The sequence below is a fragment of the Corylus avellana genome, chromosome 8 (genome assembly GCF_965113065.1).
Source record: "Corylus avellana chromosome 8, dhCorAvel1.hap1.2, whole genome shotgun sequence".
NCBI lineage: Eukaryota > Viridiplantae > Streptophyta > Magnoliopsida > Fagales > Betulaceae > Corylus > Corylus avellana.
In genome coordinates, this window is record NC_142497.1 from 10,209,108 (window position 1) to 10,353,286 (window position 144,179).

Sequence of the window (144,179 nt, forward strand, 5' to 3'; positions counted from 1 at the left end):
CTGATTCTGAGCTTGAGTGGAGGTACCTCCCTGGTTCAATGGTTGATTTTGCTTCCAAGAGAAATTGGAGTGCTTTTGCCACCCTGGATTGTAAGTCTCAGAAAATGGTCCATTTGTGGGTTTTCTGTACTCATTGAAGGCATTGACTTGCTCAGTCGGGTACTTTGTTGATAGAGTTGGGCAGTTTTGATTGAAGTGCATTTGACTAGCACATAACCCACATACATCAACTTGGTAAATATCTGCTGCATTCACTGGTTTGTTTAAGACCATAGTATCAAACTGATGCCTGAGAACCTTGAATTCCTCCCTTATGTCAGCATCATTTCTCACCTCATAGATGCCTCCTGTCTTGGTAGCGGGAGGTTGTCTATCCCAACTATTTTGAAAATCCCATTGTTGTGCGCGTTTGGACATTTCATCCAAAGTTTTATAGGCTTCATCCCTAGTAAGACTTAAGAATCCTCTACCATTCATAGTTTCAAGCGAGTTTCAATCACTTGGTGTCAATCCCTTGTTGAAAATTTGAACAATCATCTCATTCTCAAACTCGTGGGGTGGGCACTTTATAGTAAGCTCTTTAAACTTCTCCTGGCTATCGATAAATCTCTCCCCCTCTTTCTGTCTGAAATTGGTGATCTGTAGACGAAGATCATTGATTTTAGAAATTGGGATGAATTTGTGGTAAAACTTGCTTAGCAGCATTTCCCAAGAGGTGATAGATCCAGGTCTGTTGTTGAGTAGCCAGGATTTCGCCCTATCATGTAGGGAAAGAGGAAATAACCAAAGACGCACCAATTCTGCAGGGGCATTTTGTGTATTAACAAATTTGCATACTTCCAAGAAGGACCTCACATGAACATATGGATCCTCGTTCTCTAATCCTCTAAATGTAGGAAGGTGACTGATCACACTCGGCTTCAACTCGAAGCGAGTGGCATTAGTAGCTGGCAACACTATACATGACGGTGTGTTGGTAGTAGTTGGTGCAAACAGCTCTCTAAGGGATCTGGGTGGATTTCGTTCTCGCATCTTAACAAACTTTTCCGAATCAAACTCGAAACTTTGAGAATTGGTCGGTGAGTTTGGTGGCTGTCTTAAATTCTCTCTCACCGTTCTTTCAATCTCGGGATCAAAAGTGCTTAACGCCAAATTTAAAGATCTACGACCGAACATGCAAATAGAAACCAACAAACTAATAAATGTTGTTACAAATATCTACCTAAATTAATAGGCAAATAATTGTATATATTACCCGCAAGTGCACGAGGGCAACATAGTAGTATATGATGCAAGTACGGGGTCATTCGCACGAGGATTGTTGAATTTTGTCTAAAATAAATTCCAAAAGTAAAATAAAACAAATACTGGTTTTGAGTTGATAATAATAAAAAGGTAGGGCTTTGATATCTACCATTAATTATATTTAGATAATATATCAATATGTCAATGTTTTGATCATGTTATGTATATCTAATGTTTGTCAACCTAAGAAGGGCAGGGGTGTATACTCCTTAAGCTATTAATTTCTCTAAGCAACAAGTTAGGCATAGGTGTATACTCTAACTCTTTTCTTTCTTAAAGGATTTAGCATGGGTGTATACTACGTTGTTCTTTAAGAAAGCATATATTCTGTGGAAATCGACAAACACATGAGGCATAGGGCATGGGTGTATACTCCCGGTTCCCCATGTTGATTAAACCCAGGACTCGGTCATCCAAATTGATTTAACTAACTAGTCTATATCATGTGCATATGTTGATCAGGCACACACATATAAGGAATTCATGAAAACATGAATTAATCAAGTTAAATATCACAACATGATTATCACAAAGGCGCCAATATTGAATATTAACTAAACATAATTAGGGCTTCAATCTAATCCTACTAAATAAATTAGTTACACATAAGTTTGATGTTAAACATCTTCATAAAATAAAAAGAAAGAAAGGAAAAGAATAAACCCGAAACTTGAACTTGAAGAGCTCCAATTCTTCTCCTTGGAAAGTGTATCTATTCAAGAGGTTTTAGGGTCTACTTATAGGCCTTAGGAATACTCTAGAAACCCTAAAAATCGTAGGTTTTGATCCCTAGTTCGCACTAAGTTACAAAACCCTAAAAATTCCATATCAAGGCTGGCGGCTGACTTGCCCATGACGCACGAGTTCGCTGTTTCGCAGGTCTGCAATCGATCCTCTTTGTGGTCTTCGCTTGTAGTGCGCTCGATCGCAGCTGCCCTGCAATCGATCTCACTACCAGAGCTGCCAATATTCCCAAAATAGCTCCATTATGCTCAAGACTTCCGAAATTGCTTCATTTTCTTCCAAGGACCTATAAGAACAAGGAAAACACATAAAAGAACTAAAATGGCATAAATTAACTAAAACTAAATTAAAACATGTAAGTTAAGGGCTAAAATTATGAATATTTTAGCACTTAACACACCCCTAAACTTACATATTGCTAGTTTCTTAGTAATACAAAACTAAAAACAAAAATGAAAAAACATAAAAACAAAAAGATAAATCCATCTTTCGTGGGATGTACAAATGCTTTTAGCATATGCAACAAGCCTTTTAAACCTCTAGGAATTCCCTAGAGGACGAGTGAAGTCTCGTGAAGGTTTTCCAGAAATGTTACCCACAAACATCATGCACAGTTCATGTTATTCCAAAAATTAAAGTATCACTTCAAGATCATGATTTTCATTCATTAGCAAGCTTAAAAAGATGAACTCCATCTTCACAATGAATTGGAATCTCAAAGTTCAATTACTTACAAAGGACATGCTAAAACATCATAAGTTCGAAAATAGCGTAAAGTGAACCGGTACAAATTTATGAGGTTTTCAAGTATTTCCAATGTGCAATGTCTCCATATCTAAAAGTTTACTGAAATCTCTATTAGAATGAACATCAAGGGCATATTTCTTTTTTTTATTTTTAGTCAGGTTGTGCAATGTTTGATTCCCTTAAGCTTTCTAATTGACCCATGTAACGAGTGTTAAGTCAGTGACTCTCAATCCAGATGGTTTTAGGGCATTGGGTGTAGAGACACCCCTAGGACTTACTAGCTCAAGTCAAAAAGGCTACAAAACCAAACAAACCATGACATCTATCAAATCAAAATTTTTCACCTTTTGACGTGAACACTCAATAGTTTAAGGCAAGAGGTCCAATTACTCACTGAAAAGCTTATCAATGATTTTTTTTTTCTTTTTTTTCTTTTTTTTTTCTTTTTATCACACACACACACACACACACACACACACACACACACATATATATATGCCAAAGTATCCATCTAATAAGTCATCTAGTTTCACTCAAAACATAGAAACACACACATCAGACTTTCATGTCATACCCCACAAATTATGTGCTAATGTGCGTGTGTGATCAGATCAAACATGTGAATTCTCAACTGTCCTAAGCAAGTAACCAACTAACAAATTCTCATCAGATCATGTGTTCAAAATTTTAAGCTCACTGATGAATTCAAGCCACAATTCTTTCAGATTAACCAAATTTTTAAGGTAAACATGAACATGCATAAAATATTTTTATTTTCCACATAAACAAACAAACAAACAAACAAACAAAACAAATAACATGAAACAAGGGACAAAGTATGTGTAAACAACATGTGTTCCTATACCCCCAAACTTAAATAACACATTGTCCCCAATGTGTCTATATTAAGGAAAGAATGTACCCGGGAGATAGACGACATCGTCTTGGAAAGCATGGCTCATAGCACACCTCCAAACTTGAATCGAAGCACACTTGTCCCTGCAAAAGAAGAAAACATGAAAACAAGTAAAAGGAAACAAAACTAAATAAAAAGAGTAAGTGCAACACAAAAATAAAATAACAAGATAAACTATGGGGTGCCTCCCATGAGCGCTAAGTTTAACGTCTTCAATCAGACGGTGGTCCCCACTCAATGCTGTCCCGAAGAAGATGCGCCAGATGGTGGTGGCAAACGTTTTGCATCAATTCTTCTAAGGCAGCTAGTCTTTGATCCATCAGGACTTTATCCTCCCAAGTCTCTCTTCTTTGATCAGCCAACTCTCTCCAAAGGCCAGCCATTTCTTCACAGAGTGAGCGATACTGTGCTGCATGAAAAATGACCGGGGCCTCCACCTCTACTACTTCCGGCTCAGCTGTGGGTTTATCTTCTGCCATTGGCTCAGCCTCAAACTCTTCCGCGTCAGCTGCTAGTGCTTGAGGTATCTGGGGCATGTGGCAGCAGCTCTTGTTCCATTGGAGAATGCCAAATATGGGGGTAGTGGTAACTGGCTCATCAGCTACAGTGCCCTTGATGCCTTTCTTCCGGAGGATATAGGTGATTAAGTATGGGAAGGGCAACTCCCATGAGTGTGTGGACTCAGCTCCTCCGATGTGCACTCAATTCCAAAATTTGTGAATTCGGTTCTAGATGATATCAGGAATGGAACACTAGGCACCTTTATGGAAGGCATAGAGTGTTTGGAGAAATTGGTCCCGCCTTTGAGTTTTGCATCCCAAGGGAAAAGCATTGCGGTGCAAAATAGAGTCCGCAAACCAGAGTCGTGGAGGTAGCTTGGACCGGCTGCCAGCATTATGGTGAGTGTCGGCATATTGCCCCTCACACATATCTTCAATGATTTCCGCCACATAGAATCTGGGCGGTTGCTCTGCAAGTTGTGCTTCTGTTGGAGGGTGCTCATCATTGCACTGGAGTGCAGCAGAAATGTCGGTCCTTGTCACTTCAACAGCTCGGCCCTGCACTGTGGAAGATAAGCCAGCCATCTTGTTGCAATCATGAGATAGGTGGGCATAGAACTCGATCACCAATTTTCTGTAGGCAGTGGAGGTGACCGGCTTGAAAAGCTTCTTTAGCCCCCAGCGCTTGAACTCTGCAACCGCCCATTGAGTCACCTCAAAGTTTTGAAAATCTTCTCGAATGGCAAAAGTTGTCTCAAACAGCAGCTCCCGCTCCTCAAAAGTGGGCTGGGGAGAAGTGGCTTGGGCATCAAACCCCCGAGAGGACGAAGCTTGAGTTTTTGGCATGATGAGCTTGGTTTGGGAATTTTGTCGAACACCTAGTATCCAGTGTGATGACCAAGGGTTGAAAATCTCAGCAACTACTGCCCAAAACCCCTACAAAAACAGTAAAACCCAACCATATGAGCAAATGTGGGTGGAAAAACACCCACAATTTGCTAAAATGATGAAAAAAAATGGGGGTTGGGGGAACGAATGTGACTATGTGATATGTGAAAGGGAAAAGGACTGTGTGTGTTGTGTGGTGGTGTTGTGGAGGTGCGGTGGCCGAGAGGAGAACTTTGTTGCAGAGGTGTGGCGGTGGTCGGTGGCAGTGAGGGCAGAGCGGTGGGAGTGGTGGTGTGCCGGTAGAGGTGTAATTGCAGTGATGGGGTGTGAAGTTTGTACGGTGCAAGGGAGGATGTGAGGGGAAAATGGGGGAAAAGTGACCTAAAATAGGTCACGTGGCCTGCTGCCCGAGTTCGCTCGATCGCACACATGGTGCGCTCGATCGCACTTGCGCAGTGGTGTGCATGTGTGGGTGATGTGCACTCAAACGCACACATGGTGCACTCGATCACACTGACAAAATGCAATGTGTCCTAAAGTGGGGAACTGCGCTCGATCACATGTAGGTTGCAATCGAACGTAGTAACAGAATGTGAATTTATTTATTTTTTTTAAATGCATAATGTACAACAATTTTTTGAAAAAAAAAAAAAAAAAAAAAGACACAAAAGATACGTGAGAACACTAAGAGTATTTCAGAAAATTATGTAAAGTAAGGAAATTGACATGATGGGAAACAAAGTAAGAGATTGAAAAGTGTACCGCCTTCAGTGGCCTCAGTACCATTGTTCTAGGTCGATGCGCTTGAGCTCCTGGACTACTCAAACGCTTCTACTAGTAGCTTCAGTGCTACTAGTGTGAGGGGGGGCACTTGAACTCCACGGAATGTGGCTCAAGTGCACTAGAACTTAGTTTGTAGGTCAAAAATTTCTGTCCCTCACAGAACTCCTTGACACGATTCTTATGATGATAAGCCTTGGGTCTTTTCTTGTGGAGCTTGGAGTTCTCATTTGCCTCATACCTCAATTCATCTAATTCATGCAGCTGTAGCTTCCTCTTAGCACTTGGATATGGTGGAAAGGCTTCAAGAGGTTGCTTTGCTCCACCGATGTCCTCAGTAACATCTTCATATCTTGGCCTACTGTTTTGCCTTTTGAAGTGTGAGTGAGGGGGGTCTTTACTGGATCTTTATGTGGATCCTGCAAAACTGGCTCACTAACACCTTGGATCATACAGACATCAAAACATTTGAAATCATATTAAGGTAATTGCATTGTGTCAAATATTTTGAACTCTATTGTCTCACCATTCACCTTCATACTCACAGTACCGTTTTTCACACCTATTGTAGTATCAACAGTTCTCATAAAGGGTCTTCCTAAGATGATAGGTAAGGGTGATGGCATAGGGGATTCTTCCACATCCAACACAATAAAATCAGCAGATAAAATAAATGTACCTACCTTTACCAAAACATCATCAAGTATACCTCTTGGTCTTTTGATGCTTCTGTCTGCCAATTGCAAGGTGATAGATGTTGGTTGAAGCTCCCCCAAACCCAGCTTTTCATATACCGTGTAAGGTAGCAAATTAACCCTTGCTCCCAGATCTAGCAATGCATGCTCAAAAAGATGGTCTCCTATCCTGCAAGGAATGGTAAAACTACTCGGATCTGTTAGCTTTGGTGGTAATTTTCTTAGCAAAACTGCACTTACCTCCTCTGTTAAGGCCACGGTCTCATGCTCCTGAAACTTCCTTTTGTTAGTGCAACAATCCTTTAAAAATTTAGCATATGAAGGAATTTGTTTAATTGCCTCTAATAAAGGAATGTTGATTTCTACTTTCCTCAAGGTCTCAAAGATATCCATGAGTTGTTTTTCTTTCTTTGGTTTGACTAACCTTTGAGGGAAGGGTGGTGCATTCACCTTCTCCATTTTGTATACCTTGAAAGTTGATGTTTGTTGTGCAAATTTATTTAACTCGCAAGTGCACGAATTGATTGTAGTTTAATGGATTGCAAGTGTGAGGTCGAACTCATAGAGAATTGTGCATTTGAAAGAGCAATTTATATATAAACTAATTCAATCCTAATCTAGTTCCAAACGGTTTTTTATTTTGAATTTGGTTTTGAAATTAAAAGACAAACATCAACTAATTAAAATAAACTAAGAGATAAAGTACTAAGGTTTGGGAATTCACACTCATCGAATCATAACAACATACTTCCATGTTTATCAATATTAATCTAAAGTTCTTACAATTAAAATCTTAGATATGTTTTACTATGCTTCAATAGTTAATCAAAACCATCCCATGTATCCATTCATTGCACAAATCACAAAAGGAATCCAATATCAATTAAATCATCAGATGTATCCGTAAATCACAAAAGATATACAATCTTAATTGAAACACCAAATGTATCTGTAGAACAAATCACAAGGGATATCCAATTATTTAGGCAAATAAAATCAAACAATCAATTATGTGAAATTATCTTAAATCATCAAGTGTATCCTTGAATCACAAAAGATATCCAAGAATCACTCCACATATTGAAAAGAAGTAAAACAATTGAAATATTAAACCCAATAAAATCGGATAAATAAAGACTTACATGAAAGCATTGATGTTCTTCATCGGTAAGGCTTCATCCTCAACCATAGTTGGGAATTAGCTTCACATAAAAATAAAACCTAAACTAAAGAAAAGTTAAACTAAAAAGAGAAAAACTGTAGAAGTTTGCTCTTTGGAATTCTATATCTTTTCTTGATTGCAAAGAAGTCTATTTATAGGCTTAGAGAAATCCTAGAAGCCCTATTAAACCTAGATAATTCGGAGGTCTGTCTCCCAGTCAAAATAGAAGTCTGAAATCGGAATAGGATTCGTCCAGATTTGTGTTCTTTTATTGCAGGGCGATTTTAGCATAGTAACCGTCCGAATTAGGAAAATTCTGTTTCACAATGAATTGTAGTATTTTGAGTTAGCTTTCCAATGCCATTTGAAAAAAAAGTTATGGTCAAAATACTGAGACATGTGCAGAATCTAAATTTGAATCAAATTCGAAATTTTATCCAATCTGATCTTTAATCCAATTTGATCTTTAATCCGATTTAACCTTTTCTTGGATTTGGTTAGACTTAACCACATCATCTAGGTCTTCTCAAAGTATGCTTTCTTCCAAACTTTGCATTTTTCCCTTTAAAGCTGTAGTTTTTCTTTATGGACCTACAAAACATTAAACATACAAAACTAACACAAAATATTCAATAACGACACAACTAAAGGATTAACTAATGTAAATAAAGGAGTCCAAGTATGCAATATTTGGCACTTATCAAACACCCCCAAACTTACATTTTGCTAGTCCCTTAGCAAAACAAAACGAAAAATATAATGAAAACAAGAAACATAAATCCTCTTTCGTGGGAGAGACAATTGCATTTAGCATATGCAACAAGTCTTTTAAACCCCTAGGCATCCCTAGTGGACGAGTGAAGTCTCGTGAGGGTTTAACAGGAATGATACCCACAAACATTGTGCACTATGTTGTTAACAAGAAAGAAGTTTCACATAAACTATGGTTCTTATTCCTGAGCAAACTTAAAAAGACAAACACCATCATCACAGCCAAAAGGAAATCTAAAATCAAATCACTCATAAATGGCCAATTGAGAAATCATATGTTCTAAACAGTGCAAAGTGTAATTAGCATATAATCATGAAGCTTTCAGTTTAAACTCAAGAAAAGTTCCATAAAATTGTAAAAATCTCTATCAAATGAAACAACTAAGGCAAGATATGCATTTTTTTTTCTTTTTTTCTTTTTTATAGGCTCTGCAATTTCTCACTCCTTTAAGCTTTCTAATTGACCCATGTAACAAGTGTTAGGCCAATGACTCTCAAGCCAGGTGGCATTAGGGCACTAGATGTAGAACATCCCTAAGAGATTATTAACTTAAGTCAAAAAAGGCTAGAAAGCCAGACTAGCCATATCATAAATCAACACTGAACTTCACACATTTTGACGCGAACACTCAATGTTTAATAAGACAAGAGGTCCGGTTACTCAGCGGAAAACTCAACATGATCTTTCTTTTTCTTTTTCCTTCTCCTTTTTATTTATTTTTTCCTTCTTTTTTTTTATATCTTGCAAGCCAATGGTTATTCATCAATAGGTCATCCAACAAATCTCAAAGAGAACAAGCTTAAGCTCAAACATCATGCCTCACAGAAAACATGCTAATGTGCTCGTAAAATCTTATCTCAAAACAAGTGAAATCTCTTTTACCCAAAAATAAGTCAAGAGACTCAGACTCCTAATGACATAACAATGTGTTTGACCCTTTAAGCAATCCAATTAAATGCAAACCATAGGCACAGTTTAACTCAATCTTAACAAAAACATAGCACAATTTTTTTTTTCCTCAAAATTTTTTAACACAAAAAGACAGATAAAAATAAACAAATAAGAACAAAAATAAACAGACAAAGTGTTTTTCCACACCCCCAAACTTGAATTACACATTGCCCTCAATGTGTAGTATAGAAATACATTACCGAAAGTAAGGAAATCTAAGTGTGAACAAGGCCAGGGCGTCCCCCAAACTTAAACACCAAAACACCTGTCAACAAAATCTAACAGCAATTTTTTTTTTTTTTCCATAGAAACAAACATCAAAAGATTAATTGCTGTTAGAAACAAAAACAAATAAAAAAGAAATGCAATATAATGAAAAAGGAAAGAAAGAATTTGTGGAGTGAAGTGCAAAAAATAAACTGGAGGAGAAAACTTTACAGCGCTTCCCCCTATCATGCGGATGTCCAACCAATCCCTTCCACCATTTCTTCTTCAAAACTTCATGCCCCTCTGGAAGGATGTTTTGCCATCTTATGTAGAATTTCTTGCTTTGAATGATCTTCTTAGGAAAGTGGTTCCTAGATTTGCGTGCATGTGTGCACAAATCCTTGAGTATCTTGACATAAGATGGCTCTTTGAGACATTCAGGCGATGAAGCGTTAGGCTCTTGATGTGTCTCAAGAGGGACAGTGACGCAGGCAGGAGCTTCAGTACTCACTTCCATGTCACTGAGCAGATTAGGATCCGTTGGGGGCTCCCTATTCTTATGGTGCTCAACTTGCTCAGAGTGCTCAACTTGCTCCTCTTTCTCTTCCTCCTCTTTGTTATCTACAATTTCGTCACTCTCAAGTGTGATGGTGACTTGGGCATGCTCATGATAAGAATTTTTAGAATCATCCTCATCAATCATGTAGTGCCTTTCAGCCATCAACTGACTTTGAAGCTCTTCTTCCTCTATTATGTTGAAGTCAGCAACTAGATGACCGATCTGTCCTTCTATCTTGGTTATGGCCTGCTTAAGTTCTTGTATGTCTCTGCTATTTGCTATGTTGGAATTCCTCAGCTCCTGTACGGCTTGATTGGTGAAACCTTTTATTTCTTGAAGACAACTTTCTACTTTCTTTTTTCTTGATTTGAGAGTTTGCATGAGTGCTTTCATCATGTCTTCCAGTGATGATTGCAGTACAAGCTGTGGCACTTGAGTGGCAGATTAATAAACAGGAGGTTGAGTTTGATGATCGAATTGCATATAGTTTGAGTGGTGCAATTCATCAAATCGGTGAGCATAATTTCCTGCAGCCTGGGCTGACCATGAGAAATTAGATTGCTTGCACCAGTCCGGTTTGGAATAATTGGAATTTGGATCAAACCTTGGACTGGAGAAACTGATATTCATTTGCTCATATGGAAAATAAAAAACTTGTCCCCATGATGGACAATCACTATAATGATGATAAGGATTTGAGCAGTATAAACATGGTTTATGTGGGTAAACATTTTGAGGGTAGTTGGTAGGAACTGGTGTCCTATAACTAGGAGAGGCATTAAAATCATTAAAATGAAAATTCATGCTTCCCCCTCACTTTTTAGCATGCAAATATTCCACACAAAACATTAACTTTTTTTTTAAAAAATAAAATAAAATAAACTAAAAAAAAATGACTAACTAACAAAAATAAATAAAATAAAACTAAAATTTAAAAACTCACAAAAATGACCAAAAATAAATTTTTGGCAAAAATCTATGGAACTGCTGCAGTTGCTGCCTTTGCTGTGAGTACGCTCGATCGCGCTGATGTGCAATCAATTGCACTTGAGTGAAGATGCGGCAGTTAACAAACGCAGGTGCGCTTGAGCTTGTTTTCTTGGCCCCGAGTGCACACGATCGTAGTAGGGCTGCGATCGATGGCACTAGCAGGGGTGTGCGGACGGTGCTGTAGCAGAACTGTAAAACAAGCTCAAAACAAAACAAAACAAAAAACAACAAGAAAAATCTTTTTTTTTTAAAAAAAAAAAAATTAGTAACAAGAATAAATCAAAACAAATTACAGAAAAATAAAATCCTAATTATAACTAGTAGAAGAATAAAACTAATCTAGAAATAAATTGGTTTAAAAAATTAAACAATTCCTTGGCAACGGCGCCAAAAACTTGTTGTGCAAATTTATTTAACTCGCAAGTGCACAAATCGATTATAGTTTAATGGATTGCAAGTGCGAGGTCGAACCCACAGGGAATTGTGCTTTTGAAAGAGCAATTTATATATAAACTAATTAAATCCTAATCTAGTTCCAAAAGGTTTTTGATTTTGAATTTGGTTTTGAAATTAAAAGACAAACATAAACTAATTAAAATAAACTAAGAGATAAAATACAAAGGTTTGAGAATTCACACTCATCGAATCATAACAACATACTTCCATGTTTATCAATATTAATCTGAAGTTCTCACAATTAAAATCTTAGATATGTTTTACTATGCTTCAACAGTTAATCAAAACCATCACATGTATCCATTCATTGCACAAGTCACAAAAGGAATCCAATATCAATTAAAGCATCAGATGTATCCGTAAATCACAAAAGATATTCAATCTTAATTGAAACACCAAATGTATCCGTTGAACAAATCACAAGGGATATTCAATTATTTAGGCAAATAAAATCAAGCAATCAATTATGTGAAATTATCTTAAATCATCAAGTGTATCCTTGAATCACAAAAGATATCCAAGAATCACTTCACATATTGAAAAGAAGTAAAACAATTGAAATATTAAACCCAGTAAAATCAGATAACTAAAGACTTACATGAAAGTATTGATGTTCTTCATCGGTGAGGCTTCATCCTCAACCTTAGTTGGGAATTAGCTCCACATAAAAATAAAACCTAAACTAAAGAAAACCTAAACTAAAAAGAGAAAAACTGTAGAAGTTTGCTCTCTGGAATTCTATATCTTTTCTTGATTGCAGAGAAGTCTATTTATAAGTTTAGGGAAGTCCTAGAAGCCCTATTAAACCTAGATAATTTGGAGGCTTGTCTCCCAGTCAAAATAGAAGTCTGAAATCGGAATAGGATTCGTCCAGATTTGTATTCTTTTATTGCGGGGAGATTTTGGTATAGTAAACATCTGAGTTAGGAAAATCCTATTTCACAACGAATTGTTGTATTTTGAGTTAGGTTTCCAATTGCTTTCCAATTCCGTTTGAATCACTTTAATCCGATATTTGAGCAGAAAGTTATGGTTAAAATATTGAGACATGTGTAGAATTTGAATTTGAATCAAATTCGAAATTTTATCCAATCTGATCTTTAATCCAATATGATATTTAATCCGATTTAACCTTTTCTTGGATTTGGTTAGACTTAACCACATCATCTAGGTTTTCTCAAAGTATGCTTTCTTCCAAACTTTGCATTTTTCCCTTTAAAGCTGTAGTTTTTCTTTATTGACCTACAAAACATTAAAACCACAAAACTAACACAAAATATTAAATAACGACACCACTAAAGGATTAATTAATGTAAATAAAGGGGTCCAAATATGCAATATTTGGTACTTATCAATGCTTTATCTGGAGATGCTTGAGGTGACTCTCCAGTTCCAATGACCTTGCCATTTCTGAGAACTGTAACTACTTTCAATTGCTGGTGACCCCCTAGATTGGGTATTGTTTGGGATGAAAATTCTCCCAGCTTTCTTTCACTCAGCTCCTTTGTCATTTGCCCCATTTGCGCTTCCAGTCTTTGGATGGCTTCATCGGTTCTTTGGAATGCTTGATCGGCCCTTGTATTGATTTGTTTTTTTATTAGTCATAAATTGCTGTTGTGAAGTCACCAGGGTGTGCATCATACTCTCTAGTTGGTTCAACTTTGACTCTTGAGTTGGTTGGCTTGCTTGTTGGGGACTCTTCTGTTGTCCTTGATTGTTACTCCATGAGAAATTGGGATGGTTGCGTCACCTTGGATTGTAGGTGTTGGAGTAGGGATTGTTCTTGTGCAGGTAATTGTTTTGTCTCACATAATTCACCTCTTCTTGATCTACAAATGGAGATAATGGAACCAAATTCACATACCTCGATTTGTGTGTCCTGTTGAAGAGGTGAGATTTTTTAAACAGTCATGGCTTTGACAATCATATCCAGCTTTCTTTCCACAACAACCATCTGATTTGGAGATCCACCATTGAGGTTTAATTCATACATGCCCTTACTTTTTACTCATCGCCTCCCTCTAGAGCAGAATTGTTGGGAATGCTCACTTTACGTTTCAAAAAGCTCCATTGCTTCCTCACTGCTCTTTTCCATAAGTGCTCCTCCACAAGCTGAGTCAACAATCCCTTTGTTAGTATCATCAAAACCTTCATAAAAAATTTGTACCTGATCATCTTGAGGGATGTTGTGATGTGGGCACTTTAGAAGCAATGAATTGAAGTGATCCCATGCCTCAAAGAAAAGATCTCCATCTCTTTGTTGGAACATTTGAAGTTCCCTTTTAAGTTGTCTTGTCTTTTGAGCTGGGAAAAACTTCTTCAGGAACTGGGTGGCTAATTCCTCCCAAGTATGGATGAAATCTGCAGGCAAAGAATTATACCACAGTTTAGCATTATCTTTCAAAGAGAAGGGAAAGAGGACTAACCTGAGTCTCTCTGGAGTTAGGCCTTGAATGTGCTGCAGCTTGCATAGATCAAAGAACTCCTTAAGATGCAAGTTAGGATCCTCAGTAGCTGTGCCCCTGAAGTGAGTCAATGCATTGAGTATTGATGTGGTATTTTTGTGACCAAAAATATCAATTATAAAAATAACCACTCGCAATAGGACGAATCTTTGTAGGATACGGTTGTAGAGAGGGTGTCGAACCTCAAGGATTGCAGGGGTTTTGTTATCAAATTTGAAAGATCAAAATTAACTTAATTAAAAAAAAAAAAAAAAAAGAATTGATTTTATTTTCTCTAAAACTAAAGTGCATGAAAATAAAAGAGATTTAAAATAAGAGACAGAATGTAGGGTATTGACTTCACCTCTATCCGCACAACAATGGTTAATCATAATTAATCTCAGAAATTCATTCTATGCATGTTATAAATAAACAAGAAACTACCTTATTAAAGAATAAGCATAATCTATTTTCGGTTGGCACGGATTGTCCACCTAACCACTAAGATGCGGTATGACCCGTCTTTCCTAGGTATAAATTATCAAATTCTTTAACATGATACATACAATCAATGAATAAGTGTAACCCATCTTCGGCTGGCACGGATTGTCTACCTAAATTACACTAAACTAAGGGTGTAGTACAATCCGTCTTCCCTAGGCATGGCCTATCAAATCCTATTGATCATATGTCAATTAAACCCATTGTATAACCATCATTCTCATAATCACAGAAAACAAGAATGATTTGAGATCAATAAAAGTAAAATACTTTCTAAGACAAGAGAAGAATTTCACAAATATTGATTTTGGAATTTAGGAACAATTGCATTTAATAATTAAGAACAAAATCAAAAGGTAGCAATTCTCATAGTTATACAATCAACATGCATAAATTGAAAATCTATAAATTAAATACAATCAAATCATTGTGCGATAGGGTTACATCAACACCCCATGAAGGGGTTGAGCCGCTCATGATCTTCTAAGCTCCAAAGACAATTTTCTGATTTCTAGCTCTAGGAAGCGGTGCCTGTTTTTCTCAATGCTTAGAGGCCTATTTATAGGGCTTAGGAGAGTCCTAGAAGCCCTAGAAATCCCAGAAAAATCGTAATTCAGTCTCCCAGTCGGATTGGGAGACCTAGAAAAACTTTCCTTCTCAATTTCGGAGTCTGTTTTGCCTCTGGCGCTCGGGTGCGCTCGAGCGCACTGTAGCTACAGTACGTGCTACAGTAACTTGCTACAGTACCGCTACAGTAACTCTGCTACAGTGCTTTAATTGCATTTAAAGCCCAAAATCAATGATTTTCTTGTATCTTTATTAAACACCTGAAAACATAAAAACAAAACAAAATCAAACAAATAACAACGCTAAGGAATTAACATATACAAATTAAGGGCCTTGAATGTGCAACATTCGGCGCTTATCAAGTATCTGAGGAGAAATATAATAGTTGCCTTCCACCTCCGATTGATAGGCTATGCATGATGGTTGATTGAGGTTTGTTGGGACGAAAGCCTGTTTCATCGGTCTCTGCACCAGTGGTGGATTTGCCTCTAGTGGTCTTGGCACTATTGGTGGATTCTCTTGCAAATCTTCCATTGTGTTCTCAACCTCTTCCTCTTCTTCTTTGTCTCTAGGTCTTTGTCGAATTGTCCGCTTAATTTCGGGATCGAGTGGAATGACGGTTGAATCTTGAGATCAACGACCTTGCATCAATTGAATTGCCTCTGCAGTCAAAGCAGCTTCAGTGCTGCTTCTCCGGATGCTCCCTGGAACTGCACTCAATCACACTCGTCTGACGCTCGATCGCAATAACAGAATGCTAGTCCGCAAAACTGAAACAGAAAATAGAAAAATTAAGAAAAACGGAAATTATTTTTGATTTTTGATAAAAACAAAATTTAAAATTGAAAATTAAAATAACACGACTAAAGGAAAATAATTCTAAACAATTTGCCACAATCCCTAGCAACAGCGCCAAAAACTTGTTGTTACAAATATCTACCTAAAGTAATAGGTAAATAATTGTATATTTTACCCGCAAGTGCACGAGGTCAACATAGTAGTATATGATGGAAGTACGGGGTCATTCCCACGAGGATTGCTAAATTTTGTCTAAAATAAATTCCAAAAGTAAAATAAAGCAAAGATTGTTTTTGAGTTGATAATAATAAAAAGGTAGGGCTTTGATATCCACCACTAATTATATTTAGATAATATATCAATATGCCAATGTTTTGATCATGTTATGTATATCTAATGTTTGTCAACCTAAGGGCATGGGTGTATACTCCTTAAGCTATTGATTTCCCTAAACAACAAGTTAGGCATGGGTGTATACTCTAACTCTTTTATTTCTTAAAGGATTTAGCATGGGTGTATACTAAGTTGTTCTTTAAGAAAGCATATATTCTGTGGAAATCGACAAACACATGAGGCCTAGGGCATGAGTGTATACTCCCGGTTCCCCACGTTGATTAATCCAAGAACCCGGTGTGGATTTCTTTTGTTACTTTTATTAAACCCAAGACTCGGTCATCCAAATTGATTTAATTAACTAGTCCATACCACATGCATATGTTGATCAGGCACACACATATGAAGAATTCATGAAAGCAGAAATTAATCAAGTTAAACATCACAACATGATCATCACAAAAGCGCCAATATTGAATATTAACTAAACATAATTAGGGCTTCAAAACCTACGATTTTTAGGGTTTCTAGAGTATTCCTAAATTAAACTATACTCAATTCAACTAAAAGCTTAATTGAATTGAACTAAATTAAACTATACTAAATTAACTAAACACAATTGCAAGTAGAAATTAATGCAAACAGAAACTAAAAACTCACGAAAAAGGACCAAAAAGAAAATTGGCTAAAATCTACGGAACTGCTGTTGTGAGTGCGCTTTATCACGCTAATGTGCGTTCGATCGCACTTGAGTGAAGATATGGTAGCTAACGAGCGCAAGTGCACTTGAGCTTGCTGTCTAGGCCGCGAGTGCACTCAATCATAGCAGGTCTACGCTCGATCGCACTAACAGGAGCAGATGCGATTTGGAACTGCAAAACAGAAACTAAAAAAAAAAAATCTATTTTTTTTTTATTAGTAACAGGAATAAAACAAAATAAATTGCAGAAAAATAAAATCCTAATTATAACTATTAGAAGAATAAAACTAATCTAGAAATAAATTGGTTTAAAAAATTAAACAATTCCTCGGCAACGGTGCCAAAAACTTGTTGTGCAAATTTATTTAACTCGTAAGTGCATGAATCAATTGTAGTCAATGGATTGCAAGTACGAGATCGATCCCACAAGAAATTGTATTCTTAAAAGCAATTTTAAATCTAAATTAATTGAACCCTAATCTAGTTCCAAATTTTTTAGAGATTTTTGTTTGAATGAAAAATCAAAAGTATAAGTAATTTAAAGTGATTGTAATCTAAGGACGAAGCACTAGGGTTTTGGAATCCGCACTCACATATTCATAGCAACATAATTTCATGATCTATAATATTCCCCAAGGTTCTCACATATAAATCTTAGGTTTGTTTTACTATTGCTTCAAATAATTAATCAAAATATCTCATGTATTCATTCATAACCCAAATCACAAAAGAAATCCAATATTCAATCAAATCATTAACTGTATCCGTAAATCATAAGAAAATATCTGATTTTTATCAAAACATCAATTGTATTTAGAGAATAAATCACAGGGGGAATCCAATTTTTTAACAAAGAAAACCAAACAATCAATCATATTGAATAATCTTAAATCATCAAGTGTATCATTGAATCACAAAAGATATCCAAGAATTATTCAATCCAATTGATTAGAAGTAAAACAATAGGGCAGTTAAACCATTAAATTGGGAAACATATACATGAAACAAAGTTGCTAATCATAAGTGAGGCTTCATCTTCAACTTTAGTTTAAGATTTAGCCTCTCATGTTATTGAAAGACAAAACAAGATTAATTGAATTCATAATGGAAAATTGAATACTTACAAATATGGAATCACAAAGTTGAGATCCAAAAGCTAGGAAACTCTAAAACTCTCTTATTTCTCCTCTGAAATCTCGAAATTCACAACCCCCCCTAAACTAATCTAATAATTACTTATTTATAGACCTAAAACTAGGGTTTTACAAGTAGAATTCGGATAAAACTACTGCCAGATCGGACAAGTGCGCTCGATTGCACACTTAGTGCGCTTGAGCGCACTCGAGCATCACTTCTCCTACGTAGTGCACTCATGTGCACACAATGGGCTTTGGCTTGTGCGCATATGCGCTCGATCGTAGGGCACAGGGCTCAATCGCAGTGCGCTCAATTGTAGCACCTTGCACCCGATCGCAGGTTCGTTGCCTACTTCTCCGAAGTGCACAACTTTCACATAAATCTCGTAGTTTTCTCATAGCAACCTATAAAACACTAAAGACATAGAACTTACCCATAACATCAGATAATAACATAGTTAAAGAATTAACACAAGTAAATTAAGGGGTCCAAATATGCAATATTGGCACACATCACTGATGATAGAAAATCAACTAGTGGATATGTGTTCTTGTTTGGTGGAACAACTGTTTCTTGGATTAGTAAGAAACCAAATTGTAAGTAATATATCATGCAAGCTGAATATATATCATGTATCACAGTGGTAAGTAATGTAGTGTGGATTAAACATTTTATAAACAACTTAAATTTAGGTATAACCAATAAACTAGTTAATATGTTTTGTGATAACAAGTCTGCTATCTCTTTAATAAAAAGTGGAGCACAGAGCTCCAAAGGCAAATATATTGGTGTAAATTATCACTATATTCAAGATATAGTAGAAATAAGGAAAATAAAAGTTGAATTCATTCCCTCAATAGAGATTGCTGATCCTATGACCAAAGGATTGTCATTGGATAAATTCAAAGAGCATGTAGCTGCAATGGGATTAAGAAACACCTAGGTGGTAGCTACATAGGTTATTGCACATATGGAAGGACTCGAGGACGCCTAAATGAATGCTTCTATGCACTTCAGTTTAATAGGGGACATAATTGGTAAGGTCAAAGACATAAGACACTAAAGAGATACGGATATTACAACTTACATAAATGTAAGATTTACAAAGAGGCATTATGTTAAAAATGAGTAACATCCATGCTCTAAAAGTGTTAAAGACGCTGATAAGGTGTATTAAGGAAAACCTTATAAATAATGTTTGTTTAAGGAAATACTTGATTAAAAATCGATGCAGGTCAACACAGAGTTTTGTGTATGGCTGAAATTGTCAATTATGGAATAGGTGTGAATTATATTCTTAAGCACAGAGAATTGATGTCAATCGTTTGGTAAATAGCAAAATGAAGTCATCCTAATATACAATCAGTAAGAAAGTATATGGTAAAAGGTGCGGTTAGCTGACAAAATTGTATATATAGTAAGAAATGTCATAGTCTAACGCTGATTTGTAGTCTGCATAGATGAAAGTTGACATATGAAAAATTATTGGTACCAAAGTGGTAGTGTTCAACTGAGTTACTTACCATATGTTATAGTGTGATCAAATGGGAGATGATGATTTAAGGATGATCACACAATAATTACTGTTGTCATCCCCATATACTATCATACCTATGAAAGGTAAAATAACTTCCATGGAAGTTATGATAGGTGATATGATATAACTCTTCACCAAGAGTTATATTATGACTTAATAATAGAGTTGAAGTCAAAGAGAGTATGTATCATTATTCATTCTAACAAATCAATTATCTCTAACTTCTATCACTTTGTCCTCCATAGGATTTTTACTCTAATGGGAGACTTCCTACAAATAATAGATCATACGTACAAATTCTTACAAATCAAGCATTTTATGCCCTTCAATAAGAGGATAACACGTCAGCCTGAAACAAAAAAAAATAAAATTAAATATTACTAAAACACCGAATCGTCGCCATTTTATCAAGTAATGCTAAAAGTTACTCTTATGTCCCTCTTGTGTTACTCCAAAAATGATGTCGCTTTTAAAATCACTATTGACCTTATGATTAATCATTATTGAATTTTGATCAAATAATGATTTTAAAAGACACTCATTCTTAGAGTGACTTCTAGAATTATTCATCTTCTATCACTCATCTATGAACAAAAACAAAGTCATTTTACTCTCAACTTTCACTTCTCACATGAGCCCGAAACCATTTTTGTTGACTTGGAAGTGCACTCACAATTGCCCTCAATTTTCAATTTTGGTTCACCCGTAAGTGCCCTCATTGGTTATCGTGGTTGATTTTCACACCATAAATTTTCGCACTTTGCCTTAAAACAGTGTTGTCAAATACAGTCTATACAGAGTGCGAAAACAAACCCATGTAGCTGAGGGAGCTTTTTGAAATTTTGTTTCCTTAGCTGCTGGTGTGAATCTGTTGTAGCCGTTGGTGTTGTTTGTTTTTGTGTTGGGAAGGGGGTTTGTTCCAATTTGTTCTGTTTCTGCTTGTTGTGTTGGTTGGCTTTTGATAGGGGAGCCTTTTTTATTTTATTTATTTATTTATTTTATGAAGATGAGTGATAGGAGTGGATGATTGGGTGTTTTAGTAATATTTGTTTTCTTGTTTTGAGAAGACGTGTCAACCTCTTATTAGAAGATACAAAAAATTTAGAGAAATGCTAGAGGTTAATTTGTAGACCAGACCTTATATAACTCAATACTGAATCCCACAAATTTAATTGTAAGAGAATATAAACAAAATATAAAAAAATTATTGATCCATAACCTTTCTAAAAAATTTATACCATGATTTTATAGAAATTATTTTTTATTACACCCTAAGGAAACTTGCTTAATATTTCGGTTGATGAGAGGTAGTATGGTAACTTTGTGAAAAGACAGTTCTCTTAAATACTTTTAGAGTTAATGAGGGGCAATATTGACCAGAAAAAAGAAGAAGAAGATAATAATAGGGGCAATATGGTCAAACGGGAATAACAAATTGGCAATAAGATGAAGAAAAGGATTACGTGCGGATGGGAGAGAATCAGATGCCCTTGGGTGTTGGACAATCTTTGCGTTTATATATACCCTCTGGATCCCCTTCCTTATTTTCCACAGCGGGACACAACAGAAATACGCATTTTTTCACCTTTCTCGTTCATTCTCTGTTTTTAGCGCTCGTCAAGCAGGTTGCCGGAAAAAAATGGCCGATCAGCTCACCGATGACCAGATCTCCGAGTTCAAGGAGGCCTTTAGCCTATTCGACAAGGACGGAGATGGTCTCGTTTCTTTTAAGCCCTTTCTTTTTCCTCGTTTCCCATCACTTTTTTTTTTTTATTTATTTATTATTTTTCTGGATTTACCTCCTAATTTCAGATCCATTTTCTGTATTTTATTATGAATCAATTAACTGTTCCTTTGGATTTTATGTTTGTATGTTCCTGTTAGAATTTTTGGTGGTTGATCTAGGGTTTTCTTTAGGATTTGGTTTCCTTTTATTGCTGTTTGTGGATATTCACGTGTTAGATTTTTTGTTCTTTTTATCTTGTCTTTGTCGAATTTTGATTTTGTGATTTTGTCTCCGTGTGTTTGGGTTGTTCATGATCTGTTCGATTTTGATAGATCTACTATTTCTTTGTTGTTTTGGTTGTTCTTCTTTGATATTTGCGGTGTGGTTGATTGGATCATATCTTTCGTGGGGAATGAGATTGATTTGCGGAATGGCTGTTTTTTGTTTTCAGGATTTGCGGTTATCATTTTTAGAGAATGTCGTGCTTTTGATTTTGAAAATAGTACTTTTTCGTGCAAAGCACTTTTATGTTATGGTCGTATGTCATAAGAATCGCATAGTGAGCTGTTTTAAGGAAAATGGTTTGTTGTTAATGGGAAAATGTGTTGTGCAATTCATCAGAAAGAAACAAAAGAGAATGTATTATGGATATTTGGTGCTCCGTAGTATTGGTGTATGCTACGTACGTGGGGTGGAGAATTTCCTATGCAAACACCATTGTTAGGAGGTCCATCTTCCTTTCTCCTATAGTTTTGATGTTTCGGTGTAGGAATTACATTTATTTTTTGATCCTTCGCTGTAAGAAATATTCTGTGCTGTTTTTCTTTGAGGTAACCAAGATATTGTTATGCCTGGCGGTGTCTCTGTATGGGCCCCTTCTAATAAATAGTTTATGTTTTGTCTTTATGCGCTTCTAATAAATAGTTTGCTTCTTATCTGTGCAGCCCACTGTATTGAGATGTATATTTGTTGGAAAGGTTTAGTCTAATTTTAGGAGTTTAAAGTATAAATGCTTCTTGGGGTTTATGATTTGTGGATGCTTCAACATGGATACTTATTTTATAGATGGTGAACTCCCAAAGTTTAGACGCAAGGGTATGGGTAAATGTGCATGGTTTTGTTAATTTCTGAAGTTAAACATGTATCTGTTTATCTATTATTGACTTTGACATGGATAGCAGAATGATAGTCAAAATATAAACTATGTACAAGTTTTGTTGAAAATATGGAAAATCTTATAATTGTGCTCCTCTTAGGTAATTGAAGTTAAATATATTTGATCATGTCCAAATAAGTGTTAGATAAAGGTTGACGCCAGTTTCTTTCCAAGTGCCTGTCACATAGTTTTCAGTAGAAGTGTCCACCAAACTGTAACTTGGGTTGATTTAGAAAAATCCATTTATTTTAGCTAGCATCTTTGAGAAATGCTTTCGGTGACTCTGAGGCTTTATTGGAAACAGTTCTGGAGTTGGTACATAAAATATTAATTCTATGGTTAGACAGTAATGGAACAGAAGTACAACATTTTCTTTTTCTTTTAATTATTCGTAATGCTAATTTCAAATTACTTGAGGCCTGTTGAATTTGGAGAATTTGTGCAAGTGTTTACTTCCTCACATCTTAAGCGTTTGCATTGATCACATGGGCAGCATGGTGTCATTATTTTTTGTTTACTCTTATGAAGGATCGTATAGGAGTTTGTAGAATGCACCTGTACATCTTAAAGGTTTTCCTGGGTTGTGTTTTGTTGTTTTTCTTGTTTCGTGCGTTGTTGGTATCATGTTTCCTTCTTTGGTATTGCGCTTTTGCTTAACAGGACTGATGAAGCAGTTAAAAAATGTTGAAATTCACACTTAACAATTTTTATTGTTTACTTTTAATTGTTATCTGTCCTTCCATTTGTCTGCATCTAATGTTAGTGAATGCTTAGTAGTCTGATGTGATGACAATGGAAGAGTTTTGTTGGTGTGTTGTTTCTTTTCTCTTTACTTTTTTGGTTCAATATAGAAAAGGAAGACTTAATTTTCAAAAGTTATTGTAATGGTGATAAAGAAAATTGAAAATGGGGAAGCAGTTGGAAGAAAAGTAGGCCTTGTTTAGGGTAGGCTTTGATTAGGTTTGTTATTTTAGTTTGTTATTTTAGTTTTGATTATTGGGAAATGAAATTTGGGTAGGCTTTGATATATCTGGGTTAAATGTAATTTTATATACCATTCTAATAGTCCTAACTTTTTCTACAGGCTGTATCACTACCAAAGAGCTTGGGACTGTAATGCGATCACTGGGGCAGAACCCAACTGAAGCGGAGCTACAGGACATGATAAATGAGGTTGACGCTGATGGGAATGGTACCATTGACTTCCCAGAGTTCCTTAACCTGATGGCCCGCAAGATGAAGGACACTGATTCTGAGGAGGAGCTTAAGGAGGCTTTTCGTGTGTTTGACAAGGACCAGAATGGCTTCATTTCTGCAGCTGAGCTCCGCCATGTTATGACAAATCTTGGTGAGAAGCTGACAGATGAGGAAGTTGATGAGATGATTCGGGAGGCTGATGTGGATGGTGATGGACAGATCAACTATGAGGAATTTGTCAAAGTCATGATGGCCAAGTGAGGACCACTCAACGAAATCTAAAATTTGGAAAGCATAAAAACATAAAAGGGTACCGGGCAGATAAGTTTGATGGCATTTCTATTTCCCATTAGGACATCTTTCACATGTCATTAGCCTTGGTTGGTTGGTTGTCTCTTCCTGTTAGCATTATTTGTGGCACTGTTGTTTAGTATCTACTTGTTTGCTCTGTCTCTTGTTTAGTAGCTTGGGTTGTTAGTGTCTTTTTACTTTACATTTGTTATTTTTCTTTCTAAATTTGGTATTATGAACCTAGAACAATTGGATGAATCTGATGCTTTTGCTTATGGGTGACTAATTTTGTTAAGGTTCCAAGTGTTTTTTTTCGTATGTGCTACATCTTCTCTGAACTTTGCATTAGTTTATTATCATCGTAAGACACAATTTAAATTGGCAGTTGTGTGATTCCTTGCATGTTTGTTCAAACCATGACATGTTTGGTTCCATTATTACCAAACTGAAAAATTCAAGGCCGTGAAATTTAATTTGCCAAAACCCAGAGAGAAAGTTGTAGCAGTTTATGCAACTGCCATGCCTCGTGTCATCTCTCTCTCTCACTCTCTCGCACAGTATTTCCGGACTTTGAAGGCCATTCCTCTTAAAAGAGCCTAATTACATGGAGAGCTACTTGTTGATTCAGCCAAGGTGGTGAAAGTAATTCTCGTATTCTCTTGATGATTGGAAACTCTAAATTCCGTTTGTGCAAGGGGAAATATGTGCAATAGTTCTATGTCAGTAAGTGAATTTTGGCTCTTCTCTATGCGCGTGTGCATGTGCCTGCACATAGCTGTAGATACGCGGTAAGCGTTGATATACGTTAAGATTTGTGCTAATAGTATAGTTAACGCTGTCTTCACTGACGTGCTACAAAGGCTTAGAAGAGGCAGTAAAGAAAAAAGTTTCATCAGTTTTAGCAAATGACGTGGAAGTCTTGGGCCGAGGTGTTGTCCCAAATCTGTTGTACGAAAATATCTCGAAATCTCGGTTCTTCCTGGAACCAATTCGAAGGACAGACAGCTTGCTTTCAGATTTGAATTTTGTCGTCTTGCTGAGAATTTGTCCTACTCTATTTCACCACTGGACACATGGCAATTTCTTTTTGTGAGTGAAGGGCTACGATGGGGAATCCCCATAGGTGTTTTGGCCTTCGCTTTCAACACCCGTTGGTCGCCCTTAATGGACAAGAATCTGGTACGTTTTCTTATTGGGGAGAATCTTATTGGTGGTGATGCTTTATCGATCTGAATAGTAATCCCACTCTTTTACTCTTTTATAAAATAGTGTTGGGGGATGCACGGTAAAGGCAATATGGGGTGGGATTCTGTACATTCGGGGCATTAGTATTGGAATAAAACGAATGGCCTATTCTATTCTACGCTCGGCTAGTTAGGACAAGCAACAGACTAGGACAAGGGAAAAAAAGAGCCTAGCATAGGTGCCTAGTAGAGATCATGGGCCACGTTTGACAAACATGGCGCTAGTTAGGAAAACATAGGACGAGGAAAAAAAGAGCCGAGCATGGGTGCCTAGTAGAGATCATGGGCCATGTTTGACAAACATGGCGCAAAGGATTGTATATTATTGCCAGAGTACAAAGGAATAAGGCCGACAGGGACGGTGAGAAAATGGCTTCGTCGACTCTTTATACTACACAAACAAGCTAAGTTATACGAATAACTGTAGTAATGTGGGGTGGGGTGGGGTGGGGTCTAACTGCCACTGATTTAGAGGATCTTCCACACCGGTGGGCACTGATTTCTTCCGACTTTTTTTGACATTTTTAGATAGATATACAATGGGGGTGAAATCTTTGGGCGAAATTAATAATAGTTAATAGCAGTTATCAAACAATATCAAAAGAAGAAATTAAAGCTTCTGCCTTTATTTCTTTTTCTTCTAGAGACTAATATTTTAAATTTTGTAGAAACTAAAGCTCCTGCCTTTTTTTTTCTTTTTCTTCTAAAGACTAGTAATTTAAATTTTGGGGGACCGGATTGTCTGGGTTTGATGGGGTAAGATTTGGATGGGTCTAGTTCACTAAATGCTATTTTTTTTTTGGGGGGGGTAGGTTGTGATGTAGTTATTTCCAATAATGGTATTTTATTTTTAAAATTTGTTTGGTACCTAGGCATGGGACCATGAACGAAGTCATTATTGGTAGTTATTCCTATTCTCTTAAAATGCAGAATAATTATTCCTCTAATTAAGATAAGAAACAGATATTTTCTCAAGAATGAAATAACATCTTTCTAAAAATCTTTCTTTCTTTTTTTTTATCTTTTTTTTTTAAAAAAAAAATTTGGATTCCCAGAACAAAATAAAAATTAAAAAAGATCTTTTGGGAATCCATTTTTTAGTTAGGGTATTTTAGGAAATTTTTCAGGACTTTTTTAGTTATAGTAAAAAATGGCCGCGTTATTTTCAGAAATAATATATTATCCTGATTCCTGAGTAGCTATAATGAATTAAAACTCATGTGTACATGGCTTAATGTCAAAGAATGAATTAATTGCATTAAATAGATATTGTGGAGATATGCTACTACTCCTACCAAAATAATTAAATATATATATTTAAAAAGCATGGCTTAAGTCGCTTGCTTCGTACGACTGTTACTCAAGTAGAAATTCTGGTGGCTGTTTGAGTATGTGTTCTTGTCTCACACGATTGAATAATTATTGGTAAGAATTCTTTCGGGTCCCAATTCGGAGTTCTTTCTCTCTTAATCTTTGTTTATGGGAAACTAGGAGCTTCCACATTATTGAATAACTTCAATTTGTTTAAATTCTAACTATAAATAAGAAAAAAAATTAATTATAAATACTCAACTTCCATCATACCTTTATTTTATTGTGCTAGTGTGGCAATACTCGTTGACCCTTGAATTTGATTAAGGGCTGATGGATACTGTCACATTAGCCCATTAAGATATGAGTGTGATGAAAGTTGAGGGACCAAATGAACTGAAGATGATTCAGTTCTCTTGTAAAAGTAAGGACAGAATTGTCTATTCACATTTTTTTGGGACAAATATGCACTTACTTTTACAACAATTGAATCATCTCCTATTCATTTGGACTAGAGAGAATCCTAATTCAAAGTTGCGTGAATCATTACTAGTTAAGATGATAAAACAAATAGAACTTAGAAACATGATGATAAAGCTCAGCATGATTTTCAATATTTTTGTTCTCTCTCTTTCTTTCCTTTTTCAATTTGACCTTGTGGATTTTTTTTCCCTTTCTTTTTTGGGTGCTCTAATCGGAACTTTGATTTATTTGACCAAATTTTCACCAATAATTTTTGTTTTCCAATTTCTTATGCAAATGATTGGAAATAGGGGTACATATAATTAACTTCTATTGTTTCTATTTTGACTGCCACAAGTAGATTAAATTCTTTCACATAAAAGAAACGAGTCTTGTGAATGATTAGTTTCGTTAATATTAGTTCTCACATTTTAAGAAGAGAAATGCTACACTTACTCCCACTTTTTTATATTCATTTTCCCATACCCATATATGATTTTTAAAATTACAATTGGATTAAAATTCATATGAGAACACTCATAGTTGCCTTTTAAAATCACCATTATATATATAGGGCTTACTGAGGAGTTTTTTTTTTTTTTGGTGAAAAGAGAGGCTAGTGTTACTTATAAAAAAAATAAAAAATAAAAAGATAAAAAATAAAAAGAAAAAAGAGGGTAGTATTTGATGTCTCTACTTAATTTGATTTAATTACAGAAGAAGGGAAAAGGGAACGGAAGAAAAGATGAGCCAAAGACAGGTTAGCAAGGTCTCCAAGGGAGACAAGGGCAGCGACAGCAAGAGACGTCGTCGTAGAGATCGTATTCGTGAATGTCGGATCCTTTAATTACGAGTCATCCAGTTCTGAATGCACGCTCAAAAGTTCCAAACGACTATGTCGTTTCTTGTTCCAGCATGTATAATCACAATAATGCGTTCCATTTAAGACTACTGACTACCTAGTAACAATAAAATCCTAGCGTATTGGATCAATGGATTTTTTATTTTTAAATGAAGCATGGCATAGTGAAGAAAATGTTATGGAACCAAATTCAAATGGCTTGAATGCACAGGCATAAATACAACAATGTCATGCCTCATCTATTCATAGACAAGACATTCTTGATTAAAACTTAAAAGAAATTGAGAAAGAATGAATGTGTGAAAGGGTTGGAAGGATTTTTCTATAAGGATGGAAATTCAGGGGGACAGAGAGAATTGAAAATGTCAAAAAAAATTAGTGTGAAAATATTCTGACCCCATTCTCTATTTTATATATAGAATGTAATGCAACTCTTCACCAAGTGTTTGTTGGTTTGTTTGGATGCCTAATTTTGTTGAATTCTATTTAAGTTTTTAGGTTTTCAAAATTTTGAGAAAAAAAAAAAAAAAGAATTATATTTACATGGTTTAGAAAACAGAAAACAAAATTAAGAAAATATGTTTGACAATGTGTATTAAATTGAATATGATTCAAAATTTGTCTGAGCGAGAGTTTTTTATTTTATTTATTTATATTTATTTTTATTATTATTATTTTATAGTTTTTCTTCGGGAAAATCAATATAAGCTAATGATTGGAGTTTGCAAAAATCAAGGCAAGCTAATAATTGGGAATGGTCTCCGGTGATTGACATGGTGACGTAATGATTTTTATGTACTTTTTTTAAAAAAAAAAAAAAAAAAATTTTGCAATTATTATTATTTTTTTTATATCAATAAATAATTTTTAATTCTTGACTTTTATTCCAAGGGGCATTTCCATTCAGCTCACCAATTCCATCCGGGCTATTCATGCCAATGTACATGCTAATAAAAAAAACATAAAGCAGTCAGTGTAAAAATATTATATTTTTGTAATATTTATGTGATAAAATATTTTTGTAATATTCTCAATATATTATAAAAATATTCTCTACATATATTATTGCAATATTTGATACCGTATTCATTATTATAAATATGTTGATTTTATGTGATTTTGTAATTATTGTATTTCATTTCTTTTAGGGCATTATTCAACTATAAATAGGTAGATCAATTAGCTGGGACCACGCCTAATGAAGCGGAGGTCACTATTTCGAATCCCCCCTCCCCCCTCTTGTGTGGACATGTCAAAAAAAAAAAAAAAAACTATAAATAGGCCATTCTATTGTACAATTAAAAATATATCATAAATATAAATTTATTCTCTACAATTATTTTCTACATGGTCAGAGCCACCATTTTCTTGGTGCCTCTGTTCCCCGTTCGTGCAGTTCCTTTTACGCTTGAGTGTTCTTTTTGGTGTTTCCTTTTGTTTCAACAATACACCAAACGCTTGTTGCGGGTTTTTCTTTTTTTTTTTTGGTATGTGACGGAAATTTTAGAGGTCTTTTAGCTTAAAATCGGAGATTCTGTGAAGAAAAGGGTTCCAAAATCGTCGTCACACACCTCACTCTATCTAGCACGCACTGATAAGTAGCTCGGCGCGTCAAATTCATGCGCCACACGCTCACCGCGTGCCAAATCCACACTACTCCACTATAGCGCGTCACACAGGATCCCTGCCCGTTGGTCCATACTCCTTCATGTGTACCGTGTTGCACCTGATCTGTCCCTGCTGGTCCATTTTAGTTGCTATGCGCGCACCATACTTGATTGAGTATGATCGTATTGCTAATCTACTTATGACCCGTTGATGTTGTTCTTTTTTTTTTTTTTTTAATTTTTAATTTTTAATGTTGTTTTGTTATAAACTATTTAAAATGTTGTAAGGATCTCCTTGAATGTTATTCTTTGTTATGTGTTAAATACTTTGAAGTGTTGTGATGCTACTTTTGACAAATTATATATTCTTATTTTAATGATGTAAGTGTGTTAATAACTACACAAAAAAGAAAAGAAAAAAAATTGATGATGAATATCACTTTTTATTACATATAAGTACAAAAGTAAGAAAATGCTGACGTTTTGTTCTATAAACCATTACAATATATACATTAATCATTTTTATATAAAAAAGTTATTCTAAAATAGGGGAAAAAAAAAACCCTTTATTGTCATTTTTGCAACTAAAAACACTTTTTTTAGTTTTGTTTTCAAACATCAGTAACATAAAAAAGCACTTAAAACATGTAGGGCTGGGCAAGAACCTGCCCCACCCCAGCCGAATTTTGAGGGTTTTTTTTGCGGATACGGGTTGCATTTCTTCCAACCGGTGCGGGGAGGGGTGGATTGCGGGTATAGAATTTTTTCGACAGCGGTTACCCACCCCGCCCCTGTAACGACCCAGGAAAAAGCGCTAACCACATTTGTGCTATCACTCCAAAAGGACTAGTCAATTTGAAGCTTTCCTAGAATTCATTATAAAGCTCAGTTTTACCTAATAACTAAGAAATATGAAACTTAGCACCCATGCAGGGGTGGACGGACGTCGTCCCTCCAAATTTTTTGAAATTCTTCTTTAAATATATATATTTTATAAATATGTCTCTTAAATTAAAAAATTTGTCCCCCCAAATTTATAAATTCGTCCCCCCAAAATAATATTTCTATCCTCTTTAATTTTTTTTTTTTTTTTTTTTAATTTCACCCCAACTAAAATTACATCATTCTATTTGCCCTTAAACGACTAGACAGTCTTTCTCTAGTTCGTTTCTAACTAGCAGAACTAAAATTGAATTGGAGTTTTGAGCTTTTGTGTAGCATCACATCAAACTTACCTCTACTGGTAGCCTGGCATTAGAACAAAAAGCACATCTTGTCTCTTGATTCAGCCTAGCATCAGAACAAAATCAACCTTTCCGTCTGATTGAACTTCTCTCATCTCTCTTCACCTTTCAAAACTACTCTACTGTCTCTAGAATGGAAGTGTGCACTGTGAGTCTGGGACTGAGCTGTGGATCTCTCTTACAATCTTAGATCCATTATCCATTTGACGAAAAATTGAAGCTTGGAAGTTGGAAGATTGAAGATGCTTGTAAGTTGTAAGCTTGTTTATTTTTTCTGCCAGTGTATATCTGCAAGACTGCAACTCAACAACTCTTTATCTCTACTCTAAAATCTGAATCTGATTTTTTGGTAAACTGAAGAGGTGAAGGTGTGAAGCCCAAAGGCCAAAGCCGTGTGTCGCTGTGTGGTGACTGGTGAGCGGCGTGACTGTGAGCCTGGCCTCTGCAAAACTCTCATTTTCTCTCTCAAACATTTGAAAAGGCTTAAAGGTATAAGCAAAACTGTAAAAGACTTAAAAGTTTGCTATCTACGTCGCCACTGTCGCCAGCACCAGGTTAGTGCAAATGTGCAATTTTTTATTTTATTTTAATAAGATTATAGGAAGTTTCTAATTTGTCTTTGACTCTTTGCTAATTGCTACCTACTTGCCTTCTTGGTGAATGGTGAGGGAACATGCCACTTGGCCCACTTTGTTGTTTGGTAATGGTGAGTGTCTGAGTGATCACGTGAAGTTTCTTTGTTTTGTCTTTTTTTTTTTTTGTGGTGAGTACCGAGTACGTGTTGTTTTTATTTTTATTTATTATTTTTAATTTTGTTGTAGGTGAGTCTGGTGCCTTTATTTTCCTTAGATTTTTGTGAATTTTAGTAGCAACTCAAAAGATAGTCAACTTGGAGAATGCAGATCATTACTACATCCAATAAAGAATGTGATCTTAAAAATAAAAGAAAAAAAAATGGACTTGTTGTGTGAGAATGTAAGCTTAAAAAATTTTCATTGTCAGAGCTTAGCCTCAAATTAGAATTTTCAGCTTACATGTTTTATAATAAAGTGTAAATTGTAATGATCTTATAACATTCGATTGGTAGCTAAGAGTGGAGTTGAGTCACATGACTATGGTCCATGGATGAGAATGAGATGCCAAAAGTATGTGATATGTGATCAGGTTTTAACATTTTTTTTTTTTTTGATAAATAAGTTTTAACAAATTTAGGTCGCATTGTGGTAAGGCACAACCAGTTTTGGGATTTCACAGGCAAGAACAAGGTATCACGCTGAAAGGTATTTTTTTTTTGGACTCTAGAGATCATGATTAGTTTATTTTGCTAGTAGTCCGTACTATTAAATATTTATGATGCCATGAGATTTCGAATCGAATGAGTATTTTGATATAGAAAAATTATACAATTTTTTTATTTTAGTTTTCATTGTTAGATTTTGTGGGTTAATTTGATAGGTTTGAATTTATTAATTTATTTGGCATTCCTTCACTTGTTAGTGATAATAAGAAATATAATGAAATTCTAAACAAAAATCTTATGCTTCTAGATATTTTTCAGGTTAATTCTTGATCCATAATTTTTCTTAAAGTTAAGAGAAATATGGGAAAGCCAAAAACACTTGATTCATTCTTTAAGAAAAAAGATGCGAGTCAATCAGAAGTTAGTACTTGTACACATTTAGAAAGACCTTTAGCAACGGATCTTGAGGCTTTAGTGACTGATGAGCGTCCCTCCAAATGTCCAAGAATTCAACCTGAAGAAATGAATGCTACCTTTTTGCAACGTGATCCAAGATTACATCCACAAATATGGGAATTCCCTGTTAACTTACAAGAAGACATTCGGCGTGCTTATATTAGAGCCAAACCATGTCAACCCATGCTTTCGGAATATCCATATTCAGGAATGGGTAATAATCGTTGCCGATTTCAAGCCTCTTGGTTTGAGACATACTCAACTTGGTTGGAGTACTCAGAATAAAAGGATGCTATATTTTGTCTTCAATGCTATGTTTTTGCTAAGAAACCAATAGGTCGTCCAAGATCAGATGCATTTACAAGGAAATGTTTTAACAATTGGAAAAAGGCAAGCGATGGGATGAATAGTTCTTTAATGAGACATGTGGGGAAAGATCTACATTCACCACATAATATTGCCGTGAAATGTTGTGAGGATCTATTGAATCAGTCAGGGCATATTGACAAGATAGTTGAAAAGCAAACATTACAAGAAACAAAGAATAATCGGTTGCAGCTCAAAACCTCTGTAGATAGTGTTCAATGGCTTGCATTCCAAGCATGTCCCTTTAGAGGTCATAATGAAAACTCTGGCTCAAAAAATCAAGGTAACTTCCCTGAATTGGTAAAGCTCCTAGCAAGCTATAATGACGATGTTGCTAGACTTGTCTTGGAAAATGCTCCAAAAAATGCCAAATATACATCACCCAAAATTCAAAAGGAAATCCTACATATCATTGCAAATAAAGTGCGGGATGCGATTAGAAAAGAAATTGGGAATGCCAAATTTTTCATTCTCATTGATGAAGCTCAGGATGAATCAAAAAGGGAGCAAATGGCTATTATTTTGAAGTTTGTTGATAAAGATGGTTTTATTAGGGAGCAATTCTTTCATATCGTGCATGTTAAAAATACTTCTACATCAACTTTGAAAAAAGAGATATGTGTTGTTCTTTCTCATTACAACCTCCAAATTGAAAATATTTGAGGCCAAGGATATGATGAAGCTAGTAATATGTGTGGTGAATGAAATGAGTTACAAGCTTTATTTGTTAGGGATTGTCCCTATGCATATTATGTGCATTGCATGGCTCATAAACTACAATTAGCTTTAGTTGCATCATCTAGAGAAGCCAAGCACATTCATCAATTCTTTATCCAGTTAGCTTTAATTATTAATATTGTTGGTGGTTCTTCTAAACGTCATGATGACTTGCAATCTATTCATGCTGTTGAAATTGAAAATTTGGTTGCTTCTAATGCAATTAAGACTGGAAGGGGAGTAAACCAAATTGATACTTTGCAACGACCTGGAGATACTCGATGGTCATCTCATTATCAATCTGTTTGTAGCATGATAAGAATATTTGGTGCAACTTGTTCAATTATCAACAAGATCTCAAATGAGGGAGCTAATTATTCTCAACGTGGTGATGCTGAAGCGGCTTACATGATATTAACATCATTTGAATTTATTTTGATATTGCATTTGATGAAAGAAATTATGGGACTCACGAATATGCTTTGCCAAACTTTGCAACAAAAGTCACTAGACATTTTAAATGACATGAGTCAAGTTTCAACTACAAAATCACTCATTCAAAAGATGAGAGATGATGAGTGGGAGCCTTTGCTTGCTATTGTTAAATCATTTTGTTAAGAAAATGATATTGATACTCCTGATATGAATGCTCATTACACTAGAGCTCGAGGTAAATCTCGTCGTCAAGATGAAGGGTCTCCGACAACAATGGAGCATCATTTTAGAGTTGATATATTTACTGCTGCAATAGACTTCTAGTTACAAGAATTGAAAAATAGATTTAATGAGCAAGCTGTGGAACTCCTCATTCTTAGCATCGCTTTAAGCCCTAAAGATGCATACAAATCATTTAAGATTGATGATATATGTAAGTTAGCTGAGAAGTTTTATCCTCGAGATTTCACCGAGCAAAAAAAAATTTGTTTGAAATTTCAGTTGCAGCATTATAAGCTTGATGTGCCAAAGCATCAAGATTTTCAAAATATGTCTACATTATCTGAGTTATGCAGAGGATTGGCAATTTCAGAAAAATCAAAGATCTATCCTTTGATTGACAGATTGATTCACCTAGTGTTGACTCTCCCTGTTTCTACTACGACTACAGAACGAGCTTTTTCTGCCATGAAACTTATAAAGACTAGATTGCGTACTAGAATGGAAGATGAGTTTCTTGCAGACCATTTGGTAGTTTATATTGAGAAAGAAATTGCTAAGAATTTCACTTCATAGATGATAATGGATGAATTTTATTCCATTAGCAATCGTCGTTGAGCATAATTTGAAGGAGAAACTATGTTCTTTTTATTTTTATTTTTCTTGTACATGTCTATAGCAAAAGAAAGTTCTCTTGATCTTTCCTTCGATGATTCTATAGACATGCAACTTTTGTAATGTCGTACAATTTAATATGAAATTAAATTTAAGAGTTCTCAGTTTTTATTTAGCATAAATACACACCCATAAAGAAAGACTATATATATCTATATATTTATGTATTCTATAAGTCTGTCCCCCCAATCCAAAAATCCTAGTTCCGCCCCTGCACCCATGACTATCTTTATAAACCACCTACTCTATGTGAGCTTCTTCTCTTCTTCCCAATATGGGACTTGAGTGTTACAAACTCCCCCTCTTAAATTTCTGACGTCCTCGTCAGAGCCACGTCATGCAATGCTCCAATACCACATGACCTAGCGTTACTAGGTGGCTCTAATACCATTTGTAACGACACAGGGAAAAGCACTAGTCACATTTACACTATCACCCCAAAAGGACAAGTCAATTTAAAGCTTCCCTAAAATTCATTATAAAGTCCAGTTTAACCTAATAACTAGGCAATGTTGGACTTATCACCCATGACTATCTTTATAAACCACCTACTCTATGTGGGCTTCTTCTCTTCTTCCCAATATGGGACTGGGGTGTTACACCCTCTCCCTTTCTGCCTCTGCTTCTATCTCTCTCTCGTATGCTCTCTCCCCCTCTCTCTCTCTCTAGGTTGCTCTCTCTCGTCTCCATACGGAATTGGAGCTCTCTTTGGTCTGTTGGGGTGAAGCCGCGAAGGTACTCGTTTTTGTCTCTCTTCGGTCTGCTCTCTCTCTCTCTCTCTCTCTCTCTCCGAGACTACAAGATCATGCCTTAGTGTCGCTCCGATTGTTTGAAGTAGACAACTACCACCGCCACCGATGTCACCCCCAAGCAAATCTCGTGGCACCGGTCTGCCCGCTTGAGAGGAAAAAGAGGGTAATTTACTTGAGATTTTTTGTTTCTGTTTTTTCTCTTTTGCCACGTGCTTTATTTGGTAGCGGAGGAAATAAAGGTTTGAGTTGGCAAAGTCGGTGGTGTTTCACAGTTTCAGAGGAGAGTGAAGAGAGTTCTCGTAGCTAGGGAAGATAAGGGAGGAGGCCTACAAACAAGCCCGCCCAAACCTGCATAATCCGACCCGCCCCTCAAACCCGAACCCGGGCGGATAGGGTTCACTTTTCCTTGGTAACGGGTTGGATTTTCCAAACCTGTAAGGTGTGGGTCGGGTAGCGAAAAAGACGGATATTCGACCCGCACCGACTTGCGCCCACCCCTAATGACATGTAGTTACCAAACATATAAACAGCTTTTCAGTAGAAGCACTTTTGACAAAAGCTTACTGACAAAAAATCTATATCTAAAAGCTCTATTTTTCACTGCAATCTCAAACCGGCTCGTAGATATGCATGTGTTTTTGTCCATGCTTTGACAAGGGGAGCAAGTCGATCTCCTTTCCAAACAATAATTGAAACCTGCTCATAAAAAATCATTTGCGAATACCAAGTTGTCCATGTTTTCTTATATTATTGTAAACCAAAAGTCACCATTAGAGGAATACAAAACTTTTTATTTGGCCCCCTAGCTATCATCCTAATTTTTCTTTTCCTTAGTTTTTGTAACCGTTCCATTACCCACTACTCCTTTTTTTCTTTATTTGTTTTTTCCTAAGAAGAAGTTTGGGAGTGTTAATAAGATTATAGCACAGAAACTTTAAACCTTGATACATTGTAATTTGTAAATCTTAGTTCATAGTACTCGTTGGTGGGATTGGGTATTCTATCTAGAAAGACATATCAATCATAATGATGTATTTTAAATTTTAATCATGAAATTAAAGACATCTAATTGTTTTATTGGTGTGGTTGGAATACGCTTTACTAGGCCATGTCAGTTGTTATTGTATAAACTACGTATTGTCAATTTAATAATTTGAACTCACAAGTACTTATATATTAAAAAAAAAGGGAGGGTAGGGGTGGTAAAACGGGTTGTCGGGTCGACACGATTACGACTCGTAGTGACCCACCACCCGATTAACCTATATACGAACACAGCCTGTTTAGCTAAACAGGTTAGGTGGGTTGACACGATTACAACATAAAAAATAGCTGAATAACCCGACATGACTCGTTTAACCCGTTTAAAATAACTGGGTCATATCGGGTTGACACGACTCGATTATTATATTAAAAATGCAAGAAAAAGAAAAAGAATAAGAAAAAAAATAAGTCAATGAGGGTTTGGTTTTGAGCTTACCCCTGTATTTTGATGGCCATGCATCAGAGACAAAGAAATGCAAAGCAGGAGTGAGAGGGAGGGAGAGAGAAAGAGAGAGCAGATGGGGATCAACGATTCACAGCCACGTAGTGATTGGAAATGGCGATTGGTTGTGAGAGAGCGAGTGAGAGAGAATGAAGTGAACTGAGAAAGTTGGTGTTGTGACCGCCGCAAAGATTCAAAGATGAGAGAGAGAGAGAGAGAGAGAGAGAGAGAGAGAGGCGCGGCTGGGGGAGGGAGCTATCGGCTGATGCCTAATAGTGGTGAGTGAAGAGAGTTTAGTTAGGGTTTCTCTTGATAAGGAAGCCAAAAACGTACATAAAGAGAGAGAGAAAGAGAGAGAGAGAGAGAGAGAGAGGTCCGAGGGAGAGAAAGTGCGAGAAACTCAGAGGAAAATTGTAGTAGAGGAAGGGTTGTTGTCGTTCCCGTTCTTCTTCCCGCCATTGCTTAACCCTTTGCAACCACATTTCTCCATTTGACCTCATTCCCTCATTCATTAGCCTCCAAAACAAGATTTTCTCAATACAGCGAGACTTTTTGCCTCCCTGGGTTAGGAACCTTTAGTTTAGGTTTTTTTTTTTTTTTTTTTTTAAATGGGTCTAGCAGGTCACTTGCTTAACCCGCAGGGTTGACCCGCCAGACATGAAAATTAACCGAGTCATAAACGGGTGATCCGATTATGACCCGAACCCGTTTAAGTCAAACCCAAAACCTGTTAACTTTGTGTCATGTTCTTGTAGAGTTCGCGAGTCATGTCAAAATTTTCAGCCCTAAGGGGGAAATCATATTTAGTCTTTCGGTTTTCATCTAATTTGAATTTAGTCATTGAGTTCTTAATTTCAATAATAAGGTCCTTACATTTTGCCCAACTTTAAAATAGGCCCCTCTATCACTTTTTACCATCAAAATTAGCATGTTGCCATCTGCTACATGTGTCTCATTTGACATGTCAACGTGCATCTCAACACCCCAATGCAATGCTACACCAACATAACCGAAGTCTTTGTTACTGTAGGTTTGTTATTTAGGTCCTTAAGTTTTATGTTTATGTAAGTTCTACGTGTTAGATTGATTTTTTTTTTTTTTTTGGTCTTTCATTTTTTTTCTTCTATGAATGACTTGGCACTTGTTCACATGTCATTGCATTGGAGTTTTTATGACGTGTTAAATAAGACATATGACAGATGACAAACCGTTAACTTTGACGGTGAAGTGACAAAGACACCTATTTTAAATTTGGGCAAAACCTAAGGACTGTATTCTTAAAATTGAAAACTCACTAAATTCAAGTCAAATGAAAACGTAGGACCTAAATATATTTTTCCCAAAAAGAAATCCTTTAAGGACAAGACTAATGGTGTATTGAAATGGTTAAGATGAGAATGATTGTGTGAGAATTAGAGGACAACCTCTCTTATTATATGTATTTTCTAATTAATATGATTGTAGCAATATTAAATAATAAGAAGGAAAAGAATATTAATTTAATTGAAAAATGTTTTAATTTGGTGAGTAGTGTGAACCCCACCTCTATTTGATTCATAATATTGAATTTTGTATTTTGGATTTGTTATCTAAGTTTTTCAAAAAGAAACAAAAAAAAAAAAGAAACACAATTAAAATGGGGATTTTTTTTTTGTCATGTATTAAATATTGGGGGTGCTTACAATTGTGAAAACACCCCCAATTCCAGAAGGGGGCGCTTGCCCAAGTAGGCGTCCCCTATTAAAAAAGGGGGCGCTTACTTGGCAAAGCGCCCCCTTTCTTTGTTCAAACGCCCCATTTTAGAGGCGTCTTTCACTAAAAAATGCCTCAAAATTATATTCTAGTCGCCATCTTACCCGTCGTGTCCCAAGTGTCCCTAATCATGTGTTGCGAAATCAATAGGAACATTTTTTTGGCCAAAAAGGTCCCAAATAACCATGTCACTAAACTTTTACTTTTTTTTCTTTTTTTTTTTGTGGCAGTACTAAACAATCGAAAGTGGCAAATATATTGAATTATCCCATCTTCACCACGCGTGCTACTTCCAACAAATCTCATTAATATCATCACTATTTGGGATGACATGCCTTCGAGTATATATAGAGTTAATTAAAGAAAATAAAAATATATCAAATATATATGGCGTTTTCATTGACTAGGAGGCCTGAGAGAAGGGAAGCTAATATATATATTAGCTTCCAAAAAGAAAACCCTAGCGGCGTGTGTCCGCCATGATCCTTGTAGGCCAGGCAACATATATAATATTGTAGTTTTGTGAGATTAACATACGTAGTAGGGCTTAGGCATGCATGATGCATGTGTTTTTGTGTTACATATTGCTTTGACAATAATTGAAACCTGCTCACAAAAATCTTTTGCGAATTCCAAGTTGTTCATGTTTTCTTTAAGTATATTATTGTAAAATTAAAAAAATAAGTATAATATTTTGTTCCAAAGTCACCAAGGGCTTAAGATATTTATTAATAACCTTTACAAGCTAAGGTTTTTTTTTTTTTTAGATGGTATTATATTTATTGACGTTTTGAAGTATCTTTTGTTGAATTATTTCATGAACATTAAAGTAATTTTTTCCTCGCATCACATTTGAAATTTTCAAAATTTCCCTTATTCGCCGTGTTACTATCCAGAACTTTCACTTTTCTAGTATATATATATAAAATTCTGAAATCCCCTCGTCTTTTTTCAAGCATCTTTTGTGTTCATTTCTTATTTTAGCTATTAATTATTAAATTTTAATTCAAAATTAATATTAAAAATAAGATGTATGCATAAAATTTTAATTCAAAATTTCCCTTATTTGTGTTTTACACTTTGTTTCACATTGGAAAGCTAGAAGAAATTTGTTTGGGATTTTTCTTTACTAGAATGACTTTTAGGTAGACACATGCTAATGGTGTTACCCGGCGCGTAGCACTAGCCCCACTCGCAAGTGCTTCGCACGCTTGCATGAGCCACAGGCATATTATTTGTGTAAACAATCAATTTTTTGTTTGAATGAGAAGACGGTAATGCTTCTATCATCAACCGTCTTTTGCCGTCTCGGCTCAACCAACTACATTGCGCGCATTCCTAAACTATCTTTGCAGATATAGTGACCCAAATGATTAACTAAGCTTAGGTAGCTTAGTTAGATGGTTAATTTGGGTTTTGGGTCACTAGTATAGTTGTATGGCCATTTTGGAAATTTCAGACTTTCGAACCGGACGTACGCAGGGGGACCACCCGGACGTATGCTGACTTTTGGATAACCCCTGGTTAATGCCCAAACGTACACTACAACCTTTGGTCCACTGGGTCAACAATACCATACGAATACCCCTATAGTACCGTACTTACGCTACTTTTTCAGAACAACTTGCAACGCCCTTAGCTTTTTCTCACCTATAAATACCCCTTACCCCTCACCCTCTCATGCTCATTTTCGCCCCCAGGCTCTTTGAAATCCCTTATGTGAGTGTTCTTGTGAGTTTGAGAGATTTGTGAAGAAGGAGAGGTGGCTTCTTGAAGGCCTTGCTTCTAGGAGGTAACATTTTACGCTTAATGTTGTTCCAAATACTACCTAAATTAATAGATAATATTTAGTACGTTTTACTCGCAAGTGCATAGGATCAAACGATAGTATAATGCAGCAAGTACGAGATCGATCCCACGATGATTGTTGATTTTGTTTTAGAATTAATTAAAATATAAAAATTGTCACTAGATTGATATTGATACTAAGGAAAAAAAAAAGTAAATAAAGATAAATAAAAGGTAAAGGTAGGGCTTGGATATCCATCACTAATCATGTTCAAATAATATAATAATATGACAATGATCCAATCATATTATGAATACTTAATGTTTGCCAACCTAAGGGCATGAGTGTATACTCCTTAAGCTATTGACTTCCCTAAGCAACAAATTAGTTATAGGTGTATACTCTAACTCTTTTCTTTCCTAAATGATTTAGCATGGGTGTATACTAAGTTGTTCTTTAAAAAAAGCATAAATCTATGAAAATCGATTTAGCACAGAACCTAGGGCATGGGTGTATACACCCGATTTTTCATGTTGATTAACCCAAGAATCTGGTGTGGATTTATTTTGTTACTCTTATTAAACTTAGGACTCGATCATCCAAATTGATTTAATTAACTAATCCATACCAAATGCATATAATGACCAATCACATACATATGATGAATTCAAGAAAACAGGAATTAATCAAGTTAAGTAACACAATATGATTATCACAAATGCGCCAATATTGAAATATTAAATAAACATAATTAGGGCTTCAATCTAGCTCTCCTTACGAGTTAGTTACAGATATTAAAATAAAACTAAAAAGAAAAGGTAAAGAAAGAACCGAAAACCGCTCCTAGAAGTAGCCTCTAATTCCTCTCCCCAAAGTTGTCTCCTTGAAATTGTGTATTGAATTGTGAGGTTTAGAAGTCTATTTATAGGGTTTAGGAGAGTCCTAGAAGTCCTTGTAATCATAGGAAATTCGGAGATTAGGATAAAGAAAACCTAAGTCCAAATCGGAATAGGATTCGTCCAAAATTGCGTTCCTATTTTATAGGGTGATTTTGGCATAGCGGCACTCTGAATTAGGATAATGCTATTTCACAATTATTTATATAAATTTGAGTTATCTTTCCAATTCCGTTTGAATCACCTCAATCGGATATTGGAATTTAAAGTTATAGTCAAAATACCGAGACGTGTGCAGAATCCAAATTTGAATCCAATCCAATTTTGCCTTCAATTTGAGAAATTTCGATTTAATCCTTTCCTTTATTTGATTAAACTTAATCACATCACATAATTAAAGTAAAACTAAAAAGAAAAGGTAAAGAAAGAATCGAAAACCGCTCTTAGAAGTAGACTCTAATTCCTCTCCCCAAAGTTGTCTCCTTGAAATTGTGTATTGAATTGTGAGGCTTAGAGGTCTATTTATAAGGCGTAGGAGAGTCCTAGAAGCCCTAGTAATTCTAAGAAATTTAGAAATTTAAGTCCTAGTCCAATTAGGATAAAGAAAACCTAAGTCCAAATCGGAATAGGATTCGTCCAAAATTGCGTTCCTATCTTGCGGGGTCATTTTAGCATAGTGGCATTTTGAATTAGGAAAATGCTAGTTCAAATGATTTGTAGAATTTTGAGTTATCTTTCTAATACCGCTTGAATCATCTCAATCAGATATTTGACCTAAAAGTTATTATCAAAATACCGAGATGTGTGTAGAATCTAAATTTGAATCCAATCCGATTTTGCCTCCAATTTGAGAAATTCCGATTTAATCATTTTCTTTATTTGATTAAACTTAACCACATCAAATGGGTCCTTTCTTATGATTGGTTAAGCTTAACCATATCTTCCAAGTCTTCCCAATTTGCCCTTTAAGCTTGGAACTTTTCCAGAAACGCTTTCTTTTCTTTCAAAAAGCTATAAAACAAAGAAAATACAAAAAAGAAATAAAATAGCATAAACTAACAAAAATAAGGAATTAACAAATATAAGTTTAAGGGCTAAAATATGAATATTTTGGTACTTATCACACTCCCAAACTTACATATTGCTAGTCCCTTTGCAGTACTAAACTAAAAACAAAATGCAAAAACATAAAACAAAAAGATAAATCTATCTTTTGTGGGATGTACGATTGCATTTAGCATATGCAACAAGCCTTTTAAACCCGTAGGAATTTCCTAGAGGACGAGTGAAGTCTCGTGAGGGTTTTCTAGAAATATTACCCACAAACATTATGCACAAGTTCATATTATCCAAAATTAAGGTATCACTCAAGATTATGATTTTCATTCATTAGTAAGCTTAAAAATTTAAACTCCATCTTCACAATGAATTGAAATTTTAAAGTTTAATTACTTACAAAAGACATGCTAAGACATCACAAGTTTGAAACAGTGTAAAGTGAAATAGCACATAAATATGAAGCTTCCAATTATTTCCAATGTGCAACGTCTCAATATCTCAAAGTTCACTGAAATTTCCATTATAATGAATATCTATGGCATAACTTTTCTTTTTCACTTTTTTTTTTGGTCAGACTGTGCAATGTTTGGTTCCCTTAAACTTTCTAATTGACCCATGTAACGAGTGTTAAGTCAATAACTCCCAAACCAGATGGTTTTAGGGCATTAGGTCTAAAGCACCCCTAAGAACTTACTAACTCGAGTCAAAAAGTCTACGAAACCAAACTAACTATGACATTAACCAAATCAAAAAATTTCACCTTTTGACATGAACACTCAATGCTTTGTGGCAAGAGGTCTAGTTACTTAATGAAAAGCTTATCAATGATCATCATTTTTTTCCTTTTTTTTTTTTTTTTTTTTTTCTATACACTTTTTGTCTTTTTATATATATAAATATGTCAAAGTATCCATCTAATAAGTCATCCAATTTCACCCAAGACATAGAAACACACACATTAGACTTTCATGTCATACCCCTTAAATTATGTGCTAATGTGCTTGTGTAGATTAGATCAAACTTGTGAATTCTTAACCGCCAAAAGCAAGTAATCAAACTAAAAAATCCTATCATCAGATCATGTGTTCAAAATTTAAGCTCACCAATGAGAATCAAATCACAATTTTTAAGATCAACCAAAATTTTTAAGACAACATGAACATGCATATTTTTTTCTTTTTCAAAAATGGAACAAAGTGTGTGTAAAGTGTCTCCCATACCCCCAAACTTAAATTATACATTGTCCCCAATGTGTGTATAACATGGAAAGATCTTACCTGGGAGATGGATGACTTGTCTGGAATGGCATGGCTTATAGCACACCCCCAAACTTGAATTGAAGCACACTTGTCTCTGTAAAACAAAATACTAAAATAACAACAGAAAACAAAAAGAACTAATAATAAAATAAATATAAATATAAAATAAAAACAACCAAACAAGCAAATAAAAAGGATATGCTGTGGGGTGCTGATAAGTGCCAAATATTGCATATTTGGACCCCTTTATTTACATTAGTTAATCCTTTAGCTGTGTCGTTATTTAATATTTTGTGTTAGTTTTGTGTTTTTAGTATTTTGTAGGTCGTTGAAGAAAAACTACAGCTTTAAAAGGAAAAATGCGAAGTTTGGAAGAAAGCATACTTTGAGAAGACATAGATAATGTGGTTAAGTCTAACCAAATCCAAGAAAAGGTTAAATCAGATTAAAGTTCAGATTGGATAAGATTTCGGATCGGATTCAAATTCAGATTCTGCACATGTCTTAGTATTTTGATCATAACTCCCCTCTCAAATATCGGATTGAAGTGATTCAAACGGCATTGGAAAGCTAGCTCAAAATACTACAATTTGTTGTGAAATATGATTTTCGTAATTCTGACAGTTTCTATGCCAAAATCGACCCGCAATTAAATGACACAAATCTGGACGAATCTTATTCCGATTTCAGACTTCTATTTTGACTGGGAGACAGACCTCCGAATTATCTAAGTTTACTTGGGCTTCTAGGACTTCCCTAAGCCTATAAATAGACTTATTTGCATTCAAGAAAAGATACACAATACCAGAGAGCAAAATTCTTTTGTTTAGTTTTTTTTTAGGTTTAGGTTTAGGTTTAGATTTTATTTTTATGTGGAGCTAAATTCCCAACTAAGGTTGGGGATGAAGCCTCACCGATGAAGAACATCAATACTTTTATGTAAGTTTTTATTATTCTGATTTTATTGGGTTTTATATTTCAATTATTTTACTTCTAATCAATTGTATGGAGTGATTCTTGGATATCTCTTGTGATTCAAGGATACATTTGATGATTTGAGATAATTTCATATGATTGATTGCTTGGCTTTTAACTCATAAAAATTGGATATCCCTTGTGATTTGTTCTACGGATACATCTGGTGTTTCAATTCAATTTGGATTCCTTTTGTGATTTGGTCAATGAATGGATACATTGGATGGTTTTGATTAATTCTTTGAAGCATAGTAAAACATATCTATGATTTAATTTGTGAGAACTTCGGATTAATATTGATGAACATAAAGTATGTTGTTATGATTTGGTGAGTGTGAATTCCCAAACCTTAGTACCTTTATCCTTAGATTTACTTATTTTATTTAGTTTATGTTTATCCATTAATTTTCAAAACTCAAAAATCAAAACCCTTTTGGAACTAGATTAGGATTTAATTAGTTTAGATATAAATTGCTCTTTCAAAAATACAATTCTCTGTGGGATCGACCTCGCACTTGCAATCTATTAAATTACAATCGATTCGTGCACTTGCGAGTTAAATAAATTTGCACAACAGGTGCCTCCCATAAGCGCTAAGTTTAACGTCTTCAGCCAGACTGTGGCACTTTAAACTTGAAGCACTAGTCTTTTCTTCGCTTGTACCAAAGGGAATGAATCTTTTCTATTGCAAGGTGATTCCAAATGTCTATTGATTGGGGAGGATCACTTCGAGTTTTCTCAAACAGTTTCTCATCCGATGGGGACTCATGAACTGGAATAAAGTAAGAAGAAAACTCAGGGAGCTCTTCATCTTGATGTCCTCAATTTGCTCATGACATAACCCCAGCAAACTTCTCTCTTGGATTCTTGGTAATTCGGGAATAGGAGCTGATGTTGAAAAAGTTTCAGTGCTCTCTTCCTTTTCCCGATGTAGCTCCTCTAGAACCTCAGTTTGCTCATCTTCTTCTTCCACCTTGTTGTTATCAGGAGTCGAATCCAATAAGGCCTCAGCTTGCTCACGTATCATGTCACGGTCCAAATCAAATTCATATTGAGCAAAGTACTCTTCCAAAGGATCCTCCAGAGTTGGCTCACTAAACATCTCAGCTTGCTTGAGGAACTTGTCAAGATTCAGGTCGAATTCAAATTGATCAAAGCACTCATTCCATGGATCCTCAAGACTTGACTCATTAGAAGTCTTAGCATACTCAAGAAGCTTGTCTAGGTCTAGGTCACCTCCAAATTCATCAAAGCAGTCTCCCAAAGGATCCTCAAGACTTGGCTTATTAGAAGTTTCAGCATACTCAAGTAGCTTGTCCAGGTCTAGGTCACCTCCAAATTCATCAAAGCGCTCTCCCAAAGGGTCCTCAAGACTTGGCACACAAAAATTTCCTCACCAGTTTCTTCTAGGGGTGCAAAGGCGGGCGGTTTTTAACCGCCCGCTAACCGCTAACCGTTATAACCGCCAACCGCCTAACCGCATAACCGCCTAACCGCATTAACCGCTAACCTCCTAACCGCTATAACCGCCTAGCGGTTAGCGGTTATTGGGTCTACTAACCGTAACCGCTAACCGGTAACCGCCTTTTTATATAATATATTTTTATAATTATAATTATAAAAATATTTATACTTATAACATAATCACTTGATCATTAAATCACAATTTAAAAAAATAATAATAATTAAATCACAATTTGAGTATTAATATATTATCACTATAATTTATATGATTATATCATATAATCACTTGATCATTAAATCTCAATTTTTTTTAAAAAATAATTAAATCACAATTTGAGTATTAATATATTATCACTATAATTTATTTGATTACATCAAATGAGATTGATCATTAAATCATTTGATTATATAATAACAAATTATACATATATAATATAACATAACTCATAAGTATACCAATTCATACTAATACAACAATTAAATATCTAGAGACTTATTTCCAATGTATGTTATAAACTTATAAGTCTATATAAGTCTACATATGTATATGAATAATATAAATGTATAATATCAATACTTAATCATATGATTCAATGATAATCCAAATACTTTATTCAAAACTTCAAGTGAATCATATTATTAATATACAATGATGATATGATTCGTATAATATCAAATTAAGTAATTGACATTGGATTAAACAATGACCAATGTGTTACTTATAAACACAATTTAAGTATTAATGTATTATCATTATAATTTTAGTAATTTATATATTATCACTATAATTGATATGATTATATCACATGATGACTTGATCATTAAATCATATGATTATATAATAATAAATAATACATATATAATATGACATAACTTATAAGTCATAAGTCTACAAGTTAATCATATGATTCATGTACAATGATAATCACAATTGATTCAATTGAATTAAACAATATATTACTTATAACTACAAGTCTACAATTTAATTAAAGCATTATTAGATACTTTAGGAATTTAGGATTTAGGAGTTTGAACATTACCATTTACCATTAGATATTAAGTTCAATTCAAAGAAAAAAGATTATAAGTAAATATGATAAGAATTTAAATAATTAATCATATGAATCATATGATATAATTTAATGAGACTATATAATTATATAATATCAAATTAAGTAATTGACATTAGATTTAACAATGTGTTACTTATAATCACAATTGAAGTATAAATGTATTTGTATCATTTAATGTTTTATTTGAACTTATTTTATATGCTTTCTGTTGAACTTTTTTTATATGTTGTGACAGTTGTCTGAATTCTGAACTTTTTTTTGTATGTTGTGTTGAATTTTTTTTATTTTTTTTTTATTTTTATTTTTTAAAGTTAACCGATTATGATTTAATATTTAGGGAAATTGTATATAAAATCCTTAGGTAAACGCGCCTTTTTTAAAAACTCCCTGGGTTTTTTTTTTCGAAAATTTACTCCCTGGGTTAATGGAAATGACAATAAAATCCATGCCGTCAAAAATTTTTAACAGCCGTTAGTCAAATTCAAAACGCACCGTTTCACCTTATTAAAATATTAATTTTTTTTTAATTTAATTTTAAAATTAATTTAAATTCCAGAGAGATCGTAAAAATTTCCCAGAATTTCCCAGATCTAGATTGGAGGAAGGCGGTGCTGGATCATTGGGTGGAGGAGGTAAAGATGCAGTTGGTGGAATGGCTCGAGGGGGAGGTGGGGATGCCACCGGAGGTGTAAGGGATGCTTGCGGAGGAGAGCCTCCTAGTGGTGGTGGCAGCGAAGATAAAACTGGAGGGGGTGATCTGGCAAAGGGGCAGATGGTGGGGGTCATGCTGGTAGCGATGGCGGTGGTGAAGTTGATGGTGGTTGGCGGAGAAGGTGGCAGTGAGGTTGGAGGTGGTGTTAATACCGGTGGGGGTGAAGCTGGTGGGGATGGAGGAGGAGCAGCAGGGGCTGGCGGTGGAGGAGACTGAGGAGCTAGAGTTGAAGGGGTTGAAGGGGATGAAGGCGCTGGGGTGTCAGTAGTCTGAGTAGGCGTAGTTGAAGAATTCGACGGAGCAGGGGAAGAAGGTGGTGGTGGTGAGGTGACAGAGGAAGTTGGTAAATTCGCACAGGAGAGGAGGGAGGGGTTGTGGAGTCCATCTTCCTATGGATCTTTCCTAACAACGACAATGCACTACTACAGTTCCATTGTCATATTTGAATGATTAGAGTAATCACAAACATCCAAACCTCCAATTTTTCCTCAAAACAATACATAATTACAGAGCACAATCCAATGCCAAAAAAGGTCTTCCTCAAACCAAACAAAGTAAAAAACACTCAAATTTTCTCAGTATTGACAACCCCAGAAAAAACGCAATTCCATCAAACCAGGCGCTACCAATCTACCAGAATCCCTTTTTTAGATGTGCAATTTTGATGTAATTTCCTTTCTGAGAAGGGCTATTGAAATTGGGCTCCTGAGTCTTGTGTATGAGAATCCAACATCTTAAGGGACAATGTTATGCATGCCTCTGCTAATGTGTTTTAGCCGTCTTAAACAAGTTGGAATCTTTTGACGCCTGTGGAATTTTTTTAAACCTTTCTGATGCTTGCTGTAATTCTCCTTGAAGGCAAGAGGGAAACAATGATCAGATTGACTTGGGTAAACGTTAGCTTGGCTCTGAGGGAAACAACCAGATTCTCCAAACGTTGACATCTGGCAAGCTGAAAAAATCCCATATACCAGAAATAAAAAGAAAAAAAAAAAGACTAAGCAAAACCCATTCAGAAAATCCTTCTACCAACAAAACCCAGAGCAAGAAACCAAAAACTTTGAGCAATGATCAGATCGACAACAGTCTCCTTTTCTCCCTTTGGTAATTGCAGTAGAGACCCTGAAATTGTAAAGATAAAAGACCATCAAGATATAATAACAAGAACCAGCAGTAAAATTCTCTTTTTCTTGTTCTTCAACTTGAAAAATCAATTTGAAGGCAAGAAGTCACCAACTGGAAATCTAACTGAGAAATCAATTGTTCTCCAACAACTGGAGAAGGCACCACCGAAGCCAAACCACCGTTGATGTTGCCGGAGAGATTCGAGAGCTGGGGTGTGTTCGCCGGGGTTGAGGAAAGAAGTCGTGAGTTGACAAAAGATTAATTTTTTTATTTTTTTATTTTTAGATTTAAATTTTAAAATTAAATTAATAAAAAAAAATTAATATTTTAATAAGGTGAAACGGTGCGTTTTGAATTTGACTAACGGCTGTTAAAAATTTTTGACGGCATGGATTTTATTGTCATTTCCATTAACCCAGGGAGTAAATTTTCGAAAAAAAAAACCCAGGGAGTTTTTAAAAAAGGCGCGTTTACCTAAGGATTTTATATACAATTTCCCTAATATTTAAGGAAATTTTTTTAAAAGTACAAGTAAATGTAAATGTTGGGTCAAATATTTTTGATTTTTCAATATGGGCTCTTTTTATAGCAATTGGGCCCAAGAAGATATTAAAAATACAAGAAAAAAAAATGAGGGTAAAAAAAAGCCCCAAAAAATAAGCCCAAAAAGCCCTAAAGAAAGTCCAAAAAGCCCAAAAAAAAGCCCAATTTTAAAAAAGCGGTTAGCTGGCGGTTATCTATTTCACTAACCGCTAACCGGCGGTTAACCGCTAAGCGGTTAGCGGTTGCGGTTAGTGAAATCTACTAACCGCTAAGGCGGTTACGGTTAGCGGTTATTGCCACTAACCGCTAACCGTAACCGCCTTTGCACCCCTAGTTTCTTCATTCTCAGGAGTGGTGGTTGTTTGCTCATAATAATAAGTGCACTCTTCCTTTATGTATTGTCCATTAGGATTTGCCACCAATTGACTTTGACACTCTTCTTCTTTGAGGATATCTGATATTTGCTTGAGATGGCCCTCCATCTTGGCACATGTGGATTGCAACCGTTGATTATAGGCCTTACTATGGCTAAGAAAAGCTGACATTGTTTCTTCTAAGGTAGGCCTTTTTAGAGGAGGTGGTTCTTCTTGATATTGCTGTTACTCTTGGTATTGTTGAGGCCAATCAATGGGAGAAGAATATGATTGATCATAGAACTATGGATATGATTGATGGTGCAATTCATGATATTGTGGAGCATGATTTCCAGGAGCTTGAGCTTGCCACGAAAGATTAGACTGTTGGCTCCATGACGGGTCATAGAAATCAAAATAGCTGTCGTTCCTCGGTCTAGAGAACAATGTGTTCTTATGCCCAAACATTTTGCTAGAAATTTGTCTTATTGAAGGAAATTCTCTAACATGGTGATAAGGGTCATGGCATAATGAACATGGTTCATGGGGTGTCGGAATGCCTCCCTACATGTGTGAAATTAAAAATAAAATAACAAAAAGTTAGAAGAAACAAAATTAAAAATAAAACTTATGAAGATGTAGACTCAACTGACCCTGCATGAAAAGAAAAGGAAAAAATCATATCTATAATTAGTGCAGTAACTGTGTTGCTATCCGGATGTGCGATCGATTGCACCTGCTAGTGTGTTCGATCGCATTGGTGCACTCGATCACCTTGGAGTGGGCGCTCGAGCATACCTCCGGAGGCAGAACAGGAACTGCGGAAAAACAGAAAATAGAAAACTAAATTAAAACAAAAATAAACAAAGGGAAAAAAAATTCCAAACAAATCAAACAATCCTCGGTAACGGCGCCAAAAAACTTGTTGTGCCAAATACTACCTAAACTAATTGATAATATTTAGTATGTTTTACTCGCAAGTGCACTAGATCAAACGATAGTATAGTGCAGCAAGTACGAGATCGATCCCACGAGGATTGTTGATTTTGTTATTAAAATATAAAAATTGTCACTAGATTGATATTGATACTAAGGAAAAAAAAATAAAGATAAATAAAAGGTAAAGGTAGGGTTTTGATATCCACCACTAATCATGCTCAAATAATATAACAATATGTCAATGATCCAATCATATTATGAATACTTAATGTTTGCCAACCTAAGGGCATAAGTATATACTCCTTAAGCTATTGACTTTCCTAAGCAATGAATTAGGCATGGGTGTATACTCTAACTCATTTCTTTCTTAAAAGATTTAGCATCGGTGTATACTAAGTAGTTCTTTAAGAAAGCATAAATCTATGGAAATCGACAAACACAAGGAACCTAGGGCATGGGTGTATACTCCTGATTTTCCATGTTGATTAACCCAATACTTTGGTGTGAATTTCTTTTGTTACTTTTATTAAACCCAGGACTCAATCATCCAAATTAATTTAATTAACTAATCCATACCACATGCATATAATGGCCAATCATATACCTATGAGGAATTGAAGAAAACATGAATTAATCAAGTTAAGCAACACAATATGATTATCACAAAGACGTCAATATTGAAATATTAAATAAAAATAATTAGGGCTTCAATCTAGCCCTCTTTAAGAGTTAGTTCCACATAATTAAAATAAGACTAAATAGAAAAGGTAAAGAAAGAACCGAAAACCGCTCCTAGAAGTAGCCTCTAATTCCTCTCCCCAAAGTTGTCTCATTGAAATTGTGTATTGAATTGTGAGGCTTATAGGTCTTAGGATAGTTTTAGAAGCCCTAGTAATCCTAGGAAATTCGGAGATTTAAGTCCTAGTACAATTAGGATAAAGAAAACCTAAGTCCAAATTGGAATAGGATTTATCCAGAATTGCGTTCCTATCTTGTGGGGTGATTTTGGCATGGTGAAAGTCAGAATTAGGAAAAGGCTATTTCACAATGATTTGTGTCATTTTGAGTTCTCTTTCCAATGACGATTGAATCACCTCAATCGAATATTTGAGGTGAAAATTATGATGAAAATACCAAGATGTGTGCAGAATCCAAATTTGAATCCAATCCGATTTTGCCTCAAATTTGAGAAATTCTGATTTAATCCTTTCCTTTATTTTATTAAACTTAACCACATCATATAGATCCTCTATTATGATTGGTTAAGCTTAACCAAATCTTCTAGGTCTTCCCAATTTGCCCTTTAAGCTTGAAACATTTCCGGAAACACTTTATTTTCTTCCAAAAACCTATAAAACGAAGAAAATACAAAAAGGAAATAAAATAGCATAAACTAACAAAACTAATAAATTAACAAAAATAAGTTTTAAGGGCGAAAATATGAATATTTTGGTACTTATCACTTAAGTTTCTCTTTAGTTGTTATATAGCTTTTCTACGGAATTTCAGCTCTGAAGTTAGTTGGGGGTTAATACCAGAGTGTGGTGAGGTTGTAAAGAAGGAATGGAGGAAGAAATCTCATGAAGAAAATAATTGGGTCATGATGCTAAGGAATTTAGATAGATGTCATAAGGGGCTTATGAGGTGGCAAAGAGTGCAAGTGAAAGCAAATGAATTGGTGATTAAACCAAAAACGAGTGAGTTGGCAACTTTACAAGGTAGAATAGAGGAACATGATCCACATAGTAAATCAATGTTGAAGCAGGAGATACAGACACTACAAGATCGAGAAGATCTCCAATGGAGGCAAAGATCCAAGGAGTTATGGTTGAAAAATGGTGATCGTAACATGAAATATTTTCATGCATGTGCTAGTCAAAGACACAGGTCTAATTTATTAAATTCAATCCAAGATGAGGAGGGGCGGGTATGGGAATCCCAAGAGAATATCAGTAAGGCTTTCACTGATTTTTTCTCAAAGCTCTTCACCACAGTAGCTACGGGTGACATGGTTGCATGCATCAAAACCATTGGAGGGAAGGTCACGCTGGAAATGAATGCAAAACTGGTTAAGGTTTTCACACTGGATGAAGTTAATGAAGCACTCAATCAAATGTCTCCACTTAAAGCTCCAGGGCTAGATGGATTTTTTGCTTGGTTTTATAATAATAATTGGGCTACAATGGGTGATGATGTTAGTAGTGTGGTCCTTGAATCTCTCAATTCACGTATTATTGATTTGGAGTTAAATTTTACTTATATAGCTCTAATTCCAAAAGTGAAAAATCCAACTTGTGTCTCTCAATTCCGACCTATTAGTCTTTGTAATGTAATCTACAAAATTATTTCTAGGGGTAATTACCTTTTCCCCCATCAACTGACAACCCTATTGCCCGACCCTATCTAACTACTATTTTGTGCCCAAAACCTCCATTCCGTCAGTCAAAGGCATTAACTCAAACGGTCAACCCGTCACGTGCACCCCACATGCAATATTGAAATTTTCTATCCCACCTTTTTCCCCCATCAACTATAACATATTATCACTTTGCCCCATGAACTAACAACCCTACTGTGGGCAAAGGTGGGATAGAAAATTTCAAGATGCATGTGGGATGCACGTGACTGGTTGACCGTTTGAGTTAACGCCTTTGACTAACGGAAGGGGGGTTTTGGGCATAAAATGTTAGTTTGATAAGGTCAGCCAGTAGGATTGTCAGTTCATGGAAGCAAAGTGATAATGCGTTGTACTTGATGGGGGAAAAAGGTAATTACCCCTTATTTCTAAGATACTGGCTAATAGATTAAAGGTTGTGCTACCTTTGGTTATATCTTCCAACCAAAGTGCCTTCATACGTGGTCGCCTTATCACGGATAATATTTTGGGTGGCGTACGAAACTCTTCACACTATGCACGCAAGAATATGGGGGCAAAGAGGGATACATGGCTATCAAACTGGCTACGAGTAAAGCTTATGATAGAGTGGAATGGTGTTTCCTGGCGACGGTAATGAGGAGGATGGGTTTTGAAGATAAATGGGTAGGTTTGATGATGATGTGTGTCAATACGATAAATTATGAGATTCTTGTTAATGGAATCCCAATGAGAAGGATCAACCCTACTAGGGGTATAAGACAGGGGGACCCTTTATCTCCATATTTATTTCTCATCCGTGTAGAAGCTCTTAGTTCTCTCTTGATACATGCAGAAAAAAGGGGTTGGTTAACAGGGTTCCCTACATCAAAGAAGGCCCACGCATTAACCACCTATTTTTTGCAGATGATAGTCTACTTTTGTGTAGGGCTAATATTCAACATTGGAATAGGATGATAAAAATCCTTAGTGTTTATGAAGCTGCTTTGGGTTAGAGATTGAAGATGGAGAAAACCTCTCTTTTCTTTAGTCGAAATACCCCTTTGGTGATGAAGGAAAAAATTATGGAGGTTTCAGGGATCCCTATGACTCAGAGGTACGATAAATATTTGGGTCTCTCAGCTTTAGTTGAAAAATCTAGGAGCCAAATTTTTTAATGGAATAAAAGACCAGATCTGGAAAAGATTACAAGATTAGAAGCTGAAATTTCTGTCCCAAGCTGGAAAGAAAATTTTAGTTAAGGCGGTAATGCAAGCCATCCCGAAGTACAGCATGAGTGTTTTTCAGCTACTTAAGGGTTTGTGTAGTGAGATAAATTCTTTGATACAAAAATTTTGGTGGACTCATCAGAACAAAACAAAAAGTATACATTGGATGTGTTGAAAAAAAATGGGAAATCCAAAAAATAGAGGTGGGATGGGTTTTAGGACTTACATTGTTTTAACAAGGCTTTGTTTGCAAAGCAATGTTGGAGACTTTTCAAAGACCCGGACAGCTTACCTTCTAGAATTTTGAGGGCAAAATACTATCCTGGATGTTCCATTCTGGAGGCACGTAGGTCTAAACAACCTTCTTTTGCTTGGAGAAGCATACAAGGGACATGTGAGCTAGTAAGAGAAGGACTTGTATGGAGAATTGGGGATGGCAGTAAGGTGTGGGTGTGGGGTGAGAAATGGGTACCACTTTTGTCCACATCAATGATACAATCACCCCCAAGGGTTCTTCCAGAACAAGCAACTGTCAGTACACTCATAGACCTAACTTTGAGGTGGTGGAACATCCAACTTCTGGAGACACCCTTTAGTCCTGATGAGGTGGTTGCGATCAAAACAATCCTTATTACTTTCACCAACCAACCTGATACTCAGATTTGGAGGGGAACTGCATCGGGGATTTTTTCCAGTTAGAAGTGCATACTACCTTGCAAGGGAGAGAGCTCTTTAAGGATGGAACACAGTGATATATGGCGTATTATTTGGCAGATGGATCTCCCAAACATGGCAAAAAAATTTATGTGGAGGGCTTGTCACAATTTTCTTCCTATTGAGGATAATTGTTTAGGTGCAAAGTGGTCTCAGATTCTCTATGTCCAATATGCAACCTGGAAGAGGAAACTGCGATTCACATACTTTGGAGCTGTTCGTTAGCTAGGGATGTGTGGGCTAATGAAAGAAGTTTTCAAAAAAGTACTTTACAAGGTCTTGATTTTTTATGAACTGCAGAGGGAATTTATCAAAAATTGGGTAAGGATGTTTTTAGGGTTTTTGTGGACACTGCTCGACGAATTTGGATGCGCAGAAATGAGGTGGTTCACGGGACGATTTTTACTCATCCAAATGCAATTGTTAGTGAAAATAAAAAGGCAGCAGAGGCCTATAGACAGGCCAACGTTGCAATGCAAAGTAGAGTTATGGGAGGAAGCAGTTGTATGCCAGTGAGATGGACAGCACCACCCTTAGGTTGGTGCAAGGCAAACTGGGATGTGGGACTTGAAAAAAATCAAGAGCGGTTTGGGATGGGTGTTGTTGTGCATGACCAAAAGGGTGATTTCATTGTTGCAAGTTGCTCAATGAGAAGGGGTTACCAGACCCAACATCTGTAGAAGCAATGGGAGCTTTTTTTGCTGCACAATTCCGTAAACACATTGGTATTCAATGTTTAATTTTGGAGGGGGATGCTCAATTAGTTGTAAAGGCTGTGGTAGGAGAAGAGACCAATGGCAACCGATTTGGGCATATTGTGGAGAACACGAGAACGGTTTTAAAGGATTTCAAAAGATGGAGGTGTGTTTCTATTAGTAGAAATTGTAATTTGGTTGCTCATTCACTTACTTTGCTTGCAAAGCAGTAAGTCATAGATAAGATTTGGCTGGGAAAAATTCCCGAATGTATGTGTGATGGAGAAATTACTTTGTCTTTGATTGATTAATGAAAGTTTCACTTTTTTTTTTTTTTTAATACTATTCAAATAAAAAAATCAATGCAAAATTTTTTTTCTTTTTTTTTTTCACATCAATTAATTATTGCTTAAAAAAAAAAATGCCACAGGCACCGTTTGGTAATAGCCCATTACTATTCATCCAAAAAAATTGAACTCATAATATTCTTACTTTTACATCATATCAATTACTTGTTACTACTATTCAAATAAATAAATCATTACAAAACAAAATTTTTTCAGTTTTTCATACTAAGAGTCCGTTTTTTAAAAAATAATCTGGAATTTTAAACCAAATCGCAATTTTAGGGTATTTGGGATTGGGATTTTAAAAACACAAATTTTAAAATCGCAAAAAATTCTGCGATTTTCGTAAGCTGATTAGAGGGTGCTTATTTGAAAAAGTGCAAATTTAAAACAAAATCACGATTTTTATTAAAAATATATTTGGCGCAATAGTTACATTTTTTTGAGCAGGAATGAAAAAAATACCAAGAATACATACTTAAGATATATTAAAACTCTTCTTTTCTCTTTTTTTCTTCATCCTCTCTGTCTCGTTCATCCTTTCTCCGCCCTGTAGCAGTGTGCATCGCTGTTGTCCATCTCTCCGCCCCTCTACCAGGTAATAATCTCACCTTAATATTTTCTTTTTCTCCATATAACACCTTTACTTTTGTAAAACTTTCCACTGTTTGGTGTTGTTTTATGTGGTTTGTATGATTACTGTGCCTTTTTATATACATGTTTAAGTTTTTCGACCATTTCTACAAAGTAAAGTTGTGATTTTTTTTATTTTTTCAAAATTTTATTTAGATTACTGTGCATGCATAGTGATCTGCAATCCATCATAGTATGCAGTGATAGATCACTGTACACACAGTAATGTGATAGTGCGTGTACAGTAACCGTGTAAGGCTTTTTCTTTTTTAAAATATATATATATATTGTACAGTGACCAAGATGATTATTTTTCCTAGGTCACTATGCAGTGATGTGCACAGTGACGATTTTTTATGGCTTTTTTTTTTTTTTTTTTCAAGGAACTATGCAGTAACAATTTGTAATGGATTTTTTTTTTAATTTTTTAATGGGTATTGCACTATAACAATTTGTGATGATTTTTTTATATATATTTTAATGGGTAATAAACAGTGATAATTTGTGATTTTTTTTTTTAATTTTAATTTTTTTATTGTGCAGTGCACAGAGACCAGAGTATTTTTCTAGATCACTGTACACAGTGATCCGTTAATGTGCATTGCACAGTGATGTGCACAGTAACAATTTAAAATAATGACCTTTTATTTTTTTAAGTGTTGTTTCGTTTCAATGTTTGTATCAACTCCACATGTCCGTATATGAAATATAGTGAAGGATAAGTTCAAACATTATTTATAGTGGAAAATGCAGTTTACCCCCGTGAAGTTTTAGGAGTTTTTCAATTTTAACCCAAAAGTTCAAAAATTGGCAATTTACCCTCCTGAAGTTTCAAAAATGTTCAATTTAAACTCTCTGTTAAATGTTTCCGTCTAAATGGATGGAACTCGCCCCACGTGCTTCTCACGTGACTTATTAACCCATTATCTTCCAATTTTGCCCTCAATCTAACCGAATGGCTTTATTATATGATTACCCTCCTCTTTTGAACCCCACCCACACATTGAACCCCACTCACACACGCATGCACTGCTCACCATCCTTTTCACTCCAACACCCACAGACTACACAACTAAAGCACAAGAAGAAGAAGAAAGTTCCAAAACGTGGTCCCCTCATTTATTCAAGCAGAAAATTGTGAGTACCCAAAGTTGTGTTGTTCGTGGTCTCATTTTGTTTCTACCCCACCCACACGACACATCACGACAACAGCAAGCCGACAGTTTCGGTGAACTTGTTTGTGGTCCCCCCATCCGTGGTCCTATTGCGTAGAGAAAGGGGACAACAAACTACTTGTTCCCATAAATTTCGCTTTCTATGTTGGTATGCCCCAATTTTACAATTAATTTTCGACCATTTACTTTAGGGCTTTTTGTAAAATTTGGGGTTTCGGGAGAATATTAGTTTTAGGGTTATTGTCAATTGTTTATTGAATAAGAGAGAGAGTGTAGGGTATTGACTTCACCTTTATCCGCACAACAATGACTAATCATAATTAATCCTAGAAATTCATTCTATACATATTATAAGTAAACAAGAAACTACCTTATTAAAGAATAAGCATAATCTATTTTCGGTTGGCACGGATCGTCCACCTAACCACTAAGATGCGGTACGACTCGTCTTTTCTACGTATAAATTATCAAATTCTTTAACATGATACATACAATCAATGAGTTACATATCTTCGGTTGGCACTGACTGTCTACCTAAATTACACTAAACTAGGGTCTAGTACAATTCATTTTCTCTAGGCATGGCCTATCAAATCCTATTGATCATATGTCAATTAAACCCATTGTATAAACATCATTCTCATAATCACAGAAAACAAGAATGATTTGAGATCAACAAAAGTAAAATACTTTCTAAGACAAGATAAGAATTGAACAAATATTGATTTTGGAATTTAAGAACAATTACATTTAATAATTAAGAATAGAATCAAAAGGTAGCAATTCTTATAGTTATAGAATCAACATGCATAAATTGAAAATCTAGAAATTAAATATAATCAAACCATTGTGCTTGGATAGGGTTACATCAACACCCCGAAGGGGTTTAGCCGCTCATGATCTTCTAAGTTCCAAAGACAATTTTCTGATTTCTAGCTCTAGGAAGCGGTGTGTCTGTTTTCTCAATGCTTAGAGGCTTATTTATAGAGATTAGGAGAATCCTAGAAGCCCTAAGAATCCTAGAAAAATCGTAATTCAATCTCCCAGTTAGAATGGGAGACCTAGAAAAACTTTTCTTATCAATTTCAGACTTTTTTTGTCTCTGCCGTTATTGTAGCTACAATCAGTCTCCCATTATTTTTGGATTCCTTTATTTTTGGAATTAATTTTAAGCAAAATTTAGCAATCCTCGTGGGAATGACCCCGTACTTGCACCATATACTACTATGTTGACCTCGTGCACTTGCGGGTAAAACATCCAATTATTTGCCTATTAATTTAGGTAAGTAATCGTGACAACATAACTCCTTTCTGCAGTTGGAAAGAATGGGAACAACAACATGTACCCAATTGCCTTTGTGGTTGTCGAAGCCGGGGTCAAAGACAGCTGGATCTGGTTCCTTGAAACCCTTGTGTTTGATCTTGGTACCCATGTCAGGCATGCTAGGCCTACATTCATTTCAGATCGACAGAAGGTAACAATTTTTTTTTTTCACATCTTAAATATTCATGCAATTTGTTTGACTAATGTTTTGGTAACATAAAATTATTTTATTTTGCAGGGTCTAATGCCAACTTTTGAGGTTGTTATGCTAATGGTTGATCACCGGATATGTGTTAAGCATTTATATGCCAACTTTAGAGACATTGGGGGGCATAGAGGGTTGGCAATGAAGGAACAGTTGTGGTCTGCAACGTCTTCATACACAGAATATGAATTCAATGATAATATGGAAGAGTTGAAGAAGATGAATGAAGACGCATATGAATATTTGAGTCAGATTAACCCTAGTACATGGTCTAGGACATGGTTTAGTGACTACCCAAAGTGCGACCTTCTAGTCAACAACATCTGTGAGTATTTCAACTCATACATTCTGAAGGCTCGTGAGAAGCCCATCTTGACCATGTTAGAGATGATAAGGAAGAAGTTGATGAGGAGATATCAAGCTAAGAGGGAAGGGATAGAGAAGTTGACTGGGAAGTTAACCCCCAGGATTGCTGCAAAGTTGGAAGGAATTGGGTTAGAAGCAGCGGATTGTATTGCACGGTATGCTGGTGATTCGATGTTTGAAGTTACTTGTCCGAATAATAAACAATATGTGGTAGACCTTGATAGAAGGAGGTGTGGTTGTAGTAGTGGGAAATTACTGGAATCCCATGTCCCCATGCAGTAGCTGCTATACTTTATGATTATGGGGACCCTGAAGATTATGTTGATGAGTGCTTTACTATAAAGGTGTACAAGAAGGCATATGCTCCAGTCATATATCCAATGCCTAGTGAGAAATAGTGGATCAAAACAAGTCATGATAAGTTGGAGCATCCAAGAGGAAGAATTGCCCCGGGTAGGCCAAAGAAGCTAAGGAGAAAGGCTCTCGATGAGAGCAAAGACCCGAGAAATCTATATTGGATGAGCAAATATGGAGCATGGATGAAATGTAGGAAGTGTAATGGCCTTGGAGACAATAAAAGGTCATGTCCAACTAATAGAAATGAAGCATCTAACAACAAGAAGTCGGATACACCAATTGTAAGTTTCTCATACATATATATTATGTTTAATAATGATATGTTTTATAATATTTATAGTTCATTGTTATACATGATACTCAACTTGTTTTTGATGTTGTGTGTGCATTCATGAGGTATTGGTTCTGAAACACCTAAAGTGACTAAAGGCAAAGGCAAACAAACAGTTGTGCAAAAGGTAGTGAAAGGACTTCCTATTTACTTGTATACATGGTAATATTGTGATACTAAACTTATTTTTCTTTTAATGTGTGCAGTCACAAATGGTTGGTTCCAATACACCTGAAGTGAACAAAGGCAAATAAAAAGTTGTGGAGAAGAAGGTAGTTGAAGGACTGTCTATTTACTTTTATATATGGTAATATTATGATACTAAATATATTTTTGTTCTTATGTTTGCAGTCACAAAGGGATGGTTCCAGTAGACCTGAAGTGAGCAAAGACAAACAAAAAGTTGTGGAGAAGGTACTTCAATGAGTTGGTATTATTGTGTTTATTTTGTTTAGTGATTTTGTATTATTGTAGTCCATTGTTTAACAAGTTATTTTAGAACAATTGTGCTAAAACCAGTTCTGTATTTTAGCAGGATATGTCTTTAATTAGGGCATTATGTGGTGGTGGACTACTTGGTCTGCAGTCATCTACTGTTTTTAAGGTAATTAAATCTACCCTCATTCCTGATTTCTATTTTTTTTTTTTTTACCCTCATAATTATCTTTTATATAACTTATTTTTGATTTTTTTTTTAAAAAAAGCATATAAAGAAGAAGAGCATATCCAACAGGAAAGCATCTACAAGTGGCTGTGCACATTCCAAGAGAAAGGAAATCAACATCCCACAGTTTGTTGACGAGCGAGAGCACACACCTCCCCCTGGGTTTGCTGATATACGCAGAGAATTACCACTCGTTGGGGGTGCTGTCCAAGGAAGAGTATCACCTCCCATTGGAGCTGCTGATGAAGAAAGAGTATCACTTCCACCTAGACCTGTTATTCTTGAACATGGATTTGGTGCAAGCATTGTACTACCTCCAGCATGGGGTGTGTCACTTAGAGCCTTAACAGATGATCTAGTACTTCCTAAGTTGTCCATAGAAGGGCCTGCAACAAGGACTCACCATTCAAATCAGATAGTTGGTATTTGTCATAGTGTTTCCAAAAAAAACATTGGTCCAATACACATTGACCTAACTGAAGATGACTGTGAAACTGAAACTGTTGTAAGATGAGGGCCATTGACTAGGGGTGGCTGAAGTTCAAGATTTGCATGAAAAGGTCCATTAACAAGAGGTGGTTCAACTGTATCAACTGGAACTAGGGGTGTGGCAGCAAGGGGTAGGACAGTCAGCGGTGGTGTAGCAAGGGATGGTGTAGCTAGGGGTGCTGCAGCTAGGGGTGGGGTAGTAAAGGGTATGTAGTTAGGGGTGGTGGAACACCATATGTGGCAGGCAGAGGTGGTGCAAATGCTTCTTCATCATCAGACCAAGTGAAAGGCAAACACATTGTTACAACAGTCAAAAAGGGAATAGAAATTATGGAAGCCAAAAGGAAAAGAAAAAATTCAGATTGGAAGCCATAGTCAGAGATGTTTTATACTTGTAAGTTGTCACAATGTTAGTTTTGGTATGTTAGGTGTTATGTATAATGACATGTAAATTTATTGTTTTGGTATGTTAGTTGCTAAGTTTAATACAATGACATGTTGTTTTGGTATACAATGGTATGTTGTTTTGGTATGTTAGTTGCTAAGTTTAGTACAATGACATGTAAATGTGTTTTGCTATGTTTTTGTGGTTTCTAATTTATGCCGAACTTTCGATGTTTGTTAGCAACAGCTTTGATATTTTTGGTATGTTGTTTTGGCATAATGATATTTCGATGTAATGTACAGCTTTGGTTTTTTTTTGGTATGAGGATATTTCAACAGCTTTAGTATTTTTGGTATGAGGATATTTCGATGTAATGTACAGCTTTGGTATTTTTGGTATATTGTTTTGGTATGAAAATATTTTAATGTAATATACAGCTTTGGTATTTTTGGTATTTTGTTTAAGTATGAGGATCGTTAATGAAATTTATAGCTTTGGTATTTTTGGTATGTTGTTTTGGTTTGAGGATCTTTACTGATATGTACAGATTTAGTATGTTTCTACAGCTTTGATCCGCTGACTATTATTTAATGGTGTTATGCACTACATACTCGTTGGAAGGTGATGTGGTATTTTTGTGTCCAAAAATATCAATAATAAAAATAACCACTCGCAATAGTATGAATCCTGTAGGATAGGGCTATATTGAGGGTGTCGAACCTCAAGGACTGCAGTGGTTTAATTATCAAAATTTAAAAGATCAAAGTTAACTTAATTAAAATGAGTTTTGATTTGATTTGCTTAAAAACTAAAGTGCATAAAAATAAAAGGAGTAAATATATGAGAGAGAGAGAGAGAGAGAGAGAGAGAGAGAGAGTGCTACAGTAACTCTGCTATAGTAAATGGCTACAGTGAATCCGCTACAGTACTGCTACAGTGAATCCGCTACAATAAAACTGCATTTTGAGCCCAAAATCAATGATTTTCTTATATCTTTATTAAACACCTGAAAACACAAAAACAAAACAAAATCAAACAAATAACAATGCTAAGGAATTAACATATGCAAATTAAGGGGCTTGAATGTGCAACATTTGGCGCTTATCAGAAGGTCTTGAACACAATAAGGTCTTCAATACAATAATGCAAAGTAAATCGCACTGGGGACTAATGGAGTTAAACTAGGGTTTAAGTCCAGTTTAAGGTTTAGGGTTTAAACCTAAATCCTAAACCCTTAAACTAAACAAATCCCACATGAGACTAATGAAATTGGCAAATTCATAATCCAACTTAGGGACTAATAACTTTAAACAAAATAACTCCGATTAAATAAACCTTGATTTATGGAGACCTTCTAAGGTGTAGCTTATACGTTTAGTGTGCAACATGTGGCAACCACAGAATGCTGATAACCAAAAAAAGAAAGAAAAAAAAAAAAAAAAAAAGAGAAGAAATCCTTCAAACAGTACATATTGGCTAAGATTAGTGTCACAATACATGACACTAATATCTTTAAACTAAACAAATCCCACATGGGACTAGAGCCTATAAGCTAAATAAATTCCACATGGGACTAATAGAGTTGGCAAATTCATGATCCAACATATAGACTAATGTCTTTAACAATCCAACATAGGGACTAATGTCTTTAACAAAATAACTTCACATACGACTACATAGTTCTATCATACTACACATTGGTTAATATATTAACATATCACAAAACCACAACAAAAAACTACTGCACAATCCACCAGCTCCACCACGACGACCAACCTCAGGACAACATCACACGACCTAATTTGCAGACATGGTGACCATTGAGAATGTATCAAAAGAAGAACATTAATAATGCACACATCATTACAATCCATGAACACACAATGATTGTATGGTAATTCTTCTTCATTACATTCATTTTTATGTCTACAATCTCGAGTTGTTTACGATACTGGGATATCTTATTCACCAGTTGTTCCTTCATATGCCGAGCTTCACTCTCCATTTCTGCCTTCAGCTGCACAATTTTTTTAAAGCAAACGCGCTGCATTGCAGATGAAGAACTGCTATAAGTTGAACCAAAAGAGCTTGCACCTTCATTTGAGGTATCCATTCTACATGATATAGTAATACATAATTAGTCCGCTTCCACATTTATTTTATTGTTGATCACATTTCAAAGGGGTAATAATGCATGCATGTGACCAAAGTATTCTGAAACCTACGCTATTCTTTTTTGGCAAAATAATTAGAGAAGGAGAAGAGTGGAGGAAGCTTATTTCAGTCTGAGCTTCGGGCTTATATTGTTGAGCTTTGTCTGCTCCTCTCCTTCTTTAATTAATTACGTAGCATTTTATTAACTACTACCACAGACCACAGAAAATAACGACAGCCAACAAAGCTACAGTGCTTACAACCGTTCACTACACAGTTATCTCATCAATTAATCGTTGTAGCATGAAAAAAGTAATGTTTATTAGAAGCTAAACCATAATAATGAAGAATAAATAAAGAGTCATATAATATTCCCCTAAACAACAAGAACCCTAAACAATATTCCAACAAAACCCTCAATTTTTTCTCATAACACTCCATTTTACACAAAACCCTAAAACAGTAGATGATCTCATATTCTGAAATTGGGGCATACCTCATAAGAAATGGCAAAGAAATCTCCACGAGTTTGTTGCTGTCGCTGGGCTAGGAGCACGAGAGTTCTGGAATCTCTTCTCGTTGTCATGCTTCAGCTTTGTTCTTATGTGGGTTTGTTAGAGTTAAAAAGATGAGGAGCAACATGTGTGGGTGGGGTTCAAAAGGGGGTGGGTAATCACGTAAAACCATTAGGTTAGATTGAAGGCAAAATTGAAAGATAATGGGTTAATAAGTCATGTGAGAAGCACGTGGGGCGAGTTCCATCCATTTAGACGAAAAAATTTAACGGGGGGTTTAAATTGAACATTTTTGAAACTTCAATGGGTAAACTGCATTTTCCCCTTATTTATATATTAAAGAAACATGTTGCAACTTATAAGCTAAAAAATGACGAAAGTAAAGACTAAAATAAAGCTTTGATGGTTTATATATAGTTGAATGCTATACTTTTACGTTAATAATTCTTTTGGTTTTTATTGGTATATGAGATGGTTAATATATTAGTGTCTTACTAGATTTCTAAGATTAGAATTTTGTAGATGGATAAACAAAATACGATATCCAATCCTAACCCTAAATCAAAACAAAGTAACTTAGATGCTAGAGCTCTTTGGACATCACAATTTACTACAATCTTTTGTGAACTCTGTGTGGATGAGGTGTTTCAAGGTAATCGACCAAATACCCACTTTACAAAACACGGTTGGAAGAATATTGAGGTAGCATTTAGAAATAAGACCGGTAAGTCACGAGAATATCGTAAGTTCAAGAATAAGTGGACACATTGAAAACAGATTGGATTGCTTGGAACAAATTGAAAGGAAGTGAAACTAGATTAGGATGGGATGCAACCAAAGGAACAATAGTTGCAACGAATGAATGGTGGGAAAGGAAGTTAAAGGTGTGTCTCTCATCATCAATTAATATGATTTTTTTTAGTAATAGTTTGTACTTTTAGTTATTAATATAAGCATTTTAATTATGTAGAAGGTTCCCGAGGCTTCAAAATTCCAGGAAAAAGGTTTAGATACCTTCATTTATTAGACATAATGTTCAAAGACACTGCGGCTACTAAAGAAAGTGCATGGACTCCCTCTTCAGGTGGTTTACTTACTAATTTTGAGACTCTTGTGGAGGTGTCAGGTGACTCGTCTAGTGAGTTGAGTTCTCAATATAATTATGATGATATTGAGACACTTAGTCTTACACAGACACCTAATCCTACACAGCCACCTAATTCTACACAAACAACTAATCCTACACAGCCACCTAATCCTACACAGCCTCCCCAAGAAATGAGAAAGAAGCGAGTAGGCACCGTCATGCAAAGTAAAGGAAAGAAAGCAAAAACTGTGTCAAAGCTGCTAAACGAGCTCAGCAAAATAAGTAATGCTGTTGAGTTAAAGGCCACAAGTTAAGCAAATTCAAGTAAAGGTATTCGTGATGTCTTGAAGTTCATGTGCACCTTGGATGGTGTTGAGGAGGGTTCTGATTTCCATCATATGGCAGCTCGTATTTTTCAGAATAAAGAAAAGAGAGAGGTGTTCGCTATGTTGGAAAAACCACATTTGCAGCTTATGTTTCTAAAAGATGAAGCGAAATTGATAGACAATCGCCATTTCTTTACTTGATTAGCAAGTGGATAAATTTGCAATAAGACACTTATTATTTTCGGTGTTGGGATGTTTGAACTATGTGTTATTATTATTATTATTATTATTATTATTATATTTGGACAATGTAATTTTAGTTTCTCTACTTGATATGACTTGTGTTATTTTATATTTGAATAATGCAAATTTGATAAGTGTGATTGTTGAACAATTTCTTTAAAAGATAGTTTTATGTGTTTTATCTTATTAATTGTTAATATTTTTTAGGTATCACTCACATGGACTATGATGATTATATGGATTATGGTAATGATGATCATTTTCATGATAATGATGAGAATGATGATGATGATAGTGATGACGAATTTTACCATCCTGTTTTTGTTGGATGTCATGCAGTAGTGACGTATGCCATTAAATACATTGATAAACAACCTTGTAGAAATTCTAAAGAAACTGGATATAGGTGGTTGATACATATGATGACTGGAAATGAGACTATATGTCATGATATGTTTAGAATGAAACCACGTATTTTCTTTCAGTTATGCCTACAACATACATATGGACTTCAGCACACGAGGCATATTAGACTAGTAGAGTCCGTAGGTATATGTTTTTTATTCTAGCATAAGGATCATGTAATAGAATGGTTCAAGAAAGGTTCCAACATTCTGGTGAGACTATACATAGACATTTTCATACAGTTCTAAAAGTGCTTAACCTAATGGCAATGGATCTCATCAAACCTTTTGATCCCACGTTCAGTGAAGTTCCCAAAAAAATTCGGCACAATCCATTGTATTGGCCACATTTTAAAGTACTTATTTTATTTGTTTATCTATATTGCTCAATGTGTGCTTACATTTTGTTAAAGTAGCTTAATAAGTATCTAAAATTTAATGGCATGTGTATTTTAGGATTGTATCAGTGCCATTGATGAAACACATATCCTAGTTGTTGTTAGAGAGGATAAGAAAATTCCATACATTGGAAGAAAAGGAATACCAACTCAAAATGTGATGGCGGCATGCAATTTTGATTTACTTTTCACATTTATTATGGTAGGATGGGAAGGTGCGGCACATGATACACGTATTTTTTTAGATGCTATTCGTAAATCATCTGCAAACTTTCCGAAACCACCACCAAGCATAGTATTTTTTTAATCTTATTGATTACGAATGCATATTGCTTAAGTACATCTCATAGATGGTTATTATTATCGTGTGTAGGAAAATATTATTTATTTGATGTTGGATACCCCTTAATGAAAGGGTCCTTGACACCTTACAAAGGGGAGAGATATCACCTTCCTGATTTTCGACGAGTTGGTCGTGGAAATGGGATAGAGGAGAGGTTTAACTATGTTTACTCGTCAGTTATAAGTGTTATAGAGGTGTGTGGAAGAATAGGTAGCATATTTTAAGGCAAATGCCATCTTATGATATTAACAACCAAATGCTCATTGTAGTTGCTACTGCGGTCCTTTATAATTTTATTAGAATACACGACAGAAAGGATTAGGAGTTTAAGTAGGATAAAGATAACTTCGATAATGATGATGATGATGATGATGATGATGTAAGGAGTAACAGTCAGGAAAACATTGACAACATACATGACGAGGAGATGAAAGTGGTTCGTGACAATATAGCCCGATCCGTTTGTGGGTTGTAAACAGTGCTTTATTATTTATGTTTTAGGCTAATTTTTAATGTCCTTTAAGTTTTTTTTGGTGATTTATCAAGTACTAATTTAAATTATTGGTGAATTATGTAACCGTTAAATTTGATGGATTGTTCTTCTATTTTTTATTATATGTCTGTTTGGAATATGTTTCAAAATATATATATAAACAAAAAAGCATAGTAGAAACAAGTAAAATAGCAATATATAATTGCCTAAGTAGAAAACTCAAAGTTAATGTCAAATTATAAGTCATACTTTTGTTTGCAGAGGTGTTAAAAATGGAGGCTTATAGACAATGTTAGTTATTTTACTGTTATAAAGAAATGTCCTTATTGGTGATTTGGTTATGAAACCGCAATTATATGCTAATGTTATCATAACACTCAATTGATAAAAAAAATACTTTTTAGCATGTTTTATCAAATGCCTGCGTGATTTTAAAAACGCAATTTTTAAAAGGGTTAAATACTAAATTAGTCCCTGGGGTTTCACAATTTTATTTTTTCCCCCTCGGGGTTTCATTTTTATCACAGGAGGTCCCTGTGGTTTTGATAAGTGACCAAATTAGTCCATCCGTTAGTTGACCGTTAGTTGACCGTACGGACTGACACGTGGACCAATCAGACGTCGACACGTGGCACATATATTAATTTTTTTAATTTTTTTTTTTAAAATTAAAAAAAAATGTTTTTTTTTTTTAAATTAAAAAAAAATATATAAAAAAAAAAAAAAAAAAACAGAAAAATCGGATGAAACAGGGGGTGGCCGAGCCACCCCCTTGGCAATTTGGGGGTGGCCCTTTGGCCATGGGGGTGGCCAGGCCACCCCCATCTGGCCGGATGGGGGTGGCCGAGCCACCCCCTTGGGCTCCAAGGGGGTGGCCGAAACCACTCCCAACGGTGGTTGGGGGTGGTTTCGGCCACCCCCAAGGCTCCATGGGGGTGGCCGAGCCACCCCCAGTGGGTACCGGGGCCACCCCTTGGAGCCCAAGGGGGTGGCCGAGCCACCCCTGGTGCCCAGGGGGTGGCTCGGCCACCCCCATCCGGCCAGATGGGGGTGGCCTGGCCACCCCCATGGCCAAAGGGGGTGGCCGAGCCACCCCCAAATTGCCAAGGGGTGGCTCGGCCACCCCCTGTTTCGTCCGATTTTTCTGTTTTTTTTTTTTTTTTTTTTTTTTTAAATATATATTTTTTAATTTTAAAAAAAAAACATTTTTTTTTAATTAAAAAAAATTAAAAAAAATTAATATATGTGCCACGTGTCGACGTCTGATTGGTCCACGTGTCAGTCTAACGGTCAACTAACGGTCAACTAACAGATGGATTAATTTGGTCACTTATCAAAACCACAAGGACTTCCTGTGATAAAAGTGAAACCCCAGGGGGGAAAAAATAAAGTTGGGAAACCCTATGGGGTTTTGGAGTATTTAACCCTTTTTAAAATTGCACTTATTAAAACCACAAGGACTTCCTGTGATAAAAGTGAAACCCCAGGGGGGAAAAAATAAAGTTGGGAAACCCTATGGGGTTTTGGAGTATTTAACCCTTTTTAAAATTGCACTTATTAAAATTATACTCTCAAATGGGCATAAACATTCTTACTTTTATTTTTTATTTTTTATTTTTTATGTCATCAATTAATTTTGGCTGCACCTTCGGTCCACTAAACGATAAATGTACACTGCAGGTTTTTTCCAATTGTAACTCCCACTCAAATGAAATACAAAGATCCCTCGCCTTGAAGAACACTCAATTATTTAATAGCAAAACCGGGCTCCTTTCTAAAAGTAAATAGGTCTATAAAAACAAACTTGGTCCGCAAACTTGTAAGTTTCAAACTCATCTTCTTGTGTAGCTGTGTAGTTAAAGAAAAAGAACAAGAAAAAGAAAAGAAAAAATGGACGGCCTCTCAAATGCATTTTCGGTGCTAGAGCTAGACGCTGAAGATGATCGATTGCAGTCCGCCTCTGCTGCTTCCCCACTCGAAGTGCCCACTTGCTCTGCCACTGCAGGTTTTGCTTTATCAACGCCTTTCTTTTTCCGTCTTTTTTTTTTTAATTTTTTTTCTTCCAATCGGGTTATCACTCTTACATGGTCACTCGAAAAGTCTTTTAGGGTTAGGGTTAGGGTTTCAGCGGCTGCTAGACCAAAGAAACGAAATCAGGGGGGGAGTGTATATTATGGAACTTGATGTAGATTGTCTGTATTGTTGGACTGAATTTGAAGTTGATGAAGAGTTTGTTAATGTGTACTTTTGAGTGCTTGTTCTGACTTATTAACTGCTCTTAATTGGGGTGGTTAAGAAGATGGGAAATGATATTGAATGCTGGCTTCATCTAAAGGACCAAACCCTTGCTTTTTATGCTTTACGGTTCTCGTTAAAACATTTAACATACTTTATAAATTTATTTAATCTTACTGACGTTGTGAATCTTCTTTTTGGTATAACTTTTGTGAGTTTCGAAATAATTCTTTGACAATTGCATAGTTTAGCCTGGTAGACTTAGAATTCTCATTTTCCTAGTGTTATGGACACTTACGAAGAAATTCGATATGTTCCTTTCATAGTATTTTGGCTTTGACACACTTATATGTGATTCTAACATGCCCTAGTGATTGATCTGGACGTGTAATGATGTGCATCTATCTTTCTGGCATGTAGTGGACACGTCCGGAATTGTTTCTTTTACTCGGCATAAAAAGGAGACTTACTTTTAAAAAACACATAGGGCCTGTTATTAGTTATCCATAATTTTGGTTGTTTTTTCCCCTCACATAGAAAATGTTTGTTATATATCTCTCGAGTCATTAAATTTGTTAAGAAAGCCTGTACTTGCAAACTAAGGAGGAGGAAGGGGGAGGGAAGCTTCACGATAGTTTTCCCATTCTTGTAGGAGTAGCCAACTGGTTTGAAAAACTTCAGAGGGATTTTCTGTGAGGTGGAGTTGGTGGCGAGTTCAAATTCCATCTAGTAAGTTGGTCGAAATTTGTTTTCCTGTTTGCTCCGGTGGTTTGGGGGTTAGAAATATGATTAAGTTTAAACAAGCTCTCTTGGGGAAGTAGTTATAGAGGTATGAGACGAAAAAGAGAGGTGTTGTGGAGATCAGTGGTGGGAACCATGGGGTTAGGTTGGTGTTCCAAGGAGGGAGGCTGTTGGTGATTTTTGGGGTGGGGGTGTGGAAAACCATTATGAGTGGGTGGGTTTTTTTTTTGTTGGTTTTTCTTAGCTTTGTTAGACATGAGGTGAGAGACAGGTCTAGGATAAGATTTTGAGATGATTTGTGGTGTCAGGATTATCTCTTGAAGGCCTCTTTTCCTGAATTGTTTAGTATTGCGTGATGTAAGGAGGCTCTGGTGGCAGATCATATGCAGTTCCCTAGTGCAAACCTTTAGTGAAATATTACTTTTACCGAACCTGTGCACGATTGGGAGGTGGATTTGTTTCGTTCTTTGATCTTTTGTACTCTTTGAGAATGAGACGAGGTGGTGAGCATAAATTGTGTTGGGGGCGAAAGGCGGAAGTTTGAGGTTAAGTCCTTCTATCATGTTCTTTGCACTCCCGTTGGCTCCCCGTTTCCTTGGAAGAGCATTTGGAGAGTTAGGGATCCTTTGAGAGCCGCGTTCTTTGTGTGGACGGTGGAATTAGGTAAGTTCTTAATTATGGATAACTTGAGAAAGAGACATGTAATTGTGGCCGATTGGTGCTATTTGAGTAAAAGGAGTGGGGGTACTATTGATCTCATTTTTCTACATTGTGAGGTGGCTAGAGATCTATGGGTTTTGATCTTGCATCTATTTGGTATAGAGTAGGTCATGCCCAAAAGAGTGGTGGAGATGCTGGGCTAGTTGGAGAGACCAATTGGGAAACCAATGCATTTTAGAGTCTTGGAGGGTGGCTCATTTGTGTTTATTGTGGTACATTTGGAGAGAGCTGAATGTGAGACGTTTTGAAGATTGTGAGAGATTGGTGGTCGAGTTAAAAGCCATCATGTTCAAATCTCTTTAGGCTTGGATGATGGTGTACAATAGTCCTCGTTTTTCTACTTTTTTTTTTGGAATTTTTGAAATTGTGTTATTCTTTTTTTCTCTAATTAGGGGTTTCTCTTGTATACTTTATGTGTACTTGGGTTGCGCTCTTATGTGCATTTTATGAGATTGAATTACTTCGTAAAAAAAAAGTTAGAGAAAAGGAAATTATCTAGGGTATAGTTATATTTACTTCATGGTTTGGTTTACAAGCCTTATGCTTTGTTCCATATTTTGCTAATTTGGTTTTTTTCTTAGGCTCCATTTGTTTGGGCGTAAAATATTGTAGGAAAATGTTTTCAGCTAAAAACATTTTTCGAAAAAAAAGGCTATTTTTCGTTGTTTGTTTGCAACTTTGAAAATAGTCTAGAAGACATTTTCCGGCGTTCGACTTGTACAAAAAATCACCAAATATTTCTTGTATTTTCATATAATTATATTAACCTATAAATAACGACTGTCACTAACAATATAAATTAACTAAAACCAACCAAAGTTATTTCTAATTAAAAAATATACATATATCAACTAATGGTGACCTATAATAAAAAATCATAAATGTATAAACCTCCAGAAACACATTCAAAGTACGATAGAAAATTCAATCATAACTGTTGCTATTCAAGTTCAAACTTAAATATTACAATCAAGATTTGACAAAATAACCATCTGTTCTACCATAATATTGCAATCAAAGTACCACCAAAATACGGCCATCTAAGTTCAACCATAAATTCTACAGTCTAACATGTTCGCTAAATTACTACCATACATGAAGCAATCTCCATCATGGTTCAAAAGTAATAGCATATATTAGTTAGTGTTCTACAGATCTATTTTTTTTTTTTTTTTTGTTTTTGATGGATTGTTTTACTACTATCTATAATACCCAAAATTTGATCTCCATAGTTATTGAAGAAGTTGTCCAACCAAATCTTTCGAAGTTCATCCTTGTGGCCATTATGCATTTCCTTCAATCCTTCTTGCTTTATTTTCGTTGACTTCTACTCAGTAGAGTTTGTTGCCAATTTATGATAATTCAAGTGATCATCAGTCTTTCTATCAAATGAATTTTATCCCTCCATTTTCCTCGGTGAAACCACTTCAAGTTCCTGTGAAGGGAGATAAACCCCATAAGTCAAACACGCCAAAAATGCAATGTTGTAAGAAAACACTATCAAAACTTGTTTGAAAAAAAAGGGAGGATAACTATGATAATACACCAATGCTCTAGATTTTGTCTTTATCGTGTTCTGTTTCACTTTGATATGTGATTAGTATCTGTAGCAACTTCTTATCTTCAAACTCAACTGAAAGTTTTGCTAATGGAAGGACAAGGATAAGAAAATTGAGAGAAAACTGAGGGGTTGCTTGGAGCCATGGAACTCAAACCCACCGATAAAAATGGAAATGTTTAATCCAGGTTCAGAAATTGGCATTTCCTCTTATGTTTTTTTTTTTTTATTTTATTTTTTTATTTTTTATTTTTCCTCCCCCATATAAGCTTTTGCATATTGTATTAGTGCTGATAGTAGTTCAGGAACTTGAGTTTAGAAATTCAGAAAATGTACATAGTCAAATGGTTAGGAACAAAAAGGAAAGGAATAAAAGGGGTTATCATAAAGAAGTAAAATCTATACTTTTTGCTTGATAACATTAACATTGAGAAAAACTGCATGATTGTAAGCTAACTTTGAGCTTTTGCTCTGTAAGGCTCTTTCACTTCTACGGTTCTACCTGTTGTGTAGAGGATTGGGACCAGTGGGAGCCATTTTCTTCGACTGAAAGTGTTATTATCCTTCTTAGACTTGGGCTCTGTTTTTTTCAACGTACAATGCTTTTTATTAGAAAATATTTTCAGCATTTGGCTTGTATGGAAAATCAATAACGACAACGGTGATGGTAGTGATGATGACGAGTGGGGGTGATGGCCGGCGACCTCCTGCAACTTCCAGCGACCTCTGGTGACTTTTGGCAACCTTTGACAAACTCTGGTGCGGCCACCAATGACCTCCGGTGAATTCCAATACGGCGGTCGACGACCTTCAATGAAATTTAGTGCGGCAGCTGGTGACCCCTAGCGTAATCCAGTGCGGTGGCCTACGAACTTTGGTGGCAACGGAGAATGAACTACTACAGAGAGTGCGTCTGAGAAGGAGAAACTCAAACTCGGAAAATGGTTTTTTAAAAAAAAAGAAAAAAAAAGAAAACATGAATACTTGAAAATAGGGAAACCCTTTTCCAGAAAATAGTTTTAGGTCAAAACAAACGGAGCCTTAGAGAAGTGCTCTGAGCGAAAATGAAGTCTCTTGTACTTGCACTTGTTCATTGCTTCTAATGTCTCATTTAAGCTTCTATCCTTAGCACCATCAGTGGCAGTGAGGATTGTCATCCTTGCTAGTACATCAAAGCCATCAAAAGCCAACGACAAAATACATAGGAGAATCATGACCTTGGCTAGTCTCATTGTGAGAATGATTTGATTTAGTAAAATTTTTATATTAATGAAAGAAACCCATAAAAGAACAAAGATAGATCTATATGGAGACCCACATGATTATATTTCTAATGATACACGCCATAGAGGCAATCCTTCAAACAGGTTAAAGGCACATACACAACCATACAATATACATTGTGCATTCAAATAATGAGCCAAAATTCAAATCTAACCAAGCAATAACCAAAGTCTAATTGAAGCAATTTGTTATAGAATGTCAGTGAAAAACAATTACATGATTTCAACAGAAAATGAGAAACGAAATTCAAAAGAAGAGGAGGACCTGGAGGACGATGCTTCCTCTAAGTACGCACTTTGCGAGGTAGTGAGTGTTGTTGCTAGAGGCGGACAAAGATGATTGGGACTTGGCTGAGGAATACTCTTCCTCTGAAACCGCCGTTGAAGATTAGTTTGAACCTTGCGAGGGCTATGGTTTTCTGTTTGTTTCTCTGGAAACCCAAGGCACCACCACTATCACCTATGGTAGCACGGTACTAAGAACCTTTGCCACTATCACCAGCTGAAGCCAAAGATGAGAGACACTTATGTGGTGGTGGCGGAGAAGCCAAAGTAGCAAAAGACCGTTCAATTGAGGAAATGCGCTCGTGGTAGTGTGAGGCATCCTCTCGATTGATGAAGACGTTTTATGCTTTCTTAAAGCGTAAAATGTTTTTCGCCTGTGGCTTTATGTGGTTTACAATCAACGGAAATTATTGTCTAATCGACCACCATTTTACACCACGCCAAACACTTGATAGATGGGAAAACATTTTCTGGAAAATATTTTATGCCAAAACAAATGGGGCCTTAGTTTTGTTTGCTGTTAATTAGGATTTAGTTTATGCGGTCGACATCTCTTCTTAAATATGGCAAGCCTGCTTTCTTTATGAACCATATAATTTCATAACTCAAAGGCAAATAGCGATCTATTTGTCTATCTCTTTATCCACTTATCTATCTATAATCTATCGGTTTATCTATCTTTGAATTTATAGATAAATGCTGCTAAGTGGATAAATGTTTGGAAAAGTTGGCTCAGAGATTGAATTGCTTGTCATGCTAATTATGTATTTTGTTGACACAGGTAAACGTGCGAAGAAAGTTAACGGCCTTGATGACAAATTGCTGGTAGAAAAAGAAAAGCAGTGTCAACAAAACATAGTGATGCCTTCAGTAGTGTACAAATTGCCCCTTGTGTGGATTGACTTGGAAATGACTGGTAGGCACGTGTTGAATTATAAATAGATATGCCTATTGATCATTTACAGTGACTTGGGAATTTGTTTTTGGTTGATACTGTTCACAAACCTTATTATGGTTTAATAAAGCATAAATGTTTAATGACCCTCATATTTTGTATCATTATTTATTGTTTTTCAATTGGAGGAATCAAGCATTGGCTTAACTATTGATGATAAGAAGCAACAGTAGTTGCTGAAATATCACAATTTTTTCTTAATCAAGAACCATCAAAGCAGGTCAGAATTTCAAAATAGCAATAACTTTAAGATAGGAGTTCAAAGAAATTTGGAATTTCTTAAATGCTGCTGATGAATATATCCTTTGAAAGAAGATCCCTTAAAACAAGGCATGGGAAGGTCAAAATTGCCATGACTTAGCGATGACTATTATTCGCAGAAGATGCCGCTTTCGCTTCGTCAATTGGTAAAAAATGGTCTGATTTCCTCTCAAGTGATGCCATGTACTTGGGATAAGGCTCTGCCAATCTGTCTTATCTCTTTTGAGTCTTGAAAAGGGATAAGATTAATTTTTATGGCCCTTTTAGAAATTCCGTGATCTAGGTTATTAAGGATATTAATGTATTGAGGAAGTGATAAGTTAGCATTAATACCATAATAGGCATTCGTAAAACCATAGAAATCGGCAAGTATAAATGAAGCAAATAATGTATAAATATGTTACAGTTCTTTGTACTTGTCGGATTCTTTTAGGAATCTGAAAGTAGTCACTTGTGTTTCTATAGGTCACGTAGTGAACTTTTTTATTGGCTTTGGGCTTTTGGATCTTCATATTTTCTTCTTGATTGTATTTTATTAACACTAAAAGTTAGAACTACATGTAAGATGGTGCAAGATGTTCCAAATTTGGACATTTGTTTCAACGTGACGATTGTAGCAAGCTGATTGGCTATTATAAGTTGGTTTTGGTTCTGAATGGTGATGCACCAAAGGCCTAAATTTTCTAGGGGATGGAACAATTGCTGTAAGTGGCGACAGAAACTGTAAAAATCGTTGTAATTTGGACCAATTCTTGGTGCATCTTTATCTGATCCATTATATTTTAATACCTATTTCTTTGGTAAAGTAATTCTTGATCAGTGGAGCATCTTTTTCATCGTCAAGGATCCTTAAGGAGTCTTCATAGTTGATCATTATGCTGATCTATAAAGAAATTAGCTTATGTAGTGCAAAACCAGCCTTTAAATATGTTTTTTTCATTTACTAATAATCTTTTTCATCGTCAAGGATCCTTAAGGACTCTTCATTGTTAATCATTATGCTGATCTATAAAGAAATTAGCTTATGTAGTGCAAAACGAGCCTTTAAATATGTTTTGTAGTTTCAGTCTCAAGTTTCATTTGTACTTACTTGCCAGTCTTTTATCTTTGGCGAGAATCCTCTTTTGATAATGAAATTAGGAAAATTCTACATAGAATGTAATATATAACATAAATTGGTTCTATAAAATAGAGTAACTTCTTCATTATGATCCTTAAAAAAGACAAGAAATAATAAGAAGAAAAAGACTTGTACTTTTCAGGAATGGAATGCGTAGACAAAACATGTATATTAGTTGGATGTTTTGCATATGCCTCGACCCTTCAACCGGCCTATAGGCATTGCTTGCCACATCTCATCCCTTGTGTTGCTTGCAAACAAAATCTGTGTTTCTGAAGTCATCATCCGCCAACACAATTATGTACCTAGCCATAACTATTTTGGTACAGTGGTAATTACAAGAACCAAGGAGAAAATACTTTGGGTTCTTATCTTATTGCTTGGGAGAAAAGGGAAAAAGGTAACCTGATTTTGTCCATGTTGATTTATTGTTTATGCACTCTGTGTTCCTTCACTCTCTAGATCTGAGTCTGATTTTGATTCCCCCCGCGTTTGCATGTTTTATCTGTTCCTGTTTGTGTATTGTTGTGATGTTAGATTTATTGGTTATGTTTAATGAATCTAACATTCACAATAAATACTAGACAAGTTACTTGGTTATACTTTAACTTTAGCGCTCACATTACCTATTGTTTGGATCAGTCTAAGCAAAAGGTTCTTTTCTTAGTGAATTTTCTTCTTGTTTGTTATAATGTTCCACTTGTAAGCTAAATGGTTGGATGCCTGATGATGCAAAAGAAATTCAAAATACATTTTAATCTTTCATTCTTTAACGTCTTGGGATATACAGGTTTAAATGTTGAAGTTGATAGAATACTGGAGATTGCTTGTATTATTACTGATGGTAATCTGTCCAAAACACTTGAGGTATTTCCTTATTTGCCAGTGCATTTTCATGCTTACTATTGTATTTTGTTGTGTGTGTGTGTGTGTGTATATATATTTTGTTTCTTATCATGTTCCTGTAATTTGTTTTTTTGTTTGATATTTATTATTATCTCTAACATGTGTGGTTGTCATGTAAGTTTTTTCTTTTTTTTTACATTTTTAGAAATTCTATCTACTTATTTTTTATATTCTAAAAAATGTAATATTTGTCTGCCATTTTGAGACTTGTGTTAATATCTTCTCTCTTCTCACACTGGGTCAGAAAAGTTCTTGGTTGTGCTATACTTATCAGAAAAGAAAAAAAATGGTTGTACTATGCAATCTGCAGTCAATGAAGTCTTGACTAACAGGAGTTATTACATATACGAATCTCCTATCTTATATTTTGGACAACATTTCTTCTTTTAGGGCCCTGATTTGGTTATCCATCAAAATAAGGAGTGTCTAGATAGGATGGGTGAATGGTGTCAAAGTCATCATGCAGCAAGTGGTAAGTGGTGTATATTGTGATTTTACTCTGTATTTTAATTGTTTTCTGTTAGCCATATTTTTTATATGCTTATCATCCAGGGAACCAATGCTAATGGTTTTAAATAAATTTAGGGTTGACAGAAAAGGTGGTCCGAAGTACAATTAGTGAAAAAGAAGCTGAAAAGCAGGTGTGTTAGAATCTAAGTGGTGAGCTTTCCTTCATTTGTCTTTTTTCTTTTTTCATGTATGCATTTATCAACTATCTAAATTATAATTTCATGTTATGGTCAATGGTCTTGACAACCTTTTGTTGTCCCTCGCAGTTATGTTGCAATGCATTGAGATAACATCATAGGAATACTAGTTTTTTTTTTTGTTTTTAGTCTTTTTTTCTTTCTTTTTGTTGGTTTCCACCAAATTTATGCATGTTTTTGGATGTGCATTGGGTATGTAACTTGGAAAGGAAACATGTATATGCTCTGACTTAAGAAGAGCATTTGCATGCTTGTTAATGTGTTTTGTTTTTTTTTTTTGAAAAAATGTTCTGATGCGACATAAAAGTTAAAAGTATTTTTTGAGAATTATTTTCTGGTGTGGTCCACATTTGAGAAAATGTTTTATAGAGTACACCTGCTTATTTTGCAAGCCCCAAACAAATGTAAGCCCTAACTGTAAAAAAAAAGATTTAAGAAAAAAAGGAAAGGTAAAGGTGGCTGTGCTGGCACTTGAACCAACGTCCATTGGGGGGCAGCCACCCTGAGATGCATAGGGGTGGCTGCACGGCCAATCCTGACTTAGATCGGGGTGTTGCGTGGCCGCTCAAATCACCACTGTGCGGCAAATCCTCACTACAACTGCAAAAGCCCCAACTGTTTTGGTTGAGTTGAAAGCTGCTCAGAACTTGCCTTAAGCCAATTGGGTGAAGGAGGCTGCAGATGCGTGCAGGATTTGATAAGTTCTCAGCTTGCATTGGGCATCAAATTGAGCTGAGTTATATGCTTGCAATAGTTTGATTGAAGTGAAAGAGCTCTAGACACAACTGCCCATGGCTTTTTTATTCCTCCCCTTCCAAATTGTTTAGCAATGCTGTAGACAAGGATGCATTGGTGGTGGACTGTTTGGATAATAATAATCATATTTGATGCCCTTGACATGCAAGATCAGATAATGGCAATTATCATTGATGAGAGTTGTACAAGATTGTGTATTGGAAGCTCTGTTCTCCTTTCTAGATTTGTTGTATTTGGTATTAGGTATTTAGATATCAGCATGACAAGATTATTTGGTGGGTTCAACCTAACAGAGTACAAGAGAATGAAGAAATAGCGGCTCTCTCTCTCTCTCTCTTCTCTAGCGGCGGCGTGTGTAGGCGTGTCTCGCTAGAGCTCGGTTTTGGTTAGTGGGATGCACTTGGATTAGTGGAGATGGAGTGTCGTTTTACGGTGGAAGCTAAATCATTCTTCTTATCGGCGAAGGTAGGCAAGTTAGAGGTTCATTTGGAGGAAAGAAGAAAAGGGTATGGGGGTTCTATTTTTTTGGGGATTAGGGGCTCGGATTGGTTAGCAGATATGGTGGAGGAGGTGATGTTGTCTCAAGGGAAGGAGTTTGTTAAATCTTTTCGTGAGGAGGTGGAGGTGTTGATGGTCTGTAAGGGTAGCAACAAGTCTGGTCACTTTTTAGAGGTTGTCTTTGCTGAGGGTGGCCGGAAAGGGATTATTTGGATCCCTGAGGGCCAAGGAGGTTGGGGGTGGCATCGTTTCGTGGACGAGTTGAGGCTTCTACTATAGCTCATCGTTGTTAAGGATCGGCTGAGGGGTGCTGGAGGCTTCTTTGGCGGAGGTCATTTTTCGTCGCAATGATCCTATGTGGCAGTGCTCTCAACGCCACTGAGTGGATTGAAGCCGTTGTTTAACATCGATCTGTTTTTGGTGGCGGGTTGCTCAGAGTTGGTGAAGGATGGTGAGGAGGCGAGATCACCAGTGAATTGCTTTGAGTTTGAGCATGGTGCGCCGATCAAAAAGGAAACGGTTGGCTCTTTGCTAGGTAGGAGTTATTTCTTAGTGAGACTGCGCGCAAACGATGAAGACGATGACTGTTTTGCGGTCGTGGAAGAGGATCCTTGAAAAGATTAGGGCTGACGTGGATTGGGCCCTCTCTAACGGGCTGGGCCTAAAGCTCAAATCCTTTTGTGGCTTTTCGGTGAAGGCTGGGCTTAAGTTGAAGAAGGTCAGGCTTTGAATGTTGGACTTGGTTCTAGAGCTCATCATTGGATCAGGGTCAAAGGTAGAAAGAAAACCCGGTTCAACCCAAAATCAGCCGGATCCGGCTACCTCGTGGGCTGGTCTTCCCCACAATTTCGTTTTAGGTGCAGGTTCTAAAGCAAGTCGTGGGGCCGCATCCCCGGAGGTGGTGCTTGACTTTGACACGCCAACGTTACCTAACATGCTGGTGCTATCTCCATCGAACCCAGTAGCTTTCGAAGGCTACTCCGACGACTTTGCTATGGTGTGCCTAACGAGTGTTCAGACTTCGGTGGGTGACCCTAAGGACCTGGCATCAACGGAGGCTTTGGTGAGGTCTGTAGCTACGGTGGTAGGAGAAGCTATCAGTAAGGTTGTTCGTAAACCTCCTTCGACAAAAGGTTTGCTCTGGCAGGGGTTTTTGGGGTCGAGCACCGCTCCTTTTTCTTGTAGGATCTCACCTGACACGAAGGAGGTGTCTTCATTGACATTGGTAGCTAAGGAAGCCTCGGTTGCAAGGAATACTCCGACAATAGCTACTATGGTCCAACCTCTGTTGTCAAATAAGGGGTCATTCGAGGGTTCTTGTTTAGGGGTGGCTGTGCTAGGCGAGAGACTTCATCTCCACCATCCTGTAATGTCGGAGGATGGAGCACCTATTTACCCTTTAGATTCCAAGTCACAGCAGAGTTACTCTCGGAAAGTAAAGAATCACATAGGTGCGATGTTGAACAAGAAGTTGATTGACTCAGCTATGGCTGCCACTTCTTCGGGTGGGAAGGAGGACTCTTTCGAGGTGGTGCTCAATGCAATGGGAGTCACTCCCACTTTGGGGTTGTCTTGTGGTGGCGATGAGAAACGGCTTAAGGATCTTCTTTCAGCCAGTGAAGAGGATCAATTTCTTGAAGATGGGGTGCCTGCTCCAAAAAAAACCTAAGGGGAAGAGGGAGCTCAAAAATTTGGAATGCTCCATTAACTTTAGTAGAGGCAAAGCTGTGCGAGTCTAGGAAGGCATTGTTTAGGGCTTAGTTGGGTTCTAGGGGTATGTATATGTGGGCTTAGGGATTTTGTGGGTCTCAGGCTTCTTTTAATGGGGTCTCTTTGCAGGTTTATGTTGGTTGCCCTGTGTATACTCTGTGTACCTAGGGGCGCCGTACGCTTTTTGATATATACAACATTACTTATAAAAAAAAGGAAAAATTCTCTGGTTTCCCTCCAAGAATGAAGGTTTTGAGGCTAAAACATGTTATAGAGTTGAGAGGGACAATAGGTAACCAATCACATGGAAAAGTGCATGGAAGGTTAAGGTGCCAAAGAAAGTGGCCTTTTGTGTTTGGATGGTTGCTCTTGGGGAGATTCTATTATCGATAAAGGAAGAGGAGGAACTGAACTATATTTTGATTTTGTTGGCATGTGAAATAGTGGTGAATTGGTGGATCATGTACTACTTCATTGCTCTATTGTTAGAGAGATGTGGTGTCTAGTTTTTTCGTTGTTTGGCTTAATGCGGGTTATGTCTCAGATAGTGATTGACCTATAGGCTTATTGGAAAGTGTGTTTCAGTCGGTGTCAGAGTAGTGGTATTTGGAATGTTGTGCCTCTATGCCTCATGGATGGTGCCTATATTGAAATTGTAGAACCTCATATAGGGACAAGCTCTCTTTGATTAAGTTCTTAAGATTGCTTTGCGATAGGAAATTCATAGCGGTTCCTTTTATTCTTTGTTGCGTTTTTTTTTAAAAAGGATTGTAATGGTGTTGCTTTTTGGGAAGACGTGTCTTATTTTCAGTCTTTAAATTTATCTTACATATAGATTATAGTACATGTATTGTTGAAGATACTTTTGAAAGATATGAAGAACACAATAGGATGTCATATATGATGCACTTCACTTTATTAGGGGTCTAAAAGCCAATTTATGTTGATTGTTTTAAAAATATTGTTTTTAGGAAGTTTTCTAAGATTTCGATATGACCATATAGTCTAGGAATAATTTTTGATGGATTTAATGTGTTCCTAGGGCTCTGTTTGGTGCCTATATATAGATGCTAGATACGCCTCTTTTGTGTGAAACAAGAATGATCTTTGACAAAAATTTGATATCTGGAAGAGCTTGTGCTCTTCTTCTTCGAGTCATTTTGCATTCTCTCCCAATTTCTATCATTTTTTTTTATTTTTATTTTTTTTATTTTTTATTTTTTATAAATAATGTATATTCATTTAAAGCGCAGAGGGGTGCAACCCAAATACACAAGAAGTATACATGAGAACCCCTAACCCATAGAGGAAAAAGAACATAAATCTAAAGAAAAAGTAGAAGTAGGCGAAATAGTTCATGCCACTCTCCCTGTATACAGAGTTTGTAGCACCGACTTCTTCAAATCTAGCAAACTAGTCTCACGATTGTCAAGGTTTCGAGCATTCCGCTCACGCCAAAGACACCACATCAAACATATAGGGGCCATCCTTCATAAATGCAATGTTGTACGGTTCCCAAATTGTCCCCTCCAACTTCCCAACACTCACGCACACTGCGAGGTATAACGCAAGCAACACAAAAAAGCTGAAGAATCACACTCCACATCTTTGTTTCAACCTCACAATGAAGTAATAAGTGCTCAATGGATTCTCTACTATTCTTACACACACAATACCATTCCAGTATAATAATATTCCTCTTATGTAAGTTATCAAAAGTTAAGATTTTTCCTAGAGTCATTGGTCCACACAAAGAAGGCCACTCGCGGGGGAGTTTTAACTTTCCAAATACTCTTCCTGAGAAATGTGGACCATACAGGAGTAGACAATACCTAATAGTACGTCTTCACTTCAAAGGACTTAATTTTTTATGGGATCCAACATATTTTATCCTCGTCTCAATACCTTACTTTTTGGGAGAACAATAATTCAAAAATTCGAGTGACCATGTCCACCTCCCATTCATGCATCGGTTGAGTGAACAAGATATTTCAATGGATGTTACCATTATGAAACTGCATGTTCTCCTCCACCCATGCGTCCTTACTACATGCAATAGTGAACAACTCCGGAAAGAGGACCTTCAAAGATAGTTTCCCACACCACACATGATGCCAAAACAACACTTTAGAATCTTACCTACTTCATAACGCACACAATGCGCAAAACCAGCCCACCCCCTCTTGATATATTTCCACCCACCCACTCCATATGGTCCCCTACCTCCTTGGAACACCAACCACCCCTCATACTATCATATTTGATGTCCACCAACTTCCTCCACAAAACATCCCTTTCCATAGCAAACCTCCATAACCACTTGCCCAATAGAGCTCGATTAAACTAAGCATGTTTTTCACCCCTAACCCCCCTGAGTTCTTTGGGGTACACACCTTCAACCAATTCACCAGATGAAACTCGAATTCGTCACCAATGCCTCCCCAAAGAAAGTCCCTTTGAAGTTTTTCCAAACAATTAGCCACTCCCACTAGAATAGGGAATATGGACCAAATAATTTGTGGGTAAGTTAGAGAGAGTACTTTTGATCAACGTTAACCTACCTCCCTTTGATAAATACCTCTTCCACCCCGCTAATCTATTCTCCATCTTTTCCATAATGCTACGCCGAATTGTTAATGCCTTATAATAACACCCAAAGGAAGACCCAAATACTTTATCGGCAACGAAGCCACACCATACGCAAGATTGCTAGCCCAGCTCACCACATGCTTGACATCACCTACTGGAACAATCTCAGACTTAGACAAATTAATTTTTAGCCTCGATGCTAGTTCAAAACAAAGCAACAAACTTCTCAAATTTCTGAATTGATCAACACTTGGATCACAAGAAAGTAGTGTGTCATCTGCAAATAACAAATGTGACACTGTCATCTGAACAATCTCAGACTTAGACAAATTAGTTTTTAGCCCCGACGCTAGTTCAAAACAAAGTGGCTCAAATTTCTGAATTGTTCAACACTAGGCTCACAAAAAAGTAGCATGTCATCTGCAAATAACAAATGTGACACTATCATTTCCTCCTGATTTCTCGAACCCACAGAGAACCCAGAAAGAAGACCTCTCTCCACCGTTGTAGACATCATCCTACTAAATGCCTCCATCACCAACAAAAACAATAAATGGGACAATGTAATCCTCTTGAGCTACTAAAAAACCCCAAAGGCGACCCATTTATTATAATGGAAAATCGGACCGTAGAAATGCAATGATCTATCCATTCTCACCATCTCGCTCCAAAACCACAGCTCTCTATCAAATGTAACAGAAATTCCCAATTCACGTGATCGTATGCCTTTTTCAGGTCTAATTTACATAAAACACCCGGTACCCCAAAGCAAAGCTGACTATCCAAACATTCATTTGCCACCAAAACAAAATCCAGAACTTTTATTTTCTCACTAGCCATTCCATCTTCTCTGCTGCTTCTATTCTTCCCCATTCTCACTCTCTTTTCTTGGTATGCCATTTCTCTCTTTTTAGATCTCTTTATGTATCTCTAACCCTCTAGACATGTTCCCACACTCGATAGCTAAAAATCTCTATTCAATGTGCTTTAATTGGTTTTTTTTTTTTTTTTTTTTTTCATAAGTAACACAATTTATTAAAAAGCACAAAAGGCACAACCTAAGTACACATGAAGTATTCAACAGAAACCCGTAGGCAGTAGAAAAAAAATGATCAAGAAAAACATGAAAGCTATAAATATTTAACTCCACAACAACTCTCTAGTTATAGAGAGTCTTAAAGAAAGCTTCCTTAAGTTATTCCACCATTTGAGCACGGTCTTCAAAGCTCCGATCATTTCTCTTCCTCCAAAGACACCACATAAGGCAAGATGAAACCATCTTCCATATCGATTTCTACAAAAAACCCTTTCCAGCAAGCAAAAGATCTACCACTTGACCGGACATAACCCATGGCAACCCTATAAGGTTGAAGATGGTATTTCACAGGGCATTAGCCATCTCACAATGTAGTAAAAGGTGATTCAATGATTGCCTACTTTTCTTACACAAAACAACACCAATCAACCACAATGATATGTAGCTTTCTAAGATTAGCTATCTCAGTGTGCTTTAATGTGCGGGTTATTAGGTGGGTGGTACCAATTTACTTATAGATGAAGCTAGAAGCTAATCTTGTACCATGCAGGATTATTGAGTTTCATTATTTAATTGCTAATATTCTATTTAAAATGTTTGTGTTGGGAATATCTAACTGATAACTACTTGCCTTTTTCCCTTCCATTTTTGAATTCATCTACACTCAAATTGTATTTTTATGAGTATAGGATTTTTTGTAATGCTACCTGCATCAACTAATGCAGCAGTGTTTGCATATATAGCCAAGAAAGAGTTACAAGTCAATACTACTTTAAACTCTACAATACAACACAAGTTTAAACACTATAGGATAGTACTAGAGTCCTATCATAAGTCTTCTACTTGATGCTTATCATCCTCTGCATTATCTCTAGGAGTTTGAGTTTGAGTAGGTCTAATACACCCCCGCAATCTCGACGGTGGAAGTCTAACGTTGAGATTGGACTTTAGGAGTGTGAACTCCTTGGAGACTAGAGGCTTTGTGAGAATGTTTGCCACTTGATCTTTTCCCGAAATGAATCTTACGTCTAGAATTTTGGAGGCCACTTTGTCTCGTACAAAATGATAGTCAATGGCGATGTGCTTTGTTCGAGCATGGAACATTGGATTTGAACTGAGATACGTTGCACCAATATTATCACAATGCAGAATTGGAGGATGAGATAAAGAGACTCCCAATAGAGACTCGATCCAGGTCAGTTCGGCAGAGGCATTTGCTAAGGCCTTGTATTTAGATTCAGTACTAGACCTAGAGACTGTAGGTTGCTTTTTGGAACTCCATGAGATGAGGTTATTGCCGAGGAAGGTGCAATATCCAGATGTTGAACGGTGATCATCAGGGCATCCAGCCCAATCGGAATCTAAGTAAGCAACCAGTTGGCATGAAGATGACTTGGAGATGAAGAATATGTGGTCGCTTGTGGCTTTGAGGTAACGCAATATTCGTTTGACAGCAACCTAGTTGAGGCCCGTGGGGTCACAACTATGAATGAAACATATGACCTCTCGTCACCTAAGATTTTTATGAGAAAAAATAATTTTTTTTATTACATTATAGCATTTCTAGGTTTGTGTAAAGAGGTTGTAAAGCTTAGCATTTCTTGACACGTGGGATCCAACAAGCCCCGTAGTGCTCAAGTGGAGCTTACATATGAGCCCTTGCACACTCATTTTACCGCTCTGAAAAACCTGCGCTCTCTGAAGCTGTGTGTTTCGGAAGCTCTTCGAATCGGCGATCTGTTTTCTGAATCAGGTATACGATATATAGTTGGATTAGTGATTGTTGGGCCTTCGTACTTGCTTAAAGTTGATGAAGCTGACATTGGAGAAGAGATAGGCTATGCTAAGAGCATGTTGGTCTTGGACTACAAATCATGTATGTATCGTTGCTGAGATAGATGAAGACCATCAACCATCCATGTAGCTTCAACTCCCAAAAGAAATGTAATGGCCCAAGATCCTTGATTGCAAAGGACTGTTGAAGATCAGTGATGAGTTTGGAGATAGCATCAGTGTGAGAGCTGGTGATGATGATGTCATCAACGTAGATTAGGACATAAATTGTTACGCCATTTTTCCTGTATAGAAATAAAGATGAGTCAGATTTGGAGGAGCAAAATTGAAGCTCTTGTAGCCGATTGCTTAGGCGAGTGAACCAAGCCCTTGGTGCTTGCTTGAGTCCGTAAAGAGCTTTGTGTAGCTTGCAAACTACATGAGGTGAAATAGGATGGATGTACCCTGGGGGTTGTGCCATGTACACGTCTTCATTGATGAAACCGTGGAGAAAAGCATTACTTACATCTATTTGATGAACCTTCCAGTTTTCCATGAGAGCAATGGTGAGCACAATTCGGATGGTGATAGGCTTTACAACCGGGCTATAGGTTTCAGCATAGTCAATACCTAGTTGTTGGTGAAAACCTTTAGCAACAAGTCTTGCTTTATATTTGTCGATGCTCCCATTAGTGTTACTCTTTATTCTAAATACCCACTTGGAGCCCACAATGTTCATGGATGGAGATTGGTTTACTAGAGACAATGTGCCGTTTTTGAGAAGAGCATCAAATTCTTCATTCATGGCCTGCCGCCATTTGGGATCTTTGGATGCAACTGTGTAGCATGTAGGTTCACTTTCTTCAGAATGTGAGGAAGCATAAAGTGCCCGTGGTGGATATTTTATTCTCCCATCATTAAGTTGTTGTGGTTGGAATATACCATGTTGAGAACGAGTTGTCATCCCGTGTGTTCATGGGGGTGGCCCTGGTTCAGTGGAATCAGTTGAGGGATTTGGTGAAGCTTGCATTGAGACTACATTAGGAATGCTACTTGAGGAGGAGATAGAGGAAGAAGTAGAGGTACATGGTTCGGGAGGTGTAGGGGATGGTGAAGGGATGATAATAGGCGGGAGTTGAGGTGGTTGGGACGCTTGAAATTGCCGAGAGGGTAAGATGAATGTGGCTGGAGAATGTGGGGAAGCTGTGGACAGAATGGGGGTCACCTTTGAGTTTTTGGAAAATGGGAAAGAGGACTCATTGAATACAACATGTCAAGCAATGTACATCTTCCCAGTGGGAAGATGTAGGCATTTGTAGCCTTGGTGCTCTTTGCTGTATCCAATAAAGACACACAACATTTGGATTGAAAATCTAACTTATGTTTGTTGTAAGGTCGAAGGAAGGGCCAGCATTCACAACCAAAGGTCTTGAGGAATTTATAGTTAGGAATGCTCTTGAAAAGGAGTTGAAAAGAGGATTTGTTGTGGGTGACTTTGGAGGGAAGACGATTGATGACGTATGTGGCTGTTTCAAAAGCAGCATCCCAGCAGGTTAATCGAACATGAGCCGTGGCTAGGAGAGTGAGACCAGTTTCAACAATGTGTCTTTGATGGCACTCAACTGAACCCATTTGATGGTGTGTGTGTGGGGGCAGCTAGATCTATAGGTTATACCCATTTTGGTTAGAGTTGATTTGAGTGGGCTAAATTTCATTCCATTATCACTTTGCACAGATTGAATCTTACGGTTAAAGTAAGTTCCAACAAGATTTTTGAAACGAATAAATATAGCAGAGACTTCAGATTTGTGTCATAGGAAAAAGCCAAATGTATTTTGTGAAGTCATCAACGATGCAAAAATAGAATCTTTTATTATTGATAGAGAATAAAGGAGCAGAGCCCCATACATCAAGAAAAAAGCAATTGTAAAGGATTGCTTGACACCGACTTGGACATTGGAAAGTGTTGACGATGGCTTTTACTTTGTTGACATCAGGAACAAATTGAAGAAGTGTGGGAATTTGAAGACGCTGGAAGTCTGTTTGAGCGGACAACTCTACGAGCAATAGGTGGGGCAAGATGGCCTAACCGACAATGCCAATCTGCCATGGGAGCCTTCTCCCCAAAATAGGCAGTTTGTTTGTTGTGGGTGGACTTGGAGGAAGGCCATGGGTACAACCCGTTTCTACTTGGGCCTTGAAGTAGTAGGGTTCGGGAGTAGAGGTCCTTAACAAAGAAACAAGTAGGGTGAAACTCAATAAAAACACCATTGTCACGAGTAAATTGATTAACAGAGATGAGATTCTTGTTTATTTTAGAAACATGTAATAAGGAAGAAAGCTGAAAAGTATGACTAGAAGAAGGTAAAGTAGCAGATCCGGTATGTAAATTACGCAAACCTTGGCCGTTTCCCACTCTGATTTGGTCTGAACCATGGTAGTTATCCGCACGCACATTAAGGTTAGCTAACTCGTTGGTGAGATGGTGATTGCAGCCAGTGTCATGGTACCACTAAGGATCTGAAGTAGCATTCGTGGTTGCCATGAAAGCAGCAACTTGAGATGATTCTTGGGTAGTACGCTGCCAGCAGTTTGGTGCAGTGTGCCTAGTCTTGTGACAAAGTTGGCATGTGGGACTGGAGTACTTGTAGCCAGAAGATTGATAAGAAGCTCCCCTACCTCGACCATGGCCACGGCCACAGTTGGTATAATTGTTGCGTGGACCCTTGTTGTGGAAGGAGCCACGAGGAGGACGATAGTTAGGGGATGAGTACCTTTGAGCAGAGTTGGCAGTGGAGATGGAGAGATCAATTGCAGCAATGTGTTGCTCAAGACGCAGCTCATGAGAGAGAAGAAATCCATAGAGATCATTCAAGGAAACGGGATTAGATCGCGTGGTGATTGAGGTGACGAGAATCATAATCAGCACCAAGTCCACTGAGGATATAGGAGACAATATCGGAGTCCTCAAGAGGGTGACCAATGGCTGCTTGCATGTGAGCAAAGCCTTGGGCCTTTTGAAAATAAGCAGTGATTGGCTGAGCGCCTTTCTTCAAGGTGGTGAGTTGATGTCGGACTTGCAAGAGCCGAGCTTGAGAGTGAGAAGAGAAGAGCTTCTCCAAAGTAAGCCATAACGAACGGGAGGTGGAAATCCCAACCATATGAGGTAATAACTCGTCGGACAAGGTGGAAATAAGAGCACTCATGAGGAGCTTATCTTGGTGATACCAAAGCTGAGAATTGGGATTAGGAACCAGCATTCCAGATGTAGAATCAGCAATGAGTTTTGGTGGCTGGGGATGCGTGCCATCAATGAAACCAAAGAGATCATGGCCTTCAAGAAAGGGAGCAACAACAACCTTTCAAAAGGGATAATTTTCCCGTGTGAGTTTGAGTTTAATATGGTGATTGATGTTGTGCAACGGATTTTGGGGTGCAGCAGACGTCATAGGTAGCGTGGTGGAAGAGGTGGTAGAGGAAGAAGAAGAAGAAGAATCGGTCATAGAGAAAAATAATCAACGTTAGTCATTTTGAGGCTCTGATACCATATAGGATTTTGTGTAATGCTGCCTGCATCAACTAATGCAGCAGTGTTTGTATATATAGCCAAGAAAGAGTTACAAGTCAATACTACTTTAAACTCTACAATACATTACAAGTTTAAACACTATAGGATAGTACTAGAGTCCTATCATAAGTCTTCTTCTTGATGCTTATCATCCTCTGCATTATCTCTAGGAGTTTGAGTTTGAGTAGGTCTAATAATGAGTCTCTAGGCTTTTCCATGGCTTCTATTCTTGTGTGTATGTAACTTAAAAATCTTAAAACTCTAGTGTTGCTTTTTTTTTCCTTTCCTGTTTTGATCCTTTAGTTATTATGTAAGGATATGTTTGAAAACTGCAGGTTATGGAATTTGTAAAGAGAAATGTTGATGTTGGTACATACACACCTCTTTTGGCAGGAAATTCAGTTTACGTGGATTTTCAATTTCTAAAGGTAAATCTTACACATAATATTGTCGTATATAATTTCTTTCCCATTTACTGACTGCATGGCTATTTAGAATACAGTCTAAAGCATTGGTTCTTTTCCCTTGAATTTTCAGTGCTGCATATGTGATAGATGTCAAATTTGTTAGTCTGATAATGAAACACCAAAATTAGCAGCTTCAATTCTGATGATAGGACAGAGTTAGGCTTCTTCTAACCTATGATTAAACCATCTTAGATTATGTTATCCCAACAAGAAATGGATGAGATGTTCTTCATTGGCTAAGAATTCTTGGTTCCATACTATGATCCTGGGAAATTCTCAGTAAATTCTTGCAGTTTCTTTTCATTTTCGGTTTAATAGTCCCTGTGAATGCTTACTCTCCCAGCAGTAGTGTGGCGTTACTTGATGCAGAAAGTTTTGAAATTAGCGTGTGGAGAATAAGTGGGTTTGGGTTGGCAGGTCTGCTCAATGGTGCTGTTTATTGTGATCACAAATACTTTGGTTTGAATCTTTCAAATATGCCACCCTGATAAATACTAAATTTAACTGGATAATTTACTTTAATTCTTCAATATGTGTCAATAAATGATGCAGCTAATGGCAAATGGAGCCTTAGAAGGCTGATAAAAGAGGATATTGTTCAATAACTTAAACAGTAGGATTGATTTAAGATCTTCCATTCTGGCTCTTCTTGGAAAGCACTATAATTTAAGAAATTACTGTCCGAAATCTTCATAAGAGCTTCAAATTGTCAGGTCTTTGCACGGTACTGACTGGGGTTCGATTTCTCAGATGCACACCTGCCCCTTTTTATCTTACTTCTCTTTTACTTATCAAAAAAATTGCCAGGTCTTTGAAATTCCATTCAATTTGCAAATGCATTATTTTGAAATTAGTTAAAACAACTCCTGAAGATATATCGTCATTGTCCCTAGTCATAACTATTGAATGTCACTACCTCAAGTAAGCATAAAAATAAAATAAAAGAATTGAAAAGGCCCTTATGTTATTATTTGCTTTAACTTAAAAAATAAAAAAGAAAAAAGAAAAAGGGCCGTTTAGGGAAAGTATAGCATATGCCTTTTCTTTGGGCACCGTGTTGGAATTGGTATGCTGTTTAATTCTATGCACTTCTTGTCCCTTATCTCTCCATTTCTCAATCATGTCAATTTTTTTTTATAAGGTAAGTTTTATATCCAAATGTAAAACCGTACAAAGGCAAGGGGGCATACCCCAGCAAAGTAAAACTCGGTCATGAGGGAATGCGTTCCTCACCACAACACAAATGAAACAAAATTACAATAACTCTATTGGAAATACCTGTCAATACTGTGTATTACATTATTTACTTAATGATGCTGGAGCATTTAAAGTGCTGGCCTGATCAAATTTAGTTCTTATTTTCAGTCAAGTATCACTAGTTTTATTTTATTTTGAGTCTTTTAAAATGGGTCATGTGAGTCACTTAAGTAGGGCTAATAAAGTCTCTTCAATGATTAGGGAAACACTAACATTTTAGCTATAAATACATCTTAAGAGATTGTAGCATCCTTTTTATTTTTTTTATTTTTTATTATTATTCCACCAGAAATGAAAGAAGAGAGATGTTCTTAGGTCTGAAACAAACCCCAGAATTCCATTATTCTCTGCTTTAATCTATATGCTTGTGTTTCTTTATTTCTCTCTGAGATTTCTTATTGAATTGACTTCAATAGTCCGCTGGAAAATCTCTCTATTAGATTTGTTTGTTGCGTCATCTCTGTTCCTAACCATGGCCATCTTTGCAGAAATACATGCCAGATTTGGCTGCTCTTTTCTCTCATGTAGTTGTTGATGTTAGCAGCGTTAAAGCTTTATGCATTCGCTGGTTTCCTAGAGGTAAGAATACATATGAATATTAGCCTTTAGTTTTGTAGCTTTTGTATTGCCTTTTTTTTCTTTTTGTTAATTAAGTTTGATATGCTTGAAGGTTATTAGATGGGTGTCGTTGACGAGTCCAACTGTGCTTGTTCCCTAGGTTGCATCTAATTCCTTTCATAGGTTTGACCTTGTTTCAACTTTTAAGAAAGTCATAATTAATAGTGGCATCTACTTGACCAGTACAGACATTTGAAGTTACATCAGTTATAGATATGATTCTCCATTAGTATAAAAGGTACTAAACCACAAGAACAAGTACGTTAATAAATTCTTTTTGGACCTTCAGGTGAGTTTGTGCATAAAGAAAAACAGCTTCTTAACGGTTCTGTCTTCAAACATGTTTGTTCTGTCTTGAAAATTTTGATTTTTTTTCCTTTTAATTTCTAGATTGGTACGAAGATTGGAGAGGGTCACTTGACTTTTTAAGCCTGATTTTTATGCTGTTGGCATTCAAACCCTACCACTAACCAACAAAAAGGAAGAGAGAAAGAATCTTTGACTGACATGGAAAACCACATAAAACACGCTTACGGGCATGAAATGAGTGTGATAAATAGGTGTGAAGAGTAGTATTACTCTTAAATGACTCCTTGACACGGCCCGGGGATTCCCGGTTGCCCTGTGGGTCAAAGAAGCCCAATTACCTTGGCACTTAACATGGCCCCAGGGATTTCTTGTTGTCCCATAGGTCAAAGAAGCCCAATTACGTTAGTAATCTGGATATTTTAACTTGCATTTCAAAATGACTGAGCATATTATTTTAGCAAGCAATGATTCATTAATACTTTCGACACCCAATTACTTGTTTCCCAAGAAATAGTAACATTTTACTATCATCATTTACACAGATAAGAAGAAAGCCCCTTCAAAGGAAAATAAACACAGAGCCTTGGATGACATCAGAGAGAGCATAAAGGAACTTAAATATTACAAGGAGACTATTTTCAAAGCATCCAAATCTAGGAAGTGATGCACAAGGAATTGCCGCAGAAGGATTCCCATGTGGAAGGTCTACGGTTGATCATCGCTTGTTACAATATCATTTGATTTATCCAACTTATGGACATATTATGGGCTGTATTTTGATTTAACAAATAGAAGTTTGGATCCAATTCCGTTAGTTCTTTTTTGTAGGTTGTCTTGGTTAGGCAGATTCTCTACTCTGCGTATCTAAATCTACATCTAAGGATCTTGATCCCGTTAGATTTCATGCGACCTCTAATATGATTCTTATCAATGGCAGTGAATGAAATAATAAATCAGCAATAATTCAAAACTTTGATAATAGCTCAGAATTTGGAAGGACGACAATATGATTTTGAACTAATTCAATATGTATTCACGCCTTCCCTTTAAGATCGAAAGGTGAATTGTTTTTTATTTTTTTATTTTTTTCAAGTAATTCAAATTCATTATAAGCGCAAAAGGGTGCAACTTTAGTACACAAAGTGTAGTTAAATAAGAACAAAATTTTGAAAATAAACTATTCTATGCTACTCTCCATGTATAAAGGGATTGTAACATCACCTTCTCTAGTTCTAGCATCACATTCTCATGAAAGCACTTTGCATTTCACTCTCTTTAAAGATGCCACATTAAACACAAAGGGGTCAACCTTCACATTTTTAAAGCAGTACGATTTCTCAATTGTCCTTTCCAACTCATTAACTCGATCACCATTTGAACCATAAGCCATGCAATACCAAACAACTAGAAAAGTGCACTCCACAATGACGAAGGTGATCACTAGACTCTCCACATTTCTTACACATACAATATCATTCAACCACAATAACATTTCTCTTTCGTAAATTATCAAAAATTTAAATTTTTTTATAAAGCCATTGTTTACACACAATGCCATTCTTGAGTGAGCCTTAACTTTCCAAATACTCTTCAAGTAAAATTAAAACTTTCTTTGGTAGATATCACCCAACAATTTTTTTTCCTCACCTCCTTGCCTTACTCTTTAAGAATACAACAGCTTAGAAAACGTAGACCACTTTAACCTCCCAATCATGCACAAGTCTTGTAAAGAAAATATTCCAACTATTGTTTCCATTTCAGAATTGAATATGATCTACACTCTACACCCGTGCATCCTTACCATGAGAAATAGTGAATAATTCTGGAAATGAGAACTTCAAAGGTTGCTCATCACACCAAACATCATGCCAAAACCTGTAACGCCCCAAATATTAATTAGGATAAGAGTGCCACCTTTTATTTAAAAAGTGACAAACCTTCATTGTACGCTCTCTGATGATAATTTAAGATCTACTGGTCTTATTTACTTGGTAAGTAAGACGAATAGGTGAACCAAAAAATTAATTATCAGCTAATTAATTTTTTCAAGCGTTACAAAACCGCATCTTATTTCCATCTCTTACCTCATACCTCGCATATTTATAAAAATCTTTCACCCTCTCTTAATACATTTCCACACCCCCTTACCATAGGGGCCCCCAACCTCCTTAGAACACCAACTTCCCTTCACACTATAATATTAGAGGTTCACTAGCAATCTCCACAGAGGCTCCCTCTCCATAGCATACCTCCACACAGTGGCAGAGCTACGTAAGGGCACCCGCCCCTACAAAAGTTTTGGAAAAAAAAAATTACAAGGTAGATTTTTTATTTTTTAGGCTTAGCCCCTACGAATTCATTTCCCATGCCTAGGGGTGCAAAGGCGGGCGGTTTTTAACCGCCCGCTAACTGCTAACCGCTATAACCGCCAACCGCCTAACCGCCTAACCGTTTAACCGCATTAACCGCTAACCGCCTAACCGCCATAACCGCCTAGCGGTTAGCGGTTAGCGGTTATTGGGTCTACTAACCGTAACCGCTAACCGCTAACCGCCTTTTTATATAATATATTTTTATAATTATACATATAACATAATCACTTGATCATTAAATCACAATTTTTTTTAAAAATAATTAAATCACAATTTGAGTATTAATATATTATCACTATAATTTATATGATTATATCATATAATCACTTGATCATTAAATCACAATTTTTTTTAAAAAATAATTAAATCACAATTTGAGTATTAATATATTATCACTATAATTTATATGATTATATCACATGAGATTGATTATTAAATCATTTGATTATATAATAACAAATTATACATATATAATATGACATAACTCATAAGTATACTAATTCATACTAATACAACAATTAAATATCTAGAGACTTATTTCCAATGTATGTTATAAACCTATAAGTCTATATAAGTCTACATATGTATATGAATAATATAAATGTATAATATCAATAGTTAATCATATGATTCAATGACAATTCAAATACTTTATTCAAGACTTCAAGTGAATCATATTATTAATGTACAATGATGATATGATTCGTATAATATCAAATTAAGTAATTGACATTGGATTAAACAATGACCAATGTGTTACTTATAAACATAATTTAAGTATTAATGTATTATCATTATAATTTTAGTAATTTATATATTATCACTATAATTGATATGATTATATCACATGATGACTTGATCATTAAATCATATGATTATATAATAATAAATAATACATATATAATATGACATAACTCATAAGTCATAAGTCTACAAGTTAATCATATGATTCATGTACAATGATAATCACAATTGATTCAATTGAATTAAACAATATGTTACTTATAACTACAAGTCTACAATTTAATTAAAGCATTATTAGATACTTTAGGAATTTAGGATTTAGGAGTTTGAACATTACCATTTACCATTAGATATTAAGTTCAATTCAAAGAAAAAAGATTATAAGTAAATATGATAAGAATTTAAATAATTAATCATATGAATCATATGATATAATTTAATGAGACTATATGATTATATAATATCAAATTAAGTAATTGACATTAGATTCAACAATGTGTTACTTATAATCACAATTGAAGTATTAATGTATTTTTTGAACATTTTTTAGAAAAAGAAATTTTTGAAAGAAAAAAAAAAGAAAATTAACAATTTTGAACAATTTTGAATTTTATATATATATATATAATTGCTTATAGTTATATTATATGCATATTGAATAATATAAATGTATAAGATAAATATTTAACTATATGATCCAATTACAATTCCAATACTTAATCAATTATTCATGTACAATGACAATGACAATGTGATTCATATAATATCAAATTAAGTAATTGACATTGGATTAAACAATGTGTTACTTATAACTACAATTGAAGTATTTTTGTTTGTTTGTAAGTTTATAAGATCAACACTTAATCATATGATCTAATGACAATTTAAATATTTATAGCAATTGGGCCCAAGAAGATATTAAAAATACAAGAAAAAAAAATAAGGGTAAAAAAAAGCCCAAAAAGCCCAAAAAAAAAGCCCAATTTTAAAAAAGCGGTTAGCGGGCGGTTATCTATTTCACTAACCGCTAACCGGCCACTAACCGCTAACCGTTAACCGCTAGGCGGTTAGCGGTTGCGGTTAGTGAAATTTACTAACCGCTAGGGCGGTTACGGTTAGCGGTTATTGCCACTAACCGCTAACCGTAACCGCCTTTGCACCCCTACCCATGCCCTTACCCACCCTTACCCCTCCCTACTCGTTTGTTGAAATTCTGAAGGAAATTCAATAGAAAAAATATATATAAAAACGAAGAAGAGGTTTATAGTAAGCGATATGTTCCCCCACCCCTGAGAAACCTTGACAAGAAGGAAATTCAACTAGTTTTACAGACATCACTCGATTCTCATCAGAATTCAACGAAAAAACGAAAAAAGACAAAGAGGTTTATAGTAAAAGATATGTTCATGAATAGTAAAGGAATACAGCAAAAAATTTTCAACAATTTGTAAAAAATTTCGTCTAGTAGGCAAACCAAATTTCTCTTTAAAATCACGCCGATAAACAAACTAATCTATCTAACTATTTTTCTCAGGAATGAAAAGACAGTGCTTATAACAAATTGAAAAATCTGCCCTTAATTTTTTTTTAAAATTTTTTTAACATTTTTTTTAAAAGATTTCAATTACCTAATCAAATACAAAGTATATGGAATTTCAGGGGCCAAAAAAAAAAAAAAAAAAAGCTTTAACTGCAATTATTTGATCGGTTCGAAAGTGAATGTCTATATCCAAAAGCTTATTTTTATCTATCTATACAAATTTAATATTATGTAATATTATTAATTATTAGTCCATTTGTAAATAATAATAATAATATTATTATTATTATTTTATTCCCACACCTAGAAGAGCCCAATCCTAGCTCCGCCATTGCCTCCACACCCACTTACCCAAATGGGGTTTGTTAGATTAAATCAAATTTTTAGCCCAAACCCCTTGAAATTATTGGAGTACATATTTTCAACTCCTTCGCTAGATGAAACTTAAGGTTTTATTTGTTTCGCCGTAAAATGATTTATGGAAAATATTTTCCGCCACTGCCTCCACACCCACTTACCCAAATGGGGTTTGTTAAACTGAATCAAATTTTTAGCCCAAACCCCTTGAAATTATTGGAGTATATATTTTCAACTACTTCACTAGATGAAACTTAAGGTTTCGTTTGTTTCGCTGTAAAATGATATACGGAAAATATTTTTGGTATTTACAGGTGTTTGGCGCGACGTAAAATAATAGTCAACCAAAAATCATTTCTCTTTGACCGAAAATCCATTATTAATTTTGGGAAAATGGTGAAAACCGTAAACCATTTTCCCCAGCCCCCTCGTGCTCAACCCGACGCTGCCTCTCCACTTTTCTCACGCATTTTCTCTCTCTCTCTCTCTCTCTCTCTCTCTCTCAAGCTCATCTGATCCCTGACCATGGTCTATCTTCTACACTCAACCAAAACGCCATCCAGAGCTTCTCTCTCGTCTCTCTTCAACTTCTCCAAGATTATTCTACTGTCACCAAAGAATCTACTGAGCCAATGCATTACAGAATAAACTGTTAAGGAAGACAATATTGTCTTCTACACCCAGAAAACAGAGACCAAGTGAATATTGTCTTCTACAATCCGGTGCTAGTGTTGTTAGATAATTAGTTAGATAATTAGAGGAACAAGTCTAAATCCAAGTCTAATTTAATACTTCGTTTTACATAGATTAAATAAGACTTGGTTGTGTGAAATAGATCAATCCCCCTTATAAATAGTTCAAGTCTTATAGATTAAATAAGACTTGGTTGTCTTTTCCTTCCAAAGAATTTCTCCAATACCTAATCTCTATTCACTTTTGCCCCTTTTAGCCTCAATGTTTTCTCTTGAGACTATTGGTCTACTTCCGTTGTAGTATGTTTTGGGGTGTCGGTCATCAATGGTTCAAGTAATTTTGATCCTCCTCTATACCAATTATTTATGTTCTGTGTTTTATTATCCAGTGCTACGAGCTCAGACTCAGAACTTTTTTTTTTCGGTCAATTTGATTACCTGAGTCTTTATCCAACTTTCATTTCATTTGCTTCTCAACTCTAGCTGAAAATTTCCAGTAGCTCAAAATTTTTATCCTAACCTGTCCTCTAAGCCTTTCTGAGTTCTGTTGCAAGCTCCTGCCTAAGTTTCTCTTCCTCTTTTTTCCATCTAAAGTTCCATTGTTATCTTCTATGGCTTGGATGGTTCCTTTAGGTAGGGGTGATCATGCGGTTATAGTTAGTGGCTAAAACTATTAGCCATAACTGCTTAAGCGGTTAGTAGATTTTGCTAACCACTAGGGTACCTAAAAAAATAATATAAAAAAATGTAAAGAGTACCTAAAAAAACTCAAAAGCTATCAGCATAAAAAATATAAATAATAAATAATAAATAATAAATAATAAATAATAAAAAAGGAGAAGCATAATTATATGAAAATCATCAGGATGATCAAATTCCTAACCCAAAGTAATACAAATATGAAAATCAAGGAAGACCCAGTTGTTAAAAAGCCTTAGTAGATATCCCAAACAAGGAACACAAACATAAACATATTCAATTCTACTTCCAATCACCATTTGGTCTCACATTCAAAAAATTACCATGACAATTCAAAAAATGATGATTAAGTCAAATTCGATCATTGAACTTGAAGCTTGAGGCCCATCTACAATAGAACAAGTTAAATGAATTAATAGTTAATGAAAAGTAAATAAATTTGCAAATAACTAATTTAAAAACATTTACCTAGATTGTCACAGCTTTCCAAACGATCTTCCAACTCATCATGGCTTAAGCAGTCCAATAACCAATCTTGTGCGCAAATCAAGGCCTCAACAGTAATTGGAGACAATGAACTCCTAAAGGAATCCAATACACGTCCACCGGTGCTAAATGCGGGCTCAGATGCAACAGAGGAAATAGGGATGGCAAATACATCACGAGCTATCTTTGCGAGGATAGGGTAGTTGGATGCATTACTCTTCCACCAGGCTAAAATATCAAGCTCTTTTGTGTTTGCTTCACACCCATCATGTAAATACTAATCCAACTCGGACTTACATTGCAAATCATTCTCTTTCTCAACATGTTGGGAGAGCATCTTTCTAAATTGTGTCTCGCTATCTTTTGAGTCATTACAAATAACATTAACATAAGAATCATTTAAACTTCTGATATTCACATCAACATGCAACTCCCCCACATGAAACTTATTGTATTGGCCCATCAAACATTTTAGAAGAGCTTTCACCATTCCCTCTATCTTTTCTGCCCACTTAGGCCCATTGCATTTTGTCAACCAAAACATCAATGCCCTCATCTTAGAATGTGGGTCAATTATAAAAGCAACATACATTATAAAGTTGATGTTATCCATATTCCCCCAATACTTTTTATACTTAAGTTTCATACTTAAGTTCATAGCACTCAAGATAGGATTAAGACTAAGACACCCATCACTCGATGTATGTTGAATGATACAAAGTTGCATGAAATATGAATTGAAGTGGTCATGAGTTGAACCTAAAAATTAATAAATAACTAAAATGAATTAATAAATAATGAAAAGTAAATTGAATTTGCAAATAACTAATTTATCAACATTTACCTAAAAACTTAAATGTTGTATCATAAAAAGTCTTCAAAAATTTCACAAGTGCCCTAGCATTTTCCCAGTCAGTAATGGAAGGAACAACCTAGTAGGTTAAAAGCTTTTTGGTACTTCTCTGCAATGCTTAACATTAAGTATGTAAAATTCCATCTAGTTGCAATATCCAGGCACACCATCTTCGTACATTGAATATTTTCCCGCTTTATACAACCTTTAAACTTCGCCATCCTTGACGGTGAAGACCTCACATATTTCACCGCATTCCTTATATTACTAATACAATCACTCAAGTCATCTATGCCATCCTTTACAACAAGATTTAAACAATGGGCAGCACACCAAATGTGAATAAATTCGCCTCTTAAAACAACAGAAGGCTTATTTTGCATCCTAGTCTTTATATGCTCAATCCCCAGCTTATTGGCCGAGGCATTGTCAACTGTAATAGTGAAAACACTATCAATCCTCCACTCTAACAATGCAGTCTCCAACTTTCTTCCAATAGATTCACCCTTATGATCGGAAATTTGGCAAAACATAATTTTTTTTTTTATGCATTTTCCAATCACTATCTATTGAGTGAGCGGTAACACACATGTAGCCCAAATTTTGAACAGATGTCCATGTATCAGTAGTTAATCAAACCCTTTTACCACTCAAAAAATCCTTCAACACAAGCTTTTCTCTCTCATGCATTTTCAAGCAATCTGTTTGTAGAGTAGTACGGCTTGGTAATTTGAACCTAGGTTCAAGTCCATTTGAATATTTTCTAAATGAAGGACTCTCAACATGCCTAAAAGGCATCTCACTTTCAATGAAATACTCGGTCAACAAAGTCCTACATCTTTTCGGATCATACTTCGTAAATCCAACTTGGTTGCTAATAGCGCCTTCCGCTGATTTCAAAAGTGACATTTGCAATAATGTTTGGCCTTTGGTTACTTTAAATTTTCTAAATGGAGAGTTTTGGCAACCGGAGGTAAAGTGGGCCATCATGGATGACGTTCCATTTCTCCTATAGTGACACCCTATTAACTTTTTGCAATAATTGCATCTAGCTTTAGGATTTTCCTTGTCAATAAGTTCCACTTTCTTGAAATGTTCCCACACAATAGACTGATTTATACGGCAGCTAGTGGTTTGTTGCTATCCTGAATTGAGGGTAGATGATTGGTTTTCAACATTTTAAGTAGAATCTATCCCAAGAGGAGGGGTATGTGTGTCCGTGGACGTAATACTTGCATCACTCAAAGTGTCATCCATCTGTTATTATATAGATAATAATGTACAATTAGAACAACTAACCACAGCCAAAAAAGATAATTTCAGTAGAAAATGACCACAACTACTACGCTAACTAAGAAGAACGCTCGCTATGTTTGGATGGATGAGTGCGGGAAGAGTTTTCAAGAGTTGAGAAGTGCTTGATAACTACTCCAATGTTGGCTTTACCTATGGGATCGGGTAATTTTGTAATGTATAGTGATGTGGTATTTTTGTGACCAAAAATATCACTTATAAAAATAACCACTCGCAATAGGACGAATCTTTGTAGGATACGGCTATAGAGAGGGTGTCGAACCTCAAGGATTGCAGGGGTTTTGTTATCAATTTTGAAAGATCAAAATTAACTTAAAGAGAATTGATTTGATTTTCTTTAAAAGTAAAGTGCATGAAAATAAAGATAAAAAGTATGAGAGATAGAATAGGGGGTTGATTTCACCACTAACCGCATAACAATGGTCAATCAGATTTAATCCAAAAATTCATTCTATGCATGTTATAAATAAACAAGAAACTACCTTATTAAAGAATAAGTATAATCCATCTTCGGTTGGCACAGATCGTCCACCTAACCACTAAGATGCGGTACAACCCGTCTTCCCTAGGTATGAATTATCAAATTCTATAACAGGATACATACAATCAATGAATAAGTGTAACCCATCTTCGGTTGGTACGGACTGTCTACCTAAATTACACTAAACTAGGGTGTAGTACAATCCGTCTTCCCTAGGCATGGCCTATCAAATCCTATTGATCATATGTCAATTAAACCCATTGTATAACCATCATTCTCATGATCACAGAAAACAAGAATGATTTGAGATCAATAAAAGTAAAATACTTTCAAAGACAAGAGAAGAATTTCACAAAGATTGATTTTGGAATTTAAGAACAATTGCATTTAATAATTAAGAACATAATCAAAAGGTAGCAATTCTCATAGTTATATAATCAACATGCATAAATTGAAAATCTAGAAATACAATTAAACCATTGTTACTTGGAAAGGGCTATATCAACACCCTATTACAGAATTAGCCGCTCATCGGGATGCTAGGATGGCCTCCTGCCATGGATTATCTCCTCTTCAACTTGTCAAGCCTCCAAGAAGATTTTAGTATCTAAAACTAAGCACACCTTCTCTTGAAGGTTAAGGGTCTACTTATAGGGAGCAAGCATGTCCTAGAAGCCCTAGGAAACCTAGAAATTTCGGAGGTTTAAGTCCAAGTCCAATTAGGATAAAGAAAACTTAAGTCCAAATCGGAATAGGATTCGCCCAGAATTACATTCCTATCTTGTGGGGCGATTTTTGCATTGTGGCGCTCCGAATTAGGAAAATTTTATTTCACAATGATTTGTAGAAATTTGAGTTAGCTTTCCAGTGCCGCTTGAATCACCTCAATGGAATATTTGAGCTGAAAGTTATGGCCAAAATACCGAGACGTATGCAGAATCCAAATTTGAATCCAATCCGATTTTGACTCCAATTTGAGAAATTATGAATTAATTATTTTCTTTATTTGATTAAACTTAACTATGATTGGTTAAGTTTAACCATATCTTCTAGGTCTTCTCAAAGTGTGCTTTTAAGCCCGAAATCAATGGAATTAATTGCATCTTTATTTATAACCTGAAAACAATAAAAACAAAACAAAATCAAATAAATAACAACGCTAAGGAATTAACATATGCAAATTAAGGGGCTTGAATGTGCAACATTCGGTGCTTATCATATAGTGACACCTCTAAGAAGGGATTAAGGTGCGTACTAATGCAAAACAGTAATGTTATTGCCTATGCTTAACGTCAACTGAAGGCTTACGAGCAGAATTACCCTACACATGACCTGGAGTTGGTAGCGGTCGTGTTTGCCTCGAAAATTTGGAGGCATTACCTGTATGGCCAGAGGTGCAAAATCTACACGGACCACAAAAGCTTGAAGTACCTCTTTACTTAGACGGAGCTCAACATGAGGCAGAAAAGGTGGCTAGAGATGATCAAGGATTATGATTGCGAGATCAATTATCATCCTAGCAAGGCTAACGGAGTAGCAGATGCATTGAGTAGGAAATCAACGGTGGAGCTTGCCGCACTTGGAATTTTTTAACCCCAATTGGTTATAGAATTTGCTAGGATGGAGCTGGAAGCTATAGATGAGGGTGTGCCTGCACACTTGTCTAACCTTGTGGTACAATCGGAGTTGCTTGTCTAGCCGCTCAGTTGGAGGACACTGAGTGCACCAAGATCAAGTAGTTGCTAGGAGAAGGGAAGGCACATGAGTTTTTCCTTAAGGACGATGGGTTGCTCACCCATTTTAAACAAATATATGTGCCGGAGGGCGGAGGACTAAGAAAGGAGATTATGAGAGAGGCTCATCATTCTCCGTACACTTACATCTCGAAAGTACTAATATGTACAAGGACATGAAGCAGTCATATTGGTGGAACAATATAAAGCGGGACATTGCGAAGTATGTGGAGTAATGTCCAACCTGCCAACAAGTGAAGGCAGAACATTAGCGACCGGCAGGAATGCTCAAGCTGTTGCTTGTGCCTAAGTGGAAGTGGGATGAGATCACCATGGATTTTATTTTGGGGTTACCCAAGGCACTCACTAGAGAGGATTCCATTTGGGTAGTAGTTGATCATCTCACCAAGAGTGCTCACTTCATTCCTATGAAGGTTAAGGACTCGATGGACAAGTTGGCAAGGCTATATGTCTAGAATATAGTTAGGCTACATGGAGTACTATCGGAAATCGTTTCGGACAAAGACTCCCTATCTACTTTGAGATTTTGGCAGCGTCTGCAAAAGGAGATGGGGACGGAGTTGAAGTTTAGTACTGCTTTTTACCCGGAGACGAATGGTCAATCGGAGCGGACTACCCAAATCCTAGAGGACATGTTACGGGTTTGCATATTGGACTTTAAAGGTAGTTGGATTCAGTACCTACCTTTGATTGAGTTCGCTTATAATAACAGGTACTAGGCGACTATTGGAATGCCAACATATGAAGCACTTTATGGACGTAAGTGTCAGTCGCCCTTGTGTTGGGACAATGTCGGTGAGAGACAGACATTGGGGCTTGAACTGATTCAAGATACTCTTGACAAAGTGCTTACCATCGGACAAAGGACGAGTGCAGCCCAGAGTTAGAAGAAGAGTTATGCCGATAACTGGAGACGTCCGATGGAGTTCAAAGTGAGGGATCATGTATTCCTCAAGATATCACCCATGAGGGGAGTGATGCATTTTGGCAAGAAGAGGAAGCTCAGCCCTTGATTTATTGGACCTTTCGATATCACTCAGAGAGTGGGGAGATTGGTATACAGGGTTGCCTCACCCCCGAATTTAGTAGGGATGCATGATGTTTTTCATGTCTCGATGTTGAGAAAATACATCGCTAACCCTTATGTGGTTGTTGAATACAAACCTTTGGAGATTCAAGAGGGATTGATGTACATTGAGGAGCCGGTGAAGATTATGGATCGGAAAGAGCAAGTGCTACGTACCAAGATAATTCCTATCGTTAAGGTACTATGGCGCAACCATGGTGTCGAGAAAGCATCATTGGAGGCGGAGCAGGACATGGAAAATCGTTATTTGCATTTGTTTGAGAATTGATTGTGTATGATCTTTTTCTTAAGATTATACTTGGACAGTATACTTATTTTTTATTGGAGTAAATGGAATAGTTGACTAGGAAAGAGTTTGCTTTCCTCTACAGTGTAATGGCACAAATACCAGTTGATCCAGATTGCATGTGGAACTATTCTTTCTGTAAGTTTATCTACTTAGGTATCGAGATTGATTAGGACTGGTACAGTGTAGGCAACATCGAGTGCAATGCCTTAGATGATTTACGAGGTGAGTTTTCACAATTATTTGAAGACGAATTAATGCCAGTTGGTGTGAGGGAGGAGATAGCCCAAGAACCTACTGAGCACAATACCGACGATGTTACGGACGAGTGGTAACATTTCATCCCTTTTAAGTGCTGTTCTTTTGGTATTTTATCTTGAAATTTTAAAGATGAAATTTTTATAAGGAGGGGAGAATGTAGTGACCTTAATAATTAATTAGGCTTAAGACAGCTTAGTTAATGGGTTAATTGGACTTTGGGTCACTAGGGACACCTGGAGGGGTATTTTTGAAATTTTTGAGTTTCAGAGATACAGTACATGAACTCTCGTGTGGGGGACCACACGAGCGCTCGCTTGGCAATAGTACATGAGCGCTCGTAGGGGACCAGGCCCAACGCTCGTTGACTTTTTGTTAACCGCTGATTTTTGCCCGCGTTTGCTGCCTACAACTCAAAAACCCTAGATAAATAGTACACGAGTGTTAGACACTATAGTACACAAGCACTCGCACCTTTTCAGAATTTCACTTGTAGCGCCCTCAGCTTGTTCCCCTTATTTAAATCGACCCCCTACGACTCTAAACCTCCATTTTAGCCTCTAAAGCCTTAGAGAAACTCTGTTGGTTTGGTTTTTGAGAGTGTATGAGGTTGTCAGTGTTTTTGGAGAAGAAGGAGGTCTTCTTGGAGAGCTTGCCTTGTTGAGGTAACCACTGCCCTTCCTTTGTATTTTGTTAGGTTATTATGTTAGGTTCTTGTTTTATAGTAGCTTAGTTGTTAATATCTAGGAGTTTAAGCTTAAATTTCGTTATAAGCTTTTTTTTTCCGATTAGACTTAATCTTGTTACTTGGAGACGTTTTGATTAGGAGGTGTTAGAAACTCTTTTTGTAGCCTTAGGACTAGTCTAGTAGACTCGGGAAGCATTTGGACCAAATGAGGTTCTACCTGAACCTCACTAGCCGAACGCTCGCCTCTAATGGACAAGCGCTCAACCAGAGACGTTCAGGGGAACACCTTTTTGGCCAAGCACCCTACAACTCCTATTTTCGAGTCTTAGGTTCATTTTAATTGGACTTAGGACTAATAATAGGTTTTCCATAGATTTGGAGAACCAAGATCACTTGGAGGAGTACTTGGAGAGTTTATTCAAACCAGGTGAGTTTTAACTCACATAATGCTCACCATTTATTTTCCCACATTGCACAACTATTTTGTGTACCAAAACATGCATATTTACAACTCTTACGATATACACTTTGCTACACCATGATCATTTGTGAAAACGTGCTACTTAACAAGATGATAATATTGACATTTGTAAAAGCATGCATGTAAAATACAAACAAGACTAGTTGCATTGTATGACATGGTAAACCAATACGTGTTGGATAACTGCCATAGACTTACTATGCATGTTAACTTTATGATCAAATGTGTGTGTTGTTATATGAGCCTTGGATCCAATGATTGTTTGTGACAAGCACAACCATTGCCTAATGGTTGGTTACTACAAGACGTACATAATTAATAGCATGGGCCACCCAAGGTCGGACTCGGTCGAGTTACTAGTGTTATGAATGGTAAAGTACAATGGTCGGGGCACTGGCATTATATTGTAGGTCCATCGGGACAGTGTCAACCCTGTTGAGAAGGGGTAATATCTCAGGTAGACCATATTGTTGAACTATCATTCTTTCTCATGATTATAGCATGTATTATATCTATATTGCATGCATGGATAACTGTCATACCTAAAATGTTGCATATTTTACCAAATGGTGTTCATAACTAAAATGACATGGTTATTGTGTGCATTATCTCTCACTAAGTCTTTAGACTTACCCCTTTTTATTTTCCCTCTCCATTATGTATAAATTGCGCAGTTTAGCTAGCGTAGAGGAAGATGCCTTCGGACCAAATCATGGTGGTTGCGCAGGACTTGATTCAGATCATTTTTGAAGATATGGACCTGGTATGGCTGAAGTCCATCTGGGATGATGGCAAAACCATGCGGGCAGATATGATTGAGATTGTTTTCATGTTAGCATTACTCAAGATTAGGCGTTGATCTTAGTATCTTATTTCCAAACAGTTATATTATGATTTGTAATATTTTGATGATTGGTCTTCAACCAGTACATTTGGGAGATCTATCTATGATATTTTTGTAACGAATACCCACCTAATTCATAGGCAAATACTTGGTACGTTTTACTCGCAAGTGCACGAGATCAAAACAATAGTATAGGGTAAAAATATGAGATCATTCCCACGAGGATTGTTGATTTTGTTTAAAACTGATTTTCCGAATTAAATTGCCAAATTGTCATAGATTCGCAATGTTGAAAGAAGATAAAGATAATGAAAAGGTTAGGGGTTGACATCCACTACTAATCAGACTAATTAAGATAATACCAGGCCAATGTTCTAATCATATGGTATATTTAATGCTTGTCAACCTAAGAACATGGTATCTACACCTTAAGCTATTGATCTCACTAAGCAATGAATTAGGCATGGTATCTACTCTAATTCTTTTCTTCCCTAAGGATTTAGCATGGTATCTACTAAATTGTTCTTTAGGGAAACATAATTCTATGGAGATCGACAAACACACGAGTCCTAGGGCATGGTATCTGCTCCCAGTTCCCCATGTTGATTAAGCCAAGAACCCATGATGAATTTATTAAAAACACTGAAAATGTTGTTACCATGCACAACAATGATGAATAATATGGAATCGAAAAAAGAAAGAGTCGAGACACAGATTTACGTGGTTCAGCAATGTGCCTACGTCCACAGGAGAGTGCGGCGTTATTTCACTATTAAATGATTTAGGGTTACAACATAATGACGAGTGCCAAATATTGCATATTTGGACACTTTAATTTGCATTTTCTAAGCCTTTAACTTTATTATTTTCGGATGTTTTTGTTAGTTTTGGTGTTTTTAGTGTTTTGTAGGTTGATAAGGGAAAATTGCGGTATTATTGTGACAGATGCAAATAAATTGGAAAAGTGCATTTCTGGGAAGTTGGGATCGAGCGCACAACACCATGCTCGATCGCATTTATGCTCGAGCCCAGCACTGAACGCTCGAGTGCACGTCCACATAAGCCCAAACGTGCAGTGCCCATGTGCTATGTTGCAGGCGCCTTGAAGCATGCCTGAGTATGCTCGAGCGCACCAAGTGTTTGATCAATTGCACTAGGGCTGACCTGGCAGTGCCGAAACCCTAGGATTTTTAGTATTTATATTATTTGTTTTCTCTTGTAAAAATATGTTGGGAGGCACAGTTTAGAGCATATTTTTGACCTTTTATCATTCTTGAGCTCTTGGAATGTTTCTCTTTGTAAGTTTACGCTTTTAGATATTTTTTTATTGAATTTGGAATGTTGTTTTTAGTCGTGAGAGGCTAAAACCTTCAACTAAGGTTGAAGAAGAAGCCTTGCCATTGATAAACTTTTATATTCTCGTCGATTTGTTCGTACAATTCTGATTTTAATATATTCAATGTTTCATTTCAATTCATTTATAAGAATAAATGCTTTTAATTGATTGTTTGATCATTAACTTTGCAAAAAAAATTGGATATTCGATGTGTTTCATCCGAAGGATACATCGAATCATTCGATTGAAATCGGATATCCATTGTGATTCGTTTATGAAATGGATACATTAGATGATTTGATTTCAATTGGGTATTAGTTGTGATTTGTCAATTGTTTGGATTCATCGGATGTTTTAATAAACATTCTTAGGCTTTATTGTTTGTTAATTGTATGAACAAAATACGGGAATGTAAGGTTTTGATTTGGTGCGGTGGATTCTGAAAACCTTAGACTTTTAATTCATTTGATAAACTCATTTTCATTTAGTTTATATTTTTGCACGACAAAATTACACAAAATTTGGAACTAAGTTAAAATAGGATTAGTCTAAATAGAAATTGATTTTCACGACACAATTTCCTGTGGATTCGACCTTGTACTTGCACACACTATATTGAAAACGATTCGTGTGCTTGCGAGTATCATTTTAAACTCACAAGTTTTTGGCGCCATTGCCGGGGAGTTGTTTTTGTTTGTGAAATTGATTTTGTTTTTCTACTAGTTTAGGTAGATTTTTGTTTTATTTTCTTTTTGCAATTTTATTTTATTTTATTTTTATTTGTTTTTGTGTTTTCATCTAACAAAAAACGAAAAGAAAAGAAGTTTTTGTGGTTGTTTTCAATACTGTTGTAGTTTCTACCGAAGGAACCAGTCCCTGCCAAGCCGTTTGAGCGACCTCAACACACTTGAGCGCTCTTGAGCACACGGGCAGCAAGTGAGCCGCACTTCCGCTTGACACTTTCGCGCCTGCGCTCCAGTGCATTGCACATGCACGCTCGAGGGCATACCATTGCCTCTCGAGCGGACCAGCGCGCACATACGCTCAATCGCCCTTTATTTGCTCTCGAGCTCATCTCTGCAGACAGCATCAGTAGACCAGGAGCAGCTAAGTAAAAAAATTTCAAAGTCTTTTCGGTCCATTTTGTGAATATTCTATTTTTTGTTTTTGCATTTCTTTTCTGTTTTTGAGTTTCTTATTTTTGTGATTATTTTATTTTTGTTAGTTAATTTATTTTAGCATTCTTTTTTGGTGTATGCTTGGTTGGAGATCCTTGAACTTAGAATTAATACCCTTAGATCCCGACATAAATAGAACTCTTAGGAGAAATCGGGGAGCACCTATTGAGAGAGAAACTGTTGAGATGGGAAACAATATACCCCAGAATGTGGAGAATGAGCAAGGGCTGAGAATGAACAAGTGAGAGCTGAAAACGTGGACTATACTAGATCTCTTAGGGATTTGTTCGCATTCGTTGCAACAAATACTCCTTCGTGCATAGTATTGCCACCAACCAATGCCACCCATTTTGAGCTAAAACCTCATGTCATCCAACTCCTACCCTCATTTCATGGCTTAGAGCTTGAAAATCCTTACAGTCATGTGAAGAAGTTCAAGGGCATTTATGCCACATTCAAGTTTCAGAACTTCTCTGAAGAGTCCGTCCACCTTAGATTTTTCCCTTTCTCTTTGCATGATAAAGCCAAGGCATGGTTGGACTCCAACACTCCTGGTTCCACTACATCTTGGGAAATCCTATTAAACAAGTTCAACAATAAGTTTTTCGTGATGTCAAAAGTCAATGTGTGCCGAAAGGAGATCAGTTCTTTCACTCAGGAGAAGGATGAGAGATTTTTCGAAAGTTGGGAGGTTCAAGGAGTTATTGATAATGCCCTCCACATGGATATGAGAAATGGAGACTCGTTCAGTTCTTTTATCAAGGATTGACTCAATCAAACCATAGTATGATCGAGTCTATGAATGGAGGAGCATTTTTGAGTTTGACAGGGGATGAGGCCTACAAGACTTTGGATAAATTGTCCGACAACTCGCAGCAGTGGGATTTTTTGAGTTGTCGGGACAAATCAGCCCGTCTCCCCAAGAAAGGAGGCATCTATGAAGCGAAGGAAGATACGGATTTAAGGATGAAGATAGATGCTCTAACAAGGAAGGTTGACGCTCTTACAGTGGGTTAGTCCATTAATGATACCAATGCATTTAATGTTGATAGCTGTTCCATCTATGATAGTCCTATGCACTTAGCGTAGAATTGTCCATCTATGTTGGCTTTCGCCGAGTTTCCGATGGAACAAGTGAATGCGTTCAATGATTACCGGAAGCAAGCAAGTGGGCCATACTTAGAGACCTACAATCCAGGGTGGCGGAACCATCCTAATTTCTTATAACCAGCTAATGAATCAGGGAGGAGCCTCTCATCATGCTCAAAATCAATACCCTCTCGGATTTTATCAACTGGTTCAGAATCCTGGTTGCTCGGCTCATCCAGCACCGTCTCCTGCAGACTAAGCACCCACTCATGTGCAAGCATCTTCTTCACATTCTACTTTGGAGGACACTCTCAAGGCCTTCATGCAGCTCACAGGCCAATCTATAAGTGAAGTGAAGAATGCTACTATGGTGAACACCCAGGCAATTTCCAATGTGGAGATTCATATTGGACAAATAGCCAATCACTTGGGTGAAAGAGATGAGGGAAAGTTCCCTAATCAGCCGGTGCTCAACCCTAAGGGACAATTTGCTATTGGAAGTTCCTCAGATCCTACGCACAGGCAAGAACATGTGCAAGTGATTGTCACACTCAGGGAGACAAGTGGACAATCAAGTGGTTCTGCAAGAAGAGAACCTTGCTGTGCCTCAAGGGCAAGAAAGTGGCAACAAGGAGGAAAGAGATGCGGAGCCATCTAAAGCCACGCCCATTGTTGAGGATCCTCCAAGGTTGTTTGTGCCTAAAGGGCCTTACCCTAAAAGACTACAAGAGCCTAAGAAAGGAGAAAAATTTGAGGACATTCTGGAAGTGTTCAAGCAAGTCCAAATCAATATCTGATTTTTGGATGCCATCCAGCAAGTGTCATCATATGCTAAGTTCTTGAAAGACTTGATCATTGTCAAGAGAAAGACGAATGTCCCAAAGAAGGTATTTTTGACCAAGCAAGTCAGCTCAATACTACAATGCAAGCTGCCCATCAAGTACAAGGACCCTTGATGTCCTACTATCTCTTGCATGATAGGAGTCAGTCAGATTGAGAGGGCTCTATTGGATCTTCGAGTAAGTGTGAATCTCCTTCCCTATTCAGTCTACTTGCAATTGGGGTTAGGAGAATTGAGGCCCACATCGATGACACTCAAATTAGCTGACAGGTCGGTGAAGATACCAAGGGAAATAATTGATGATATTTTGATAAAGGTGTGATGAGAATCAACAAGCACCATTAAAGGATTCATTGCATGTTCCAGTTGGGCCTATTACTAGAGCAAGATCCAAGAAGGTCAAAGAAGCACTTAATGGGCTGATTCAAGAGATTTGGGCTGATTCTAAAATGGGGCATTCCAAGCTTGGCCCAAAGGGAGATGAAGGCGTAATAAATTTGATCAAAGCTATTGATGGAGCTGATTGCGCATAATTTCCTTAGCAATGGCATGAATTAATGGTTGATTATGGCTGATTGACTTTCCAATTACACACCAATTAATTGGATGATTGACTTGCCAAATTACATGCCAATTAATTGGTTGATTGACTTAAATCAACCTTAATTTTAGGCTTTTATTAGTTAGTCCTTTTTTACTTTATTCACTTTCCAATGTTGGAACCAATTTAATTTCCTTTCCATAGCAAGTAGGTAGTCATATTTTCAGCCATGCATTATAAATAGCATGCACTCATTGTAATGGACATGATGAATGAAAATTAGAAAAAATGTGACGCATGCGTCTTCTATTGGTTCTTCAAAGAACTTGTGAACTTATCAAGGATTATTCCTTGTGGCGTTCAAATTTATATACCTTCGGTTCACATTTCATTTATAAACGTTGGGTCGAAGGTTGTTTCGTTATACCTTTGGTTCGCGTTTCATTTGTAAACGTTGGATTGAGGTTTTCTATCCAAAAATCTGAATTTTAGCTTTCTTGGGTCCGTATTCCAATATTGTTGTTGGGTCTCAAAGCAAGTCGATTGAGGTTCGCATCAAGGTGGATAAGTTTTATTTCCCTGTGGATTTTATTGTGCTAGACACAGAGTCGATTCAAAATGTTGGGATTCAAATATCGGTAATTCTAGGGAGACCTTTCTTAGCTACGGCTACCCTGACCAATTGTAGGATGGGGGTGATCAAGATCTCGTTTGGAAACATGACAGTGGAGCTGAATATCTTTGATATCAGCAGGCAGTCGCTAGAATATGATGAGGTCAGAAGTGTATGCTTGATTGAGGAGATCATGGAGGAGACTGTAGATGAATCAAGCATAGAGGACCCCTTGGACGATGGCTTGCTCAATTCGGAGACGATTTGGACTTGGACAAGTTACTTGAGCAAGCATATGCGATTTTGGAGACTGCCCCTCTGATGAGCAGTGAAAGTGGGGAGACCATAGTGCAAGCGCCCCCTAAGAAGGAACTTAAGCCTTTATCGGAAACCCTCAAGTATAAGTTCCTCAGTCCAACTGAATCTTTGCATGTAATCATAGCTTCAGATTTGGTAAGTGCTTAAGAAGAAAAGTTGTTGGATGTTTTGAGAAGAGCACAAGGAAGCTATTGGCCGGACCATAGAAGACATTAAAGGAATCAGCCGCTCAGTGGTAATGCACAAGATACATCTGAAGGAGAATGCCAAGCCATTGAGGGAGAGACAAAGGAGGCTAAATCCAGCTATGCAGGAAGTTGTAAGAGCAGAAGTGCTCAAGTTGTTGGATACAAGGATCATTTATCCAATTTCTGATAGCAAGTGGGTGAGCCCGATACATGTAATGCCTTAGTGGGCTCGGTTGACGGTAGTGAAGAAGAAGGATAATGAGTTGGTCCCAACTCGTGTTCAATCTAGATGAAGAGTATGTATAGACTACCGCAAGCTGAATGCCACCACCAGGAAAGATCATTTCCCACTCCCATTCATTGACCAAATGGTGGAGGGCTTAGCTAGGCATGAGTACTATTGATTTTTGGATGGTTATTCTGGATATAACTAGGTCCCTTTGGACCTCGAAGATCAGGAGAAGACTACATTCACTTGTCCTTTTGGGACGTTCGCCTACCATTGCATGCCCTTTGGGTTATGCAATGCACCAACTACTTTTCAACGGTGCATGATAAGCATCTTTTCTGACATGGTAGAATGTTCTTTTGAGATTTTCATGGACGACTTCTCTGTCTTTCGTTCATCTTTTGAGGAGTGCTTGCACCACCTCACTTTGGTCTTAGTGCGGTGCAAAGAAAAGAACCTTGTGCTTAATTGGGAGAAATGCCATTTTATGGTAAAGCAAGGAATTGTACTGGGGCACACCATCTCTCATCGTGGGATTGAGGTTGACAAACCGAAGTTAGATTTGATTTCCAATCTTCTGATGAGTGCCAAATATTGCATATTTGGACCCCCTTAATTTGCATTTGTTAAGCCTTTAGCTTTATTATTTTCTAATGTTTTGGCTAGTTTTGGTGTTTTCGTGTTTTGTAGGTTGCTAAGGGAAAATTGTGCCTTTAAAGGAAAAATCCATTAATTCTGGGGCTTAAGACACTTCAGAGAGTATTGGCAGCAAATTTGGATGGAACGATGATTCGCACCCAACGAGTCCTACTAAAAAGGCCATATCTAGAGTTTTAGAGCATGGATTGAAGCGATCTTGGTGTCATTCAAAAGCTAACTCAAAGATTTACAAAGTTATGTTTCACAAGAGTTGGCTAATTCCACAGGTAGTGTGTTCAAGCACACATATAGTGCGATCGAGGGCACTCGTGCCCATCAAAACTAGAAAGTGCATGCTCAAGTGCGATCGAGCATACTCGGCTGACCTAGCAGCACTGAAACCCTAAAATTGGCTTATAAATAACATTCTTTTCTATTGTAAATGCACGGAGACGCGCTAAGGGCACCGTGCTTTGTCAATTTTCATGTTTTCTGGGTTCTTGGAACTTTGAACTCCAATTATTTTGTAAGTACTTTAATTTTAATGAAGTTAATTTAGTTAATTTATGATTTTGTGATCATGAGAGGCTAAACCTTCAACTAAGGTTGAAGATGAAGCCTCGCCATTGATTAGATTTATGTTTTCATGTTTTGTTCGTACAATTATGACCTTTAACGTAATGTATGTTCGTGAAAACGTTGGATATTCGTTGTGTTTCATCCAACGGATACATTTCATCTTTTGGTTTACTTTGGATATGCATTGTTGTTTGTGTAAAGCATGGATACATTCACTACAAAAATTCATTTTTTTTGTCCCGCGCCTTTAGTGACGTGTCAAGGCTGTTGACACGTTACTAATGGTTAGTAATGTGTTATTAGTAACATGCCTAGCAGGTTAAAAAATTGGTCGTAACTACTGGAGATTCAGTAACGTATCACTAATGACACGTTACCTTTTAGTAACGTGTTAAATTGGACACGTTACTACAATTTTGGTAACGTGTCAGAATTGACATGTTACCATTTTGTGACATGTCAAAGTTGACACGTTACCAAAATTGTAGTAACGTGTCCAATTTAACACGTTACTAAAAGGTAATGTGTCAAAATGACACGTCACCTAATGGTAACGTGTCAAGTTTGGCACGTTATAAAAGTTTGATAACGTGTCAATTTGACATGTTATTAATAGTGGTACCGTGTCAAACTTGATACATTACCATTAGGTGACATGTTAACTATGTCACACGTCACCATATAATGACGTGTCAGAGTTGATACGTCACCAACTATGGCAGGAAAAAAAAATTAAAAAATTTTGACGGGTCGTTATACCCGAATTTAGGAGTTGCCACACCTGATATACGAATTACATCAATCTAACTATCAGAACCAATCACAAACTATCCATCAATCTAAATATAATAATCCAAATATCACAAATAACCCAACTATCACAAATATATACATCACAACCTGTCACAAATAATCCTCGAATCCCCCTCCCTCCTATATATATACACATCAACAAAACGTAAGAAATACACAACTTGTGTTATACACGAATACAAGAAACTTAATTTAACTTAAGTTATACACAAAAAACTCTCAAACAAACACCCCAACGAAATTCGCGTGAACATCGTCATGATCTCCAGACTTCTCCACAGTAACTGCAAATGATAAAACAAACAATAAATCAGTAAAATAACATGACGAAATCTTATCAAGTCCTAAGCAATGAGCAACATCCAAGTAAAGTCGTCATACTCAATATAATTAATATTCAGGTTTAACAAACCGAATGTCACATAAACAACTTCAACATATATATCTACACTCCCTATGCATCAAAGAGGTAGCTTCAACAAATATGGTAAGATTAAATATGCAAAGCTCCAACCACAACCAAACCAACCAAGAACAACAAAGTAAATTATTTTGAGTTAACTATATACACTATTCGATTATTATATATTGCATTTTTATTAAGTCAAATATACGTACGGGGTAGCTGAATGACAGGTATAATGTCTTGGCAAACGAGACTTCTGTCCAACTAGTGTCCGGTGTTGGCTTTCATTGTGATTGTCACCCTTAGCTTCTACTCTTACGTCATCTACACATATTATGTTGCAATTGTGCTATATAGATGCATGTGTCACATAAAGATACGAACAAAGTTTATTTACCAAACAAAATTACTAGCCATTAAAGTGATAGTCCTCTCGTAAAATAATCGTGTTAGTAGAAGAGAAACAATGAGAATATAGTGTTACCTGATTGGCTATCTGCTGAGGATCTCACAATCACACGTGCTGAGGACTCCGCGTCATGCGGATCCCTAATAGTAGTCACCTCTGGCTCGGAGCTCACATGTCTCGAGCCCTCAAGCATATGAAACCGAGCCTTAAACGCCACCATCTGCGCAGCCATCTGCTCAGTAACCTGCGCGGTTACCGCCGCACTAATTTTCTCCCTCTGCTAGGCCAACATCGCATCCATCTGTGACCTATGCTGCTCCCTCTCAGCTTCAATTGCTCTTTCAAGTTCAGCACGTGAGACCATCGAGCCTCTAGGGTTCTATGACCGTGCTTAGGACAGTGTATAATAGGAGTGGATGTTGCGTCGCACAAGTAGAATATTCTTTCTAACCCCTCAAACACGACCTGCATATTCAAGCTTATTGTCGTGCACCTGGGTGTACGCGTTGTTCGGTGCCCACCAAATCGTCCTATGCGGCCCATCTACCAATTCCACAGAGTCAGTTTCTAATAGCTCCTCCATCCGTGCCTATACATTCCATTACACACGATCATCGTTATCTAAGTGTTAATGCTAAATAAATTAATACAGAAATAAAAACACAGGACAAGGTGTAAGGAACATACAACTCTCTCCGCGACCTTCGGATTTGGGCATCTATCATCTTTATTTTAATGGGTCTTAATGTAAGCTTTCGCTCGCGTAGGAGCTCTGCCCAAAGTAATTACATGCAAAAATCCAAAGCATAAATGGAACGTTCATATATATATTACTCGGATTATGACATATACATGTACATATGGTAAATGACAAACATACTTCCTCATGTGACGCCCTTGCGAAGCTTTTCGAGCCGGTGCAGTGTGGTGTTTTATTTAATGCACGTATGTCTCTCATATGCTTAGCATAGTCCTATGAACGCAACATGTAGACGTTATTAATAGCTGAGCCATCTAACAATTACAATTAATGAAATTACACAAATAAAATTAAACTCGTGACCTACTTGATAATCGGGATCACACCATTTCTCCAACAATTTTTCAACGTCTGCAGGGTTGTACTTTTCAATGGTTTGCCTCATCCTCGCCCCCACTGTCACAGGAGTATCGCTGCGCTGAATGTTGAGTTTACTCTTTAACTTGTGTCTCCTAATCTTTAGCTTCTCGCCCATGTCTCTGAACGCATCTTTTTTTATTGCCGCCATATCCGACCCAGGCAAGATGTAGAAGTGCTTATGCATTAGTTAAACATTGAGAAATTATGAGTCATACATTATATTTTCAACATCAGATAATCGTTTTACAAAATAAAATGCAAATGCTACATATCCTAAATTAAGAACATCTAATCTACACATACTATCAATGTGTTCCATAAATCCTCCTTTGTATTTTCTGGTACCTTCTTTCAGTCGTCGAATATCCTCACAAAAGCCCCGCTCTTGACAATCTTGCCCGTCATCCATCTAAATTTTCTCCCACTTTTTCCTACGGGCTGCCACGCTCCATTATACTCCAACACGATCCTTTTCCCCTCAGAGATGTCCCACAACTTGTGCGAGTCATTTACGGTCAACACTTCAAATTTATCCTCACCATTTGTATTGATGTTTAACACACAAAATTATACATATATTATTAAGGTTTATGTACAAACTACATGTACCATCATGCATAAATATATACATATTTATTGTTCGAACTAGCATACATACATATCTATCATCCGAACTTGGTCGACAGCCAATACTGGCCAAGCAGGGTCATCGGGCTACTGACTGTGCACATCACCTATCCCATCATCCAAGGAATCGGGGCCTGTGTAACACTCTCATCCACATGTATGCTGTTGTGTGGCCACCAATCGAAATAGTCATGCGGCAATAAACCTATTTGGGTCAATGTGATCGGTAGGGATGGCATACGCGGCGATTCATCCGAGTCACGAGGAGTAGGCTCATATCGATACCCTAGTTGGTTAAGGCCTGTCAGACAAGATGTGTCAGGGAAAGACGGGTCTAGCTCAATCGAAGTGCCAGGAATATCTTCAATGTTGAAGATATAATCGTGTCTCGCAGGTGTCTGTCCTTCAACATGCTCTGGAAGTACCGGTTGATAACTTGGTTGCTGGCTCACAAGCATAACAACGTCCTGCGTCTCACTGTTAAGATAGACCTATGGTCTCGACCCCTGATTGTGCCCTCTGTCCTGTTGACTTTCCTCGAGTACTCATATCAACCTACAAAATACATCACGCACCCAATTAGTTATGTGTACAATGGAAGAAATATGACATCCAATTATATATTGAACAATTGACAATCAATGTACAAATAAATAACAACAAACCAATCAATGTACAATAGTTAAATTTTATGGAATCACATATGCTTCGATTGGTGCTAAGTTAGGTCGGAAGTATTCGGGATCATTATGCAGATCAAACTAGTGATTATTTTTTAATACGAGTGGCTCACTCTCATGGTAGTTGACATGATCATCATGAGGCCCTTGACCCTGACCAACGTCGTAGATGTTTCTAGGTTTAATCCTCACAGCACAAGTCCAATCTGGGTTCCTTTCATTTTCGAAGTAAAAACATGTTCCACTTGAGAAATTAGCACATACGGCTCATCACTAATCAGCTCTCCCCTATGGACAACGTTTTTGAAGTTGACAAGCGTTAGGCCATACTTGTCTACCTTGTATCCCCTGTCCCTTGTGTTGTCCACCCAATCACACTTGAACATAATGTACTTCGTCCTGTCAAAATACTCCACCTCAAGTATTTGAGTTAGCTTCCCATAGTATGTTTCACCATCAACAGTCAACACACACACACCACTGTTCTGAGACCTCTTTTCCCTTCATGTGCAAGAGTGTGAAAAAACTTTCCATTGACCACATATTTGTTATATTGGACTATTGAGATCATCAACCCTCTACAATGAATTACTAGTTTGTTTCCAATTTCCTTTCTGCATTGATTGTCCGAACGATTGACCTGCGAGTCATATACAATGATGAAGTGTAGCTAGTGCGAGTGATGGAATTGGAATTATAACGAAATATTCACGGTACCAATTGCAAAATTGCTCAAAATGTTGGGTTTCCAACTGATCGTCCGTCGCGAGCCTCATATTGGATGCTTGCCTAATTGTATCCTTGTGCATCATACAATTTGAAATTAAATCCATTGATTTTAATTCACAACTAATGGTGTAAGATGATATGAACATGCATATCTTTATTACACAATACTCACGTCCGCAATTGGAGGAACTTGTCCGAGTTAAACATAATATAATGGTGAATCTGTGTCAATGTGAGTTGGTCGAAGACGACTCGTGTTTCTGCCCGTTTAGACCCATTCGGGCTTCTTTGAGGCCTATTGTGAAATGTCAATGCATTCTTTAAATATATCGAGCAGAACGTTACCAACTCAGTTGCTATGTAGCCTTCCGTAATGCAGCCCTCAGGAACCGCTTTATTTCGCATATTAGATTTGAACCCCACAAGGGTCCTACATATTAAAATAAGTCAATTATTGCATTTAGTAATTGTTTTTAAATAAATATAGGGAAAAAAATTTTATATGTTAATTTTTTGACGTAAAATTTTACATGTTAATTTTTTTACGTAAAATTTTACCTCTCTCCCGGATACATCCACCTATACTGTACCGGTCCATCGAGTCTGCATTCATGGACCAGATGCACAACAACATGAACCATGCTGGTGGAAAAACTGGGGGGAATACCTGTTCCATCTTCCACAGAGTGATACAGACGTCATCCTCAAGTCGGTTCATATCATCTTGTGTGAACGCCGTTGAACATATGCCCTTGAAGAATGCAAACATCTCAGCCAAAGGTCTAACAAAGCTACCTGGCAGTGATCCACGCAATGCAATCGGGAGAACCTGTTGCATCAATATGTGACTGTCATGACTCTTCAAACCCAATATCGTTTGGTCCTTAAGTTGTATACATTGAGAAATGTTTGAGGGATATCCTTCTAGCACCCTTACATCTCGAAGCACTATCAGGAAACTAGTTTTATCCTCGTTTGACATCATGTGGCAAGTTAGGGGCAAATAGATTTTCCATCCTCGCTAGTGAACGGATAAAGTGTACGTCCCAAACCCATTTCTTGCAAATCTTTACGTGCTTCAAGATTGTCCTTCATTTTCCCTTTAATGTCTAGTATTGTGCCAAGTATGTTTTCCATCACATTTTTCTCTATGTGCATGACATCAAGGTTGTGCCGCAGTAAATTATCTTCCCAGTACGACAACCTAAAGAAAATACTTTTCTTCGTCCACAATACACTAGCAGTCGCTAGTTGTCATTTCTTAAAAGTCCTTTTCCGCTTCGTCTGTGATTTATCAGTGGACTTTGACTAACCTGCACTCTCATCCCCAAATACAATTCCCTCTGTCTCAGGATTTCATCTCCACTTGGCACATCGGGGGCACATTCTACTTCTTGGTTACCGTTAAACGTTCTTTTGTTGCACCTCCATGGATGATCCATAGGCAAGTATTGCCTATGCCCCATAAAGCAAAATTTGTTCCTGTGTTTTAACCGTCCAGACCTTATTGCATGCATACAGCAAGGACATACCTTTCCATCCCTGGTAGGCCACCCGAACTAGTCTACGTATGCTGAGAAGTCAATAATTGTCCACATCAACCGCACTTAGAGCTTAAAATTATTTTTAATGGAGACATAAAATGTCCCTACCTCTTCATTCCATAGTTCCTGTAATTCCTCAATTCAGGGTTGCAGGTAGACATCTATATCCATTCTAGGTAAACTTGGCCCTAGAATAATCAGAGATAATATGAAAGACGTTTGTTTCATGCACATCCAAGGTGACACGTTGTACGGTATAAGCATTACAGGCCAAGTATTGTGGGATGTGCTCCTGTTCCCAAAAGAATTAAGTCCATTTGAGGTTAGGCCAAGTCTTACGTTCCTGCTATCTGATGAAAAATCCGAATATAAATTATTGAATGACTTTCATGCTTCACTATCGACCGAATGCCTCAATACACTGTCCTTTGTGCGGCTGACTGAATGCCACCTCATATAGGTCACGATATGCTGTGACATAAACAGCCTTTATAGTCGTGGTATGACTGAAAACCACCGCAACACCTTCATCGGACGTCTCTTACTTGACGATATAGGGTGGCCATCCTCATCTAAATGAATTTTGTCCTTCCACTTAGATTCTCCACATTTAACACATGAAACTAACTCCTTATTTTCCTTCCAGAACAATATACAATCATTACAACAATATACAAACATACTAATTTGAATAATAACCTTCAAAATAATGCACCCAAAATGCTTGTTTCTCCTAAGAAACAACCTAGTATTTGGTTGGAAGAAAGACTTCATTTAGTTCAATAAATATAAAAAAGCATATAGAAGACGAAAGGAAAGGAATTAAGGGTGAGATGATTATGACCACATATTCATCCATCTTTTCCTATCATCATTTATTGCATTTGGAGTGCTTGAGGGTAGTCTTTCTTTACTAGTTTTGTCAAAGGCTTACTTGACGGGGAGTGCCCAACAAACAAAGCAACATGCCCCATAAGTTTGTCTTTCCTAGAAAATGTGGTACCGCATAAACAATGCCACTTCTGATCCTTACAGTGCTTATCATGCATCCTCAAATCCGACAGAACAGAAAATTGCTTCTGGCTGCATCGCTTGCAAGCGTACATCTTCAGGCAATGGCTCATCTTGTAGTGTTCTTCACGCAAATCATGGACTTCAGAGGCTAGAACTTAGCATGCTTTTGATTCCACCGACACACTTCTTGCGGGCACGAATATTTCGTCGAAAATTTCATCAAATTACTATCTTTGTTAGATGGGCTACCATTGTGGTTCTTCATGGGGTTGCTTAGAGCAGCACTTGTCATGTATTTTTCTTCGTGAGCTCTCATGCGTATTCTTAAATTTGTATCTCTCTTGAATCCTTTCCCACAAACTTTGCAGTAGTGGGTGTACTTTGCCAACAAATCTGCAATGTCCAATTCAATGATGTCGTAGTTCTTTGGGGAAAGCCTTTCTAATTCTTCTCTCCCTTCCACCCTATTAACAACACTTCAATTTTCAACCTTGTTGTTGTAGTTGTTATTGCTATAGGTTTCCCTTCCACCCTATTGACAACACTATGATCTTCATCCTTGTTACTACAGTTGTTATTGTTATAGGTTTCGCTGTACTACTCAAGGGTATCGTTAGAATATAATTAAGCCTTGAACTGGCTCACTATTGGAGGAGTTGGGCAGAGGAAATTGGGATTGGCGGTGCTAGTGCGATGGCATTTCCTAAAAGCATTTTTCTTTGTTGCTTTTCTCTAACCTGCCTTTGATTGATGTATGTTATTTTCTATTAGAACACAAGATAATATGGGACTCTCACACTCAAGATCTATAGATACTTCCATGTAGTTATTATCTGTAATTAGATTTCATTATCATCTCTTATCCTTTATCTCTGTATATTTGAGTTTCATTGTAACTAGGATTCTTGTACTATTATATATATATATATATATATATATATATATATACAAACCACCAAGAGTGGTAAGCAATTCAAAGCATTCTACGTAGAGTTTCTTTAGAGATATTTTATGGTATCAGAGCATAAACAGACTAACGTATAAAGCTCAGTGGCCGAAGTAGCAGTTTCCTCCAACCCTCCTTCTCCTCCCAACCCGCAACCCAACCCGCAGCAATCTGGCTGCTCCATCTTCACCCTCCCAAAAATGTCCCATACCCTCTCCCTCAAATTATCCAAGGATAATTTCACCACATGGCATACACAAATTCTAGCGTATCTCCAAGGCCAAGATGCTTACAGTTTCGTGGATGGAACAAATCTGCCACTGTAGCAAACGATTCCCAACCCCAGCATAGCAGCAGATGCGCCGGCCACAATAGTCAATCCCAACTACATGCAGTGGATTTAGAAGGATCAGATGATATTTTGTGTTCTAATTTTTACACTCACCGAACAATATGTGCTTCATGCCGTTGGGTGTGCTATTGCCCGTGACCTCTGGGTTGCCTTGATCAACATGTTCGCTTCGCAATCTCGTGCTCGAATCATGCAGATCCATTATCAACTTGCTACGTCAAAGAAAGGACAATCTTCCATCACTGAATATTTTCAAAAGATCAAAAAACTGAGCAATACTCTAGCTGCTGCCGGACAACCCCTAAATCATTTTGAGAGCGTATCATTCCTTCTTGCTGGGCTAGGATCTGAATACAATCCTTTTGTCACTTCTGTTACCATATAGGTAGATCCCTTATCTATCAATGAAATATATGGCCATTTATTGGTTCATGAGATGAGGATTGAGCAAAACCTACCCACTACCGAGATGCTTTTTCCTTCTACAAACTATTCTGCTAGATTCAGCATACCACGTGGAAGAGGATTCTTGGGAGGAGCTCGTACTCTGGAGGACATCAAGCATACCATGGCTGCATACCTGCTTTTCCAGCCCGTGGGTGTGAGTCTTTCTTCTCCAACCATTTTGCTGCTCTAACCCGTCGTGTCTGCCAGTTGTGTGGCAAAACGGGCCATCTTGCATCTCAGTTTTGCTCCCATTTTGATGCCTCATTCTAGAACGAGTCAGCAACTCTTACATATGCTCCCTACTCCTCTCCATTAGTCAATCCGAAAGAGGACTGGTATCCGGACATGGGTGCATCTCATCATCTCACCCATGGGATGAACAACCTCAATCTCACATCTGAGGAATATGTCGGCACAGATCTCGTTCGCATAGGCAATGGTTTAGGTTTATCTATTTCTCATATAGGATCAGCAACATTATCGGCTCCTTGTCGTATTTTTTTGCTCAAACAAATTTTACTTGTGCATAAAATTTGTAAAAATCTATTATCTGTTCGTCAATTTGCTTATGATAATGATGTTTTCTTTGAATTCCATTCATCTTATTTTGTTATCAAGGATTGCCGAACAAAGATCCCTCTTCATCACGGCCAACTTAAGAATGGTCTGTACCGATTCTTACCGTCGTCTTCCTCGTCATCAATAAATCATGCCTTAATTGGTGAACGTACATCTGCGACTCACTAGCATCAACGTTTAGGTCATCCAGCTTTTTGTGTCGTTTGACACATTTTATCTAAATTCAGTCTTCCAGTTACCACCAATAAAGCTCTTCCACCTTGCTTCGCTTGTTCGGTTGCCAAAGGACCTCAACTTCCATTTTACAATTCTAGCACTAAATTTTGTAATCCTCTAGATTTAATTTTTTTTATTTTTTATGTTTGGGGACCATCCCCTCTTATTTCAATAAACGGGAATCGGTATTATGTTTCATTTGTGGATGCTTTTTCTTGATTTATGGCTCTTTCCAATTCAAAATAAATTTGATGTTATGTCCACTTTTCTTAAATTTCAATCCATGGTTGAGCATTTATTCAATACAAAAATCAAAAGTGTGCAATCAGATTGGGGAGGTGAATTTCGACCCTTTAACAAATATTTTCAATCAATAGGCATAAATCACTGTCTATCTTGTCCTCATGCACATCAACAGCAAGGATGTATTGAGCGCAAGCATTGTCATATTATTGACACCACCCATGCCTTACTTGCCAATAGCAATGTTCCAAAACAATTATGGAATGAAGCCTATCAAACAGTATGCTATCTCATTAATTGTCTTCCTACACCTATGTTAGAACACAAGTCTCCATTTGAAAAATTATTATCTTCTCCTCTAAACTATAATTTTCTCAAAATTTTTGGGTGTGCCTATTTTCCCAATCTTAGACCCTACAACACCCATAAATTTACCTTTCGTTCTACACCATGCATATTTTTAGGGTACAGTACTCAACACAAAGGTTATCATTGTTATCACAAAGAGTTGGGTCGTTTCTATATTTCCAGACGTATAACATTTCATGAATCTAAATTTCCCTTTCTACATTCACCATCTAGAGACCCACCCGTATCCTCCACTCCACTCCCCAATGTTCAAATCTTTTCACGGCTGCCGTCTTATTCCAAGCAATCCACATCAATTTCCTAATCATAAAGTCCATCATCTCCGACGGATACACCTTCCATCTCTAGAACCGAGTCTCAATCATCAACACATACTTCATCCTCCTCCACGAAAAATCTAACAATGTCACCATTATCACAACGAAACCTCTCCTCTAGTGAAAATGCTGATTCTATGTTGAGTAATGATACTATCTCACCACCTGCACCTACACGAACACATGCCATGGTAACAAGAGCTCAAAACCAAATTTCTAAGCCCAAGCAACATACGAATTGGACTGTGCAGTATCCCCTTCCACGGGCTCTTATCTCAGTTCTAGACACCAACCTAATCGAACCCACGTGTTTTACTAATGCTGTGAAATTTTCAGAATGGCGAAATGCCATGCAGGTGGAATTTAATGCACTCCTCAGCAACAATACATTGACTCTTGTTCCTCCAAGCAAAACCAAGAATGAGGTAGGCTGTAAATGGGTTTTTAAACTCAAACGCAAAGCTGATGGAACGATAGAACGCTGTAAAACACGTTTAGTTGCCAAAGGTTTTCACCAATAGGCAGGCATTGATTTTGGAGAAACTTTTAGTCCTATTGTGAAACCAACTACAATTCGGACAATCCTCTTAGTGGCTTACTCAGGAGCTGGCCCGTCAAGCAGATTGATATATAGAATGCGCTCTTACATGGGTTTCTATCAAAAGAAGTATACATGAGTCAACTGCCAGGCTTTGCTCATCCATCCTTACCACATCACATCTGCAAGTTAAACAAAGCAATTTATGGATTAAAAGAGGCACCACGTGCTTGGTTCTCATGGCTTAGTACCAAACTTCTATCAATGGGTTTTGTTGCCTCAAAAGTAGATTCTTCTTTATTTACCAACTCTAAGGAAGTTACTATGTTTATTTTAATTTATGTGGATGACATTATTATTACAGCTTCTCGAGTGTCCGCTATTGAAGAATTGCTTCAACGTCTTCGCATCGATTTTGCAATGAAAGACCTTGGTGATCTCCATTACTTCCTTGGAATTGAACTTCAACAGCTCGAGAAAGGGATGCTACTTTCATAACAGAGATACATTTCAGACTTGCTGAAACGCACAAACATGCATGAAGCAAAGCTAATTTCGTCGCCCATGTCATCCTCCAGCACTCTCTCTGCCTTCAAAGGAGATCATATGGAAGACGAGTCCTTATACCGAAGCACAGTTGGTTCACTTCAATATCTATCCTTGACACGTCCTGACATTGCATTCTCTATTAACAGAGTTTGTCAACTCTTGCACAAACCTACACAACTTCACTGGGAAGGGGTCAAAAGAATTCTCAGGTATCTCAAACACAGTATTACTCATGGGTTACTTCTAACCAATAATAGGGCATACAAAATTGATGCCTTCTCAGATGCGGATTGGGCGGGGTACCCAGATGATCGAAAGTCAACTAGTGCTTATTGTGTGTTTCTCGGATTTAATCTTATCTTATGGAGCTCAAGAAAACAACCCACTGTCTCTAGGTCAAGTACTAAGGTCGTAGCTAACGCAGCAGCTGAGGTCATGTGGATTAAATCCCTCCTTCGAGATCATGGCATTCATCTCACGGCCACACTAGCACTATGGGGTGATAATATTGGTGCCACATACCTTGTAGTCAATCCAGTGTTTCATGCACGCACTAAACATGTAGAAATTGACTTCCATTTTGTTCGAGATCGAGTGGCCGATAAAACTCTTTAGATTCGATTTATCCCTAGTAAAGATCAACTTGTAGATGTTCTCACCAAATCAATTGTGGCGACTCATTTTCAATTTCTATGTCACAAGCTTAACATTCATGCTTCCCCGTTGCACTTGAAGGGGGATGCTAGAACACAAGATAATATGAGACTCTCACACTCAAGATCTATAGATAATTCCACGTAGTTATTATCTGCAATTAGATTTCATTATCATCTCTTATTCCTTATCTCTGTATATTTGAGTTTCATTGTAACTAGGATTCTTGTACTATTATATATATCAATACGAACCACCAAGAGTAGTAAGCAATTCAAAGTATTCTACGTAGAGTTTCTTTAGAGATCTTTTATTTTCCTTATATATATATATATATATATATATATATATATATATATATATATATATTTGAAGAATGATTGTTATGGAAAATGTGTGATTATTATAGTGTAAGCTTAAGCAGTCCTTTACCTTTTGGCAATGTAATAATATATCGATGAGAGAGATGCAAGTCAACGATCAACTCATCCCCACTTAGAACCTCCCTCATGTGTTACCAATCTCACATATATATTGGGGCAAACCCTTGATTTAGAAAGAGTTTTAAGATCATTGTCACATACTAAAAACGACATAAATTCATTTGGGCTGTAAGAAAGTTTTTCTAATCCAGTCCATAAAGTGTCTTGTGTCTCTTAACATGTAAGAAATATCTGATTTTTTTAATAGTATGTTTCTCACATAAATTTTTTTGAAAGCATAAATTTTTTGCAAACTAACTTTCTAAAAAGCTACTTGTGTCCTTTATGCTATTAAATTGAAAGAAAAAAGAAAAAAAAAAAAAAGAAAGTGCTTTTCACATACCAAGTACACATATTACTTTTAAAGACTTTAATAGTATTAATAAAAAAATAAAAATGTGATTCTCATACGTTCAAAGAACACAACACTTTTAAAGACAGGATTTGAGGATTCATACACCCAAATTTTTTTAAAATTTAAATATATCTTTTATATTTTCAGCGAATAGTGATTTTTAGCACACCAGCGTGCTTGAACAGTAAGCACGCCGGTGTTAAAATATAATTTTATTTTACTTTTTTTACTGTTTAAATATTATTTTTATAATATTTCATAATATTTTAACACTGGCGTGCTTACTGCTAAAAATTATTACTCTTTTTTAGCATACTTAACTTACGTGTGGTACTCAATTTATCTTTAAATCAATCAATTTTTTTTTTTTTTTTAAAAAAAAGTCAGAAATAAATTACAGATGTCAGTATGTCACATTAAATAATTATAATAAGATAATACAAAATATCATTTCTCTCCTCGAAAGTAAACCCTATCACACTTACTTGTATAGATTGTCAACTACAATTTCTTAATGTTGGACATTTACAGATGGATTGCATCATGTCCAAGAAATTAATTAATAAACATGGGATTCTTTTAATTAAGGTGTCAAAACCGTAATCTTTGCGCCTGGTGTTGCAGGGTAAAAATGCTGACGCATGGGATGATGAAAATTTTAGCTGTCAGCTGAAAATCTATAGCAACTGAATGTCAGCAGTTAAGGCATAGCAATAGCATGACGTGTCGCCAATCACAATCGCACAAAATTGTAACTCTTTCGATTCTTGGCCCATTCGGGCCTCGGCCCGCCACGTAGGAGCACGCAACTCTTGGACGAGCCATGCGCGCAGCTTAAATAATTATTTAATTACCCGAAATTGATTTCTTTTCTATTTATCGTCTGACCCTTTCTTCTTCTGGCCAAGCAAGAGGCTGAAATCAATGCTTATTTGCCGTTTTCAGTTGTAGGCTTGTAGCCACTTCCAAAGATATGTAGATATTTGATCTTTCGACTCACAAACTCAAATTTCATATATATATCATTTTCATTCCAATTTATTATTATTCTAGTCCCTTTTTTTTATTTTTTTATTTTGAAAAAACTTCTCAAAGACCTTTGAACCATTATGCGATTTAAAAAGAAGTTTTTAAATTTCGAAACGTCTCAATTTCACGTCTTCAAACTTTTAATTTGATACTATCTACCTAATTCCATCACTTTTTGACATTAATCCCTACCAAAAACGAAGAAAAAGTTTGAACGTTATTGTCACCAAAAAAAAGTTTTGACATTAACTCCATCATGTGTGACCCATTTATATTTGTTACCAAAAAAAAAAAAACAAATATATATGGGTCACACTGTTACTGTGGGTCACCTTGTGACCAATTGACCCATGGCTGGGTCGCAACCAAACCCAGTCGTGGCCTCTCGTGGCCCACTTGGGTTAGGGTGGGTCACCTTTTTCTTTTCTCTTCTTCTTTTTTTTTTTTTTTTTTTTTTTTTTTTAATTTTTAATTTTAATTTTAATTTTAATTTTTAAATTTAAAATTAAGGGTAAATTTGAAAGTTTATAAAAGTTTCAAGAATATAAAGGTTACTTCATCACTTTTAATGTTCAAAAACTGACAGATTATAGTAGATTGCATCAAATTGAAAGTTTTGGGAGTGAAATTGTGAGATTTTGAAATTTTGGAGAGTCTTTTCAAATCGTGTGGTAATTCAGAAGTCCTTTGTGAAGTTTTTTTAGTTGTACGCAAGTGAGATCAGGGTGAAGTTTGTAACATTACTCTTTACGAAATTATTTGCGGTCAATTTTTTTGGTATGCTTGAAAATCATGAGCAACATTAGAGTTACGCAATTCATAGTTTGTGGCTTTCAATTGATTAATGATTATGGTGACCTTACATAAATGGGAGGTAAAAGATGAAGACAATATTTAATTAAACTCAAGACTTTGATTCTTTTTTATGTTTTTTTTTTCTTTTTTTGGAAAATCAAGACTTCGGTTGTAATACTATGTTAAACTACTGTTTTTTCTAAAACTTTAAGCCCAAAAAAATTATAAATTTAATGAATTAACTAATATTCTAATTGATAATTTCTCATTAAAAGAAAGCTAGCTAGGTGATTATTCAATCCATAGACCTATGGGGAGATAACTTAGCAAGAGACAGAGTACTAGTACCAGTTTATGAGGGGAATTTGAGGCATTTTGATTATATATATATATATATATATATATGAGTGCATTGTGATTAGGATATTTTCAACCTTGACCTCAAGAATTGACATAAAGTAAGTTTGAAGCAAACTCCGATGGTGAGGGATTTCTTTTCATAATATTTTTCAATTTTTTATTTTGTCTCTTTATTATAATATTTATCTCCTAAGTAGGTTGCGCACGGGCGATCGAGGACCACTGTAAGGGACCACCTTCGCTATTAAAAAAGTTATTGAGTAGAATAGAAAAATAAAAAAACAAAATTATTGAGTAGAACACAAATATAAAATTGGTAACCCAATTGAATATATTTATATATATAATTGGCAAATAATCATGATTAACTTGTAAAATATAAAAAGAAAAATGCGAGTTACATAGTACTTCTTATACATCTATTTTGTATACTTTTTATTTATACCTCTTATTTGTAATATTAATTTTGAATAAAAAATTTAATAATTAATAGCTCAAATGAGAAATGAACACGAAAGATGTTGGAAAAAAAAACGTGGGAATTTCATCAAAAAAAAAAAAAGTATACTAGAAAATTGTAACTGAACTATCTGGATAGTAATAAGGTGAAAATGGCTCTATATATCTCTTAGACAATATTGCTTGCCCATTATATCATAAGTTTTGCATAGAAAAATATAATATTTTATTCTCAGGATACAATACTACGTACTAAAATAATAGTGTGCAAATCGAACACTCTAAACATTAAAATGTGTAACAACAGAGCAAAAGAGGAGAAAAGGTTGTGTAAATCGAATTTCTAAAATCAGCATTTTATAAAATTATAAGAGCAGTTTATTACTGTAAAAATAAAAATTTATGATTGTTGAAATAACAGTTTATTATTGTCGAAATATGATTATCAGAAAAACGGTTATTAATATAAAATTCGAACAAAAAATTGATTGTTCATGATATAGCAGTTGTACATGTCCAAAAAATCACACAAAATAATAAGCATGTGGGCTCATGCAAGCATTCAAAGCACTTGCGAACAGGGCTAGTGCCATGCACTAGGTAACACCACTAGCATGTGTCGACCTAAAAGTCATTATAGTAAAGAAAGATCCCAAACAAATGTCTTCTAGCTTTTCAATGTGAAACAAAGTGTAGAACATAAATAAGGGAAAATTTGAAAATTTCAAATGTGATGTGAAGAAAAAACTTTAATGTTCATGAAATAATTCAACAAAAGATACATTCAAATGGTAAATAAATATATAGCACCATCTAACCAAAAAAGAACAAATACTTAGCTTGTAAAGGTAATCAATTAATTAATATCTTAAGCCTTTGGTGACTTTTGGAACACAATATTATACTTATTTTTTTAATTTTACAATAATATACTTAAAAAAAACATGAACACCTTGGTATTTGCAAATGGTTTTTTGTGAGCAGGTTTCAATTATTGTTTGGAAAGGAGATCCACTTGTTCCCCTTGCCAAAGCATGGACACTTACAAAAACACATGCATGCCTAAGCCCTACGTACGTTAATCTCACAAAACTACAATATTTTATGTTGCCTGGCCTACAAGGATCATGGCCGGCACACACTCCTAGGGTTTTCTTTTTGGAAGCTAATATATATATATATATATATATATATGTTCCCTTCCCTGACGTCCAATGCATATTGCATGTATATAAAAAAGATGATGTGTTTATATGAAATATATTCTCTCTAAATAGTATGAAACTTTTTGGAGATAAACTTAATAATAAAATTATGCGGGCTTGGTTCAAAGCGGACAATATCATACCACTTGGAGCAAGGTTGTTACATCTAGTATCAGAGCTATAGTCCCTCCTGAGATGGGGGGAGCATGCACAAGCCCATGAGAGTCACCAGAGAGGACGTTGGGTCCTAAGAGAAGTGATTGTGACGTCCCACATTGTCTGGACTTGAAAAAGATGATGTGTTTATATAAAATATACTCTCTCTAAATGGGATGAAGCTTTTTGGGGGTAAATCCAATAATAAACCCGTGTTGGCTTGGCCCAAAGCGGACAATATCATACCAATTGGAGGAGCAGGGGTGTTACATAGTCCTCAATGAAAACGCCATATATATTTGATATTTCATAGTTGGATTGTTACATCTGGTATCAAAGCCATAACCTCCCCTGAGATGGGAGAAGCGTCCACAAGTCCATGAAGGTCACCAGCGAGGACGTTGGGTCTTAAGAGGTAGTGATTGTGGCATCACACATTGTCTGGGCATGGAAAAAATGATGTGTTTATATGGAATATACTTTCTCTAAATAGTATATGGCCTTTTGGGAGTAAACCCAATAATAAAACCGTGCAGGCTTGGCCTAAAGCGGATAATATCATACCACTTAGAGCAGATTTTTTTTTTTTTTTTGACATATCCACACATGAGAAAAGGGAGAGGGAGATTCGAACTAGTGACCTTTACCTTATAAGGCGTGGTCAACAGCCGATTGAGCTATCCCTTTGGGACAGCAAGGGTGTTACATAGTCCTCACTAAAAACGCCATATATATTTGATAGCAGGGTTGTTACATTTGGTATTAGAGTTATAGCCTCCTCTGAGATGAGGAGAGCATGCACAAGTCCATAAGGGTCACCAGTAAAGACGCTGAGTCCTAAGAGAGGGTGATTCTGACGTTCTACATTGCTTGAGCATGTAAAAGATGATGTGTTTATATGGAATATGCTCTCTCTAAATAGTATGAGGCCTTTTAGGAGTAAACCCAATAATAATACCGTGCGGGATTAGCCCAAAGCGGACAATATCATACCACTTGGAGTAAGAGTGTTACATAGTCCTCAATGAAAACGCCATATATATTTGATATATTTTTATTTTCTTTAATTAGATTCTATATATACTCGAAGGCATGTCTTCCCAAATAGTGATGATATTAATCAGATTTGTTTGAAGAAGCACGCGTGGGTGAAGATGGGATTATTCAATATATTTGTCACTTTCGATTGTTTGGCGCTCTTTTTCAATATCAAAGAGAGGTGGGTTCACGCGAACATTTTTAAATTAAATTAATATTCTTTTCCTTCTTATTATTTAATATTACTACAATATTTTATTTTCAAAAGAAACCCAAAACGTGTGGGCTTGCTAGCTTTTAATTAGAAAATACATATAATAAGAGAGGATTGTCTTGTCCTCCAATTCTCAAACAATCATGCTCATCTTATTATAACCATTTCAATACACCATTAGTCTTGTCCTTGTAGGATTTTTTTTTTTTTTTTTTTAAATCATATTTAGCTCCTAGGTTTTCATTTGATTTGAATTTAGTGAGTTTTCAATTTTAAGAATGCAGTCCTTAGGTTTTGCCCAAATTTAAAATAAGTGCCTTTGTCACTTCACCATCAAAGTTGACGGTTTGTCATCAGCCACATGTCTTATTTAACACGTCATAAAAACTTTAATACAATGAAATGTGAACAAGTGTCAAGTGATCATTCATAGAAAAAAAATAAAAGACCAAGAAAAAAAAAATTCAATCTAACACGTAGAACTTACATAAACATAAAACCTAAGGACTTGAATAAGAAACCTACAGTAACAAAGACTTCAGTTTATGTTGTTATAGCATTGCATTGAGGTGTTGAGAATCTTGAGATGTACGTTGACATGTCAAATGAGACACATGTGGTAGATTGCAAAATGTTAATTTTGATGGTAAAAAGTGATTGAGGGACCTATTTTGAACTTGGGCAAAATCTAAGTACCTTATTATTGAAAACCTAAGGACTAAATATAATTTTTCGCATTTTTTTTTTAATATATAAGCAGTTGTGAGTTTAAGTTATTAGATTGATAGTACGTAGTTTATACAATAACAACTTAGGCTGTAACATCCCACCCCAATGACACACAATATTGTCCGCTTTTGGCTCCCCTCGAACCAGATTTCCCAGGGTGGTCACCCATCCTGATACTACTCCAGCAGAAGCACGCTTAACTGCGGAGTTCTGATGGGATCATGACCATCACGGCTTTAAAACGCGTTGTTGTCATTAAGGGTGTAGTATACATTTAAGCACATCCTCATCTCCATACCCAGGCGATGTGGGACGTCACAATCACCCCCTCTTAGGACCCAGCGTCCTCGCTGGCGACCCTCATGGGATTAGCTCATTCTTGGCGTCCGCCCCAGCGAGCGCCCACTAGCGACCTTCATGGGCTTGTGCACGCTCCCTCCATCTCAGGCTGGGCTATGGCTCTGATACCATATGTAACATCCCACCCCAATGACACACAATATTGTCCGCTTTTGGCTCCCCTCGAACCAGACTTCCCAGGGTGGTCACCCATCCTGATACTACTTCAGCAGAAGCACGCTTAACTGCGGAGTTCTGATGTGATCATGACCATCACGGCTTTAAAACGCGTTGTTGTCATTAAGGGTGTAGTATACATTTAAGCACATCTTCATCTCCATACCCAGGCGATGTGGGACGTCACATAGGCGGCCCAATATGGGGTATTCCAACCACGCCAATAAAACAATTAGATGTCTTTACTTTCATGATTAAAATAGATCATCATGATTGATATGTCTTTCTAGATAGAATAGCAAATCCTATCACGGACTATGAACTAAGATTTACAAATTACATTGTATCATGGTTTAAATTACCTAATCTCATTGACACACCCAAACTTCCTCTAAGGAAAAAAATAAAATAAAATTAAAAAAAAAAAGGAAAAGAAAAGAAAGAAACAAACAAACAAAGAAGAAAAGAGGAGTGGGTAATGGACATCCAAACATCTTCTTAGGAAAAAACAAATAAAGAAAAAAAGAGTAGTGGGTAATGGGACGGTTCCATATATAAACCAAGAAAAGGAACAATTAGGATGATAGGGGGCCAAATAAAAGGTTTTGTATTCCTCTATTTGGTTAACATGGCATCAAACAAGACAAATCAATACAAACATAATACACCAAGTAACTTGCTCCATGTTACCAACATGTAAATCAATTAGAATATCTAGTGCAGACTTCTGTTTCTGGATGAGTAAGAATTTATTAAAAACACTGGAAGAAAAAAAAAAAAAAAGGTACCACAAAAAAACAAGACAGCCTTAAAAGCCAAAGAAGGCTTATAAAAGCAACCCTTACAAGGAGGCAAACATGCATGAGAGTTAACTAATTTGAATAATAATCTTCGAAATAATGCACCCAAAATGCTTGTTTCTCCTAAGAAACAATGTAGCATTTCGCTGGAAGATCGACTTCATAATTAGTATATATATTAAATTTAAAATGTATAGCAGACAGAAGAGAAAGAATTAATTAGGGTCAGATGATTCTGACCGCATAATCATCGATCTTTTCCTATCATCATTTATTGCATTTGGAGTAGTGCTTGATGGCGGTCTTCTTTTACTAGTTTTGACAAAGACTTACTTGCCGGGGAGTGGCCGACGAACAAAGTAACATGCCCCATGAGTTTGTCTTTCCTAGAAAATGTGGTACCGCACAAACATTGCCACTTCTGATCCCCACAGTGCTTCTCATGCGTCCTTAAATCCGACAGAACAGAAAACTGCTTCTGGTTGCATCGCTTGCAAACATACATCTTCGGGCAATGGCTCCTCTTGTAGTGATTCTTCACGCAAATCATGGACTTCAGAGGCTGGAACTTGGCATGCTTTTGATTCCACCGACACCCTTCTTGCGGGCACGAATATTTCCTCGGAAATTTCATCAAATTACTGTCTTTGTTAGATGGGCTTCCATTGTTATTCTTCATGGGGTTGCTCAGAGCAGCGCTTGTCTTGTATTCATCTCCGTGAGCTCTCATGTGCATTCTCAAATTAGCGTCTCTCTTGAATCCTTTCCCACAAACTTTGCAGTAATGGGTGTACTTTGCCAACAAATCCGCTGCGTCCAATTCAATGATGTCGTAGTTCTTCGGGGAAAGCCCTTCTAATTCTTCTCTCCCTTCCACCCTATTAACAACACTTCGATTTTCATCCTTGTTGCTGCAATTGCTGTTGTTGTAGGTTTCGCTGTACCAGTCAAGCGTGTTGGTGGAGTAGAAGCCTTGCACTGGCCGATTGCTGCCGGAGTTGGGCGGAGGAAAGCGGGATTGTCGGTGCTGGTGCGGCGCCATTTCGTCGTTGCTGGCGCTCCCCGAAGACGAGCCGAGAGCTATTTGTTGGCAGGTGAACATCATGGAGGAGGCTGTCATGATGATATCTTGGATGGCGGTGTTCATGCTAGCGACGGCTAGCGGTGTCGTTGAGTCACAGTCGGGGGAGATGAGGATGCTGACGAGGGACTGCACCTGGTGAACCTTGTCCTTGAGAATTGAGAAGCTGTAGAGGAGAGAGCTGGTTGGGTGAGATTCTGCGGCGGAGTTTCCTTCAAGAGAGGAGGAAACGACATCGTCTGGCATAGAGTATGCCTCCACCCCATGTGGGACGTTTGGGAAGGAAGAAGTGGTGGTTCCTAAAAGCATGTTGAAAATCTTGGCTGCCTTTGATTATTAGTACTGTATGTTATTTTCCTTAGATTGTTTTCAGGAGAAAGTGGGTGTTATATAGGGTAAAGCTTAAGCAGTCCTTTCCCTTTTGGCAACACATGAATCTATTGCTGAGAGAGATCGATGGAAGTCAACGTGCAGCTAGGCTTCGATCAACCCATCCCCACTTACAACCTCCCCCATGTGGGCAAACCCTAATTCATATTAAGAAAAGAGTTTTAAGAGAATTAACATTTATCTCCTTCAAACAAAACCATATAAATTGTCAACTGACAATTTTCTTACATGTTGGCCGGACATTATAGATTGATTGCAGCATGTCAGAGAAATTAATTAATAAATATGGGATTCTTTTAATAAACTGTGAATCTTTGTGCCTAAGTTGAAGGGCCGGGTACTCAAAATGGGTAAAAAATTGCTGACGCAAGGGATGATGGCATCCTTTTAAAATGTAGCGGTCAAGCTGAAAATGTATAGAATGTGAGCAGGGCATAGGAATAGCATGACGTGTCGCCAATCACAATCGACCAAAATTATAACTCTTTTCGGTCCTTGGCCCATGCGGCCAACGTAGGAGCACGCAGCTTTTGGATGAGCCATGCGCGTAGCTTAAATAATTATTTAATCTTTTTATTTAATTACCCGAAATTTATTTCTTTAATCTCTATTTCTTCTGACCCTTTTCTTCTGGCCATGCAAAAGCCTGAAATCAATGCTTATTTGCCGTTTTCGGTTGTTGCCACTTCCAAATATATAGATGTAGATATTTGATCTTTCGACTCACAAACTCAATTTTAGAATATAAATCATTTTTGTATATATATATATATATATATATATATCATTTTCATTCCAAGTTATTGTTATGCCAGTCACTCTTTTTTTTTTTTTTTTTTAAATAATTTTTTATTGAAAGAGGTGATTTTTAGTGGTAGGCCAATGGAATAGGGTGAAGTTTGTAGAACGGCAACAATTTTCTCCAAACCAGTTTAAATGGGTTCAAACTGGTTTGAAAAAAAATTATGTCCTTTGTGAAATTACTCTTTATGGAATTATTTTTGATCAAGTTTTATGGTATGCTTGTAAATCATGAGCAACATTAGAGCTATATGTGACTTCCAATTGATTACGGTGGCCTTTTATAAATGAGAGCTAAAAAGATGGAAATAATATTTAATTAAACTCAAGACTTTGTTTCTGATATTATGTTAAAGAGAAATACTATGGTTTGTTTGATCTTACATGGATATTGTTTTTTTAAAAAAAATTAGAAGAAAAAAAAATTACCCTATTGATTCCTCATATTTTTTTAAAAAAACAATACCCACGCAAGAGAAGGAGAATACCTGAAAAAATTATAGCGTTCCTCTATGTACCACCATTTAAAAAAAAAAAAAAATGAAACCCGGAAAAATGGTAAATTTAATAAATTAATTAATATGATAATAGGTAATTTCTCATTAAAAGAAAGCTAGGTAGGTAATTATTCAATCCTTAGACCTATGGGGAGATAATATTACTATAGCAATAAGCCAATAAGAGAGACAAAGTAGCAGTTTATAAGGGGAATTTCAGTGCATTGTGATTATGATATTTTCAACCAAGTAAGTTTGATGGAATCTCCGATGGTAAAGGGATTCTTTTCATAATATTTTTCATTTTATATTTTCTCTCTTTATTATAATATTTATCTCCGAAGTATATTGTTTGAGCACGGGTGATCGAGGACCACTAAGGACCACCTTCGCTATTAAAATATTTTTTGAGTAGAACACAAATATAAAATTGGCACCCCAATTGAATAGAGAAAAATATATATAAAAAATTGGCAAATAATTAATCATGATTAATTAATTAACTTGTAGATTGAACACAAAATACGTTAGGAAAAAAAAAAAATTATTCTCAGGAAACAATAGTGCTCAAATAATAGTATGTAGATTGAACACCACTCTAAACAATATTTTGAACAAGAAAAATGTATAACAATAAAGCAAAAGATGAGAAAAAGTTGTGTAAATCGAATTTCTAAAATCAGCATTTTATAAAACTATAAGAGCAGTTTATTATTGTTGAAATAACAATTTATAATTGTTGAAATTAAATAACAGTTTATTCCCTAAAAAAAATAAAAACAAATAGCAGACGGTTATGGTTAAAATATAGTGGTTGGAAAAACGGTTATGAATGTGAAATTTGAACAAAAAATTGACTATTGATATAGAGCGTGCCTCATGCAAGTATGCAACGAGCTTGCGAGCGCGGCCAATGCTACACATTGGGTGATACTACTAGCATGTACCTACCCTAAGCTATTCTAGTTTTAAAGAAAAGATACATTCAAAAGGAAAATAAATATAACACCATCTTTTTAAAAAAATAAATAAATACTAGCTAGAAAACAATAATGGCTTAGCTTGTAAATTAAGGTTATTAATTAATATCTTAACTCTTAAGGCTTCGGTGACTTTTGGAACACAATATTATACTTATTTTTAAATTTTACAATAATATATATAGTTAAAGAAATTAAACATGAACAACTTGGTATTCGCAAATGATTTTTGTGATCAGGTTTCAATTATTGTTCGGAAAGGAGATCTGTCGACTTGCTCCCCTGCTTGTCGAAGCAATATGGAACACAAAAACACATGCATCATGCATACCTAAGCCCTACGTACGTTAATCTCACAAAACTACAATATTATACATGTTGCCGCCTGCCTGGCCTACAAGAATCATGGGGGAGACCGGACACACACCGCTAGGGTTTTCTTTTTGGAAGCTAATATATATATATATTAATTCCCTTCCCTCATAGTCCTCAATGAAAACGCCATATATATTTGATATATTTTTATTTTCTTTAATTAAACTCGAAGGCATGTCTTCCCAAATTGTGATGATGTTAATGAGATTTGTTTGGAGAAGCACGCGTAGCCGCGTGGGTGAAGATGGGATTATTCAATATATTTGTCCCTTTCGATTGTTAAGTGCTCTTTTTTAATATCAAACAGAGGTGGGGTTCACACTACTCACCAAAACATTTTTCAATTAAATTAATATTATTTTCCTTTTTATTATTTAATATTACTACAATATTAAATATTTTATCTTCATAAGAAACCCAAAGCGTGTGTGCTTGCTAGCCAGGGCCGGCTCAGTGATTTCTGGGGCCTTAAGCGAAACATTTAAATGGGGTCTTATTTTTTTTTTTAATATTTGTATATTAATTAAATAATATTTATTTTAATATTATTATTATATTTAGAGTTCTCATTTTTATTAATCCTTACAAAAATAAACACAACAATAAAAAAAATCAATTATTTATTTATTTATTTATTTTTTATGAATCCTTACCTCTTTGATACACCTGTTTCAAACAAAACTCACCAAAAAAATTGACAAAAACTCATACAAAACTCACAAGAAAAATCAAGCATAGACATAAACATTACCAAAAAAAAAAAAATCAATTTTTTATTTTATTTTATTTTATTTTATTTTATGAATCCTTACATCATTGATATACATGTTTCTCTCCTAGCCTCTCTCTCTCTCTCTCGCTTAATCTCTCTCCATCACGTTTTATTTTGAGTGAAACTAAGAAAAAAGAAGATAAGAGGGGAGGCTGTCGACAGTGGAGAAGAAAAGAGAGAAAGAAAAAGAAATGAAAGAAAGTGGGTGGTTAGGTAGGGTTAAAATAATCTTTCAATATCAAATAATTTCGAATGCATAGGTAGATAGGCTCTTTTTAAGTATAAGGATATTTGCTTTTCTTGGTAAATTGGTCTTATTTTACCATGGACTTATTATATTGGGGTCTTATTAAATTGATGCATTTTTTAAATTACTTACTTATCATGATTAAAGACCTTAAGTTTTTATTAAAAAAAAAAAAAAAAATAGGCCTCATTAAAAAAAGAAAAAAAAAAGGGCCTTACATTACAAAAAAAAATATATATATATTAAAAATTTTTTTTGGGGAAAAAGTCTTTTTTTTTTTGGGCCTTATTAATCCGGGGCCCTAGGCGAGCGCCTCACTCGCCTAGTAGTCTAGCCGGCCCTGTTGCTAGCTATTAATTAGAAAATACATATAATAAGAGAGGATTGTCTTGTCCTCTAATTCTATAACAATCATGCTCATCTTAACCATTTCAATACACCCATTATATATATATATATATATATATATATATATATATATAAGGGTTTTTTTTATTACCTATGGTTTTTTTTTTAACGAATTATCTCTTCATTAATATAACAATCAAATGGGGCAAAATGCTCCGTATAATGCCAAAGATATAATTTGAAATCTTCTTAACTCAAGCATTATTTATGACATATATAATAACTCGCGAGGTTATTGTAAGACAATATCTATGAAAAGTCACCGCCCCAATGAGTTTCAGATCTATAGCAAATTCTAATGAATCATGTCTTTATCCGATGCCACGTCATTGATTCCCATGCTTTTTTTTTTTTTTTTTTTCTTATCAGTCGCAATTCCCTTCATGCCCTCTACCATAGTGACAATTTTTCTTTATGCCTGATAACTCCTCCTTCATCAGTATATGGTTTGCTCCCAGAAAAAGGAACCATAAGAAAATAAAGACCGATTGGAAACCAATTCCATTATTCTTAAGGATTCGTGAAAACAAAACCTAAGAAAATAAATAAAATTTCACCCTATAGATCGCTACTAAAAGCAGATCTAAAGATAATACATTCTTATTTAAAAATAATGAAAATACAATAGTAAAAACACAACACACCGTTACGCGTTCCACGCGTCACCGCCGGCCAGTCACTTGCCACTAGAATGCCCCCAGAGGACCATTGACACACGCGCCCTGGTCGATCTATAGTAGAGGCAGGAAGAAGGGAAAAGGAGAAAGGCAACGGGGAGGAGGGAGTTGTAACCCCCTGCCCCACTTTGCTATGCTCTCTCTACGCTGCTCTAGTTCTATGGTTTGATGGCTGAATAAAGTATGTTTTATGTCCAAATGAAACAACAATATACAGGTGATGTATAAAGGTACAGGGGCATACCCCCAACGAAATAAAACTCAGTCAAGAGAAAATTCCTCACCATGTTACGAAGGATACAAATTTACAATAACTCTTTTGAAACACCATCTCTTTTGTCCTCGAATTCTCTAACAATCATGCTCATCTTAACCATTTCAATACACCCATTAGTCTTATATATATAAGGTTTTCTTTTTTTTTACCTAAGGTTTTTTTTTTTTTTTTTTTTTGGTAGTGTTGGATAAAGTTTTATTTTTTTGAACGAATATAACAATCAAATGGGGTAAGACAATATCTATGAAAAGTTACTGTTCCAATCAGTTTCAGATCTACAGCAAATTCTGATGAATCATGTCTCTATACGTTGCCAAGTCATTGATTCCCATGCTTCTTCTTATATATATTTTAATCTCTACTACTAGTGCTTTATCAGTCGTAATTCCCCTCACGGCCTTTACCATAGTGACAATCCTTCTTTATGCCTAATAACTCCTTTGTCATTAGTGTATGGTTTGCTCCCAGAAAAAGGAACCATAAGAAAATAAAAGACTAATCGGAAACCAATTTCGTTATTCTTAAGGATTCGTGAAAACAAAACATAAGAAAACGCATAAAACTTCACCCCATAGATCGGCACTAAAAGCAGATCTAGAGAGAATATATTTTTATTTAAAACAATTAAAATACAATAGTAAAAACCCATGACACATCCTCGTGTGTTCCACACGCTGCTAGAATGCCTCCCGAGGACCATTGACACACGCGCCTTGGTCGATCTACAGTGGAGGCAAGAAAAATGAGGAAGAATGGGAAAGGAGAAAGGGGGGCGGGGAGGAAGGAGTTGTAACCCCCTGCCCCACTTTTCTATACTCTCTCTACGTTGCTCTCTTTCTAT

General features: G+C 36.4%; 3 protein-coding genes and 4 pseudogenes across 3 annotated transcripts; 4 read left to right on the forward strand and 3 right to left on the reverse strand.

Annotated features, from left to right (window-relative positions):
• Positions 1-492: 492 nt before the first annotated feature.
• On the reverse strand, positions 493-1,032 carry LOC148584103 (uncharacterized). Its single transcript, XM_088518739.1, has one exon. The coding sequence runs from the start codon at positions 1,030-1,032 to the stop codon at positions 493-495; it is 540 nt and encodes a 179-aa protein (XP_088374865.1).
• Positions 1,033-21,166: 20,134 nt separating this feature from the next.
• On the forward strand, positions 21,167-24,341 carry LOC132163484 (calmodulin-7). The gene is made up of 2 exons (XM_059573788.2): positions 21,167-21,404; positions 23,656-24,341. Exons 1-2 carry the CDS (start codon positions 21,329-21,331, stop codon positions 24,027-24,029), a joined length of 450 nt encoding a protein of 149 aa, XP_059429771.1. The 5' UTR covers positions 21,167-21,328; the 3' UTR covers positions 24,030-24,341.
• A 41,191-nt stretch (positions 24,342-65,532) lies between these two features.
• Positions 65,533-66,411, forward strand: LOC148584104 (uncharacterized; annotated as a pseudogene).
• Positions 66,412-66,884: 473 nt separating this feature from the next.
• Positions 66,885-68,286, forward strand: LOC148584105 (uncharacterized; annotated as a pseudogene).
• Positions 68,287-70,020: 1,734 nt separating this feature from the next.
• On the forward strand, positions 70,021-94,627 carry LOC132164755 (Polynucleotidyl transferase, ribonuclease H-like superfamily protein). The gene is made up of 8 exons (XM_059575310.2): positions 70,021-70,309; positions 75,908-76,042; positions 78,253-78,329; positions 78,759-78,840; positions 78,954-79,009; positions 91,341-91,433; positions 93,218-93,308; positions 94,199-94,627. Exons 1-8 carry the CDS (start codon positions 70,195-70,197, stop codon positions 94,318-94,320), a joined length of 771 nt encoding a protein of 256 aa, XP_059431293.1. The 5' UTR covers positions 70,021-70,194; the 3' UTR covers positions 94,321-94,627.
• A 28,719-nt stretch (positions 94,628-123,346) lies between these two features.
• On the reverse strand, positions 123,347-124,185 carry LOC132162909 (protein SENSITIVE TO PROTON RHIZOTOXICITY 2-like; annotated as a pseudogene).
• A 12,919-nt stretch (positions 124,186-137,104) lies between these two features.
• On the reverse strand, positions 137,105-138,223 carry LOC132162911 (protein SENSITIVE TO PROTON RHIZOTOXICITY 2 pseudogene; annotated as a pseudogene).
• Positions 138,224-144,179: the final 5,956 nt, after the last annotated feature.

What these genes read in the sequence shown, in the direction of transcription:
- LOC148584103 (XM_088518739.1), bottom strand. Translation starts at nt 1,032, where the DNA reads ATGCGAGAACGAAATCCACCCAGATCCCTTAGAGAGCTGTTTGCACCA.
- LOC132163484 (XM_059573788.2), top strand. Translation starts at nt 21,329, where the DNA reads ATGGCCGATCAGCTCACCGATGACCAGATCTCCGAGTTCAAGGAGGCC. An exon ending in ATTCGACAAGGACGGAGATG is followed by an intron (nt 21,405 to 23,655) that starts GTCTCGTTTCTT and finishes CTTTTTCTACAG; the next exon opens with GCTGTATCACTACCAAAGAG.
- LOC132164755 (XM_059575310.2), top strand. Translation starts at nt 70,195, where the DNA reads ATGGACGGCCTCTCAAATGCATTTTCGGTGCTAGAGCTAGACGCTGAA. An exon ending in GATTGACTTGGAAATGACTG is followed by an intron (nt 76,043 to 78,252) that starts GTAGGCACGTGT and finishes TGGGATATACAG; the next exon opens with GTTTAAATGTTGAAGTTGAT. An exon ending in ATCTGTCCAAAACACTTGAG is followed by an intron (nt 78,330 to 78,758) that starts GTATTTCCTTAT and finishes TTCTTCTTTTAG; the next exon opens with GGCCCTGATTTGGTTATCCA.